The sequence below is a fragment of the Squalius cephalus genome (assembly GCF_949319135.1).
Source record: "Squalius cephalus genome assembly, chromosome: 1".
Taxonomy (NCBI): Eukaryota; Metazoa; Chordata; class Actinopteri; order Cypriniformes; family Leuciscidae; genus Squalius; species Squalius cephalus.
The window spans coordinates 41,223,278-41,367,456 of record NC_137122.1 but is presented as its reverse complement, the minus strand read 5'-3'; the positions used below and the strand labels follow the sequence as shown (position 1 = coordinate 41,367,456).

Below are 144,179 nucleotides of genomic sequence, written 5' to 3'. Positions count from 1 at the left end.
CACAGTTAAACGCTCGAACACATGGCTGAGAAGTCATAAAGATATGCTTGTGCATCTGTTGTTATTTTCTTGCCATTACTTTGACCAAAGGAAAAAACACACTGTAGTTACGTGATTTATATAATTATAAAAATGAATCAAAGCATTGACTGTACTCACATTTAAACTTGTTTTTGACCAGATTCTGTTCTTGCTTTTTCTCCAAATGCGAATTGACGGTGCAATTCGCTTCAATTTACTTTTAAAGCATGATGTGCCGCAGAGCTCCAGTTCATCAGGATGATTTCTTTTGGCCAATTTCCCAGACAAATTAAGGAAGCAGACAGAAGTCCACAGAGATCCGAGCACAGTTTAGATGGTGTTATCACAACCCACAACAACAGCTTCTCACAGACCTCAATCCGTTTCACCTTTTTTAAACAAACACCAGACTTTCATTCGATTTACTTTGGTAGATCAGTGGCGTATGGTGGACTTGTTAAATGAGTCCCCTCTTTACATCTGAGGGATTTTTTTTATATAGTTCAATCCATGTTTACATGATTTTAATTAGATATGAATCATAACCTATCACCCTTTTATCAAGAAACTTTATTTATTTAAATGTTTACATGAACATACTGTTGCGTTTCGCTACTAGTAGTAAGGCGGGTTCTTTCTCGTTCTGAGACTTTATTAAAGGAGCACTCCACCGTTTTTTCATATTAAACTATGTTTTTCCCTTAACTAAGATGAGTTGATGTATATCTCTCTCGTCTCAGTGCGTGCACTCAATCGCTCTGACACGCGGCGACACTTTGATAGCACTTAGCTTAGCCCAGTTCATTCATTAGGATCCAAACAGAGATGAAGCTAGAAGCGACCAAACACCTCCACAAAATAAAACGTGGCGCTTTTCTAAGCAGGAAGTGCTCCCAAGTGCTATTCCACCATACATTATAGTTATCCTTTTTACCCACTTAGAAAAGAGCCACGTTTTATTTTGTGTCACCATACTTGGTCGTATAACTACTCGTGTAACTGTATTTAAATATGAAAAAACGGTGGAGTGTTCCTTTAAAGAACTGCAGGGTTACTGTTTTGGCTGCGATCCACACTGTACATAACATAAAGAGAAATATAGCTCACTGCTCCTGCGTTCAAACTCACTCTGAACCCTCACTTCCAAGTCTGAACTCTCTAGCCCCCTGACCCAGCTGAAAGCCCGCCCCTGAAATCATATATTAAGCTCTTAGTATGAATATATTAGCCTTAAGGTTATGAATAAGCTGGTGTGTTCCAAATACAAAATTCGCATTTAGGAGAAATAAACATTCAATCCTTACAGTCTCTCACTTCTGCTAAAATGGATCACGGATTTTTATGACATCACCACGGACTTCAGCTTCTCATCACATCGTCTGTCCAATCAAATGCTCACTAGAATCTAAAGCGTCCCGCCCCCTATGCTATAAATACCACCTTGCCAAAGCACCGTGGCTGTGGCTGTGGCTGTGGCTGTGGCTGTACCTGTACGTTCGGTGCTGCTCGTGCTCATCAGTTCTCTCAGAACGACATGTCTCAGTTCAGTGAACTGTTGGACTTACTAGAGTAACATATACTCCGGGATATTAGTTTATGTTGAGTTGGAGGGACTGTCAGACACGTCCGAAAGCTAGTAGCTTTAGAAAACTGTGGATCAGCGCTGGCTCAAGACGCAAACCGTTTTGAATGATTCCGTTTGATTTGGTGAACTGGTTAGACCGGCTCACTAAAAATAACCGTTTCAAAAGAACGATTCATTCACGAACCGGACATCACTACTGTTGACACGTCACAGAGCAACATGAGTTGATGCTCGAGTTGTATTCTGTTTTCCAACTGTACGCTGTTTAAGAATGAAATGGCTAGAATGTATTCACACCTCTACTTTGTGATGCTCGGTGACTGACGTCTGTCTAACTTTGTATAGCATGAAATGCACTAATGACGTGTGATGTCTGCGTGAACAGGGTGCGCGGAGGTATGGAAATACATACTTTGACAGGCAGGTAGGACATCGTATAATTGCATTCATACCGCATTTTATGGTCCTACGCCTTCCACATAAATTATATAAATAAATTTAGACCACTTAACATAGTGATTGTGATTTGAAGAGACTTTCAGACAGCATAACAAAAATGTTTCTTGAAGAAATCACCTACCCTGCCTTTAATGCATAAAAATACATGACATGAAAAATCATATTTGCTTTGATCTTTTGACATATAGGCCTACAATAAGAGGTCTTTGTACCATTAAAACATCCTGCAAGTTTCACAGCTTAAAGCATCTAAAAATGACTCCTTATGATATTGCAGGGTATATGTGATGTAATGATTTCAAAATGCTTTGTCTGTTAATGAAAGTTTTATGAATGTTTTCAAAAAAAAATGTTGTTAAAAAAACTTTGTTAACGTTATAAGTGAACATATTTTTAAAAAATAATTGCTAATTTGTTTTTATTTGACTCCGTTCAACACAATCTACTATGTACATTCCACAAAGTTCTGCAGAATTCTGAAATCAGTGCAGAATTACTTTTTCTCTCCAGATGGCAGTAATCTCTGAAATGCTGTTTATGTTTGTTTCCTTACTTTTTATTGAATTATAATTCTCAGTGTTCAGAGTCAAGTGCATCAAAAACATCCTCTATCTCTCTCTCACACACATTCACACATACTTTTCTTTTTTTGACCCTGCTGTGAGTGTGACTCATTGCTGGCTGTCCTCATGCTCAGCTCACCTGACATCAGAGTCAGAACCCCATGCCCCTGCCCGTAAATACACACACACATGCACCTGCTGTCCTGTCACTGAAATCACTCTCAGCCACCAGCCACCCACTTCAAGCGTAATACACATTATTGGTTGTGTTTGTGTGTGTGTAGTACCCATTTACCTTAGCTGTCTAAAACAGAATTCATCAAGAATATACAACACAGTTCAATATATGAGAAAGAAGATAAAGAAACTAAACACTGCCTGATTCATTACTGAATTTTTTTGGCCATTTTTTTATTTTATTTATTATTATATATATATATTATATATATATTTATTATATATTATTTATATTTTTTATTATTATAGGGCTTTTTGAAACGGGGACATACTGCATTCCAGGTGTGTACTACAGCTGCCTGTGTGTGTATGCTCTTACAGGCAAATTTCTATTATACTTCTATTATATAAATAATATAATTATATAATTATATATTATATAATTATATAAATTTCTATTATACTTGTATTACGGTGCTTAAAAATGTTCTTAATTTAAATCATTTTTTTTTTTCGATTGGTTGCAGTAGATATGTTTCGGTGTGCATTTTACTTATTAACTCATACGTATACATGCATTTGGTGAGTGTACTGTATGTAGTATCAGTTTCTTTCTGGAGTATCTGCTTTTGTGGTGGCTGCAGTATTGAGGTTTGGCAGAAGAGTCCTCTGGGCAATATTAGAAGTGAGGAAGCAGCAGGATTGGGCTAATTTAACATCGTATTGGCTTATTGTACAAAACATGTATCAGTGGCCTCTGAGAACCGACCCTCCCGGACCTCTCTTTCACAGTGCACAATTATCTCGTGCTGGGTTAGCCATCAGACTAAATGATGTCCTTTTGTTCCGTTAATGTGTCTAAGTCTGTCTAACTCTCTCGGCAGGGCTGCTGTGGGCTACGTCTGTCTCTGCTAATGGTGTGTGTGAAACTGATCTATTTTAGCCCATTTAAAAAAGGCATTCTTAAAGATATTACCTAAACGGCCAGTAGCCATAAGCACTGAGGAAAATTATGTTAACACCCTTCTGATTATTAGGTAACATAATGAAGAAAATTGAATGCTATTACTCAGAAGTCATTCAGTAACTCTTATAGTGTCACAAATAGATGGGCCCTCATGGGTTTCTTATTTCCTAAAAGCCTGTATACCTCAATATAATTGATTTTTCACATTTTTGGGCCACGCTTGTTTTGTAGGCTGTAATTTAGCCATCTGTGGGGCTGTGGAGGACAGATGTGGGGGTGGTGCGCTCATGACTGGCTTATTTGAGTCTGTCATGTCTAAGTGATAGACTGCAGATGTGCAGCTCCAGCGGCTCAGTGGCAGATCGACTCTTGTTCCTGGTTGTGGGTGGATTTTAGTGTTACAAGCAACACCATTAGCACAATGTTAAGATGTATGTACTTTATTACTAAATGTATTATTACTTAACTTTTAAGTTTTTATAAAAACTGCTGTGCCACTAAATGTTGGTGTAATATGTTACAAGTAAAGAGTGCAATATAATCAGGATTAGCTCTGACTGTGCAACCATTGTCAGTTGGTCATTGTCGTTACAATCGAATCTTGTTTTCTGTTGGTTGGACATTTTAGCAGTTTATAACAGGATTTGAAGGCATCATCAGCGAACTGTGCTGGCTTATGGTTTCAAACAACCTCATAACTCGCAGTAGGTATGTCTTCAAAGGTTTATAAGTTATCGTTAAAAACTATTTATCTATGGAGAAAATGAATGGGATTACTACTTCCGTAACACGACTGTAGCATTCTGTTGGAATCAAGTGAGTTAAGTCACCTGTGAGGTCTATTTGCATGCCTAATGGGAGTTAAAGCATTCAAATTCTGTCACTCTTGGGCCCTGTCCCAAATGGCACCCTAAACACTCCAGTCTTACTACGAGTCTGCACTTTCATGACATAACGCTGCTTTGATGGTCGGTAAGAAGTCTGCTGCGGAGCTTCAGTGCACGCTCGGGAAAAGTGTGCATCGAGGGCACATAGCTCCCGCAAAGGGGGGCACTCGCGAGTATCCTTCTAAAACCTAAAATGACAGATGGGGCACCCTACAGTCTCGTGGACTTTAGGGACGTGTGTACGCGGCAGCCGTTGTAAGTCCACAAGACCGAAAGTGCATATGAAGTGTGTCATTTGGGACAGGGCCCTGGAATGCTACCTTAGATGGCAACTGCTGATGTAGGCAGCAAGTTGGTGCACTAGGTTTTGGAACAGACCTGTTGTTTCCTTCTTATAGAATTCTTATATACGTGTATGTATGGAAGTGCTATTTTAAGCTATGGACAATGTAAAAAATGGCTGCAAGCCTAGCAAAGAGCTTCTACTCTGGAGGAGTTAGCTGACAGTGAGAAAAAATAAACGAATGTATTTCCCCCTGGTGACAGTTTAAGCCTTGCATTCCACAACTCGGCTCAAATAGCCAAGAAAACCATCACAATCTCCTCCTCTTTCATTGTGGAAGTGGTTATGAGCAATATTAGCCATGGCTGGATTAGTATGGATGCACACTTTGAAAATGGTATGCCCAGGGCACCCTAATAATACCCCTTTTCTGGTGGATTTTCAGTGTACTATGATTTGGGACACACTAATTCTAATCTGACATACAGTGCTATTTAGTATGTGAATTGGGATGTAGGAATTGTTCTAAATGTCTTAAAAGCATTCGAGACCCATCACAAACAGGAGAGGAGGAGGGCCAACCAAACGATGGCTGCTGTAGACTGTTTTGTTGTTTATCACAAATTTTGTTATAGCTTGACCCAAGTGTTACTTTTTTTTCATTGAGAATGGATTATATGTTTTCAGAGAGGCTAATTTCAGCATGTCTCTCTCCCCTCTGGCATTAAGGCCCTCAGAGCTCAGCCAATAGAGGTCTGTAGCAAATTGAATAATGGCAGAGGGTTAAGCTGAGCATCTGGCAGACCCAGGTGTGTTTGTACATCTGCTTGTGTGTGTCTTTCTGTGTAAGTGTGATTGCATGCTCTACACACCACCCCCTGCTGGCGGTTGGACTGCAGCACCACAGTGGCCAGGGGCTGCCAATACCCATCAGTGTCAGTGTGGGCAGCCCACTGGGTGCCTAGAGCTGAAGTAATGCGCCGCCAGCGAGCTTCAGCAGCGCCATACTAATGTGTGCAAACCAGGATGAAGGGGAAACATAGGTGAGCACCTGGGAGGGAGGCCAGTCACACGCAGGCCAAGCCAACTTCATGCATAAATCTTTTTTAAAGTAATTATGTGTACACTGACGTGCCAAAACACAATGACCACTCATAAGTGATGCAAATTTTATTGATAAGGCAACATGTCTGGGTAGATTAGATAATTTCTTGTAGAAAACATGTTGGATGCCTGAGAAGTGGGCAGGAGTGAGGAGCAGCTTTAAAGTGGCGCTATGCAGTTTTGGCAATTTCTTTGCTTTTTGCTCGGCAGGTTTCTCTATAGAGCTCCCCCTACAGCTTCGGAATTGATATTTGACAACACTGTCGTAAAACGCGCTGGCGACTCTCCTCCTCCCGTCTTCTCCCTCTGGCCAAGTGCATTTGTTTTCAAAGAAGCCGGCAAACGCACAGAGCCATGTCCACTGAGGTATGTATGATACACAGAAGGCTAGCATATAAATGTATGTGTGCAGTACCGTAAAGCAATTCGTTACATTGCGAGACCTGATATCATGCGATAACTTCCTGACGCTGAGGGTGGCGGCCCGCCGGCCCAAAGTTGCAAGGGTGGTTTTTTCCGCTCACAGGCGCTAGGGGGAAGCAAGACGGCCACCATTCAACCCCAAAAAAGTCATATAACCATTCCAATGACTCCGAAGCTGTTAAGTTAAGGTAAATTCAGCTAAAAAAAATAATAAAAATGCATAGTTCCCCTTTAATAAGGGTCACATTTTTATGGTCAAACAACTGGGTCATAGCATTTCTGAACCTGCAAGCCTTGTGGGTTTCTCCCGTCAGCAGTGGTAAGAACCTATTGACAGTGGTCTGAGGAGGGACAAACCACAAACCAGTGACAGGGTGTTGGGCTCCCTAGGCTTCTTGATGTGCAAGGGCAACAAAGGCTATCCTGTCTGGACCAAATTGAGAGAAGGCCTTCTGTAGCACAAGTCACACACAATTTTAATGATGGTTATGGGAGGAATGGGTCACAATTCACAGCGCATTGCATATGGGGCTGTGTAGCCGCAGACCGGTCAGAGTCATTGTTCCATTTAAGCTGCACGCGCAGCTGCGCACTTCCGATGTCTCAACCGTGCAGAAAGAAGAAAATGCAGCGCAGAGGACAGAAGCAAAATGTTAGGAGAAATACATTTGATTGTAATCTAAAGGAGAAATAATTGCAGTGCTCTGGTCAACAGCTATAGAGTTAGTGTCGCTATATAGTTGGAACCGATGAATGCGGTTTAGGTTTCATAGAAAGGGAATTATGTGAGCACGTATGAGTGGCAGTGAGCCAAATCTTTTGCCGTACTTTAATGTTTGTGGACCAAATAGCTCAATACCAGAGGCAATGCGAAACACTATTATATTATATTATATTATATTATATTATATTATATTATATTATATTATAAAAGCCTAATAAAGAATTTTCTCACAAGAGGATTGTTTAGGGCTCCTTTCCATTAAAAAGTTTGAAACCCCCTGATATTATGTAGACAATCTTAATTTAAAAAAAAAATTACATTACATTAAGAATTGAACTGTTCTGTGTGAGATTTTTTTAAATGTTTTTTTAATAGAATTTTTTTGTAAATGTGCTTCATTTAGTGACTTCTGAGTTAACTGCTTGTTTTCAAAAATATGATTTAATATCAGTAAATTACATCAAGGGTCAAATCAAATAGAAATAGCACCTAAAAATTAAGTTACAACTGCATGATGCAACCACTTTCTGTGTGAATGTGCACTGTACAGGTCTGGCATAAAAAAATGTCTTTGTTCAGGTGGCCAAAATGTGTGCCCAATAGAGAAAAGTTTTGCTCAGCAAGAAAAAAAAAATAGAGGGAACATTGGTCAAAGTGTCAATTATGACACCTGTCCACAGACAAAAGCCCCTACAATGGGAAAACAAGCGTCAGAACTGACCTTGAAGCAGTGGAAGAAGGTCACCTGGTTCAATGAGTTGCATTTTCTTTTACATCATGTGGATGGCCATGTACATGTGCGTTGTTTATTTGGAGATGGCACTAGGATGCACTGTGGGAAGACGACAAGCCGGTGGAGGGAGTGTGATGCTGCGGGCAATGTTCTGCTGGATGTTCATGTGGCCATCAATTTGACATTTGGCACTTATAAACATCAGTGCAGACCAAGTGTACCCCTTCATGGCAATGAAACTGCCTGATGGCTGTGGCCTCTTTCAGCAGAATATTGCACCCTGCCACACTACACACATTGTTCAGGAATAGTTTGAGGAACATTAGGAAGAGTTCAAGGTGTTGCCGTGGCCTCCAAATTCCTTAGATGTGTCTGTTTTTCTTGGTTGGAATATGGCTGTAGTGGTGCTTTAAAGACCCCCAAATTATTATATTATTAAAAATATATTATTATTATTTTTTTATTATTTGCTATATCAGATTTTTGATGTAGCAAATATATTTTATATATTTATATATTTTTTGTATATATATATATACACACGATTCAAAAGTTTGGTGGCAGTAAGATTTTCTCCTTTTTTGAAAGAAATTAATGCTTTTATTCAGCAAGGATACATTAACTGTATGTATGTGTATATATGTGTATGTATAATTATATATATATATGGTTATGGGATAGAAAATCGAAGATATAAGTAGTACTGAAATAAAATAAAAACAAATAAAAACAATAGAAGGCAACTGAATGTCTCTACCATGAAAAAAAAAAAAAAAACGTGTTTGTTCACTCGCAAAGGATTTCTTGTTTCAGACATGTACTATCTGATTAGCTGTCAGATTGTGTAACCACATGTGACAGTGAGGTTTTAAACTGCTACAAAAAAAGCCCAGAAAGAAAAACAGGGTATCCTAGTGATCCTGGGAAACTGAAAGCAAAAACACATGCTTCTAGATAGATCAAACCTCTGGGGAATCAAACAGCAGGTGCTCTAATGGGACGATGGGGCCGAAGACTATTTGGACAGCGTTGTTGTGAAGAGATGGTTCCGTGTGGAGATGGCCTTGGCCCTGAGTCAACGAATGACTTAGTGTGACAAAAGTGTCTTGTCAAAATGTCACACCTTTGCCTCCAGACTGCTGCTGTCCCCTAGGCTCAGACTTCAGCTTGTCCGCTGTCATCCATTTTGACACAGGACCTGGATTTGCTCTCAACATTGCGGCCCTGCAAGCAAGTTCAACCAATAGAGATGCGAGGCTGGAACAGCGGGAAGTGGAGAGCGACTTGTGTTTGAGATTTCAGATTGCACACAGGAACAGATTGAGGGAGGGGAGAGAGTAAAGAAATTGTTATTGTCAAGCTTTTTGTCAAGCGTTTGGTGGCTTCATTGTAATGAAGTCAACATTTACGCAAAGCTGTTGTCTAGATGAGCATGTAGTCTAAGCAAGCAACAATTAGTGATTAGCAATAACGACAGACCTGTTCCAACATCTGATCCAAGATCCACATAGACAGCAACTTAACCATCTTAGATTCTCATAATTGACTGATTTGGAAAGTTCTACACTGGTAGCATCTCCCTACAACTCACAATTGGCAATTCATTTTAAAGTCAGCATGAAATTGAAATTCATTTCAAAATACTTGTTATTGATCTTATTTGTGAACAATTCATCCACGCATGTTTTATTTATTTATTTTTAACATAATATTTTAGGGCTGTCAAAATTAGCGCGTTAATAACGCGTTAACGCAAAATCATATTAACGGCACTAATTTTTTTAACGTGCGATTAACGCAGCGCGTATTTTCTGTTTGACCCGTGGCCCAACCCCTAGTTGGAGAAATGGAGATACACAGTGTTGCCAACTTAGCGACATTGCAGACCCCTTTAGCGATTTTTTTCCCTTCAACAAAGCGCTCAAACCTTATTTAGTTTCTGAGAATCTACCGGTACCGCCGGTACTGTTCTCTCAGCACGCGCGCGCACCTCTCGCTCTCTCTCTCTGCGTCTCGCGCGGAGGAGCAGCGCTTTAATTCAGTTAAGCACAGATATTATGTTGCTTCTCTATTTTTACAAGTATAGCCGAAATCAGAGCACAGATATTGTCTTTATCCTATGTGAATTTGATTTCACCAGACGACGGCTCAATTATCAGAATTTTTGTGCAGATTAACTTAAGGGAGAGCTGGTTATGTCTTAATGGGTCGCGTTTCAGTCACCATTTCAAATTCATTCCGTTGGTTGACAACAGAAACAGTAAAATATACCAATGAAAACAGTTTTGTTGAGAATTTAGCTTCATCAAAATGGGCACAGAGAGACAAACTACAATGTAATAGGCTAATAAATAATAAATGTACATTTAGCATTTTCAGAAGAGCTGCACTGTCATGCAAAAATCTAAACATGTTTGTGTTAGTAAATTGCTCAGTGCAAAGAAAGAGAAGTAATGGTAACCTGGTATTTTTTTGTTCTTTCTATGTGTCTAATAGACATGAACAAGTTCTTTGAAAAACATCTGTGACCTTTGAAACATGTCTCATCCTTATGCTCTATATTGACTATGGTTTCAATAATAAACATAAATTTGCATAAAGCATCTATATTTATCCATGCCCATGTTGATTAGAGTATTACAAACTTGAAAAGTATTCATTTAAGGTAAATTTAGAACAAATAAAAAAATGTGCGATTAAATGCGATTAATCGCGAGTTAACTCATGACAATATGCGATTAATCGCGATTAAAAAATTTAATCGATTGACAGCCCTATAATATTTATATTATAGCCTAATTTTTAATCAAAATATCTTATCCTCCAGTAAAATGACAAATGGAATCTCTAGTGATGTATGCCGGACTTCTCCACTCATTTAGTTCGCTTAAACATTTGACTGCAAGCTCTGCCTCCATCCAATCAACAACCAGCCGTGATTTGTGTTGTCACCCGATTTGCATAGTTGCTTTAAAGAACTGATCGATTAGACAATGCAGACAGCATGTGAAAAAAATTCAATAAAACTTAAATTATTACAATTCTTATAAAAATGTGCAAAAAAAAAAAAAGCTTTCACAGATTCAAGAAGAGAATTTCGTCTAAAAGAGCACTGCCATTTTTTTTTTTGCTCTTATTTTATTCTTTTCTTTTTTCTGACTGCACTACTGTGATGCTGATGTTGGAATTAAATGCATTAGAGATATTAACAAGCACATTAAATTAACTGCTGGGCTGCTGTAATGATTGTAATGAAAGGGGTGATTGCTGAGAGCTGAATGGGCATGTAATGTTAAAAGGAGTGACACCAACCTTCTGAAAATACAAATCCGGTTAAGAGTCAGAGTTCTCCATCACTCATCGGTGTTTTACTGTTTATGGTTATTTACTGCTTTAACATTATTTTACCCTTTTATGACAGAATGGTAGATATCCTACCATATCCTTCTGTAATACCAAAGAATGGAAGGAGAGCAGAGACATTGTGCTTTTCATCACATTTCACCACTCCGCTTCGTGTCATGCCTAAGAATTCCCCTTAAACATGGTAAAATCACTGTAATGTCTGGCCTCTCGGACTTATTGCTTTAAGCAGTTACAGTAGCAAATCAGGTACGACTACAGGGCTTATTGAATATTAATAAAATGACAGAACAATTAATCTTCATGAGCAAGCTAGTAAGTTGTATAATTGTGTACTTCCCCATTTTTTAGACCCTGTTGACGACATATATTTAGATTGTCCTCAACAAAGTTCACAGGATTTTGGATGCATAGTGGAGGAATAGAGTTTAGAGAGAGAGAGTGAAGAAAGAGAAGCACTGAGGGATCACACAGTTGAAAGTCAGTTAGATGGTAATTAAAAAAGACAGGAACATTGGATCTCCAGCTGGGCTTGACGTGACTGGTAGAATGCTGCCATTAGTGAAGCAAGCTCTCTGCCTCCCTGCTCTCCTTACAGCCACTAAATTAGCTATAGAGATGGAGACAAAATAGGAGACGAGGAATTAAAGTAACACATTCCAGGAGGAACGTGACCGTGACAAATATTTATCTTAAGGAGGGTAATGCGGTGGATATGTGAGATGATGGTGGGTAGAAGGGATGGATTCCTTTCCAGGGAGAGGAAAACAATGGATTGGTGAAGGAAAGATGAGAAAGGTCAAGGGAAAGAGAGATGTAGGTTTATGGATTGACTTTGAGTGTGTGTTTGAGCCAGCAAAGCAGAACTCCAAAATAGACCGAATAGGATACAGATAAAACCAGCGGTTCATTGAGGCTTCATTCATATTTTTGTAAAGTAACTGCTGTAACCGGAAATGGTTGTCATAAAATGCTACACGTAAAGTAATATGCAAATAAAGTCTGGAAAGCACGGAAAATTAAGTACTCTAAATCATGAAAAATTCACTTTTAAAAAGTTGCCTATACTTTAAGGGATTCAGGTTTTCATACCAAAGATTTTGTTTGTTAATAACGGTTTAATATGTTTGATTTATTTGTTTAAATTAATAAATATTAATACATTTTGCAAAATGTTTGAAAATTTGGATAAAGTCAATGGCAAGAGGAATAATAACAACAAACTAAAACATTAACGTCGAACTGATGAGGTAGATGTGTCTACTACATTTATGCATTGCTATATCACATGTATCTGACCAATCACAGAATGTTTTTATCTGTGCTAATTAATTATGCAGGAACTATAGAACAATGGAACATGGGCATATCTGAATTCATGAGGAAAAGCATATTTAATAGGCCTACTAGTCATTAAGTATAGAGTTTTTTGTCTTGCTATTAGTCTTTTTTTTTACTCAGAGAAATAATGTTCCAAAACCCATCAGCAAGTTGTATCTCTCTGAATAAGTTAAGTAAATAAGTACAGAATGTCTTGTGATTTCCTGATGTACACTTGTACTTATAGTACTAATACTGGAGACACAACGTTAGTTACAGGGCCATGAAGCTGGACGTGGGACACTGAGAGCAGATTTTTACCAGCATGTAATTTTGCAAGAGACTACTATTACCTGTGTTTATTTATTTATTCCCCTCCCCAGAACATTTTTAGATGTTAAATACAAGAACATGCAGTCTGGAAAATCACTTACTGTATATGGCAGATTCAGACAGGATTAAGTCCAAACCAATCCCATTCGAAATAAGGCATACTCCCTCCTTGCATGTTTTATGCAGTTGACATATTAATATTTAAGTATGTGGTCACCAGTGGCTTTTGTTCTTGTACAGAGTAGTTGACAGATGCTGCAAAACTCTAGCATTAGAAAGTAGCATTATCTCAGCTGTGGCACAGTAATGTTTACATACTTCCCTGAGGTTTGATGTTTTGACATCTCTTTCTGTATAAAGCTGGAATAATTCTGCTGCCTTATTGTTGGGTCAAATGTTACATCTCAACAAGCAATCATTTAATCTTGTTTTATTGAGGCCGCTCTCAAATGAGCCGTGCTCACATCAATCTCATGGAGAACAGCGTACAGTAGTGTTGTCTCTCATGGGTATGACATCCTTAGTAGAACATGTCAAATGAGAATATAATTAATCTCATGGGAAATTTTCTTTAGCGCATGATCTGCCTAGCACCACAGTTTATGTCACGGACATCAACTAATGTCTCAAATGTGTCTTGTTAAGGAGAGGTGTTTTATTACTTTTCTGAGCTGCATGGATTGAACTCACGATTTCCTCCTGGTTGGCCATAAAAGAGGCGAAATCCCATAGACTTACATTCAAAGAAGAACCCGTGTTTTATCTAGAGACCAGAATACCACAGAAACTTTGGTGGTTGCTTACTGGTTCAAGTCAAAAGTGCTCAGCCGTAATCAACCATGCAGAATACTGTAGTAATGCACAGCTGCATGCTAAAAAATCACCCAGAATACCTTAGCTAACACCTACAACTTCTTACCATTGTGTTTTTGCAGTTGAGTTTTGTGCAGCCACTGTTATTGAAATTACACATTTAATCTTCTCTGTAGAATCAGTTCAATATTTTTTTTTTTGCACTGTCGTCCCCCTATCACACTTATCACCCCTTATAACGCATAACACATGATTATTCTGACAGCTTTGGTAATGTTCACTGTTCTAGCGAAAGCTAGATGCAAGCAAATGTCGCTACCTATTGCATAGCGCTTAAATTGCCATTATGATTGAACTCTCATTATAGTATCATTGGGACAATAGCCTGTTAATCAGGCTATTTCATCCTGGCATATGAAATATAGACCAACAGATCATGGAGCCGCTGATGGGCCGTCACGCCAGAGCTGCGTCTTCCGCATGGCCAGCTCATTAGCGGCATATATTCAGCTCTTCACATCCACCGCCGGTATTCACCCAAAGAGTGACAGACCCCCACCTTCCGCTCTGCAAATTACCATCACAAAATGCCCCGGACTCTACCCATTAATAATGCAATTAGCTCCCTTTCTCCTGCCCGCCAGCTACTATTGTGTGGCCTTTGAGTCCTTCGGCACATTTGTTTCTTCTCCCATGACACCTGCGCTAGTCGCTCGCACTTTGTCATGACTGACTCGCAATGCTCTTAACATACCGGCGTGAATGTTGAAATAGCTTGTATTTTTGGTGATGCTCAAAATCAGATGAATAGTCAATAAATTTGGAGCCTGAATTAAGTTTTGATTGAGTTTCATCTCATGAATGCAGTGGCGCAGGGTCTAATTTTCAGTGATGAAGAGGCATGTTAGAGGTGTTATTTATAACCCACTTGTAGTGGCATTCATTAAACATAATGATGAGCAAATGAGCCAAGTCACGTCAAGATGAGAACCGGTTTCCTCAAGTCTTGCCTTTTCCTTACATTGTTCTTTCTCGCGTGCTATTATTAATTATCTCTGTTGTCCAGTCTTCCACCACTTTTCCATGTTTTGTCTTCTTTATCTAATCATTCAACACGTCTTTTTCATATCCTGAAAAAGGCAGAGGTTGTGTTAACTGAAAATTTACTGAATTGATTAAAAAAACGTTTTTGACCAGACAACTTATTTTTGTCAAAATCTAAAGTTTTTTTAAAATTCAATAAATAATGAATGATTTTTGATGCACCTTATTTTCACCTTCTGAGAATATTTTAGTTTTTTTATTTATTTATTGGTATAATAAAATAAAAGAGCATTTTTTTTAGCATTTTTTTATTTTTATATATAGAACAATTAATAGAACAATTCATGCTAATTTCCCCTATTTTTACAATTTGATTACCTTTGTTTACCAGGTTATTGACATCAGTGCATTATTAGTATGAATTATTTTAAATTCTTGAATATATTACCATTGGGAACATCAAGACTAAGGACCTTATCTTACACCCTGCGCAATGCAGCGCCAAGCGCAACGCAAGTGTTTTTTGCTAGTTTCAGTCCAACGCAGTTATCATTTTCACGTCCTGCGCCATGCACGTTGTTTAAATAGCAAACGCATTTGCGCCCATTTGTGTGCCCATGGGCGTGCTGGTCTGAAAAAGAGGTGTGTTCTGGCGCATTGTTGGCGCGTTGCTATTTTGAGGCAACAGAAATAGACTGCGCCATTGACCAACTGAAACCTGGTCTAAAGTCAATGGCGCAATATGTTTTTGGTGTTTAATGAGCGCGTTAGTAATGTGCGCCTATAGGCGGGTACACAACACGCGTACACTCTGCTTATTAAACGCACAGCAGCACACAAACATGCCAAATATTTAAAATAAAAGGATTACAATGTAAAAGATTATAATTGTGTACATAAATATATGGTGGAATCCGGCTTGTCCCGTAGATGGTCTGCTTACGCACTTTTACTTTGTGCACGAGCAGTTCCGTTTGCGCTCTGGAGACGCGTTTTGTCTTTCCACTATCAAATTCCGTCATGTAAATAGCGAATCTGCCAAGGCGCGAGCGCAACTAGCATTTAGAGGGAATGGGAAATGAGACTCTGATTGGTTTAGCGCACTTAAATCCCAAAACACACCCATTACTCATGCCATGCTAGACCATGCCCCTGGTGCACCGACCATTGTTCCTGTCGTTAAACTAGCAAAAGTGGATTCGAACATGCCCTAAGTGAACTTGGGCCGTGCGCTTTAGACCATGCTCTTATATCGTTAAAATAGGGAGCTTGATCTACATATGGAAATGTAATGGTGTATGCGTCTATATAATATTTTGGAAAATGAAAACAATGATGGATAAAAATAGAACATGATGGAAAACTTTCTCAGTCCGTCAAAGGGACGGATAATGATCTGACACTCCGAGTGACAGCAGGAGAAAGCGAAAGACAGTCTTCAGTCCCAGGCTTGTTATGCTTTGCTGCACTCGGGTCATCTGATCTGGCTTTGGACACTCTAAAAATGTAAAATGGATCATGTCTCTCTTAGATCCGTGTGAAATATGAATGAAGGTCTTGAGCTCCAGGGCTCTCAGAATCACTTAACTGCCATGTACTCCACCAACTCGCAGAAAAACTATCCACACTGTTTCCTCGCGCTTTTACATAATTTTTTCCCCCACTCTAAGTTCAGGCTCTGCTGTTGTCCAGCTCTGTTATTTCATTACACTAGGAAAGAAAAGAAAGAAAAGTGAGATATACAGTAATTACCCCATGTCACATTCTTTATGCAGTTTTGAGAATAAATTGTGTACAGTGTGTTTGTTTTAATTCTAAAACTGCTAAAAAGTTTTCTGTTTGGGTCAGAGTGTTGTATAAGGTTAGTCTATATACTTATAATTAACTTGTGTGAGTGTATTAGACATAAGTAAGCTTGCTGATTAGATGTTGTTCTATAATATACATTAAAGTGAGAGAAAAGATTGCTGTGTTTGTTTAAATGGTCTGGTATGCCAACTACTGGCTCAACCAGTGACGTGAGTAAAGCCGGGTGCACAGTGCACACCGTGCGATTTTGGCCGTCTGAGACAAATTTTGCAAATCCTAAAAGAATCCTCTGATCCTAGGCCAATGACATGTTTACCGACAGCCGATTAATGACTGTTGCGATCAAATTTTTTTTTCCTCAGACGAAATTCTGGCAGTGTCAGAAGATTTGACTCTCAGTCCTGCAGTGTGACTTCTCCTACGACGACCGTCAAATTGTCTTAGTTTTTCAAGACAAGCCATGACCAAAATTAACGTTAGAGATTTCTTTGTAGCCACCATTTCAATCCTGCGTGTAATGCATCTCACTGTCACCGTGCCATTGATTGATGATGTAAAACTCCGGACAAGTTTTCTTGCATGCGTCCATCTTTAATGGGTCTTGACTGTTGTACAGTGTGACAAGCAACAATCGTAAAGGACTATTATAAATCAGTGTGCTCTTGGCTTTAGACTAGTGCAATCAAATTTTTGAAAGAAAAATCTGCAGTTCTATTTGGTGCCATACTTAACCTCAAAAGTGTGAAGGACTTGCTGGAAAATATGACTCTTTTTCCTCTCTTAATTCCAGTAAAGAGTGAGCAGGAAACTTGCTGAGGGAAGTTCTTTTCCATTCGCATGGGTTCCCTTCATCGCTTTTATCTCTTCTGCTCTCAGTGCCAGGAGCAAACATTGTGAAAGGAAAGGTCAAAAGTGACGCAATGAGGGAAACATAGGGAAATATTTGAAGACAGGGAGAAACGGAGAAGGAGGGAACGAGTGACAGATGGCCGGAGGGAGGCTGGTGTCGCTGTCATACAGAAGTTCATTTCCTTTGTCACTTTTACTCTCTCTCTGGTTGTTTCTACTCTCTATCCACCTGTCACTTGTGTTCAATCACTTTTCTGTTCTCATCAGTCACTCTCATGTACTCATATACATTATCTCAGACACTTTCTGACTATCCCCTGCCAAACCACGTATTTTTAGGTTGGGTGTCCTGTAGCATTTGAAGAGTTGTGAGATAAATACATGTTGATGTCCAAAACAAATTATAGATGTCCAAGAAACAGTATAGTCAGTTGTTTCGTATATGAATGAGAGCGATCAAAACACATGGTGCTTGTAGGAATGAAAGGCTCAGCTTATAGTTTGAAGACCCTTCTCAATGGAGACATTTTATAGATGTAGACTGCATAAATTGTATGCCTGTTTCCTATATAGATTCCTGGAGCATTAAGTGAACTCACTTGGTAAAAGGATTTGGTATAAATCAAGGGGTCAAAATTTGTCTAGTTAGCACTGAAACATCTTGCAGTAAAAAGCATCTTTCTCTCTTGACAAGTTCTAAATTGTTGTGTATTCTGAAAAAAAAAAAAAAATATATATATATATTGATAAACATTTTATATATCAAAATAGATGTTTTAAATGCTATGTACAGCTCAAGCTGCAGAACTGTGCACCCATGAGCAAAGATGACAGATTTGTAATCACAACAGGCTTTAAGATGAATGGGAATGCAAGCAAATAGCTTTTTCTAGATATTGTAGGGTTAATGCAATATCTATAAAAATGTTGGAAAATAATACTCTATCATTCAAAATAGTCTTTAACTTTGTTTATTTTGTGTGTGTGTGTGTTTTTTTTTTCTTTCTTTTTTTCCCAATGAATCACACTCAAAATACGAGGCGGAGAGAGAGTTTGTTGCCATAACTGTACAACAGAGTACAAAAAAGAACTTACTGTTGATTGGCACAGTAAGAAGAATGAAGTCTAACACCCCATCTTTTTTTATAGGTAGAGTGTCTTGCTTTTGCCTGTGATCTCCTCTGATATGAGTTTGAGCGGCTGTAGTTGATACACACTGCGTCATCTTATATTTTAGTTTTTAATGATGGGTGGCAACATTAGTTAAGGTGCAATACCGCTACCTACTATGTTAGATTTTCAAACAGATAGTTATAGGTACGGCTGCTCTTTTATGGCAAAAATCATAATCACGATTATTTTGGTCAATATTGAAATCACATTTTTTTTTACACCAGTGTTGGTGGGTCTTATTTCATGATATGAGTAATCTTAAAGGGGTTACGATTAATCGATAAATGTGTAGTATTAATATTATATCAATATTTCATTTTCAAAATATGATGGTTACCATCATATGTCACATATACCAATATATTGTGACACCCCCAGTATAAATCATGTCTTTTAAAGTTCTAGAAAACTTTTGTTGGTCTGTACAAGCCACTTAAGTACAGAAAAGCAGCAGTTTGAGGTCACAGGAGAGCTTAAACATAGAGGCCGCACAAGTAAAAGCACACTCTCCCAACATGAAACGGGCCAAGATCAAACCTTGCTAAGCGTTCTGATACACACAGATAAAACACCGCCATGATCAATAGATCAAAGCCTTCTGGGACACTGGAGGATCAATTAGCACCCAGCTGGTGAGAGAGTGTGTGTGTGTGTGTTAACATTTGATGAAAGCAGAAAGAAAGCATCCCAAATGCCTCTTTTTCTAGAATGCATCACATCCTGGTATTTATGACATCATAACCTCATTATCATCCTCATTGTCATGTTATTGCTTTGGAAATGGGGTTCATACGAGCTCAGTCTGTCTCTCCATCAATCTGCGGCGTGATCTTCAGTTCTTCTGACACATGAGCGGCTTGCACGTATAATCAAAGCACTCGTGCACTCTTTGCATCTCCCATTTTGATTCCCCTTGCAGGAGAGACACTCTGTTTAGCTCAGTATCTAAGGAGGCACCTCATCTGATCCTGTTGCTGTGGCAACAGGGCCCGGCTACTGTTAGGGTCCAGTGCAGCTTAACATCTGGGAGACAGACAACTCCCTTCCTCTCCTTCACTCTATTCTCGCCCACTCTTACACCCTTAAGACTTATGTATGAGTGTGCATTTGTGTGCAGACGTGTAATTACGTCACTACTGTGACATTCATGATTGTTGTGCTCCGTCTAGATGATTTTTAACTCAAGAACCATTATTGTGTGTCTCCTTTTTCCACTAAATTATATTTCCACTAAAAATATTTTTAAAACAAGGTAAATTAGCTTGAAGCGAAATTGTGTATTAAGATTTGTTGTCAGAAAACTTATCTTGAATAAAACATTTTTCTTCCCCCATTTGGATGAAGTTTTTGTTGATTTAAATCTAATAATGTAAAAAAAAAAAGGAAGAAGCAATGTGTCAGTGGGCAACTCATGCCCACCTCTAATTTAAAACGGCCTTTGAGACCAAACATGCTGGGAAGCTAACCAGGTTTTGAGATGTAGTGTGTTTTTACATGCCCTGTCCCATCTGTATTTTTAAAGATTATTGTTTTTTGATGGATCATGCAGGAGGCATCACATTCAGTATTCACATCTAAGTGTGACACTGGATACAAGGTGTTCAGTTCCACTGCAGTCTGTTTTTTTTTGTTTGTTTTTTGCAAGAATCGCTGCACAATGTCCTCTCTTCACCTCTGAAAAACTGCATGGATTTTCAAGCCTTAAATGAAAACAACTTAAACATACTTTGCTCTTTGTTTGCCTGTGAATAAGCTGTTTATTATTGCTCTAGGCTTCTCATAAAATTACAATGAAATTTCTATCATTAAAAATTTAGATGGAAGAAAACAATTGCAGCAGAACCAGCTAAACTCATCTGGGCTTGAGTGTAATGCTCATAGACTTGCAGAACAGTGCTGAATGCCTATACTAGTGTGTGTGTGTGTGTGTGTGTGTGTGTGTGTGTGTGTGTGTGTTTAAGGCAAGATGAAGGAAAGTCTCACTCAACGTTAATGCTAATGTTGATCATTTTTAGAATATTTTGCAAATGCATGTTGCATTTAGTTATTGTTTTAGTCATCATCTGATTAAGGAGACCAGAAGACCATAATGAAATATGAGGACACATTGTAGGCGTGGCCGAGTGCCTGATATGCATGTTTCAACTAATTGGGCAATAGTGCAGACAACCCATATTCAAAAACACTTTAGTGTGATTTACGGTAACGTTTGGTTTTATTGTTTGAAATGTGTATATGTGGTAAAACCTGTAGGGGTGCCCAATCCTGTTCCTGGAGATCTACCTTCCTGCAAAGTTCAGCTCCAACCCTGATCAAACACAACTGAATAAGCTATAGCTACATCTACATTAATCCGGATACATTTAAAAATGGTGTTTTCATTTCTAAACGCTCTCTGTCCACAGTAGAGTTTTCAAGCATTTTCCAAAAGTTTCTCATCCACACTGAAACATTGGAAAACTGTGAATTCTGAATTCACCTTACTGCAAATGCGTAAAACCTCATAAAAGCTCACTGAGATGATACAGATAGAACAGACATAAGTTCTCTTGTGATTCTTCTGGCAAGGATCATTTTATTTAACAAAATAACTCACCATTCACTAATTCGTCCAGTTCACACTCAGTCACCATTATATGTTTAGTATAAAATGCAACTACCCTCATGTTTTGCCGCAGGACAAATGAATTGCAGGACTGTGATATGAAGAGTGTACAAAGTAACATATCTATAGCAACAGCGTGACAGTGAATAGCACATAGATATCTGTCGGTACAATATGCTTTACATAACTAAACATGCGTCATTGTTTTCGAAAGCCTCCGTTTTCACAGTCCACACTGCAACGCAAAGATGGCGTTTTCAATTATATCTACTTGGTAGAGCGTTTTCAAAAAAAGCCATCTCAGTGTGGACAGAAGGCAAAACAAAGAACAAGATGCATTTTTACACAAAAACATTAGTGTGGAAAAGGCCTAAATGAGATCTTGGATCAGGGTTGGAGCTGAACTCTGCAGGTAGGTAGATCTTCAGGAGCGGGATTGGACACCCCTGCTGTAGAAGAATAATTAGCTTTGGGTTGTTGAATTATTGAAAATTAATTTACGACCCAAGTGTAATAGCTACAATACCATTTTGGGATGTGCATTCATTTTCAGTAGTAATTGAACAGTCAGTTGTGATATACAAGTATATATAAAAAGATGAGATTTAATAGTACCTAACAATTGTGCTTCCCTAAAATCAGCTGGGAGAGAATTCAGAGGGAATTAAAATGAGCTTTGTGTAAATGTGATTTATTTTTTAACAGTAATTAGGGCTAGCCTGCTGTTTCTTATCATTGTACTCACATTTGTATGATTCAGTGGTTTCGAGGTATGTCAGATTTGTGTCGTCTTCAGCTGCTGATGTACATGAATATTGCAGGCTGTTGAAGAGGTCAATGGTTTTAGTGAAGTGTGTACTCTATGTGTGTGTGTCTCACTTTGAGTTGTGACATCCAGCCAGTGTCTGCCTACTTTAGCTGGAGGCTCAACACACTGTGCTCTTGACCAGTATGTGCGAAGTGTGTATGAAAGAAATATACGAAGAGAGAAATGATGGAAAGACCTGAAGTGATTTAGCAGAATGTGATAATCCAGACTGGATTGGACTGACTGGATTCGGAGACTTCAGTACCCATGATACAGTGCTGCTGAAGTACAACTCGAGTGAATGTATATCTTTTTACCCTCAATAGAAGGCATTCACACAGGACATGTTCTTGTATGTAAAAACAAAACAAAAAACAAAACCTTGTCTTAGCACAACAGAATGTAACAAAACATGTCTCAACTTTGTGCACTTTGTTTTTTTTGGGGGGTATTTCTGATTTCTAGTGTCAGAAAATGAATTTGCATTTTTATTCAACCCGTCTGCTGCTTTTTCGCATTGGTCTGAATACACAAATTGCTGACAAAATCTGTGCTGACCATTTGTGTTGGTGTGAACAGGCCTTAAAAGGTTAGTCCACCCAAAAATGAAAAATCTTTCCTCAATTACTAACTCTTATGTCGTTCCAAACCCATAAGGGGGTTTGTTCCTCTTCAGAACACGAATTAAGATGTTTTTAATGAAATCTGAGAGATTTCTGTCCTTACGTTGAAAGTCTATTAACCCAAAACTCTGATGCTTCAAAATGTTCATAAAAAGATTGTAAAAGAAATCCATATGAGTCAAGCAATTTAAAGGGATAGTTCTCTCAAAAATAAAAATTAGCCCATGATTTACTCACCCTCAAGTCATCCTAGGTGTATATGACATTCTTCTTTCAGACGAATACAGTCAAGAGTTATATAAAAAAAATGTCCTGGCTCTTCCAAGCTTTATAATGGCAGTGAATTTGCGTTTCTGTTTTGAAGTCCATAAAAGAGCATCTATCCATCATAAAAGTGCTCCACACGGCCCCGGGGGGTTAATAAAGGCCTTCTGAAGCGAATCGATGCATTTGTGTAAGAAATATTCATATTTAACACATTACAAAGGAAAATTCTAGCTTCCAGCCAAACGGACATTCGCAGTTAGCTTGTGCCTTCGTTTGGCCGGAGGCTAGTTATTTTACTTTATAAAGTTTTAAATATGGATATTTTTCTTACACAAATGCATCGCTTCGCTTCAGAAGGCCTGTATTAACCCCCGGAGCCGTGTGGATTACTTTTATGATGGATAGATGCACTTTGATGGACTTAAAAATAGAAACAGCCATTCACTGCCATTATAAAGCTTGGAAGATTTTTTTTTTTATATATAACTCCGATTGTATTTTTTTTGAAAGAAGAATGTCATATACACCTAGGATGACTTGAGGGTGAGTAAATCATGGGCTAATTTTCTTTTTTGGGTGAACTATCCCTTTAATCCAAGTCTTCTGTAGAGACACAACCGCTTTATATGATGAACAGATTAATTTAGGCTTTTTTCACATACATACATTGATCAGCAAACATACATAGATCACTCAAGTTTAGTAAAGCTCAAATATGTTTGCTTGACGTGTGAGAACCAATGAATATATTCTTGCATATCAAGCAAGTATCCTTGAGCTTCCTTTTACCATATTTGAGCACTCTATGTAGCCTATGTTTGCTGTTCAATGTTTTTCGGAGAAGAACGAAAAGCCTTATGAGTTTGGAACGTCATGAGAGTGATTAATTTATGACAGACTTTTCATTTTCGGGTGAACTATCCCTTTAAACGTACCTCTCAGTACCTTTCAGAAACCTTTCACCTTCTCTGAAAGTGAAGTCATGTGACCTGCTCTTCTCATTCCCATGTATCTTCAGTCAATAAAGAGGTTACTGCTTGGATATCAGTTTCTACTGTTCTGCTGATCATGGTTAATAATAGTTAGATAGGTTTGGAGAGATAATCTTGGATTAGAGGACTGGAGTGAGTTTTTAATTTTACTGGAAGATGAGTCTGCTCCCACAGACAGCTATGAGTCACCACGGCCTTCATCAACAGAGTTTCACACGGACACTCACACTTCACACCACACAATCCTCTAACGAGTGTGCAGCACGCAATCACTCGCACACACACCCAGTGTACCAGAAGAGCAGGCACAGTTCAAACTGCATGTGCAAACCCACACAATCAAGGACAGTGATGCAGGCAGAGTTCAGAGGTGCTCTGTGGATTGTACACAAGGGAGAACCACACTGTTTCACTTTACAGAGCTGTAGAGTACTCAAGGGACACGCATACTCGCTTGTATGGTGAGATAACGGTGAAAGGTTTTAGTTAACTGCTGTTATTAATCCTCCTCTTAACATCTCTTAACACCAATAACCAGAGCAAGTGTCGCACACTCTTGCTTCAAAACACACACTGCCTGCAAGCTCTTTACATACGCTCACTTAATGCTAATGTGCAGAGGGTGGTGGGAGTGCTTCTGGAATTTGTTCCCTTTTCCACTGAGAGTTGCGTGGTTAAAGCGGAACGGCAAAACGAGCGCAGAGGCAGTCAGCTGAGCAATGGCTGCGGTTGTTTGCACAGCTCCGCGTGGCTGTAGGTCGTCCGAGGCGAAAGAAGTTCTGCATAGCTTGAGCGTTCATTGGATAATGTCCATTCCCGCCTCAGAAGTCTCCATCAGAGAGAGAATGACTTAATGATGATGAGGACAGTTTGTGGGAGAATCTGTAAACCCTATCCTTTTTTTTTCTTCTTCTTCCAAGCGCATTTGATTTGCTGATTCAAAGTGATTCAATGAATCAGTGATTCATTGTTGAGAAATATGATGCTTTCCCCCTCAAGGCTTCTGAAGATATTCTTATAAAGCTCTGTGAGCTGCCCTGCTGAAAAAAAAAGAGACTTAATCCAGCCTAGAAAAACTTGCTGGTTTTAGAAAGGTTTTGGACCCTTTAAAGCTTTTCAAAATCTCATTGCTTTATTGGGTAAAATTATTTATTTTTAATTAATGCATTATTTGTATTCATACTTTTCCACACTGAATGCAATGCAAGTTAATTTATAATCTATATTTCTGTCTCCCATCATGTATGTATTTTTTTCACTAATCTGGTCGCAATGTATTTTAGGATTGCCTTTTATCATGGATACAAATGATGTTGTCTCTAAATTTGGCTAAAATTAGGTATCTTAGAAGGCATGAATTAAATCAAATCTAAATCGTATGTGCAATTAAAAACATGAACTGTTGCGTGATCTATGCATAACGAGTAGTTCCCTACATTATTACAGGAAGGCGGTAGAGTACAGCGTGCGAATAGCCAATTAAATTGAGTTCTCTTTCATGTCTTGTGCTTTAACGGACACATTCACACAAAATTATGTCAAAATGCCCATATAGGCAAGTATCCTTGTGAAACATAGTCAGTTATGTCTTAAGTGAACATAAACAGTTGAAAAGAAAACGCGTCTGTAACAGTACTGTATGTGACAGCAGCCAAAAAAAAAAACTACTGCTGTCTTTGTCCTCAATGTTAATCAAACAACAAAAGAGAGAGAAAATCACTCACTGCTCTTGACTGGTTGAGCCTTGCTGGAGCAGCTCTAAGAACACAAAGTGATCTGTCTACACCTTTTCCTCACTCTAATTCTGCTTCAGTGTGTCTCACCCTCTATCTACCAGTGTCTTGTCCATCTTAATGGCAAATCCAACAATGTTCCAGTGCCTTTGGATTCTTTCACTTCAGGGTGCCAATTATAGCAAGCCGTATCTTCATCCTCCTCCTCCTCTGTCGTCTCTGTATTATGTTGACTCAAACATAAGCTGTGTCTGTCTTAATCAGCTAGCACTTGTAACTGATGGAGCTGCTCTCAAAATGAACTTGTTTCATCACTAATCACACTTATCACACACCTCTCCTCTCTCTCTCTCTCTCTCTCTCTCTCGTTCATCTCTCTCTCTTTCTCTCTCTCTCATTCATCTCTCTCCCTCTCTCTCTCTCTCTCTCTTTCTCCCTCTCTCTGTGGCTCTGATGACATGTGCGTTGGCATACATGCTGTGCTGTTTTCCTGATGGGTCTCAGGAGGCCTGATTGTAAGTGTCTGTGATTGGCTGTTGATACTCTGACCCTCCCCTTTCTCTGATAGGAGCTTTCTCATATATCATGGTTGATCTTATCATTGAGCCATTTTGCATATCTGTCAAAGGTGCAAGTTTTCTGACTTCTGACAGCCAGTGAGTGAATTGAGAATATATACTGGCCTTAAACATTGCATGATCATGTTATGCTATTTTAAAGGTTCTTAAAGGGGGGGTGAAATGCTATTTCATGCATACTGAGTTTTTTACACTGGTAAAGAGTTGGATTCCCATGCTAAACATGGACAAAGTTTCAAAAACTAAGTTGTACGTTTGAAGGAGTATTTTTGTTCCAAAAATACTCCTTCCGGTTTGTCACAAGTTTCGGAAAGTTTTTTTCGAGTATGGCTCTGTCTTACGTAAGATAGGGCGGAATTTCCTTATATGGGTCCTAAGGGCACTTCTCCGGTAAGATCGCGGGCGCGCGCGCACTCGTAGACTAGAGCAAGAGAGTGAAAGCAGTTCGCCATCAAAGCGCCCTGCCCGGCTTTTGGGAAGTCAATGTCACCAAAGAAGTGTGTTTTTGGTTGCCAGGGCAAGACAACCCTGCACAGATTCCCAAAGAACCCAGCGTTAAGGGAATAGTGGATGGAGTTTGTTTTCCTAAGCATAAACGGAGTTGTGTAAGACTGTTGTTCCCTGCATTTCGACGATGATTGTTTTATAAACAAAGCCCAGATCCACGGATTTGCAGATCGTCTAATGCTTAAGGATCGAGCAGTCACAATGATAAAGGTTCGCGGTCGTGCGTTGGAACCGGACGGTGAGTAAAACTGTTTGTTGAACAAATGTCTCTGTGTGTTGTCACTAGCTTGGCGCGTTAGCACAGCTAAGCTTCCCACACGGCCCGCCTCCAGCCGCTCGTTTTTTTCCGGAAAGACTCGGTACAGCCTATCTTTCTGTTAAAAATTTAATAAAACAAAAGACTTTTTGGAGATATGAAGGATGCAATATTACTCTATAGGTACTCAAGATTAACAGGAGATTGAGTGAAAATGAGCATTTCACCCCCCCTTTAACTTTGTTTTGGAGGTCTCCTACAATACATATACATGCATCAAAGGTCAAAAAATACTTGGTTCGATAAATTATTCAGTCTCTCTAAACCCCTCCTTTCCGAGAGCCTTCTCTGCTCTGATTTGTCAGACAGCCCACTCTGTTGTAATTGAAAGAAGCGGCTGTTACCATATTTGAATTTCAGCTCTGGAAGCTTCCTCAGAATTTGTTTATGCAGTGATACAAACCGTAACGATGGTGTCGGTTTTACCTAATTAATTCGAGCATGAGTCCACATCCTTTGGAAACTCATGAAAAGTGGATTTGCTTTAGCAGCATAGAAAACAGCGTCTTCCCAGCATGTCAACAACATGAACCAAACTCTTCCAGGCCTCAACTACAACTACAGTGTTTGAGGGTGGGTCAAAGTAGACCACCAATGAAGACTTTGGTGGCTGGCATTATGCATATATTTGTTACAAACCTACATAGGTTTGTGTAGTGCAAGATAAACTGACGAATCGTTTCAGGCAGTTAAGAATCGGTTCTTTCTTTTGGGAGACAGTAGCCGCGTTTCCATTACCCTTCAAATTGCGCAAATTGAAATTGTGAATTGAAAATACGCCCAATGGAAACACGTCAATTTCGCAAAAACTCCCATTTATCGAAAAAAGTTTTTACGCTCGCATGAGGTGGTTTTTCAGGCAATTCAAAAAAGAAATATTTCGCAAAACTGCAATGGAAACAGTTTTTGCGCATTTACAGGTCACCTGACGTAGATGGCGCGGTATGTTTGGACAGAATACGAGACAGAGTTCTTTATTAAATTCATAATAGACAGAAGAATTACAGGAATACTGGATTCTAAACCTCAAAGAAATGCCACAATCAAGATCTCAAAGCAGAAATGAGTGAGAAACACCCAGAAACACCTCATATGTGCCGCTCTCAAGCATAAGGGTTTTTCCTTGCCATTAATGATTGGATAACACACGTCTCCTTCGATTAATAATAATGGCCAGTGTGGTGGCTGAGATATACATAAACCTACCAACGTCCGTTGAATTACTTATCGCGAGAGGAAAAAAATAAATTTAGTCGCATAACATCGGTTAATGGAAACGCCTTCATTTCATCTACTTATAATAAAGTAACATCCTACAATCTTAGAGAAGAATGTATAAAAGCTGTCAATGGGGCGGTACCCTTACAAAAGCTACACCTTTGTACCTTATTTACCTCAAATTTTGCAACCGACTAGTCTAACCCCGTCCCCCCGAGACAGTCTTCATATGCGATCCATTTGAAATGACTATTTAGACTATTTAATCTATGAACAGTGTGTCTTGCATTATGATCATTGTATATAAAACTTGCGCTTTCACTCAAGCAACATTAGCCATTATAGACATATTTATTCAAATGAGCTGAATCAAAAGGCAGCATAGGAACAATAAGTTCAAATCCAACAGCCAATTATAAACAGATTTCCTCAAATAAAAGTTAGTCCACATAAATCAGCATGTTAAGGTATTGTTGTTTGTTCCCACGGCAACCACTTGCGGGTCTGGGTTTGAATGTGCTTCTTGTGTATGAGAAGTATTTGTACACATGGTGGGTGGCAAAATCGCAAGAAAAGCTTGACTTGTGCAGCACAATTATACATTTTGCGAATTCTCTTCGTTATAGCAACTGTTGATATAGCAACTGTTCAAGTGTCAAGTAAGTTTCATTCATAATGTTTCTCGTTTTAATCCGAAATAAAATTTCATACCATGTTGTCCCTCACAACCGGTAATATAATAAGCCTATAAGTAAGCTTAATTTTTATACTAGTTTCACATGACACAGAAAAAATCTGAAAAGTTTTGTGTAGGCTTTCAAAATAATCTTGCTCATCTTCCGAGTGGACATTTCTCTCAACCGCCGCATGCAAAATCTGAGGTAAAATTATTAAAATAAAATAATTAAATAAAATTGTTTTCCCACTGCATATATACACTTTTCAAATTAATATATTAATTTTAAGATGTAACATTAACATGATAATAATTTAAACATAGCCTTTGTAAAAAATAAATAAAGCAAAACATTAAATGTACAAAAAAAAAATAAAATAATGTAAACGACTAGTATTTCCAAATTGACTAGCAGCAGCATTATCATTAGTTGGCTAGTCTCACACATCCCTAGTATTTACAAGATGATCTCTCATTTGTATCTTTGAAACTATACATTTTTGCACTATTTTGCATATTAAATTGGATTTAAAGGGAGCGCAAAACATTTTATTTTATTTTTGCATATATTTGGGCCTATGCAATTCATGGTAATATTAAGAAATGCCAATATTTTATTTTTAAGATCCTTTTTTCCCCCTTGAATAATAAACAGTGTTGGAACTGTGTTTGCCACTTGATATCAGGCCCGGAAGCAAAATCAAGTGCAATTCTTCATCCTCACTGATCCCACTGTGTCTATCTACCTTTTTTCCCAATAACATTTTTGAGTGAAATGTTTTCCCTGTGTGCATGTGATTGTCTCATTTCACACTCCTTCAGCCTTCCTTCCATCTTTCCTTAAATAAACAGGGCATTTTTCTGTCAACCTATCGGCTTTGGCTCGTTCTCTCTTTCTCTCTCTCTCTCCCTCTCTCTCTGTGATGTGTTCTGTGAGATTGATTCTGTGCTCCTGTCCCTTTAATGTCATTTAAGTGTTTCTGTGGGCGCTTTTTCCCCCCTGCCAAAAGCCCGCCTCAGAACCTGATGAGGTATCAACAATAATATAAAAAAGAAAGGAGCAATTTCCTGCAGTAACCATAGTGAACGCTTTGCTGCATGATGCTGTTGCTTGCTTTACCCCTATGGGGGTTGCGGTCTCCATTCTAATGATTAAAGCAGGAACATGAGCCTGCAAGGCTTTTTACAATATTACACATGCAAGTTCAAAGTGTGGCCAACACTGTGGCAAATCCCTTAGTCTAATAGCACATGCATATTAAAATGTACTTTTTTTTTTTTCTCATTCAAATTTTGGGTAAGGTTAAAAGCAAAAAAAAAAAAAAAGAGAGAGAAATTGCTCATAAATCACATTTTACTAAGTGCCAGAAGCCTGTTTCCGGTGCAGTGCGTTTTTGGTACTGTAGGTCCTAATTAATTGAGGAATGTATAGCGCTGTTAGATCCAGCACAAAGTGAAATCAGCAGCCCTTTTGCCCTGTGGCTAACACAGTTCAAACACTAGAAAATGTTTCATGAAAACAGGAAATAAAAGGCAAGGGTTTGAGATTAGAGGCAAGATGGAGGGAGAAGGAGAGAAACATGATGGAGTGAACGAGGAAGTTAAACTCGGAGGGGCAGACGGTATGTGCAAACAGAAGAAAATAGCTCGCTAAAAGGTTGACCAAGCCGGAGGAAAAGAGGGAGTAGAGTAAATTGAAAAAGAAATGGTCCATAAAGGTGAAGAGATGAGGCTTGTAGAGATTTAGTGGAGAGGCCTAAAGATTTCACTCCAGCTAACAGGCCTGAGGGAGGAGGGGTTTTCAATTTGTTTTTGTGTTTCTTTGTGCTGTGCTTTCACTGTGAAGGTTGTATTAATTGAGTGGCCCAATTCATACATTACAATGTTTATTAATTTGTTGATGTTACATTGGCACGAATAAACTGCACCTTTCATGTAAACTAATATACATCTAAAATCCACATGATGTTATGTTTCATGATGATTGATTGGTGAATATTTACAACAAGATTTGCTTTTCAGATTTATCATTATTAGTGGTGTCTGCTAAGGCATCAACACCGAACACCACTAATAATGGAACATAAATCTGTAAAACTAATCTTGTTCCTGAATTTGAATAGGAAACATTAAATACTCACATAAATAAATCCGAAACCCTAAACATTAAACTTCAGCATGGAACACATTATGCTAGCAATCAGCAAACTACATTGCTACACTACATTCAAAAGTTTGGGATTTTTTTATATTTTTAAAAAAAACAGTAATATTGTAAAATATTACCATTTAAAATAACTTTTCTATTTTAATATATTTTATGTCTGTTGATGGTCAAGCTGAATTTTCAGCATCATTACTCCAGTCTTCAGTGTCACATGATCCTTCAGAAATCATTCTAATATGATGATTTGCTGCTCAAATACATTTTTGAAAACAGTTGTGCTGCTTAATACTTTTATGCAAACCATGATACATTTTCTTTAATGAATAGAAAGTTCAAAAGAACAGCATTTATTTGAAAATGAAATCATTATAAATGTCTTTTATTTGTCACTTTTGATCAATTTAATGTGTTTTTGTTGAGTAAACGTTAATTAAAAAAAAAAAAATTCTTACTGACTCCAAACATTTTAACGGTACTGTACGTAGCATCTTAGTAGCAATTTTCCCATAGGTAAGCACTTTCTTCAGAAAATGAACATCTGTTTTTGTGTATTATTGCATTTACGTGTCTGCTGAAAAACATTAGCCTTAACATATGCTTCCTCACATGGTTCGAGCGCATCAGTATCATGGTGATCCTGCTGAACTGCATCACTCTGGGCATGTACCAGCCCTGCGAGAACATCGACTGCACCTCAGAGCGCTGTCAGGTTCTACAGGTCAGTATGAACACATACAGTCCTGCACACAAACTAGCTCTTTTTAAAAACCTTGTGGGCAACCTACTAAGGCAGTATTGTAAATGCCATGGAACAAAATTGTCAGTCATTCTTTTTTATTTTATTTTTTGTTGCTTTGTAGGGGGAGGAGGGCTTTCATTGCACAGCTTAAACATGTACACACTCCATTAAATGATTAGCTCACCTAAAAACTGTCATTGTTTACTCACTCTCATATTGTTCCACCTGTATAATTTACTTACTTCATGGAGCACAAAAAGAAAATATTTTGAATGATGTAATTTGGTCGCTATTTTCAATTTAGGTGCAATGAATGAAGACTGGGGCTTTCAAGCATTACATAAAAGTATTATAAAAGGGGGTCAATAGGATGATGTACTGAATTTATAATCTTCTGAGGGCATTTATGAGAGAAGTAACATCAGATTCATGAACTAATTATGGCAGCACGAGTTTTGCTAAAATGTGAATCACGTGGAATGGGAGTTGAGATCATGATTCTCTCACACACTATTCTTATTTTTTCAACCAAAACATTTATTGCACTCAAGTAAAAAAAAAAAAAAAAAAAGCTGTCTACACAGGTTTTCAGTTATAATAAAGTGCTGGACTTAAAAGTAACAAAAATAGTCTCTTTTCCTCTTTTCCTAACTCATACTGTATTTTGTGGTGACGTTTGAGGTGGTTGTAGAGATGTGGAGGTGGTGTTACCTTGCGGTGCTGCGACAATGCTAAAGCACTGCTTACAGATTATGAGTCCTTGTGCATCGTCATCAGGTTTAAACCCAAAAAAGTTCCACACAGTGCGATGTGCTCCTTTTTTCTGTACTAATATTGTTACATCGTCGCCACCAGGATTTTCCACACTGGCGGCGTTAATTTTTTTTCTCTTTTGTTTGAAAATTGCAACTCCAAATCCACCAAGTAAACTGACTAATCTGTTATAGGGCCCTACTGAGCATGGTCTAAAGTGCAGGGTGCAAGTGCGTGTCCGAATCCACTTTTGCTAGTTTAACAACGGGGAAAATGGTCGGTGCATGCGGCGCATGGTCTAAAAGGGTTGTCCCTATTCTCTTAATGAGTAATGGGTGTGTTTTGGGCGTAACGTGCAATAAACCAATCAGAGTCTCTTCTCCCATTCCCTTTTAAAGCCAGTTGCGCTCGCACCATGGCGGATTCACTATTTACATGGCGGAAATTAAAGCGCGCGAGCAGACCATCTACGGGACAATCCGGATTCCGGATAATATGTACACAATATTAATGTTATATATTGTAATCTTTTTATTTTTAATATTTGGCTAGATTGAGTACTGCTGCATCTCTGTGTGTGTAATAAGCCTATAGGCACATATTACTAACACACTCTTTAAATAACAAAAAACAGGTTTTTGTTTGTCAGTGGCGCAGTCTATTTCAGTTGCCTCAAAATTGCAACGCGCCAACACGCCTTGTTTTCAGAACAGCACACCCATGTGTGCACAAATAGGCACAAATGCCTTTACTATTTAAACAACGTGGCGCAGGATGTGAAAATGATAACTGCGTTGGGCTGAAACTAGCAAAAGACACGTGCATTGCTCCTGGCGCTGAATGACGAAATGGGGGTTTCGCTTAGATGCCTATCACGAGTTCTACAAAACGAGCCAATGGCACTCCGAGGCACTCCGGGCATGAGGCACTCTGGCCCGTAGAAAGGAGAGGTTCGACCACGGGGTGAAGGTCTGACGGCAGGCCTGAGTAACTAGTACTCGGAGCGTGCCCTGTTGCCATGCCCCTCTCGGGACTCGATTGCAAAGCCAGTGCTGAAGCGGTCTCATATGAAGCAGTCCGAGCGGAGTGGCTGCCGCTGCGGATGCCATATGCCCCAGGAGCCTCTGAAATAACTTCAGTGGAACCACACTCTTGCCCTTGAATTGACTCAGACAATTCAGCAGTGACTGCGCACGCTCACTCATAAGCTGCGCGTACATGGCGACCAAGACAATTTCCATACTGAGAAAAGAGATCCTCTGCATGGGGGAGAGTTGGCTCTTTTCCCAGTTGACCTGAAGGCCCAAACAGGCAACGTGCCGGAGCACCAGATCCCTGTGTTTGCAAACCTGGTCTCGAGAGTGAGCTAGAATCAGCCAGTCATCTAAATAGTTCAGGATGCGAACCCTGTGTTGCCGGAGTGGCACAAGGGCTGTCTTCGTGAAGATGCAAGGGGACGGGCTAACCCGAATGGGAGGACCGTGTACTGGTAAGCCTGCGCCTCGAAAGCAAACCGTAGAAACGGTCTGTGTCGAGGAAGAATGGAGACATGAAAGTACTTGTCTTTCAGGTAGATCGCTGCAAACCAATCCAGAGGACGAACACATTTGAAAATGCGTTTGGGTGTCAACATCTTGAATGGAATCCTGTGAAGGGTTCGGTTCAAGACGCGCAGGTCCAGGATTGGTCATAATCCACCGGTTTTCTTGGGTACAATGAAGTAGGGGCTGTAGAAGCCGGACTTCATTTCGGCTGGAGGGATGGTCTCGATCACACCCTTTGCCAGTAGGGTGGCGACCTCCGCACGCATGACAGGGGCGTTGCCACCCACCATGATATAGCGGACTCCCTGTAAGCGGCGTTGCAAACTGAATTGCGTAGCCGAGCCTGATTGTTCTCGCGAGCCAGCGTGACAGATTGGGAAGCTCTAGCCAGGCTCCCAAAAACTGAACCAGCGGGGTTATGCAAAACACAGATGTACCCACGATGGGGCAGCGAGGCAGAATAGCCGGCCCAGACGTGGGAGGCAGAGCGTCCCGGTGTGGGGGCACGGTCATATGCTGCGTCCTGACAGAGGAGGCCAGGAAAAGACGAGCATTCCACGAGGGCCTGCTCTGACAGGGGTCTGGCGACAGAGGGGGACGAGAGTGGCGAGGCGGAGCGTCCGCGGCCTCTGGGGGCTCAGAGATGGGGGTGTCAGTAACCACATTAAGGTGAACAAAAGATTCTCCCCTGGCCCTCCACCGGGGGAAGGAGTGGCCAGAAGAACTGCAGGGGCTAGTACGGGCTGGGGAGCCTTCCTGCGGCCACCTCCACGGCGTGGCCTGGGTGAATGCTGCTGCGGTGGCCGGGAGGAACGGGAGCCGCAGGAGGGCGCCCTCGGCAGGGCAGAACATGTTTTATGGCCTCAGTCTGCTTCTGGGCGGCCGAGAACTGTTGGGCGAAGTCCTCGACCGCGCCGCAGAAGAGGCCAGCCTGGGATATGGGAGAGTTGAGGAACCGGGTCCGCTCAGCCTCTCGCATATCGGCCAGGTTTAGGTGTCTCTCCTGGACCACAGCTGTGGACATAACCTGACCCAGGGAGCGTGCGGTCACCTTCGTCGCCCGGAGAGTGAGGTCGGAGGCGGCACGCAGCTCTTCCATGAGCCCCGGATCAGCTTTACCCTTGTGCTTGTCCCTGAGCATCCGGGCCTGGTAGACCTGCAGGATGGCCATGGCATGCAGCGAGGTGGCGGTCTCCACGCAGCTCTATAGGATTTCGCCACCAGGGTAGACGAAAATATACAGGCTTTGGAGGGGAGCTTTGGCTCACCACGCCAGGTAGAAGTGCTCTGGGGACACAGCTGCATCGCAACAGAGCGTTCCACCGGGGGGACCCCAGTGTACCCTTTGACCGCTGCCCCATCACGGGAAGACAATGGTGACTTCCAGGACCTTGTGACCTCCTCATGCACCTCCGGGAAGAAAGGTATTGAGGGCGGGCACTGACGGCCGTCAGCACTTGCCGCCCCCAAAAACCAATCATCCAGCCGTGAGCGCTCGGGACAAGGTGGAGGGTTTGATAACTATATCACTCCTAATTACTTGGCTTTCCACCAATTCGAATGAGTTTTATTGCAATTCTCAATAACTTCCTACAGTGCATTGCCCAATTAAGAGATAATGCTGACTGTGCTGATGGCTTACCTTACATTTCTGGCTTACCTGTGAAAGTTGCATACGTTAAGGCAGGCCAGAGGCATCAGACGACAGCTTTACCTTCTCAGAGGTGCAGCTGAAATGGAGCGAGAGCCATGACTCAATATTTTATCAGCCAAGATGGCTGACAGGCCTTCAGTGAGCTCTCGCTGTTTAAAGCTGTACTTTCATTGTGTAAAAAGAGTTTTGAAGAGAGATATGCAAATGAAGGTCTGCAATGCGATATTTCTCACATTAGCTTTTTGGATTGACTACAAAACAAAAAGACGGGGTTGAAATGAAAACTGTGTGGGCAGGAACGAGAGTCTGTCTCTCTCCTGCTTGCTGTGTGTGTACGGACTCGTATAGAGAGCCATATGTCATGTATGGCGTGTGGAAGAAGGTAGCTTTAGAGGAAGCATCCTCTTGGCACCAGGATGTTTGCGTCCTCTGGTCCCACAGGGGATCTTAAACCAGTGCTGTTTTGCTCGCATGCACCGGCCGGTTTCAAACTCTCCGTTTCTCGTGCGGGCTGCCATCCAAATTGGCATCGCTGTACAATAGCCTCCTCCCTGTATCGCACATACACACACTGCAGTGTGAAACAAAACCTGTATCAGCTCTACTTGGCAACTGGACTTGCAAAGTGACTAAGAGCACAAGAAAATTACACTTCTCACATCTTTATAATTGTCCCTGCAGAGTCGAACTTAAAAACTAAATGAGTGACCAACGTAAGAAGAAAAAAAAGCCATTGATGAGGTTGATTGCGCCTGACTGGTCTGTGTAATCAGTCATTGAAATCCCAGCTATCTGTGGTGTCGTAATGAGAAAGCAGCGTGGCTTTGACGGCGACAATCACACGTCGGAGTGTTTGTAAGGAGCTAATTAACAGCCCTCTTAAAGTCTGTGTACTCGCCCAACTCAATTGTTTATGAAAGAAACTCTTTCTGTCAAGCCGATCATCTGCTCTGATCGTCAGTCATCTCAGTGTCGGTTGGGAAATGAGATCTGTGGTGGGTCGTCCAGGGTCAGGTGAAGTGAGGCTGAACAGGCTGAACGTTGACTGGACTTCATAATCAATTGTACATTTACACAAGGGTTCTTGAGGGACCTTTTGTTTCAGGCTCATTCAGCTTCTGACTTCTCTCAGGATCTCATTAGCTTTTACTGGCAGTCAGACATTGTTTTAGAAAATTTTTGCTGTGCAACACATAGCTAAGTATTTCGGTCACCATGTCCTTCCTAGAGCAAAATTAGCATTTTCATTCAGTCTGTCTGTTTTTGTTTTGTCCAGGTGTGTCTTATGTAACAATTTCACACAGCTAAAGTCAGACCATTCTGTATTTGTCTTGAAATGATGCAATCTAATTCAAATATAAAACAACCTCTCATTGGATCGTGATTAAAATGCAGTGGTTGTCTCTAGTGCTGCCCTCGACTAAAGATTTTTCTAGTCGACTATTAGTCGTTAATTTAAGCGATAAGTTGACTAATTGCACGTGTATATTAATAAGCTAAATCATAATAATGAGCCTTTAATTGCCTAAATATAGCCTAATCAGCACTCAAGCGCACACATACAGCTTGCCACAGTCCACCGGCAAAAGTAATGATTATGAATGTGTCATGAAAAAACAGCAAGGAGACTGTCTGAACATTTAAATAATTTATGGATAAACTAGTGTTTTCTGTGTTTTTGGCTGCAGTGATGAAGTTTACAATGCTGATACGTTTCATAACATAATCTAAGAATATTTGTTTGCTATATTGAATATTTGATATGCACCTAATAATAGCTCACATTTATATAGGTTAACGTTAAAGCCAGAAGCCATCTAAAGTTGCTACTACGTACATGTTTCAACTGATAAGCCATATTTGAGGTTGATGTTTTCCTGCACAAAAATTAGTCAAAGAAAAAAAACACCTTGTGGCCGTGAGAGACAGATCATTAACGGTAATTACAGTAAATTACCGTTAATGATCTGTCTAACACGGCCACAAGGTGTTTTTTTTTCTTTGACTAATTTTTGTTCGACTAATGCCAAGTGCACACTGATTTATAATAGTCCTTTATGATTGTTGCTTGTCAGACTGTACGAACATGATCATTGCTGTAAAGCCATGTCACACTGTAAGATCTCAGTTGGCATTAATGTCAGACTGTACGACAGTCAAGGCGCTTTAAAAACGGATGCACGTAAGAAAACTTGTCCGGACTTTTACATCATCAATCAGTGACAGTGAGCTGCATTTCACGCTGGATTTCTTCACAAAGAAATCTCTAATGTTAATTTTGGTCATGGCTTGTCTTGAAAAACGAAGACAATTTGATGGTCGTTGTAGGAGAAGTCACTGCAGGACTGAGAGTCAAATCTTCTAAAATTTGATCGTAACGGTCATTAACCGGCTTTCATTGAACAAATCGCAAAAAAAGTTAATTTCGTTAACTTTTTTTCGTTAAAAAGTTAAAAGTTAAAAAAGTTACTATCTATCTATCTATCTATCTATCTATCTATCTATCTATCTATCTATCTATCTATCTATCTATCTATCTATCTATCTATCATTGCATAAATTAATAAAATCTGTTCTCCTGTCTTGTCTGTCTTTCTTTCTATCTATTGTTCTCTTTTTCCATCTATCATTCTCTCATTCTATCTATATCGTTCTATTTGTCAAACAGTGGCTTTCTGAGTTTCCTCTCTCCTGAAAGGCTCTAGCCGTCACTCATTTACAATAGGAATCACAATTGGTGGAAAAAATATATCCTCACACTTGATGATTCTGATGCACAGCTGATGGAAAAAACATGCTCTGAAAGTCATGACAATGGCCAATTGTAAAGCTACCAATTTCTTTACAGTTGCCAAGGTTGACTTTGCAATTCTAATAACTAATAACTAATCTAATGCTGGATCTGTTTTACACACACAAAAAGTTTTTTGTCATCTTTGCTGGACAAAGCAAATTTATTTTCTTAGTTATTTTTTTATTTAAATAATTATTTGTTATTTTTTCATCATTAAGAATTGATTTCATTTACAAATTGAAAATTGGTGGTATTGGGGAGGCACATTCTCATTCTAGAGAACATCTAATTACACAAATCTATGCAGTGATTGACAACTTTTGGGAATACACTATATAATGATAGCTAAATAAGGACTCAAAGCCACAATACTCTAGATTTTGATTTTCCCTGTCAAAACATACACTGTGTTATACAAGTGTCTTTATTGATCTCTCTCTGTCTTTTAGGCTTTTGATGCATTTATCTACATTTTCTTTGCACTGGAGATGGTGGTGAAGATGGTGGCTCTGGGGATCTTTGGCCATCGCTGTTATCTTGGCGATACTTGGAACAGACTAGACTTTTTCATCGTCATGGCAGGGTAAGGGCACTTGTGTTTTCTTTCAACCTTCCCTGACGTACCATTCATTGTAGCTGCAGGTGAATCGGGCTATAGTGACCCTATATATAGTGGGTGGGTTTATTTTTTCTAAGTAGAGACGTCTGCATTCTGTGAACTGTATTATTGAAAATTTTAATTCAGTTTTTATGAGAAAATGGCTCATGTAGAATATGATGAAATGTTTATATTGTGAAGTTCATCTCTAAGAGACTTGTACTTCATGTTTACCTCCAGAATGCCCTTGATGGGCTTTTCATTTGTTCTGTTGTACCTTTGTCCAGGCCAAACCCTTCAGCTACAGTCCTTCAGATCTCACTTATGTTGTGTATAAGCATCCTATGTGTTGTTTTGATGCTGTTTTCAAAATCTCCCAGTTTCCAGTGCCAAAAAGAGAAGTAAAAACTGCTATGAGAGTATTAATTTACCAAACTTTTCTGGATATTTCTCTGAGGAGGACATCAAAACAGAAAGGAGAAGCATTGGATCAGCAGGACAGACCTGCTAGAGCTAGATAAACTTGTTGTAATTTGTTATATACACACATAGTCTCTCTCTCTGGCAGACTATTCACACTAGCTCACAGGAAACAAACACTCATAGGCTAAGAAGCTGAAAAAATTGGAACACAGCCATAATGTTATACAGGTTGTTAAGTTTTTATTATATACTACCTTATGAGCAATGTGTCCCATAACAATATTTATTTCTCTTCATAGAGCACATTAAGCTTTTCTTCTTTACTTTTGCATGTTAATTTGGTTGCACATTTATAAGTGTTTTATATGTAGTTTTTAAGTACAATAAAGTAGTACAGGGTTTGTGTCAGTGACCAGCCCTACCCCTAGGCTGCTCTCAGGTTTGGCAGGATTCACTGATTGAAAGATTAGACTCATTAGAAAATGATGGGCATTACAGTTTTTCTCCATTGGGTTGGCTCATTTCTTGAAACAGAAATTATATTCTCAAAACTCTAAGATCATTTGGCAAAACAGTCTTACAGTTCAGCACAACACTATAGCTCACTTGCAAAAGCTCATATCTCTCCCAAAACTGTTCACTCATGCTTCAAAACTAAATTTGTTTCCCATATAAAGAGTCAGTGCCACGAAAATGGCAAAGATCCTTCTCAATTGCTTTGGCTCATTTCTTGAAACAGACCGGACGTTCTCAACACTCATGGTGCTTTTGCCAAAATAACGTGGATGGTTTGGCACAACACCATGGTTCACCTGCAAAAGTTCATACCTCTCCCAAAACAGTTCACTCATGAGTCAAAACTAAATTTCCTTCTCATTTAAACAGCCACATGTCCCTTTGGCATTGTGTAAGCACTGCAAGTCAAAATGTTTAGATGTTTTGTCACTATGGCAGAGGACCATTGAAATATCCCTCATGTCCACCTTTCAGTCTTAACCCAGTCCTTCATTGACAATGGTTACCGTACTGTTTTTTGTCTAGCTAACAGAATACAATTGTGTATAAAACTGAAAAAAATCGCAGCGTCCATTGCATGGAGCAGGGACCTCTGATCTTGAGCCTGATGCTCATACACTCTCCACCTCCAAGCGGAGGAATACTCCTCAATAGGATTGAGGAAAGGAGAGTAAGGTTGTAGGAACACCATGACCATCCTTGGATGAGTAGTGAACCACGCCCCGATGAGCGGGCCACGGTGGAAATTCAATGACATATTGTGGTAGGTGAGGCCCTACGAGGCCTCTCTCATTTTCAGGGATCAAATCAAAATGAAGGTCAAATCAAAAATCCAAGAAGATGAGGAGCTTCTGTGTGTTGTATGGGCCAAGACTGGGGATGTGAGTGGCCACACCATTCTCAGACATGGCAGCACACATAGTTATATTATATATAACTATATATATATATATATACATATATGGTATTCATGGTATTATGTTCTTGACAATTGAACAGACTATTGTGCTTGTGATGACTTACACAATGAAATGACGCTGACACGTTTTGGAGCGAACAACCATTAGACTGAGAATCAACAATCAGTTTAGATCAACAAGATCTATTCACTTGGAAATTGTGCTAAATGTAGGCTACCTGTACTTAATCGTTTGCAAAGATGTACTGAGACATTGAGACATGTACTTAGACATTTGCAATTTGATGAAATTAATGAGAAATTCAATTCTGTTGTGAACAATTGCCAAGTGGTTTAGAGGTTTGTCCATGTTGTTTTGAGAATGTCATTTCTGTTTCAAGAAATGAGCCAAACCAATGGAGAAAAACTGTAATGTGGCCTTGCCTAATAACAGACATTAGGGGCTGTTCACACAGAATGCGTTTTTTTCTATTCCAATGCGCTACTTTTCTATGTAAACGTGCTAGAGGGATGTGTATTTAAAAATGAAATCCTGATGGGACATTTAACTAACATAAAATCATTTGTACTTTTTGAATGGTGAAATTTAAAAAAGTGCCAGAGCTCAACAAGTATGAAATATCACCCACGAGCAAATACAACACCATTAGTGCACATTTTAATGAGAACCTGTGACTTCCAGGCGACGAGGACATGTTTAACCAAGTAAAATCGAAGTGTTTCTAAGTACCCCCTGAGGTACTTGCACACCTAGTTGGTAAACACTGGATTAGAAGCCCTGCTACGTCAAGTCCTCTCCTGTGTGTGTCTTCTGTGTGGTGGGATGTCTGTGTGTTTGTGTGATATTTTCTAGCCGACTCTTGGCTAATCCTTCTGTTGTGTTGTGGGTGAAGTCAGTGAGGCTATCTCTAACTACACACCCAGATTACATGCCTCTTTCTCCCCATTTTCCCCTCCCTCTCTTTCTCTCTCACACACAGCCTCGGCTCAGATTGCCTTACTGCTTTTTTTAGTCACTATCTCTCTCTCTCTCTCTCTCTCTCTCTCTCTCTCTCTCTCTCTCTCTCTCTCTCTCTCTCTCTCTCTCTCTCTCTCTCTCTCTCTCTCTCTCTCTCTGTCTTTTTCTCTCTTCCATCCCCACACCCACAGAAGAATCATCATCTTTGCAGTCTCATTTCACAAAATGCACACAAAAGTATACACACACATATGTACACCCCACACATTAACACTAGTAGACTGACGGTACATGAAAGTGAGGGAGATGAAGGGAGAACAGGAAAAAGAGGCTGCAGCAAAGTAGTGAACAATTAGAGAGAGGCTGCCCGTCGGCAGGTAGCTAATTACTCTCACAGACACACACTTTGATTGATGTGCACTGAAACATCCAAGATGTCTCTCTCTCTCTCTCTCTCTCTCTCTCTCTCTCTCTCTCTCTCTCTCTCTCTCTCTCTCTCTCTCTCTCCCTTCTGAACCTCTGTTCAGGATATGCCTGTATTTATTTATGTCTCTCCCCACAATACCTCACGTATGCTGTGACTTTTTTTCTTTCTTAAATTTGTTCCTCCCTCCTTTGCTTTGGCACATTCCCTCACTGCTTGGCACAGCTTGGTTGATTTGTTATTCAATTATTCTGTTGAAGTTATACTAGACCCACCTGAGGGACCTGAGATATAGTAATGACTATATTTATTACGTTAGTAAAGACTTTCTGTCTGTCTATTCCTCTGTCTGTCTACTCATCTGCCTATCAATCAATCTGTCTATTTATCTGTCTGTACATTCGTTTGTATATCCATCCATGTCATCTCTAGTATTATTTTTTTTATTTTGTCAGCTATTTATTAATTTAGTCTTAGTCCTCTGTCAAATGTACTTTTTAGTTTATATTTAGTCAACATTGTTCTGTTTTTTTTAGTCAAGTTTTAGTCAACTAAATGTCTGGGCATTTTAGTATAGTTTTAGTCAATGAAAACACTTTCGTCATGCTGCATAATAGTTAAACTGATAATGATTTATTTTTTAATTTAATTTTGCAGGCTCAAAATTATAAACGCAATGATTTCATCAGGTTTGAGCGATCTCTCCCATCTCACTAGACCGTTACCCTTTCTGCCAGAGCAACAGAGGGTGCTCATGAGAAGAAAACAGGAGTTATTATTAGTTATACGAGTTAACTAATGCAAAAACTAGTTCAGGTTTTTTTATGACATATGCGGAAGCATTATTCCAGTATGAACAAAGGCACAGGGAAGAAACAGCTAAAACATTAAACCAAATAAATATACGATTATAATCATATATGATTTGTCTACGTTCTTCAAGCAGTCTCTGGTATTTTCCATAAACATATGTGTATTTATTATCGCAATGGTTAGAAGTAGCCTTTAGTATTGTATATAAATATTTAATTCTGCCTCACGTAGACGATCACTGCCTACGGTGATCAGAATCCCCATCGGATTACAAGAAAGTTATTTCAAACACTCGCTGGTGTCTGAAAGTGAGTTTTGAGCTGAAAATTGATTAAAATGTCGTAAATGTTGACGTTAGCTGGTAGCCTTATATAATGACATGGGAAATAAGCAGCTATGTTGACCGTCTCCTAACTCAGGTAAACTCCACCTTTGTTCAGGGCCACTCCTCAAGCCCCGGAAGTGACAGTGGAAACGCAACTGGCCCTGACACACACTAGCACGTTCTCTTATGTCCCGAAAGTGGAAACACGGCTATTGGTGCTGCTTCCACAGTGTTGAGAGAGCACGTATATATGGTTGCCAGATTGTAAAGACTATGTAAAGACCACCCATTGGCCCAACGAAGGAATCCAACAGTGTGGGCGAAGGTATAATGCGTGTATGTCTTTTCAGCGCTCCAGTGAAGTTCACTTCATTTATTAGACTTTAGTTTCAATATTACTTCAGCTCTACGCTTAATCTGACTCCAATTTCAAATGATAATCAAGTTTAGATCGTGTTTCTTATTAGAAAATAATCATAAATATTGATTATGACTTCATTTAGATCTTTGATTATTTTAGATCTTTGATAGTATCCCATACTTTCAATTATTCATTCACTAAGGGACCCGATGCCGCACAGATTCACACGCCCCGGGTTTATGTGGATCTCACGGACACAGTCTTGCCAGTCTGATCTTGGTCAGAGGGTGCAGGGTTTGCTAATACCTCTTTAGTTGGTTGCCTACTGCTCACTCATAAAAAAAAAGTGTAGTTTATTTAGCCACTTCCGTACAACTTGCCAAGTCAGTGATAGACAGAAATCAAAAGGTCTTCAAATGACCTGCTTACTGCTCTGTTCATATATGCGCCTTTAGTTTGACCTATCCTGGACACAGATCTGCGGTAGCACCAGCCTCCTCATAATCTACTGGTCATAATGATTTCAGGAGAGTCCATACTAAATCAAATATAACATTTTATTTGTCAGGTAAAAATTGTATCAATTACACAAGTAAATTAAAAGCCAATTCAGAAATAATAAATACATGACATCACTTGCTCAAATATTACTCCAAGTGTAAGAAATGCATTCCTGACAGAGACACGCAGTGGTGTGTCAGTGTGTTCTGAGTGTAAGCCTTGGGAAGACACTGACACAGCACTGTATGGGGTTTTTCCTGGTTACAGGTTCCCAAAGACTGCTCTGCCACTTCCCATTATATAACCAGACCAGAACAAATATTTTTTAGAGTTGTTTTAGGTCAATTCATGTACCCCGGGGGGTAACACCTGGTTTCGGGGGAGAGGGGAGATCTTGACGATACACCACCCAAAGAGGAGAACAGAATTCTCCTAAGTTTTCAATCTTTCTCATAATACCAATGACTGCAATGAAATTAAGACCATTTTGCCAATCGCACTGAGACATTTAAAATGATACCAAACATGAAAAGGAAAAACAATAGATTCACAAGATACATCATATGTGATATATAGACAATCTCAGTGAACTTTTAGTGACTTGAGGAGGGAGAGGGGGATGCATGTATAAACAAGGAGATAAGTTTGGACAATGTCCTGTGCTCTTTCTTTGCGATCTTCTGTCCAGGGTGCGTTTTATTGCTTTATTGTAGGGTGAGTTTTATCTCAGCTTTTGTCTTAGCAGGAAAATCAATTCTTACAACTATGTATAAAACACCGGCAGAAAATGTATCCTTTTAACAGAAAAGCTCTGATTGGGGATTTAAACTTTTGACATCTGGCAACCGCAAACATGAAAGCCCATAGTAGAGGCTTGTACAGGGGTCTGTAATATTTTGTCTCCCTTTTTTCAACAAAAATAAGAGATTTTGGTAAAGTTTTTTTTTTTTACTACATTTTCATCAACGAGATTGCATGTTGATATAGTCAGTTACCGTTTAATGACCTTATTGTCGTGGAACTTTTTTTTTTTTGTCAGATTTCGTCCACGAAATTAAAACTAGTCAGCATTTATTGGTTTTATACCCTGCTATGGGTTTCATTTAATGCAAACTATATAAAATATTAGCAAATTTGTCTTTGGGTGAGTGTCTGTCTGCATAGGAGAGACTGCTTCTATAAGAATGTTTGATGCAGAAAGGCCTCTTCTGCAGGTTTAATCTCTCCATGTGGAAAGGATATTGATAAGCTCATCTCTTTCTATGGTCTATGTGTGTGTGTGTCAATTTGCATGTGTCTGTGGTGGTTAATTTGTCTCTCATGTCCCTCTGTTGAAGACGTCCTGTAGGCATCATGATGCCTTTGAGGGTCGGACCCTTTTGCCATTAAAGCGTGTTTGTGTAAATGGTGTTAATGTCAGTGTGTTTGTAGAGGGGAGAGATCCTGCTCTCTCAGGTATTCTCACTCTATATGACATTTCAATCGGCAGTCTGACATTTCAACTGATTCTACACTGCAAAAAAAAAAAGGGAAAAAAAGCCCTGCTGATATTTTTGGATCATTCAGCCTGGTCAGTCTGACTTCTGCCAGAATATTTGCTTTGAGTGCAAGTGTGTACTTGTGCCTCTGAGCAGGTGTGTTTGTGTATTCACCCAAAGCCTGCATTTATGCATCTAAATGGAGCCGTTTATTTCATTCGTAATCAGGAACACTGCAAAGAACTCTACTTAAAGTGCTACAGTGTTGTCCGATTATACACCCGTCTCAATCTGAAACAAAATAACTGGTCATGTAGTGTTCTTCACTTAGCTGTCCAATCCCCTCTCTGATCCTCTATTCTAATCAGCTTTCTTTGCATGAATGAATAATGTAGTCTATGTATGCTAATGAGAGGGCCAGCTGCTGTATGTGATTAGCAGGTGTTTATTGAGTGATGGACGGAGCACCTAAGGCTCTGCTTTCCTCAGCAGGCCCGGGCGTGAATAAGTAAAGATGTAATGAAAATTCAAAATGAAAGAGATTGAAATTGAATGAGATGTTCAGAATCAGTGGGTGCCATCATGGATACGGCAGTATTGCTCCAAATAATGCCAGTGGAATTTTTTTTTATGGGGGTACTGTATTTAGCATAGTATGTATGATAGTAGATATTTTCAAATAGCTGACCTGAACTTGTTTGTGTAGATGCGTTTTCGGCTCATACTTAACGTCGTATTATTTGAGTTCAGTGCAAGAGGCCGCTCAGGAAAAGGAGTGCAATGGAGTGAAACAGAACATAGGGATCTCAAGACTCGTTTTTCAAAGAACTGTTATATACTGTATTTACATTTATGCATTTGGCAGATGCTTTTTAATCCAGAGCAATTTACAGTGCATTCAACAAAGTATCCATTTTTTTTACACATTTTCTCTGGGAAGCAAACCTTGGTTGCTAGCACCATTCCAGTTGAGCACCCAAAACTACACAAATATTCTGTTTAATGTCAATCCTGGTAACACGTTCTCACATAATGAAAGTCAGAGAAGCCTAAATGGTGTAAAAGCATCATAAAAGTTGTCCATACCTGATATTCCATGTGCGTTAAATCTTTGATAGCTTTGTGTGAAAAAACAGACCAAAATTGGTAGAATCTTGCCTAATTTGACTAGTTTTTACTAAGCGACAGATTCATTTGCAAAAATATTTTTGTACATTTAGGCTAAATTAAAATATTAATGAATACTATAATCATATGTAAATAATACTACTGCTCTTGACCCACCAGTTGAGAAGCACTGATTTAGCTGCTATAATGCTGTAAGATGTGAAGATATCCTGAGAACTTTGGATAGTGATGGAGAGAGAATATGTGTGTTCAGAGAGAAAGAGAGATACTAGAGGGAAAAAGAGAATGAAGGAGGCTGAGTAAAAGAAAAGAGGGAGAGGGAGAAACGTGTTAGTGACGAGTACACGTCAAACTTGGGAGTTTTCCTGAAGCTATGCTGGTCTGAAGCTTTTCAATAATTCATGACAGACATGCAAGAAAGCAGAGAAATCTATTGAGAGAGGGAGAGCGGGATGTAGAGAGAAAACGAGTTTTTACATCAGTGTGAGCTGTATCTTAACATAGGCTCGGCTCTGGCCAAAAAACGCGTTTCAGGCGGTACATGGAGGCAGGAAGGCATCAAGGCCTCTCTGAATCCAATGTTTGCATAACATCCACTTCTACTGAGATGAAGGCAGAATAGAGCTATTCTTTGCTGCCTATGATATCCCACAATCCTGTGTGTGTTGTCCAGTGCTTTGTAGAAAGAATAAAACAGCAGCTGATGGAGTGGTTAAAAGCAGTTTATACATGTGTTAATTTCAAATTAAGATTAGTATTTATGGCGAAATAATCTTTAAATGTTTACTTGGTTATCTATAAAGCTCACTCAAATTTCTTTTTCAGGATGTCATTAGATGTGACGTTATGGTGTCTTAGTAGTGTCTGGGCAGTAGAGCAGCTGCCTTCAGTTTTAAACAGTTCACACTTGTTGAGAGTTTTATTGTGAGGCTTTCCTCTTGTTAACTTGTTTTTGAAGGAGATGGGTTATGGGTCGTATAGTATTTGAGTTTCGGGGCTGGTGACCCAAAAATTTCAGGTTCATGGGCCGGTCTGCTGGGTAGCCAGGAGCAAGGCACTTTAACTCAGGTTTCTTCAGGCTCGTTGTCCCTACACTAGCTGTACTAGACCACTTCATAAAAAATGTATGAGCTAAGATTAACTGAAGTTTAGTCCACTCTTTGTGCATGCAGTGAATACAAACAGGTCAAGGCTATTTGTGTCACACAACATTACCACATCACTGAACCTGAAACTGCAAAGCGTCAGTATAGAATTCACACACCATTCATTCATTAAAAGTTCTTAACATCCCCCTTTACATGCATGTTCGTTTATTAAATATTTTGTAATGATGCAATCAGTTACCAATGAGTATTTAATACTCTCAGGTTTTCAACAATTTATATAAATTGTGCAGTGTTGCGGTGGGCAGCTCCACCCACACTGAAAATCTATTGGACTAAAATGCTATTCTTTTATCAAACATGGACAGGTAGAGATTAATGGTGGGTTTGCAGCCTATAATTGACATATATTTTAAATGTTTTCTATTATGAAAGCCAGTTAAAAAGGGGCTTTTTTTAATATTTTGATTTTGAAGTGTGAATTGGATTATCATTGTTTTGATTAATTGTGGAAGTTTTGAAACATTGTGATAAAGTCTTCAAGTTCCACAAGAAGATCCATAAAAATCTCATCTGGTTAGGCATCATAAAAATCATGGAAAATACAAGTTATCTTAGAATTGCAGTATTCAGCTGCATTATATTCGGGCGCATAAAATCCAAGTGATCCTGATTTACTCTGATTTTCTTGCATCACACATAATTTTTTTACTTTTTGGACTAAAGAAACTGGCTTGTCTGATCATGCAAGCTTATGACATGTTAGATATGTTATATTTGTTATGAGAAAACTTTGGCCTATTTTTTATAAGGATTTGCATGGGTATTGTCTAACATTATGCCCTGGATTTTATTATTATTAAGGAGTATGTCTGTCACTGCCTAAGCCACACACATGCGTGAGCCACACAAGCAGCCGCAGTTGTGCGTGTGTGGCAGCGTCCCACTACTTTTCGAGTGCTGACACTGCTGTCAGTCAGACAGTAATTGACATAATGGGATTGTCAAGCTCTACAACAGCAATGCAGTCGATCTTTCTTCTGTGGTAGTACTACGAAGGAACACAGTCCATGTCCTTGTTCTCTCTCGCATTCTGGCCTGTTTCCAACTCTGAATTACTAACTCTTTTCCCTTAAGCCAAGTCTTTTGGAGAAATCCATGCCATTGGGGTGATGAATATCCCATAAGCCCTTTGTACAACTTTTATTAACATCCAGTCTCATTGGTACAGTCATAATGATTGGTTACTTTTCTAATCAAGGCACAGCATGTCTGCACCTGCCTGTCGAAATGCAGCGCTTGCAACCAGATGTTTACTCTCCACTGAATATTTTAATTAGCTCTTTGTTTCTACTCGCCGGTGGATTGTAAACTGGATTTCACTTTAGTGTTTCACTTTAGTTTGTTTGCTTTTAATGTCATAGGCTATTCATTAAGTTTTACTCTTGACTGAAATGCATCTTGTTTTATTTGACAAAAATAAAATGTTAATAAAGTGAAAAATTAAACCATATATTCAGTCTTTTTACTGATATTATTGGATTATTTGAAACAATCATATTCTGTCTAGATTTTTTTCTACTTTTTTTTAGTTCATTGTTAATGTCTTGTAGTCTTGTTTTTTTTTGTAAATAAAATAATTTAATTATAATTAATGTGCAGATTTATCATGTCTTCATTATTGTTCATTACATAAAAGCTCATCAGTAATTTTGTTGATGTCATTAACACTATTTCACCTATCCACTGAAACACAAACATCTTATTTTGAACTGTTCAATAACACGACTAGGCCTACCTATTTAAATCCACATTGTAGATTTTCTCCTTAAATCAGTGTGGAAATGGCGTTTGCAGATTCCATATGGGCCCGCAGATCATTCCCACTAAAGTAAACGCTACTAAATGGTTTAATTGCGTATATGTGAGAAGGGTTTTGGCAGTGGAGCGGCTCTGGAGAGCTGTGGAGTATTTCTCGCTGTGTGGTTATGTAGACATGTTGAATGTGTGACTCCCTGTGCTGCTGCTATGAGATGCTGTCATTATATTCTCAGTGGCCGGTGTGACTCATTCGTCCCGTTCTGTGACTCAGCTCTCACCACAGATGCCTCCCATTGAAAAACATCTCATGGAGATGGAGGTCAAAGGGAGGCTGACGAGATTGGTGACATCACAGGAGGTGTGTCTGCTTTAAGATGGTCCTCACTCGGGTGGAAATAAAGTGGCTGTGTGTGTGTGTGTGTGTGTGCTGTTGGTAACACAGCAGTATCTAGATTTGTTCGCTGTGATGAACCATTCAGATTAAATGGGAGATCAACAGCAGATAATGTCTGGTTCTGTCTGGGAAAAGAAACCCTCTGGCCTGTATTTTCAAACACACAGTCCCACAGGGCCGTTTGATGCAGAGAGCAGTGAGTAACTATTTCAAACAGAGCTGCTCTCTCAGAGACGGGAGAGATGAACCCCCACCACTTCAGTCCCTGACATAGTACACATGGTCAGATCAAGATGAACGGTTGGGTTGCATTAGAACGGCTTGTTGTTGTTGTGTGTGTGTGTGTGAGAGAGAGAGAGAAAGAGAGAGAGAGTCAGGGTGATGAATGGAGGTCTCTGTTTGTAGTGTGTAGGGCTGGTCTGTATGAAACTGCTGCTCACCTACAGTGGATGTTACCTGGTGCTGAGGATGGAAGACCAAATTCCATTCAAATGTTTGGGGTCAGCAAGATTTTGTTTTAATTTGAAAGAAGTCTCTTGTGCTCACCAAGGCTGCATTTATTTGATCAAAAATACAGTTAAACAGTCATTTTGTGCAAAATTTAATTTTAAAATAACCATTTTTTATTCTTCAGTGTCACATGATCCAGAAATCATTCTAATATGCTGATTTGCTGCTCAAGACAATTATATATCATTATGTATATTATTATTATCAATGTTGAAGTCATTCTGCTGCTTAATATTTTTGTGGAAACAGCGGATTATTTGATGAATAGAAAATTAAAAAGAACTGCATTTATTTGAAATAGAAATCTTTTGTAACATTTATATTATAAAGCTTTTTACTGTCATTTTTGATCAATTTAATATGTCCTTACTGAATAAAAGTGTTAATTTCTTTCTTTCAAAAAAGAAAATCTCACTGGCCCTAAAATTTTATAAATGAAGTGTTTGGATTGACAGTATATGTAATACATAATAAAATGCCTGATTAAAATATTGACATTGATCAATGTGAACTTTGTACAGACCGTCAGATTCTCTTTGCATCATTCTCAAATCATGAAGATTTTTCCACTCAAATTGTTATGTGGATGACATAATTTTGAATGAAAACCAAACAAATAAATCCTTAAAAAAATAATATGGTTATCAAAATAGATGGTTACCAAAATAGATGGTTCAAAACCCCTCTAAAACCATTACGCTTGGACAAACCACCTTTGGCTAGTTTAACTTTTTAAACAGGGCAGTTAGAGAGAGGTTAGAAATGGACATGTAAAAATAATTAGAATGTTTTTGGTATAATAATAAATGACTAACACTAAAATAAAATGTATATACAAAAGTATAGACTATGGCCCCTTGTAAGTAATGAAAAGGGTGGCAGAAGCCAGTGTTTAAGTTGAGACCTACTCATTCAAGGCAGAGTAAAGACTAAGTCCAGATAAGGGTCGGGTTCCACATTTTCATGGTCTTGGTCTTGTCATGGACTCGAGAACATTTGGACTCAGTCTCGACCTTCCTCTGGTCTTGGTTTTTAATGAGCTGGTCTCAACTACAACACTGGCAGAAACAGCACTCAGTTTGACAGTAATTTTCTGTATGTTTGTATTTCTCAGGATGGTGGAATACTCCCTTGATCTCCAGAACATCAACTTCTCCGCCATCAGAACAGTGCGTGTACTCAGACCTCTCAAAGCCATCAACAGAGTACCCAGTGAGTAAACAAGACACATACATTTTCCCCAAAAAATCTGTGATCTGCAAACCTCAGGTGTTACACATGATCCGATTCATTGTGTAATTTTTTCTGGTGTTAATGCCAAGCCTCAAAATCACCCTCATGTGTCAGCTTCAAACCCTGTCCTATCAAAGCCACGGTAGCGTGCATTGTGTAGCATTGTGTTTGGCGTGCAGGTCTTCCAGAGCAGCAAAGCTGGAATTAATCAAACAGGATTTCAGAGCTATTGCTTCCCTGCCACCACCATTAGCAGAGCCAGATTAATCCCTCCTGTAATTGGGTAGAAAAACAGTTGTCCTTGAACAAATGCCATAATTCATATTCCTCTTCTTCACGTTCACACCCATCCAAAACTTGTGGCCTTTCTTTGAGCTTTTATAAGAAGCCCAGGATTCATCAATATTTCTGTGTATATACTAACTGAATTAGCTTGCATTTGATTTTGCTGCTCAAAGTCTTGATGAAAAGATAGCGAGTGTTCAAGGGAGGGTTTCAGGAAATGTTTGTAGAATGTAGGTCTTTGTGTGCCTGTAAATAAAAAGCAGATTTCAAAGACACTCACAAGCACAGTGCATAAACACTGTTACACACTCTCCCTCATGCATGCAGGCATGCAGAATCGAATTAACATCCAGACATCCACTTATCTGTTCATGTAGCATGTCAAATTGTAGCAAGGTTTTATGCAAGGCTTTGTAAAGTGATAGTTCATTAAAAATGAACATTCAGAATTTACACTTGGCATTAACATGCGATCACCGTGATCCTATCAAGCAGATCGAATCATAAGCTAATCAGGACACGGTGTGTTTACACCTGTCCACATTAAATGGCTTCTGTATCTGGATAACAGATCGGATCTCGCATTCCCACGAAAAAAAAAAAAAAGGTGCGAAGTCGACCTGAGGTGATGGGTTTTCTTTTACAAACAGTTTTCAGTCAGGGCACATTTTACAAATCTCGCAAAATGAGGATGAAGAGGCTGCAAGTGCTAATAATGTGGATAGTGGATCCGTAATGGAAACGGTACAGAGAAACGTATGGGTCCGAGAACATTGCCAGCTGTGGTGGGAAAAATGCGCGTTCTTTACAGAAAATGAATGGTTCTGCAACTTTTGGGTGCAAAGGCAAATAATTCAGTATATTTGTGATGTACTTCGCACTCGACTGTATCACAAAACCACACAGCTCTCAGTTCTGGAGAGGGGAATAATGACAGTGGGGGGGGGGGGGGGGGGGTGTTTGTGTGACGTCCACCTGTGAATGCAGACACGATGGCTGGATTGGGTTTGCATTACACTGAGGTCTGGTCACAATGCGTCCTCGACTACCTCCGAACCTGGACACGCTGATCGGATAACATTCCGATCCGAAGCGCGTTTACACTTGTCTTTTCAATGTGTATGTGGACAACCCGGATACAGGTTGCATGTTAATACCAAGTGTAAACGCACTCTCAGTTATCATTTAATTATCCTCATCCCCCCCCCCTTTTAAAAAAAGAACATCCCATTCTTGGAAACTAAGCTCTCATGTGATTGACCTTTGCGCCACAAGTTTTTTAACTGTGATTGTCTTTTCAAAGACACAATTCTGCTTTCATTCCAGAGGTCCAGATATTCACTGCACTAGTCGCTTCACCTGTCCACATTGACGTGTATAACATGTTTGTGTTTCCACACACGACACAGTGTGTTAATGTGTTCCATCAGTGTTGTTAGTCCCCTGTTGTGTTTCCCCCAACCCAACACTGTGGTAATCACATGCTGCTGTTCTCCAATCAGAACGGACACACACCCTTCATTCAATCCCAGCAGTGCTTCACTAACACACATGAACACACCCTCACTCACACAAACGATTATTTTATTTTTTTAAACACAATTTTTTATGATGATAAACTCACAACTGGGTGGACGGTCATAGTAACACAATTTGTTATATGCAAATAAAATGAAGCACAAATGACTGGATGATGTAAAAATAACCTAAGAATGGCAATGTCATTAACTTCCGCAGTGTGACAAATGAATGCGTAGTCAGTGAAAAGACATTGATTTTATGGCATTTTTGCTGAGTAATATTATAAGGTTGTGTAGAGGCAGGAAATGTTATTACATTTTATGAAAGGATACGAAAATAAACTTTTTCTAGAATAATGAATATCTTAGGGTTATTATTCTTTCTTATCATAATAATTTTTCTGTGTTTGTGTAGGTATGCGTATCCTGGTGAACCTGCTGCTGGACACTCTACCCATGCTGGGAAATGTGCTTCTGCTCTGTTTCTTTGTCTTCTTCATTTTTGGCATCATTGGCGTGCAGCTGTGGGCTGGACTATTAAGAAATCGCTGTTACCCAGAGGAGAACTTCACCCTGTGAGTACCAAAAGAGGAGGGCTGGTGGGCTTAAGGGAGAGAGAGAGAGAGAGAGAGAGAGAGAGAGAGAGAGAGAGAGAGAGAGAGAGAGGGGACTGAATGTACGGTTTCAATGGTGATTTAATTGCGAAAATAGGCACAGAATCCAAACTGTGGGTTTATTTGGATGACAGTTTAGGTTTACAAGGATAAAGAGATTGAATTTAGGAGGCCGGATCTTCTAGAAGATGCATTTCAGTGCCTGATCACGCCATCATTGGATTGGACTTGTATTTCAAATATCCTTTCTCTCTAAGAAGGGATTCTAGATGTGATCAATAGATAGTCTGGGATCACGTGGACAATAAAAAATTATTCATTCAATTTCATGTAGGCCTATACGTTTTTAAGATGTAAACTAGTCTTTCTCACTTGTATCCTTGTTTTTAACCTTTCCTCTCATCTTTTTGTTTTTACTGTCTACCTGCCACTAAAAATGCAAATGTGGTTCCACCCAGTCGATGGCTCCAGTTGATTAAAACTCAGATTGGCGTCCATATTCATGAGTGGGTGTCTGCCTGAGGTTACCGTGCCAACCGTGGTCTGCCTGCCTCTCGCTGCTGTGTGATTGGATTTGAAAGGACTCACAGTGCATGGCAGTGTGCGAGACACCCTGTGCGTTTGTTTGTACGCGTGTGTGTGGGATAAAGAAGCGCATGTCTGAGTTTAAACGTCAGCTGAGGTCTGATTGTCGTTTATTGTCTTGCAGCGAGTATATTTACGGGCTGGCGCTACACTCAGAGGATGATGAAGTGTTTTGAAAGGAGAGTCTATCATAGTCTCTTGAGGGAACGCCTGATTTTCTTCTGCTTTGTAAAGTCTCTTACAGTCTTTTTAAAATGTACATTCTCCTTCCCCTTTAATGGGGGAAGAATTACTTTTAAAGAATTTTTTTATGGTGTTTTAAAAGAACATATAGTACACTGTTTTAGTTTAACATATTATCAGTGGTGGATAAAGTACCTGAAATCCACACTTGAGTAAAAGTATAGATATCTTACCAGAAAATGACTTTGAAGTTGAAGTCATTGTTTAGAATATTACTTGAGTAAAAAATAAAAAATTAAGTTAAAAAAAATTAAAAGTATGAGATATTTATTGTACTTAAGTATGAGAAGTATTTTTTTATATTAAAAATACTTAAGTATTGAAAGTAAAAGTACAAGTAAATGCAATATACAAAAGGAGCAAAACATCTTATTAAAAAATGGTTCTATACACAGTTTGAGCAGAAGATTGTGTTCAGTTTTAACTCTGTTTTTACATTTAGTTTTCTTTTAATAAAAAAAAATGGCAAAATGTTTATTATAAGTTTTAAGTAAATAAAAATGTTTTCTAATTTTAAATTTGAAAATGAACTCTTTAATTTGAATGTGTAGACCTTAATGTGTTACTTGGGGTTGGACGGTGAGTTTTTAAATGCCAATATTTCAGTATCTTTGAGTAAGCATAAGAGGCACTTCATCAGGTACAAAGACTCTTTCGTTCCAAATCTTCCAACGTAAGAAAACATTCTCAAAAATAGGACCATGGGTGTTCACCTTCATCACAACTGTTGTTTGTCACCGAAGTAGCAGGTGTCGCCACTAGAGGTCGACCGACAGTGGATTTTACTGATAACGATAACTAAGTTATTACTTGATTAAATTACACCACTGTGTATTATATAAGGAATGTCTTTAGCTTTTGCAGACGTTTACTGCAAATGTTAGATAACAAGAACAAGAACTTTTTTATTTGGCTTCAAACATTACTTAACCATAACTATGTAACTATACCAACAGTGAGCTGCTGGAGCGATTTCCGATTAACGAAACTTACATACCATAATTTATTACTTCAAAGTTTTACATATAAGTATATGTAATCAATATAATAAATTTCAGCCATTTAGCCAACTTTAGACATTTTGTTCAATAAATTGCCATTTAGCCATTTTAAACCACATTCCCTCTCAGCAAACCCGAAGAGATGACAGTTGCCAGCATTTGCTAGCAAACTAGTTTGTAAGAATACTTTGTCAGCTTGCTTTACACCATAATTTATTTCGTTTTATTGCATTTCAATTAGTAATTTATGCTAATTTACCTTCAGAAGTGACACTTTTGTTCTCTTGAAGACATAAAAAACTGTCTCATGATATTCGCGAGTCTTAATGTAAATCTACAAATTGCTTTGATAGAAATGAAAGGTGTGATTCCTCATGGCACCTATTTCAGTGATATCTGTCATTTAGTTGCTGATAGCACCTTTAAAGTCTCAGTGAAACAGAAGTAGGGACAGATCTTCCATATTGAAGTGCATCCGAGTGTAACATTTAATTGAAAAAGAAACACTGTAAGGCGGGAACTTGGTTCTATTATTAATTGATTTTGACATGTGGGCATTGCACTCAAAAATAAATGCGAGCTTGCATTTGTTTTGTGGTGTGGAGAGGTTTTTTTTATTTTTACTTTTTTATTATTGTTATAATAATATTATTATTGTATTATTATCAGGACCCACAAAAAAAATCCCACATTGCATTATAAATATTGTCGTTTAATGTAGTAATGTCACTGAAACTCTGTAAATTTTCATTTTTTTTCCTCACGCAGTCCTCGCGTTTTCAATGCAGTCGTTTGTTGGATTTAGACAAGCCGCATACGCACAGACTCTCCCGGTGCTCACTATGTCCCGCCTCTCCCGCTATTAATGCACTATACAAATAAGAATAACCCATCTAAAACGCTCTGAATAACCATACTACTAAAGCTGAATGTGATATGGTGATTTGAATTGTTTGCGCTTACACTTTGAGGAGTGTCGTTCCAGCGCGTGCGCTTCAGATGATCAATGCAATCAATCACAGTTCTAATCGCTTGATAGAATGACAAAATTACTATTCCCAAACTGTAAATTGTTAGTTCATACAAAAATTTTAATTCTGCATTTATTCACTCTCATGTTGTTTTCACACGTCACACAAGCATTTGAATGTCCGTGTTTACTACAGTATGCGCGTTGTAAATCTGTTCATCATATAAAGCCATCATGTCTCTTCAGAAGATTTGGATTAGAACACTCGATTGGTTATTTTTACGATGCCTTTATGACATTTTTGGGATCTTTTAAGTTTTAGAGGAATGGACTTTAAATGAAGGGACAGAAGTCTCTCGGGTTTCATAAAAAAAAAAAATCTTTATTTGTGTTTGGAAGTTGAACGAAAGTCTTATAGGTTTGAAACGACATGAGGGTGAGTACATGATGACAGAATTTACATTTTTGGGTGAATTATACCTTATAAAAACTGTAAGCTGAGCCTTGGATAAAAGTCTATATTGCAAATCACATCGTTTACATCAACGATACATATCATTACATTTTTATATCGCAATATCTCGATATAACAGTTACACCCTTCGTTACACCCCTAGAAAATAGAGTTTTAATTTCATGCCGCCTTTAAGACCATCAACGTTAACTGAGCTAAAAGCACCAAACATACAATTTCGATTGCTCAAGTCGAACATTGAAAATGACTCAAATGAAAGAACTTCCTTTAAAAAGTCAACCCTCAAAGTCACAATGATCTCCAGGGCTCGATTTATAGTGCATTCCTTAACACCAACCCACCTGTGACGACCCACAAACAGCGTGTCAGTCATTGGTCAATTATCTCCATGTGTGAGAGCAGTCTCATTGGCAGTGGAATGGCATTTTGTGCCACAGTGGGGTGTTAGCAGTGTGCCACGCTGGGCTGTGCGTCTTAGTGCGCTGCCATGCTGTGCCCGAGCACTGGCACTAGCACAAACATCATTCACACTCCAGCACTCCTTGCAGAGCCCTGACTGACCTACTGATTCTCTGTCTCTGTCTTTCTCTCCCAACCCCTCCGGTTGTCGCCATACCACTGAGCTCTTTAAGTAAAGCAGTGCCGTGTAGTCTGGCTTGACTATCCTCCTGAAAATGGAGACTGACGTTTATAGGAGAGATCTCAGTGTGTACCGCACAAAGCCCACGGGGGAATTCATACGTCTGTATGATGTTTGATTCATTGGCTCAATTTGCCACATCACAGGCATTGATTAGTTTTGTGAGTTGGAAATGTGCACACGTATATCCTCGCACAAGTGTCACCACGGTGGTCTACCTAGACAAATTGCTTTTTCTGGTGTAGCCTGATGTACCATTGCTCATTACTGGTATCGAATGGTTCCGATCTTTTGGCTGCCGTGTTGTTGAAGGGCAAAGGAAAAATGTCCTCCACGACAACAGAAACATTCTTGGTTTGATCGAGCTGCGAGTCTGCGGAGTAGTCTTCCGTCCAAATGGGGAGAATTACACCCTGGGGATGAACCAATCCTTTCTTGGCATCCAATACCTCCAACATGGCTGTCGTGTGTGTGTGTGTGTGTGTGTGTGTGTGTGTGTGTGTGTGTGTGTGTGTGTGTGTGTGTGTGTGTGTGTGTGTGTGTGTGTGTGTGTGTGTGTGTGTGTGCACGCGCATTTAGATTAACTGTCTAGACCACAAAGCAATAGAGGCATTGATTGGTCAGTGTGACTGTGGCTTGCATGTGCTATGCTTATCTGTATTGCATGTTGCTGCTAATACATGGATATGTGTGAGAGAAACGGAGAAAGAGGATAAAAACAAGCGAGCGAGAGAGGAGGAAAGGGAGGGTAAATAGTCATTGTGACCCTGTTATATGAATGAGAGGGTGAGTGGCTGATGGAAACAGCTATTTCTGGGCAGTAAAACACTGTGATTAAGGGACAGGCTGCCCTCAATGGGTCACTCCCAGAGAAATGGGCTTCACACACATGTACACTACACAAGCTCAGTTGCTCTGTTATAGAATGAGTCCATACTGGATACTGCGCAGATCTCTTCGGGTCTACCTAGAGAGCTTTCAGCTATCCTGCAAAAAACACTTACATTTTTCTTAGGCCAACAAGTGGCAACTCACCAGATGAGATATATAGATGCACAATGACTCTAGTTCTACCACTGAACTACCACATACTGTATATAGAAATTAGTTTTCTTATTGTTTTTTCTCCCCCTTGTTTTAAGCACAAACTTCACAAAATTGTGTTAGAAAATAATAAGAAAACTAATTTCTATATACAGTATGTATATATCTTTTCTTTTTTTAAATGTATAAAATGTATATAGATGGACAGATAGAGAGACAGACAGACAGAACAATAGATGGACAGAACCAAAGACAAAGAGACAGATAGAGAGATTGATTACATACACAATTTTGTGTTTATTTGTCTCTTTGTCTTTGGTTCTGTCCATCTATTGTTCTGTCTGTCTGTCTCTCTATCCGTCCATCTATATACATGTGAGACAACGGGTCTATATATATATGTGTGTGTGTGTGTGTGTGTGTGTGTGTGTGTGTGTGTGTGTGTGTGTGTGTGCGCGCATTAGGGATGTGCGCAACAACTAATTTCATTAACGTTTAAATGGAAATTTTGCAACCGACTAGAAAATATTTAATATTTAGACTATTTAATCTATCAACAGTCAAATCCCATGCTGAATGTCGCTAAAAACAGGTCAGATACATGCAATGTTGATATAGCAACTGTTCAAGTGTCAAGTAAGTTTCATTCATGATGTTTTTCCTTTAATCTGATGATATAAAATTTCATACCGTATTGTCCCTCATAACCAGTAGTATAGCAAGCCTGTAAGTAAGCTTAATTTTTATATTAGTTTGACATGACAAAAAAAAAAAAAAACAGAAAAGTTTTGTGTATAGGCTTTCAAAATGCTCATCTTCCGAGTGGACATTTCTATCAACCGCTGCGAGTGAAAACAACGTATGCAAAATCTGAGATCAAATTAAATGATTTTGTTTTCCGCTGCAGATATACTTATTTCAAAATAATATATTAATTTTAAGATGTAACATTTATATGATGGTAATTTAAACATAGCCTTTGTAAAAATATAAAGCAAAACATTAAATGTGCAAAAAAAAGTGAACGACTACAGTAGTATTCCCAAGTCGACTAGCAGCAGCAGTATTGTTTAATCGACTAGGCGGCTAGTCTCGTACATCCCTAGTTTGCATATGTATATATGTATGTTTATATTAATAATTTATATACATATTTAATGCATTTTCATTTTGTGCAGTTTTTAACTCTGTATTTCCAAAAACCTTGACTTCTCCTCTCGTCTTGCCCTCAGCACATCTGGCATCACCCTCCCCGCTCCATATTATCGGCCTGAGGAGGATGACGAGCGGCCCTTCATCTGCTCTCTTGCTCAGGATAATGGCATCATGTCCTGCAATGATGTGCCCACTCGGAGAGAGGGCGGACGGGAGTGCTGTCTAGATAAAGAGGACGCGCTGCACCGTCAGGCCCTGGGTCTGAGTGCGGAGCCACTGGTCAATGGCAGTGCCTCTGCAGTGGGACTCTGTGTGAACTGGAACCAGTACTACACCCGCTGTCATACAGGACACACCAACCCACATAAAGGAGCGATTAGTTTTGACAACATAGGTTATGCATGGATCGTCATATTTCAGGTATGAGACGGAGCCAAATGCCATTTAAGTTATACATCTGATTCAGTCTGTTTTGGGTGATCCTATCATATATCAGCAGCACTAAATATAAGTGTAAATGCGATCCGATGCATGTTCAGATGAAGTCAGAACTGCATGTGACCACATTGCATGTGTAGTGTGTTGCAAATGCTAATCTATCCTGATGCGTTTTGGACAAAAGAGAAAGGCCGCCTTCACACTTGTCAGTCATCCACTGTTCTAAAACAAAGGTTTGGCAAAATAACTTATATTCTCTTATATCCATCCTTTTTGCATTTCATGAGAATTGAACAAAATGGCATAAGATATTAAGTGTGATTAAGACTAATCTAATAAAAGATTACGCTCTTAACACTTCTAATTCTTATATACTTTTTATATATACAGTAGATTCTTCCCTCAAAATCCGACCACAAATAGTAGACGCATCTTACTTCATCATGAACAGCAGTTTGTCTCAACTAACGACTTGTGATGGATCATCCGAGACTAATCTTACCGGTGTATAAAGAGCCTGAATGTGGTCTGATCTGGTCTGTGCAGGTGATCACGCTAGAGGGTTGGGTGGAGATCATGTACTACGTCATGGACGCTCATTCCTTCTACAACTTCATCTACTTCATATTCCTCATCATCGTAAGTTTTTATATGTTGGCATGCATGTGTTCAGAAATGAAGCATGTGTCCTAATTATTAAGAACTTGTAGTCTGTGGTTTTATATGGCATATGTAGTCTGGGAGGACCTGAAGTTTAGTGACCTTTAAACAGGGCCAGAGGGTGAACTGGATGTTTGGTCTCAATGGTAAGAACAAAAAGGTCATGTCTCTCCCCTGGACACAAAAATACAGCTTAACACATTACAACTCTGAGCCTTACAACTTACAAAGCCTTCTAATTAGGGATGCACTGATATTAATATGCTGGCCGATACAGATAAGACAGTGATTATTTTTATGTTAACCGATTAATGGCTGATATTAAAATTCTATACTATTTTGTCTAAATAAATTAAAATAAAACATTATAATACTGCAATTAACCATTTTAAATGTAAATTTAGAGTAAAATTAGGCATCACAACATTAATGTACAGTATTAAAAATGGATATTAATTTTGATATGCTGAAGAAAAAAAAAAAAAAAAGTTCTAATATCACCCGATAACTACTATGGCACCAATATATTGTGCATCCCTAGTACTAATTATTTACTCTTTCTTCCAAAACAATCATCTTTTGAGACTCATATTTAGTGTTTAGAGTGCCATCTGCAAACTCAAACTTAATACAGTAGTTTTAATGCAAGGCCACGTAATGGGTAATAGATGTTTATGGACAATATCCATTTGATTAGTCCTGCCATATGGTGCGCTGCAGCTGAAGTTTAAAATCTTGAAAAACATCACTACTGTCATTCCTCAGAGATTCATCTGCAAACAGCTTTTATTGACAGACTGAGCTTAACTGAATATGCACGACTCCCATTGATGGCCTGAATGTTTCAAAGATGCAGATATTAGCTAAACAGCACATTTAGGAGTTGACGGAGCTGCACAGATCAATTAGGCAATGAACAACATAGTGAAGAATCAATAGCTGGACACTAGAAAATTCATTTATCTTTGCTTCTGCTGTATGTTTAACGTTACTGTGTTGGAGCCAGCTCTTGTACCGCGGCGGCCCTCTTTGTTGAATGGGAGGAACAGCAGTGAACGAGACAGCCCTGCAGTGAGATGTGCTTCGGATAATGTCTTCTCCTAAGATTAAAGAAGAGAGCGAGCAGAAAGAAATGCCCTGAGGATAAGAAGGAAAAGGATCTGAGGCTGAAAGACAGCAGGAGACTTAAGGAATAAAAGAGGAAGGGAATGGATTTAGGAATGAGATGTGCAGGTCAGATAGTGGAGAGGCCTGCTGATATTTGTTGTAGCTATTTGTGCTTTTCTTACCTTTCCCATTTCCCGCGTTTAAACGCGTGTTAGACAACTGATGGCACTGCTGGAGATGCCGAAATCCATTTTAGCCCAACAAATGGCAAGTAAATGGAAATGTGTATGTGTGTGTGTGGGGGGGTGGGGGTGGGGGTGTGTGTAGCTAATGACAGGGCCTAATCCTGTGTAGGTCAGCAGAGTGAAAGCATTAGCAGTTAATTAGAGCTCATCAGACTAGCGGACCCCTGCTGCCATCACGGCAGTCTCTCACACTTCCTGACAGAGACCCTGCCACCCCGACACACGCACCCTGCGAAGCTGTCATGTGATCTTTCCCAGCATGCACCAGCAGTACCTTGACTGGTGGAATGTGACACTGAGTGAAGTATAAAGAGACTGAGCAGACATCATTTAGACTAGTCATTATTAGTCTTGTGCTGCTTAAAAAACAGGAAGTGACCAAAGGTCCATAGGTGCAGCCCAGTTGACTCTCGCTGTGTCCGAAATCGCGCACTGTCCGAGTAGGTAGCCTACTTCATTTGAATTTACTTTGCGACCGTTAAAAAGTACACTCTATATAGAATGAATATGGGTAGTATGAATGAAATTTGGACGTACTATATCCGCCATGTTGTTTCTGTCACGTGCAGAGCCGATCCTGACCTCCCTGGGGCCCTAAGCAAAATCCCTCCTACCTGACCCATGAGCCATGTAAACCATTTGCCATTGCCACACAGTCACACCTGACACCCCAGTGCTCCCACTACAATCCTCCCTCCTTTAACTAGTACTAATGAAAATGTAATTCCTGATATCAGAAATAGACATATTTTATATTAATATCATGAATTCACATTTTAAATAGTACAAATTTAATTATTGATATCAAAAAATGCATCCTGTGAATAAATAAAAGCTAAAATGGCTTGCCATAGCATGTCACTGTATTTTAAATGATAAAAGCAATACTTGATACTTGATGGTTATTATTTACTGAGGGGTTTGAAGAGTTTTTGGTTAAATGCCTAAAATAAGGTTTGTGGTTAACACAAGCTCAATGTATTTCCATGTTTTGTTCTGTTCTATTTTATTCCCAATCATGATTTTATTAAAGCTTTTACATGTCTGGAAAAAGGCAGTTACTAACAAGTGTGGGTACATTATACATCACACTGAACAGGAAAACTCATATACATATTTAAAAAAAAAAAAAAAAATCATAAACTATGTAGCTGTTAGTTTGTGATGCTTTATGCTCTCTGGCGCCCCCTTCATAGCCCGAAACAACAGCCAAATCCCTATGTGATCTGCACTGTTTTGAGGGAGTAAGATGTGTCTTTTCACTGTGTGTGTGTGCAGGCTGTCCCTCAGCACTTTTATTTACTTCTTTGACGCCCTGCTCTGTCTGTAACCTGGCAACCACACAGCCAGCAGTCGCTACCTGTAGAGAGAGGGCCATAGTGTGCCGACACAGCCCGCACCCCGCCGATGAACCTCTATTCACTTCCTTTCACTTCTATTGAACATTGGAGCAATTAATTCAGGCTCGGCATCTCTGTGCCCAGTTTTTCCTCTTCAGCTGAACGAATGATCATATATAATTAGAGTAAAAGCATTTTCTCTGATTAGAGGCAACAAAATAGTATGTATAATGTAAAATATAATGTTTTTGGCTTGCTGCTTGTGGGTTTCAGTAATGAATATGATTCATAAATATTTTTTTTTTTTTTTTTATGTTAATTTATTGCCTAATCTATATAAATCTTTTGGCAAAGTTCTCCTCACATTTTCAAATTAATAGCAAAATAATGAAATTTCCGGCTTTGCTTACTTTTTTTGGACAGGAAGACTTAAGGTCACCCTGCCTGCAGCCAGAACCTTACATTGTAAGAACAATATTAAATGAGAGTATAAATCATCACCTGTCATCTTTCACCCAACTGTAACAGAACTGAAGTATACTCACTAACCAGCACCCCTTTGACCCCTTTTCTACTTCTGCCTTGTTCCTTCTGTATGTCTGACCCTTTCTTTTCCCTTTCTTACTTTCTGTCTGTCTTTCTAAGCAATGTCAGATTTTTTTTTTCTTTGGTTTTAAAATATTGTATAAGTAACTGCACTGATTTGTCTTCAATGTTGTAAAGGCACCATTTGGGACTTAAAGGTGTAAACAAACTCAAATAAGTTAAGTTGTTCATGACTAATCTTCTCTTATTGTGGGCTGTTAATTAAGCATTAGTCATTATGTTTTATTTTGTTTTATTATTATATAGGAGAGCTAGAGCGAATGTCTACATTTTTAGTGAATAATGAGTGAAATTCCTAATTATTCTTCAGACAAAGCTATCACTACCACTTTTATAGTACTTATTTTGTCACCCAGTCCTCATTCTCTTTCATAATATTAAAGACTGGCCTGGGATGCATTTCCCAAAAGCATCGTGAGCTAAGCTGATCGTAGAGAAAATTGGTGGCAATGCTTTTGGGAAACACAGCTGTGGATATTCCTCAAAAAGAAAAAAAGTCATACTGTACAGGTTTGCAACGACATGAGGGTGAGTAAATGATGACAGAATTTTCATTTTTGGTTAAACTATCCCTTTAAAGAAACAAATGTGTTCATAGCATATCAAAGAGAGATGCAGAAGACACATTTTAGTTGTGTGTGTGTGTGCATTAAACAGTACAGTGGAATTGATGATAGGAGAGGTGACTGCAAGGAAAGAAGGTGTCTATCTGCATAAAACAGAAGTCTGGCTGTTGATTAGGAGCAGTCCAGTCACACATCAGAATCACAAATCAGGACAGCAGATGAGAAGGCAGGATGCATCTGCATAGCTGCCCTACACACACATATGCCCAACTCCTCATTTCTCCACCTTCTCTGTCCTCCTCACAACTCATCCGTCCTCTCTGATCCCTACTTCATATAAGCTGCAACCAGGCTGTACTTTCATTAAGGCGAGCAAGATCTGTGTGCATTTGCGTGTTGACAAATGCCAGTGATATGAATGGTGAATGATATAAGAGCAGGCTCTCTCTTCTGATAAGTCTAGAACTGGTTCACCCTCAGTCTTTAAAATGATTGGCTCCCTATTATAATCCGTTTCACGTTGGCAGAGGGATCTAGCCCTTCTCTGCGAGGACTGGGAGATATTTGGAGGTTTTGCTGCTATGAAAGAGCCTGATAATTATAGCATATCAAAGCCAGAGCAGTACAGGCGCACACACAACAAAACAGTCTCTTGTTTGGGCGTCTGCTGACTTCTTCAAACATAGGGTCCGTTTATAGCAGCTCATCTTGACAGCTATGGCCACTGCTAATGCCAAACACTGCAGCACAGGCTGCGTTAGAGAGCTTCCAATGGGTTTAGGTGTCATGTAGATCTGGATATTTAAAGCAGCTGAGTCTTCACATGCAGTGTGAGAGTTATGGTTACAGAATTAAGCTTAAGAATGATCTTTAGGTATTGTAATGACAGCAAAATGCATGTATACTCAAATAAATATACTTAAAAGTTTAGTTCACCCAAAAATGGATATGAACATTGTCGTTTCAAACCCATTTTACTTTTTTTCATAGAACATAAAAGGAGAAATTTTAAAAGAATATCCTGAAGTTTTTCAAGCAATTACACTGAACGTTGCCTGGAGCCTTCAAGCTTCAAAAGGGTTGCAAAAGCACCATAAAAGTATCGTAAAAGTGGTCTATAGGACTTGTGCTCTTTATTCCAAGAGTTCTGAAGTCATACAATAGTTTTGTGCGACAAAGAGACCAAAAAGTTATTCAGTAAAAATCTGTATAAGCAATCTTTGAGAGAAGGACTAAAGTCTGTGAATGAATTTGGTTCTTCTGTAAGTCAAATTTGTTGAATCGATTGATCTGGTTTGCACAATTAGTCTGAATGATTTGTTCAAAAATCAGACTGATTCAGTTCTCAGGTTCCAACTCTGCTGCGATCACTGAATCACCGAATTGAATTCAAGATCCTGATTTAAAGTGTAGAGTTGTCAATGAACAACAACAAGCTCTTATATGACCTTCAGAAAAGATTGACCAGTACCAGAACATTCTTCAACCCTTTTTCTTTTTTTTTATTCACGGAAGAAAAATCTAATCAAGCAGCTTTCTTTTGTTCAACACAACAAAATTGCATGACCAACTTGAACTCATTGTGGCTGGATTTTGGCTGTGAAATTTTTCGGACAATGGTAAATGTGACTGCACCTTTAAGGGTTTAGAACAACGTAAGTGTGTCTGATCATTTTCATTATATTCAAGATATCTCTGTTCTTCCTGTTCCAGATTGGATCTTTCTTCATGATTAATCTGTGCCTGGTGGTCATTGCCACTCAGTTTTCGGAGACCAAACAGCGAGAGCACCAGCTGATGCAAGAGCAACGTGCTCGCTACCTGTCCTCCAGCACGCTGGCTTCGCTCGTTGAGCCCGGAGACTGTTACGAGGAACTCTTCCAGCTGGTCTGCCACATCCTACGCAAGGCCCGCCGTCGCTCAGCTGCTCTTTACTACATGCTCCGTGGCAAAGCCCCTCCTCCTGGGGGAGGGAAGGGGCGTGGCAAAGGAGGTGCAGGATCGACAGGGGGAGGAGCTAATGTGAATGGTGGAGAAAGACATCACTGCCGTTCAGCTCAGAGTGAGTGAGGAGAGAGTTGGAGGCAGAGAAATGCTATGACTAACAGTGTTGGGGAGTAAATAAAAAATGAATAACTAAAAATAAGTAGCCTGACATTAGGTCAACGGTTTTCAAAATAGTAGCAAGCTTTCATACAAACTGCCCTCTCTCGCTCATTTGTAATGTTAAAAAAGTGATTCATTCTAGTGAAATCAGTCATCATAAACTCTCCTTTTTCGCTCGTATGAAGTGTTGAAAAGTTTGATTCAATTTATTTACTCATATATAATGTTGGAAAGTCTGCTGCATTTTAGTGAGTCAGTTCATCCTAAACTGGTTTGTTTAACATGTTGTGCTGGAAAGTCTGCTCTTATAGAATGAATCAGACTTTCCAACACACATCATTCATTCATTCTAGTAAACTGTTTTTTTGTCTTAAACTTAGCATGGGAAAATCTGATTCATCCTAGTTCTATCCTCTATCACTTGTATTTGGCTTCAAAAAGTCTGATTCGTTCTAGTGAACTGGTTCATTTAAACTGTCATCTCTCATTCATACGTAGTGTTGGAAATTCTGAATCATTCTAGTGAACTGGTTCATTTTGACGGTTCAAAAGATGGAACAAAAAAGAAATATAGCATAGCAATTTAATGTAAATCTTTTTTTTATATATTCATCAAATAATAATTTTAATTTAAAATTCATTGGTTTTGTATTTAGTTACATACAGTAAATTAGGATGTATTCCAGTTTTTTTTCACTTTAGTGCAAATTTTGTAGAATTTTGGTGCTATTATTAGCATTAATTCATTCAAAACCCCAATAATTATCTGAAATAATAAATGATATCATCAGAGAGTTATTTGTCATTTGTTTCAGTGTATTTAGCCACTTGCACGAGCTTGAAGCCTGGCCAAGTTTCAAATTAGCTTCCTTGATACTGCAAACCTAATAGCAAGTTATTTACATACATTTCTGCATTTAGCAGACGCTTTTTATCCGAAGCGACTTACAGAGAAGAACAAAGCATTCATCAAAGAGCCAACAATTTTTGTAGTGCACAATGCCAGGTTTATTAGACAACTAGATTAGGAAACCAGCTAGAGAAGAGGACAAATTTATTTTTGTTGTTGTTGTGTGTGTGTGTGTGTGTGTGTGTGTGTGTGTGTGTGTGTGTGTGTGTGTGTGTGTGTGTGTGTGTGTGTGTGTGTGTGTGTGTGCGTGCGTGCCTAAGCGCATTGGTTTAAGAGTGTGAGGTCATTAAGTGCTTGCGGAAGAGGTGCCTCTTCAGCTGCTTTTATAATAAAGTAATAAAAGCAAAGAGCAAGTTGCAATAAAAAAAAGAACAAATCCATGCATGTCTTTGCTTTAATGGCCCAATGATATTTCAATCCAAAGCAGTATCATGGCAGTTATCCAAGAAACTGACGGGCAAAAATTTTATTGTGTTATATGAAAATGTCAAACAAATTTTTTTCGAATTTTTCTTCTGTCTTATAGCGCCTCACTGTATTCACGAAACCAAGTTGGAACACAGCTCCCAAACTCTAGAGAACGCCATCTCCCTCTCCATCACCCCAAACCCACAGGAGTGTCCACAGTGTGCTGCAGCTCTGTCACTCAAGGAGGGGGAGGGGTCGACGGGGCATTCGGCCAATGGGGAGGAAGAGGAGAGTGCGCTGAAGGAGACCGACAGGGATGACAACCACTTGGAAGAGAGGGGGGACGAGGATTCCGAGGACACGTTGAAGAATGAACGCACCTGTTTCGGGAAATGTAAAGACATCTGGGATGAAATAAGAGTGAAGCTTTGGGGTATCGTTGAAAGCAAGTACTTCAACAGAGGGATTATGATCGCCATCCTCATCAATACAATCAGCATGGGCATCGAGCACCATAACCAGGTAATTTCACCCGCAGTGCACCCAGTCTAAAGAAGTGTTCAACCTCATCATGTCACACATTACTGTAATAGCCGGCTCTTTCTGCGGTGCTGATAGAGTCTTCACAGGGCCTGCCATTCAAAGTAATGAGAGCGTGTGGAACGGCCTTTGGAGTCTTGTTGGATCTTTTTCTTGCCTTGAAAGTGCAGTTAATTATCTTTGGAAGACGTAGAAAGCTACTACTACTCATGCACACTCTCTTGCTCTCTCTATCTCTCTCCTCCACCCCCTCATGTCTTTGCTGCCTTGCCTGCAGTGGGGCCTGTTTTCTCATCTCTGTGGGCTCTAAAAATATCAACAAGCGGGAAAAGACGGATATGTAGAGAGAAAATGAGATAGTCACAATTGGCTTCTGTTATGCAGCATTTTTAACACGTGAAGCATCATGTAAATGCAGCCCACGCAGGCAAGACAGAGAAGCTCCTGTGTGCACGTTCACATATAAACACAGCATCTGTTCAACAGGTCTTTCCTCATGAGTTTGTGTTCCAATCGACCTGATATGGTTAAACAGATCACGTGTGCTGACATCATCTGCTGTGACTCATTATGTTTTAACCTGGCTCTCAAAAAGGATGGTTAAGATCACAATATTTACATGTGTGTGGGCAGCATGTGTGTGTTTGTGCTCACGCACAACAGTCGATTGAATGACTGTCGACGCTCTTGGTCTGCACAATCAAATGCATTCAAAGATTCCTGTAGCTCAAACAGTTGAGCATGGCAACACCAAGGTTTGATTCCCAGTGAATGCATCGACTGAAAAGATGTATAGCTTGAATGCAGTGGAAGTTGCTTGGGATAAAAGTGTGTGCTAAATGAGTAAATGTAAAAATAAAGGTGCTGTAAGCAATTCTACCAGATGAGTCTGCTGCAACGGTGTCTGATTAGCAGCTGTTTCAATCCATTCTGTATGGGAGCTGAGTGCCAGGATTGTACAAGGATTGTGGGATCATCTGAGCAACCAGTGAGAGCATGAATAAAACTGCAAAATACTCAAACTTATGCAATTTCAAAGCTGAAAATGCTGATTTATTAAAATGTTGTATATCATTGTATTTAACTAATATTTCAAATGCAGTTTGCATGCTTGAATTGTGGATCGACTGTGGATTAAACGGATTAAATAGTTCTCCCAAAAATGAAAATTCTTTCATCATTTACTCGCCTTTACAAACCTGTATGACTTACTTTCTTCTGTGGAATACAAAAGAAAATATTTGAAAGAATGTTGATAACCAAACAGTTTGGGTTACTATTGACTTCTATTGTATGGACAAACAAAAAAAAAGAGAGACCTTTCTCAAAATATCTGCTTTTATGTTCTGCAGAAGAAAGAATCTTAGTTTAGAACAACATGAGGGTGAGTAAATGTTGACAGAATTTGCATTTTTGGGTTGGTTTTATTCATCTTTAAAATATACTCAATACTTCAGCTTAACCACAAAGAGCGGAATTCTGAGATTTCACAGGCAACACTTTTGTTGCCTCTTCCTGAAATTGAGGATGCATTTAACATTTTAAGTATCTTAGCTGTTAATAAAGTACGTTCTATAAAATGTCCATAGGTGTGGTATCTTGGTCAAAGTAGCAAGTAATCCAGGTATTTTTTGCCAACTGTTTAATGAATACTGCATATTCGGACATAACACTTAATTGAAATAATGTCTTTCACATACTATGAAGTTTGGGGAGTCCCCAAATTTGGATATAGAGATTAGTCATTAAACTAACCCCCCGGTCTCCAAAATCCCACCTTCCGAAGTAATGTCAGCAAACACTCAAAATGACTGACAGCCAGCAAACACCTAAAAGTTCACTGATTGGTCGGAAAAAACAATCTTAAAAATAAAGTTTCTTTATTGCCATTGATGGCTCCATGTAGACCATTTAACATTAATGGAACCTTTCCATTTCACAAAAGGTTATTTTTATAGTGAAAAGGGTACTTTATATTTAGATTAAAAAAAAAATTCACACTAAGAAAAAGACAACTTTGGGGAACCCAAAGTTCTTCTATTGCGTACCTATAAAAGCCCTCTTTTGGAATGTTTATTTTTAAGAGTATGATTTCTCAAGATATACTGATCTTTCCATTTATGGTGACAATTTATTCATGGTTTACAAAAAAATCACTTAACTGCTCTTTTAAGTAGTGTGCTATACTATCTAAATAGCTTAGATAATGAGACAATCTGCTGATGGATTGATTAGAGAAGTTTACCGTACAGCTTGAGGAAGGGGAGAGTGGAGAAGCTATGGGTGTATTTTACCGTATTGTTTTGCCGTTATTACTCCTGATTGCTGTGTCAATATTCAATTTCTCTAAATGGCATCTCCCTGGAGCTGCCTGTGGTTTGGTTTTCAATCGTCCTTCAGTTGTGTTTTCTCTGCCTTAACTCGTCAATGGAAAGGTATTGATCAATAAAAGAATGGAGGAAAAAGGAACAAAAGGGACATCGAAGGAAGTGTTTTCAAATCAGAATTTGCTCTCGCTCCCCTGGAATTCGGTCGCCCTCTCGCTCGTGCACATGAACATACACTGAGATAAGGTGTAATGGATTTATGTGATGTCAGATTACACAGCGTGGATTGAAGCAGATCGGGGTGGTCTGTTGATCCCTTTCTAAGCGCAGTAGATCTCACACTAGTCTCAGTATTCGACAGACCACCCACAATCTGTTCACTGACTGTCTGATGCTTGGAGCTACAAACTGAATGGCTGGCTTTACACAATGTACATGAGCACACAGTCTGTCTTGAAACAAAGCTTAGGTTTAGGCTGGGTTAAGAGGACATGATGCAAGGTTAGTGTGTATATTACTGTAGATATTACTGTAAAATGTTACCAAATATTTATATTTCAAATAAATGCTGAAATGGTATGCATCAAAGAATCCTGAAAAAAAAGTATCATGAATTTCACAAATATATAAAGCAGCACTGTTTTAACGCTAATAATAATAGTTGTTTCTTGAGCAGCAAATCGGCATAGAATGATTTCTGAAGGATCATTTGACACTGAAAATAAGAAAATGTTTATTTTAAATTGTAATATTTACTGTTTTACTGTATTTTTGATCAAATACATTCAGCCTTGGTGTGCAAAAGAAACTTTTTCAAAAACATAACGAAACATGATCGGTTTTTCATGTCAATAAGTTTCCTCCTGTGTAAGTGGGTGGATCTTGGCTAGAATAAGCCGCATACATGCAGTACGTATAATGCACATACAGTATCAGTGTACTCGCATCACCCCATATCTTTTCCTGACTGATGTTCTGCAAGGAATTGTTCAGGTTTAAACTCTGGTTTTCTCTGACCTTTGTATCATATGAGAGGTCACAGCCTCACTGAAGAACTTATGCCTGCTGTCATGAACTGATCTTGTCCATGCAACAATGCACATCCTCTCTTGAACAGCACTGTAGTGATCTGAAATGACCTCTCCACATTTACCTCTCCTTTTATCCATCCCAACCTCTTTGTCCCCCCTCTCTCTCTCTGTCTACAGCCTGATGAACTGACTGATGTCCTGGAGATTTGTAACATAGTGTTTACCAGTATGTTCACCCTGGAGATGATTCTCAAGCTCACTGCCTTTGGCTTCTTTTCATATCTGAGAAATCCCTATAACATCTTTGATGGCATTATTGTGATCATCAGGTAAATGGATTTACTTTTATAGTTTGTCGAATGTCTGAAAAAATCACATTGTTGGTGTTATGCATTTTTTATTGTAATAATTGATTATATTTTAAATCATATTTTTTTAATCAAAAAAATGGTACTGTTATATGGGTGTTTCTTCAAATGTGGTAATTTCTTTAGCAAATAAACTCACACGCTCACTAGACTATTTAATTTGTGAACTATCAGTGTCCAAACGTGTATACAGTTATAGTTAACAGGAGATTTTCTCCCCCTCAAAGTAATTAAATACTTCTCAAAACGATGTAGCATTCAGTGGTGGAAATTATTTTGATTAAATGGCTGATTCCTTTGTTTTGTTAAGGCTTATTTCAAAGCTAGCATTTTATGTATCATAAATGCGCACTTTTTGCATATTATTTTGACAAAATAAGAGTTTGGCTGACAATAACGCAAATAAAATTGTGATATTAACCTAGTTTTTTCTTTTTCTTTGCACGTTTCATCTCAAACATAATTACTGACACTATTGTCTTCTTGGTAACCCTTTAGCAAAAACTTTATTCAGAGCAAAAAATGTTGGTATTGTTAAAATGAAAATACAATAGAAAGATAGAATTGAAAAAATTATCGTCATAGTTTTAAACTTAAAATACGAAAATCCTTCATAAAATATTATTACAATATTATATTATTATATTAAGATTGAAAGTAAATGATGATCACAGTATATGATGATGATGATGACTAATGATCACAAATCATGAAGACAAAAGATTTCCCCATGCAGATTTCTCAACGAATTCACTGCGTTGACCAACAGAAAGCTGCTTGGTTTGAAAGTAACTAAAGTGTGAGCTGTGCTTCATATCACTACATTACTAACAATAGACAATTGACAAAATTTAACAAAAGTGCCTGAAGTTAAAGAAACACCCTTTTATACAATTGAATCAATGCTTTTTTGTGTATGTGTGTATAGTGTATGCGAGATCGTTGGACAGTCTGATGGGGGTCTGTCCGTCCTGAGGACTTTCAGACTGTTAAGGGTCATAAAGCTGGTGCGGTTCATGCCAGCTCTGCGCAGACAGCTGGTGGTCCTGATGAAGACCATGGACAATGTGGCCACCTTCTGCATGTTACTTATGCTCTTTATTTTCATATTCAGGTGGGTTGGGCTTCGTAATTGCATTCCAGTGGGTCTCGTATGCAATTATTAGTGAATGAAACCCAATGTGTTTCATATCTGTGTGCTTACTCATAGTCTCTGTCCGTATCCGAGCTCACACTTGCTTGTAATAAATGCTACACACTTTATCACACAAAGCAGCCTGGGTTTATAAAATCCCACACCTGACAGCAGCCCCCTCCTCGCAGCTGGATCACGCCCGGGCTCTGCATGGCTGAGCGTCTCAGCTGCACAGGCTGCTCAGAGCACACCTTAGCTTCAGCTGCGAGTGACAGGCCCATAAGGATCAGAGTGAGATTGATGGAGAGCAGAACAATAACACTCAGGCCCCTGGTGCCCACTGACTCACCCGCCTCTCCCCTGCAGCTCTGCAATTCCAGCAGAGTGCACTGAGACAGATGGAGGCTACTGCAGGATTGAGTGCATAAACCAATCCTGCCGATCCGTCTTTCCCACTCACGTTTAGCTTTCAGCGCCCCCAACCCCCTCCCCCCATCAAGCATCTCAATTTATAACCCCTCATCTGAAAACGATGCTCTGAATTATGTCTCTTAAATGGATAGTTGTCCCCAGCCTGCGGGTACAGTCAACAGGCTTTAGTAACTGTTAGCAGATGCCTCGGATGACGTGTCTTTGGAGGAAATGGAGAGAATGAATCAGCATTACAGACTGGAAGCTATAGTTGTGCCAATTATTAATCGGCTTCACCATTGCTCTGCCGCATAGAGAACTGTTTTACACAAATTAAGTTTGTCTTTCAATAGGTGTTTTGAGTGGAGTTTTGTGGGATGTTGTGGTTAAAGTAATGCATTATAATTTTGTTTTACTTTTTAGGAAAAGCAACATTAAGTTTCAATTTTGTCTTATTTTTTCTTTCCTCAAAAGTGCGATTCATTCACTTTTTCACTCACTCATTCATCCACTCACTGATTCACTCATTCATTCATTCACTCGCTCATTCATTCACTCACTTATGCACTCACTCACTCACACATTCATTCCCTCTCTCACTCACTCGCTCATGCATTCACTCACTAATTCATTCATTCATTCATTCACTTACTTAGTCACTTTCAGAAACATATATAATACTAAAACAAAATTTAGCCAAACACCATGTTTTTTTTTCAGCCTGTTTAAAATCTGATTTAAACATCTTATAGATTTTATATTTGCATATTTCATACAAGCACTTTATATTTCATATATATGCATTCTGTAACACTTTATTTTACAGTGTCTCTGTTACACATCTTACATGTACTTACTATAAAAATAACAGTAAATTATGGATAATTACAAGCAACTAACACTAAACCAAACCCTAACCATAACCCTAATTTTGTAGTGAGTACATGTAGTTAATTAATATGGCAGAGTACTTAAATGTATAATTACACTGTAACAAGGACACCTTAAAATAAAGTGTAACCAGACATTCGTAATGTCTTAAGTTGTACATTAACAACCAGGCTGGAGCCAGTTGTCAAGACAACAGCAAAGTTTATTTCGAACATACCTGCGAGCACCATGGCAGAGCAAATCCACCGCAGCTCTAAGGCAGCACCTGTGTTATTATAATTTACTAAAACTATAAATATAATAAAAATAAAATAAACATCTGCTGAGATAAAATGTAAAAAACTTTTATTTCAGCTTGTTGATAAGGAAACATTTAGTTTAACTTCATGTGCTAAAATAACTCAAACTTAAACTGAAATAAAAATTTATAGAAGCTATATCGACACATAAACAAATGAATAAAATGACAAAAAACAACAAAACGTTTACTAAGATTAAAAGGAAAACAAAAAAAATAAAAACATTCAAAATATTACTAAAATCTATAATAGCATGTGATACCAAGAGAACACTGGGTAGCACCAGATTCTGTTATTTTGTCCACTATTCTGATTTATTTTTGCTTATCAGCATTATTTTTTAAATTGTAAATGTTTTAAAAGCACTTTTTTAAATTGAAAAGAAACCGTTGCTGTACGTCAAAAGCATGACACGCACATCTAGAACAACGGTCAGCAACCTATGGCACGCGGAGGGATAATTCCAGATGCAAATGAATTGTCGGATTTGTGCGCATGCGCATGTTAAAATCTCACACTTTAATAGTATTTATAGCACTTAACTTAACAAAACAGACTGTGTGAATATGAGGAATGATTACCTTAAAATGCATGTCCTAATGCAAGTCCAAAGGACTTTATTTAAATTAAATAAATGCACTTCTTTAGTATTGTCACATGGCAGTGATTATCCCTCTTTGTGCCAATGCTGGCACACATTCCATAGGTTGCCGACCCCCCTCTAGATCTACAAAACTCACACATACTACAATACTTACACGCCTTACATGAATGAGAGGTGTTCAGTTATAACTCGGATATTATGGTTTAAATTTTAAAAAATAACACATTATTTTACTTATTCCTTTAAAAATAAAATGTGAAGTGGTCTATGACTTGTAACACATTACCACCAACACTGCATGCATATGTTTGTAGTATCACCTCTGTCTCATTTATCTCTTGGTGCGTGTTGCATTCTGAATTCTGTGATCCGTCTCTCCAACGTGACTGATCTCATCTTTGGCTGCTGTCCAACCAGGACAGTATGTCTCCTCACATAGCACTGATATCATTTTTATAGGCCCCTCACCTCTGACAGGCTCATTTATCTCACATCCTGTTGATCGGAAACATACGGTATCAGAATATATAAACGTGAGATTAACATTCAAAGCTTGTTTGTTTCTGCAGTATTCTGGGAATGCACATATTCGGCTGTAAGTTCAGCCTGAAGACAGAGGCTGGGGACACGGTTCCTGACCGAAAAAACTTCGACTCCCTGCTTTGGGCTATTGTCACGGTGTTTCAGGTGCGTAGCGCTCTCAAAACTCATCTTATGAAAGCACTGCTGCAGGTGATGGGGAACACAGGGCAACTGGGAGCTGGGTGAAAACACAATTTAATCACACACATCTGGGTATTCTCTGCAGAGTTGAAATGTTTTTAGACTATAACATGCTATTACAAAAAACTAAAAAACATATTTATTTATTTTTGTCATATATAATTATTTATTAATTTATTTATTTAACCAATTTTCTCCCAAGTTTAATCTAAAGTTAAACAGTATTTGATAACGTGTGTGTGTGTGTGTGTGTGTGTGTGTGTGTGTGTGTTTGTGTGCGTGTGTGTGTGTGTGTGTGTCTGCAGATCCTAACTCAAGAGGACTGGAACATGGTTTTGTATAATGGCATGGCCTCTACCTCCCCCCTGGCAGCCCTGTATTTTGTCGCGCTCATGACTTTTGGGAACTATGTTCTGTTCAATCTGCTTGTGGCCATCTTAGTTGAAGGATTTCAGGCTGAGGTAAGGTACTCACCTTAGGGCATCTGGGTAATTGAGTGTTTTGGTTGATGCACAAAGCAATCCCAGATGTAACAGGCCCAATACCTTTCAGGTTAAGTTGCTGAATATGAAAATTTCACGCCCAATGAGGTTATTTGAATACGTTCTCCTGAAAAGCATCTGTTGGCTGTGATGCTTTCCTTAACAAGGTCAAATTTGTGCAGGTGTTTAGCAACAAAATGACAACAAGAACATGCCGTGGCTCTAATATCTTACCGCTGTCCTAGGGCATTTTTCCAAAGGCTATTGTTGTTCTTGCCGGTGAATATATTTTCAATGTGCATGCTTGTATAAATAGGGTTTCATGGGCAAGTATCCAGTCTGCAGGAGTAGGTTATCTCTCCAGGGAGCTTGTAGAATTGCGCCTCCAGGTTATGGTCTAGATCTGAGGCACAATGTGAGGGTGAATGGGGAACTAGAGCAAATGCGACTGACTTTCAGAGGGAGGGCAACGAGATGACATGTCTATTATAAAATGCTCATGGCTGTTTAGTTATTTTACAAGAGAAATTCTGTCCCTCACACTCGTCTTTTATTTGTCTATGGTTCACACAGCACTAGAATACCATTGTTAAAGGGATAGTTCACCCAAAAATGAAAATTCTGTCATCATTTACTCACCCTCAAGTTGTTTCAAACCTGTAAGAATTTCTTTTTTTTCTGCTGAACACAAAAGAAGATATTTTGATAAATGTCTGTAACCAAACAGTTGATGGACCCCATTGACTTCCATAGTAGGAAAAAAAAATACTATGGAAGTCATGGGGTCCATCAACTGTTTGGTTACAGACATTTTTCAAAATATCTTCTTTTGTGTTCAGCAGAAAAAAGAAATTCTTACAGGTTTGAAACAACTTGAGGGTGAGTAAATGATGACAGAATTTTCATTTTTGGGTGAACTATCCCTTTAACCCTATTTTGCAGTGGAAAGTATGGTTATGTGAAAACCATGTTTTATAACCAACCTCACTTTAAAAGTGAAATCTGTGCTGTATGAATGGACTTAATCAGTATTTGCTTCATAACTCAACCTTACTTTTGTCTTTTGTCATTTTGACCTTGTGTACCGTTTTTTTTTTTTTTTTTTTCTCTGTCTGAAACAGGGCGATGCTAACCGTTCCTACTCGGATGATGACAGATCCTCTTGTAACTTAGAGGAAACAGAGAAAAAGGACTCGCTCCAGCTGTCAGGTACTGAGCTGTGGAATAACTGAAGAAGTGTTATTAAAGCACAGCTGTGTTTTCCTGTGTGTTTCTGAACCTTCTGGGAAATACTGTGGGTTTTCTGTGCAGAAACAGTATTTTGAGGTTCAGAACTCCTTTCCAAATTATCTAAATGATAGGTTAATAACAGTCTTTTACAATTATGGTACACTGCGCTATATGGTCAGTTACATGTTAAATTAATATTCATACATTAAGCCACCAGTGTTTTGAATTCCAGTGGTTTGAATTGGTCAGACCAAGTCATTTAGTCCTGTACTGTTCAAAGGTTTGTGGTCAGTAAGATTTTTTTTATAGAAATTAGTTAAAGCTGCAGTCCATAACTTTTGGCGCTCTAGTGGTTAATAAACAGAACTGCATGCGTGTTGCGGAAGAACATTGTAGCTGGAACTACTTCTTCTCTGTTAATGTTTATGACGAGTCACGCAGGTACTGGGCAACTCCGCAGTGGTACGACCCATACCAGCCTAAATTAGTCCAAATATAAACTCTTATTATAGGTGTACTGTGGTGATTAAGGATAATACAATATTATTATATCAATTTTGTCAATTTTGAACACACAAAATTTACAGACCGCAGCTTTAATTAATGAACTAATTCAGCAAGGATGCATTCAATTGATCAAAAGTGACAGTAAAGACATTTATAATATTACAAAAGTAAATGTTAATAAATAAATATTAAGCAGCACATTGGTTTTCAACATTGATAATAATTGACCATCAAATCATCATATTATAAGGATTTCTGAAGGATCATGTGACACTGAAGAGTAATGATGCTGATAGTTTCTCATCACAGAAATAAACTACATTTCTAAATATACTAAAATAGAAAAGAGTTATTTTAAATTGTAATAATATTTTTTACAATATTACTGTTTTACTGTATTTTTTATCAAATAAATACAGCCTTGGTGAGCAGAATGTGAGAGATTTTTTTCAGTTTTTTTAGGATGTGTGACCCACATGAATATGCTGTAGCCGTACTTACACGATACACAATGTAATATCCAAGTCTCTAAATTTTAGTTTAAACTTTTTAAACTTTGTCATATTTGTAACTGTGAACCAGGCCCAGACTAGGACACAATTTTAGGCCAGGAAATCTCACTCTCCTCCAGGCCATCCCATACACCCACAACAAATTTTGAAACCACAGACAAACCTATTTTTTGTATGGCTATCTCATAAAAAAGGTCTAAATCAGGGGTCGGCAACCCTCTCTTTCGAACTTTTCACGAATGAATAGCTATCCGATCAGAGAAAACTGATGAAGTGACTAGCTACGCATGAACAGAGTTTCCACATGCATCACAGTCATTTTGATGTGTGTGGAATGTTTAATAGGACTTGGTTGAATATCTCCGAAATTTATAGCATTGACTATGTATATCGGAACAAGCTGTAAGCTGTCAGTCAGTAACTTGTGTGTGCGTGATGCCCAGTGGTCGCACTAATGGTTTATCAAGAGGTTTATCAGAGCTGCATGCTTTCATTGACTTGCGCAGTTTAATTCTCACACTTTAATAGTAGGCTATTAATTACTCGTACCTTAATAAAACAAGCTGTGTTACTATAAGAAATGATTACCTCAAAATGTAGATCTGTATAAATTATGAGTTACTTTTTCTGAATGAAACACACAGGCTCCACCTCTCTCTCTCTCACATGCCATAGGTTGCCGAACCCTGGTCTGAATCCCTAGGCTGGGTCTGTGCAAAATGATTAAATATTCTCTGAACTGCACATTCCATATTCTCTCCCTTGTGTGTGTACTTTTTTTGCTATTTCTTATTTGCTATGCTATTCTTGTATCTGTCACTTCTTCTCTAGCAAGTCTACTGAACAGAACAGAACCTTGTTGCAAAAAAACATCTCATTTTTAATTTGTTTGCACATATCTATATTCATCAAAGTATTACCCTAGCACAATGTGTTGATGCTGTTTTTCATCTTAGAATGATTTAAATACCCAAGATTTAACAAAACTATATTTCAAACAAATATAGTTCAACAAATTTTCTAATTTTACTAGATTATTATGCATTAATATAATGACTCATATTTTTGTGCTGTTTTCTGCTCTAGCTCCCTCCCTACCTATACTATACCATGTCTGCTATATTAATATTGTAACTTTACAATAGATAACAGTGATGTCCTTTAGCAAACAGACGGACGGTAGTAATGGGTTGCTGCCCAAATGCTAACAAATGCTAGCTTCCTATAGCTTTGGCCGCATTTCCTCTTCATCCTCAACTCCCTCGCATTGATTACTCTATTGGAAACTGTTTGGCAGAGGTGATGAGTGGACGTGAACCGAATCGTACCATTGCCAGTCAAGATTAACAGTGTTGCCTGGCATGAGAGGAGGGTTTAGAGATACATGTACCAGAAATCACAGAAGCTTGAAACTTTAATAGGCTTGGTGGAATATACTTCTTAATTTCGCACCACAAACACAAAACAAATTGTTTTTCAACTTATTGTGCCTTGCAATAAGTTGGCTAGAGTTTCCTTCTGTTGTTTTTGTGATCTAATCAGTCTCGGCATGTTTGTTTGTGCAGATCCCAAGATTTCCACTTTGACCCCTAATGGGCATCTGGATTTGGCACCTGCACCCAACGCCAGAGGCTTGTACCCATCTGAAAGGCAGAGCTTTTCCTTGGGTTCCCGCAAGAGCAGCGTGAGCTCTCTGGGCAGGGCTAGCCTGGAGCAGACGACGCTGGTGAGCCATTGTGCATGCTGCAGTCAACCTGCCATTCATTACAGGGTCTAACTCACCGAGAGGGCACAAACGCTATATCATACCACTCCAGCAATCCAAAACCCCTTTAAAAAGCACAAAGAACACAATAATTATCCATCGGCTCTGCATGTATTAGCATTTAGCAAACCATTAATAAGACACTTACTCAGCACTTAGAGTGCCGTCTCTACTTGTCTAGCTTGCATTATATTAGCATACACACAGAGGGTCGTTGAGCGGGCACTCCAAGAGCTGAGAGCAACTTGTAAACTACATAATTATTTTTACAATGGCTTAAATAATAATAGCTCTTGTGAGGAGGTTGGCTTTTTATAAGGGCTCTAGATGGTGGGGAATTAGCTAAGAATGAGTTGAAAGCATGTTTTTTTTTTTGCATGCGCTGTCTGTTGTTTTAGCCAGATACCCCAGGAATTATGATTCCCCATGAATTATGTACCAGGTTACATCCAAAACTTTAGTGTATCACATGAGACTATTTTGGTGCTAGGTTGTGGAGGATGCAGTAGACTTCCATGATCAGATAAACTTAAATTTACCACTGCAGTCCAAACACCAGGGGCCTCATGTATAAAGTAGTAGATTTCATCCTAAAACTTTTCAGATTTATAAAACCATGCGTACTTCAGAACCTGCGCAAAATTATAAAATTTGTTTTATAAAACCTAGTCAGCAGAAGATTGTGCATACATGCATCTCCTCCCCGAAATAACCATATATGGAGCTTACAACACGTAGTCAGGAGACATTAGGAAAATATTACATTACATAGCTAAAAATCATTTAGTAGCTGTGATTCGTGTTTTAAAATAAATAAATAAGAAAAATTGAGAGAAAAAAATACATTTCAGAGAAGAGATCTCAATCTCAATATTTTCCACTGGCTGGCCAAATTGTATTTTTTATTTGCTTTACACAAATCATATGTATGCAATTTTGCCTATAAGGTAAGCATATATTTTAGGATGTTTATATATTTTTTAATGGAAACAGATAGGCCAGTGTATTTTGCAGTGTAAATGATTGTCTGACTCAGAACCTCACTGGCAAAAAATTAAAAAAAATAAAACATGCATATCTTACCATTTCCATCAAATTCTATCCTTCAAATACAATGGTATTTTTCATAATATTGGGAATACCATGAAAATGGCTATCATTAGACTACTGTCTGTGCACAACACCAATATTAATTTAGAATATTTTCTTTCGGGACAATCTACACACCTAAGGACAAGTCAGTCGGATTTCAAAATGGTTTGATAACTGTTGCAGCATCCACAGCTAGTTCCAGCACCATTCACACTAGAAGAGCGTCGGTGATGAGTAGCCTATACTCTCTGAATTGTCTATGACCTGGGTTTTTAAAATAAAACAGGGATGTGTGTGTAAATGTTTTAAAGTTTTCGATTTCAAATAAATGCTGTTCTTTTAAACTTTCTATTCATCAAAGGATCATGAAAAAAAAGTTTTGCAGTTTCCACTGATAATAATAATAATAAATGTTTATGATTTCTGAAAGATCATGTGACACTGAAGACTTGTGTAAGGGTGCTGAAAATTCTAATTTGCCATCACAGGAATACATTTAATTTAATAAAAAAATATTTAAAAAATATTTAAAAAATATTTTCACAATTGTAATAATATATCTGTCACCATTATGTTCAGTGTGTTTAGTTTTCATGGACTTTTAGTTTTATCCTCATTCATCTCATGTGTTCCTTTGTTCAGTTCCTGCCTCTCCTTGGTCGTCATGGTTTCTGTCATTATGAGTTCATGTGTATCAGCTGTGTATCATTTATTACCTCGTTTGGATTCACTACTTAAGTTTCCCCTTTACCGTCATTCAGTGTCCAGTCATGTCTATGTTAAGTGTGTGTTGCATCCTGTTCGCCTGTCAGTTGGATTATTGTTATTAAAACTTCGTTTTGGAACTCTATCTTCGTCTTCCTCTGCCTTCCTGCAACCACCCATGACAGATGACGGGACCTCCAAAATGGATTTAAGAGCTCAACTTATTTAGGTGGCTCAGGAGAGCACAGATTTTCTGACCTTTGCTACTAACTTCTGTCATCTTGCACTCACCAGCCCTTTCAGCGACGAAAGCCTGAGGAACCTGTTCTGAAAGTTGACCTCCCAGACACCTCTGGGCTTAACTGGAGGGAAACAGTCATTAGGTGTCTGGAGAGTGTCTGGCCCCAGTCCAGAGCACAGCCAGACCCAGAGCCCAACTCATCACCCTCAACCTCAGAGTATTCGTGTAAACCACCCACAGGTGGAGACTTCCTCCAGCCACGACGTGTCAGCAAGAGCCCGAGGAGAAGATGACGATCCGGGGATTCCCTGTAACGTCGAGCCGCAGGTCGTGCATCCACCTGTAGCGCCCGTGCGAGAGAATCCTGCGTCTCCGCCTCTGTTCTCTTCGCTCCATCTTGGCCTGTCGACCTGTTGGCTCCGTATTGGCTCCTCCCACCTTCCGCTCCACCGGAGACCCTCTGCCTTGCGGTTTCACCAAGTTCCCTCGTCCCACCAGCTCCCCCTTGGTCAGTCGTTACTCTCCTTCGGTTACGGACTTGCGGGCCTTCCACTGTGCCCAGTCCCTCCACCCCTTTCGGCATCGCCTCTGTTCTCCGTCACAATGGCTCAACCTCAGCCGTCGGGTACTCTGGCTCCGCCTTCGACATTCATCGCCGTCCCTCCACCCCTACGGCTGCAGCAGGTTCCTCCTTCCCTTGTGCATCACCGCTGTTCTCCGTCACAACGGCTCAACCTCAGCCGTCGGGTACTCTGGCTCCGCCTTCGACATTCGTTGCCGAGGCATCGCCTTGGTCTCCAGTGCCTGCGATGTCGCTTGTTTCCACCGGCTCTCCGTCTGCCCCATGGATCCATCGTCCTCGTCTCCAGCTGTCGTCAGCCACTACACCACATTGGCTCCTCCCTACCTCGAGTCCACCGTGGGCTGTCGGCACTGGTGAGCTCTGGGTCTGCGCCACCAGGCACTCGACATCTTCGCCGTAGGGTGTTCGTCGTCATCCACCTACCATCATTCCTTCGCCATCTCCTCGTCCACCTCCAAAACCCCCTCCACCCCTCCTTCTGCTCTTTCTTCAATTACGGCACAAGGTGTTCTGTGTTTTTAGTTCATAATAGGTGTTCCTATTATGTTCGGTGTGTTTAGTTTTCATGGACTTTAGTTTATCCTCATTCATCTCATGTGTTCCTTTGTTCAGTTCCTTGGTCGTCATGGTTTCTGTCATTATGAGTTCAGCTCATGTTTCAGCTGTGTATCCTTTATTACTTTATTACGTTTGTATTCACTAATTAAGTTTCCGGTAAGTGTGTGTGTTGCATCCTGTTTGCCTGTCAGTTGGATTGTTGTTATTAAAACTTTGTGTTGGAACTTAGAGTAGTTTTTTGAAAGCAAAAACTCTTGTAGTGTGAGCTTTGCATAAATCACTGTGTGGGGGGGTTCATATATTGACTATGAACTTGTGTTCTATGTGTCTTAGTGTCCGGGGCGAGGCTCTCTGTACCACAATTGGGGACGGTCTGCACGACCCGGTATATGGAGTCGCAGGTCGAGTTGGAACAGCTTGGGTCGATCCTCTAGATGCCTGGGGATGGGGGGTGGAGGTAGTTTACGGGTTCGTAGCCCTCACTCTCGTCCTGCTGAGCAGGAGTCCCTGCTGTCTCCTCCGCCCCCTCCTCTGCATCCGCCTCTACTGTCTAGACACTTCGTCCCGCGCAGAGAACGACGGGCTCTCTCTTTAGAGCTTCCGGAGCTGCTGCAGGTACCCGGACCTGCCCTGCCTCCTCTGCACCCCCGGCAACGCAAGAAGAGCTTCTCTGGGGGTCTGGGAAGCGTTGGAGAGCACCAGGACTGTAATGGAAAGACACCATCAGTCCAACCACAAATCATCAATGAAGTCTACCCTCAGGTCAATACACGCAAGGACAGGGAGGATCTGGACGATGAGCTGGATTATGTAAGTGCCCAATAAACCTAGTAATGGTTTTAAGGGATAGTTCATCTATAAATAAAAAGTGTCATTATGTTCCAAACCCATCTGAATTTGGTGGACCACAAAAGGAGAAATTAAGTTGAATGTCCTGGGTGCTCTTATCCTTGCAGTGAAAGTGAATGGGGACGGATGCTACCAATGAATACATGTAATATTCCAAATCTTCTGAATCCATATGAGAGTTTGGGTGAGAATAGCAACTTAATGTTGATCTGTATTCTGAGCAAAGCTATTTTATACTACTGTTCGTATAGTAATTAATATTTTTATTCAGCAAGGATGCATTAATTTGATCAAAAGAAACCATAAACACATTTATATTGTTCCAAAAGATTTCTATTTCAAATAAATGATGTTCTTTTCAAACTTTATATTTATTAAAGAGTCCTGAAAAAAATGTATCACGGTTTCCACAAAAATAGTAAGCTGCACAACTTTTTTCAACATTGTTAATAATAATAATAATAGTAATAATAATAATAAAGTTTTATTTATAAAGCGCCTTTCCCAAGCTCAAGGTCACTGTACAAGAAGATAACAAAATCACAGCATCAAGCATTAGTATGCATCACATAGTATATATACATATACAAATCTACAGAAACAAAACAGCAGAACACTAAACAGGGGAGGGTTGGAAATACTGTGAGAAAAGAGAGGTTTTTAGCTGAGATTTGAATGAGAATACAGTAGAAGAGTCAGAGGAAGAGAATCCCAGAGTTTCGGAGCCACAGCAAGAAAACGAGGTACAGTAAGCAGTTTTAAGTCAGATGACCGGAGAGAGCAAGGAGGTGAATAATAGTGCAGAAGTTAAGATAAATAGTTGGGAGCAAGTCCATGAAGACATTTAAAAGTTAACAAGAGAAGTTTATACTAAATGCGAACAGGAACAGCCAGGTAAACAATGTAGATTATAGAGCAAAGGGGTAATGTGATCAGATTTCTTGATGTGATTGATGACTCTGACAGCAGAATTCTGAACATATTGCAGTCTAGTGATTGCTTTAGCAGGCAGCCCAATAAGAAGCGAGTTACAGTAGTCGAGACGAGAGGTTATCAAAGCACGAATTAGAGTTCCAGTATCTTAAGTGCTGAGAGCAAGTAACAGTCCGGCAATATTGCGAAGGTGGTAGAATGCAGTCTTGGTAATAGAACTTATATGAGATTGAAATGTAAGCGACGAATCAAATGTTACACCCAGATTTTTAACAATATGAGACAGTAATAAAAAAATGTTTCTTGGTTAACTAGATCAGCATATTAGGCCCTGTTTACACCTGGTATTAAGATCGGATCGGATCACGCCTGATCGGATCACAAGTAGATGAGGGAGATGCATTCCCGTTCACACCTGGTGTTTTAATCTGTCTCTTTTGTCCTTTTTTAACCACTTTTGTTTGGATTTATTTAAGAGGAGGGTCTATGGGTGGGTGAATGTATGGGCTTTTTCAGATATTTTGATCTAATGTATAGATTGCTTCCGATAATGAAACTTGCTTCCCATAATGTTTACGCATATAGGTGTTTTTTTGTGGCTGTTTGCATGCATTCGACCACATGAGCGTTTACGCTATGAAAGGAATCTGGTCGAATGCGTTTTCAACTACCTCTGGAAGTGGTCGAAAATGGGCAAGCTCAATACATTTTAGACCCGTTTAATGCCGTCCACTTGTAATCTGATCGACCAAAGCGCATCTTAATACCAGGTGTAAACAGGGCCTTAGAACAGTGGTTCTCAATTCCAGTCCTCGGGACCCGCTGCTCTGCACATTTTGTATGTCTCCCTTATTTAACACACCTGAACCAGATCATCAGCTCATTAGGAGAGACTCCATGAACTGAACTGAGTGTGTCAGATAAGAGAGACATACAAAATGTGCAGAGCAAGGGGTCCCGAGGACTGGAATTGAGAACCACTGCCTTAGAATGATTTCTGAAGGGTCATGTGACACTAAAGACTGGATTAATTTCTGCTAAAAATGCAGCTTTGCAATCACAGAAATAAACTTTTGATCAGTAGTGTATTGTTTCAGAAGACTGGAATTATGCTACTTTTATTTTTTTATTTTTTTGTCATTTATGGAGTTCAAGAAGTTGGTGTTCCATGGAACAAAGAGATTTGAAGAAAATGAGAGTTGTCTTTTAAACTGTAATTTTGGATTATCTGAGAATTCTGGAGAGGAGTTAGTATTGTCCCTGTAAAAAGAAAAGAAAAAGCTTCTGCACACATAAATAAGCAGAGCCAATTGTCCATACAATCAACTACACAATGAAAATCACCCAATTATTATCTGTTGAGGAGGAACGCTAACAGATGGCTGTAGGATTTTAGATTTTAATTTACAGCCAGACTCTCTTGTTTTGTAAGCAATTAAGAGTAACATGGCAGCTCCAAGGGGACATGAAACATTGGAAAGCTCCGCTTCATAACTGCTTCAACTAACTAATGCGTTTCCAAGAAAGTTCTCCCACCCTGGATCCTGCAGAATTAATCTCAGTCCTCATCTTTGCCAACAAATTTTCAACTAAATGCTTTTTCTGTCGGCAGAGTTTATGTTTCCGGATCCAGAAGATGATGGAGGTGTACAGACCAGACTGGTGTGAGACCAGAGACGACTGGTCCGTCTTCCTCTTCTCTCCTCAAAACAAGTCAGTCCTTTCACTGTCTACCCTCTTTCAATACATAATAGCCATGAACACTCTTCTTAAGAGCTGTCAGTAGCTGTTTCACCTACTGACCTTATTCACAAACAATTTATGTAGGTAGTTTTACATGTTCCTGTGTGTGGTAATCATGACATGCAAAGAGTTCTCAGTTAATTTGCAATGAAAAAGAAACCGATAAACGGACACATAGTTTTGCTTTTTTAGCTGTCATGTGATTGACCCATCAGGTGATTGTGGTGTTGTTTTTATTTAACTTTTATGTGGTCAAAAATACTGCAGCAAAACCTGTCATTAATAATAAATAAATGCCATTGTATAAATATGAGGAAACTGTTTGTGTGTTGAAGAAAAACGTATAAAAAAATGAAATGATAAAATAAATAAATAATTTAAAAATAAAAACAATCAAATAAAAAAATATTATTGGCTTACATTACAAACAAAAAAAATATTATTGGCTTACATTATTTACCTGCATATGTTGTGTGCCATTAACTAACATCAAAGCAAATTTGTTTTTAAATTATTGAAAAAATAGCAAAATCTCACCGGTCAAATAAATGCATATTCTAGGTCAAAGGGGTTTGGCTGACAAAAAAAGTTATAAGGATACTTGGCTTACAGTAATGTTGTTGCACTTGTGGTAGCCTCATCATAAGCAAAACCCGTTGGCAATCGCGTACCTTCGTGCCCTCTTACACTTTAAACATGACTCATGGGTTGTGTCGGTTAAGAGTCAAATGTTGTCAGTCTAAGCAAAATTTGAGAAAGCAGCTGGATGTTGTCTTTCATGGAGCCTGACCTCATTATAACACAAAACAGATTAGAAGTTGCTCCACGCCCAAGAACAGGTTGAAATTAAGCAGATAAAAGGATGCTTGTGTCACAGGTTGTTTCCTATAGTGCCACTGATTTGATCTCTTTAAGTAACACAGAGGGAAAGATGCCTGCACACCTCTTCTTCTCTCCTGACGGTAACTCGGCCAGCAGTTATTCTGCAATTCTTGCCTGATCAATAGCACTGATGGGCTGCCAGCTCTTTAGAGGGTGGCTTGATTAGGATATTGATTGGTGTCAGAGAGATAGGAGCCGATTATTCCCACCCTCTTCCTGTCAGTCTGTTTTCTCCAAACAGTCTAGTCTTTGAATGTCCACCTAAAGTTTGTTCTGCAATGGAAAAATTTAGATATTTGACTGTTCCAACACCTAGTGAGCTGCAGTGAGTACATTTTGACGAGCTCCATGAAAAAATAAATCCAAGATTGCAGATGAAATGAGAATCATATTACACTACTGTACCATTCAAAAGTTTGGGGTCAGTAAGATTTTATTATTATTTTATTTTTTGTCGTTTTTGTTGTTGTTTTTTAAGAAATGTATACTTTTATTCAGCAAGAATGCATTAGATTGATAAAAAAAAATGATTTATAAGTTACAATTAACTTCATTAACGTCATTGACAGAATTTTATGGCAAACCAATGTTTTCAATGTTATACGTTTGGGGGGTGCAATTGTGCATAATATAAAAGAGTACAGAATCTCCAGATCAAAACACAGCTGAAGACAAGCAATAGAAGCATTGCTTATGCACATGTAAAATAAAGCGATTATCAAACATAAACAGCATTTAAATCAAAACTGAATAACGTTACCAAATGTAATGTCGACCCAGGATGATGTGTAGGACTATGAAGCTTTGGGGGTTTTGATGCACTCGATCTACTCCATCTATGTTTTGATCATCGTTCTGAATCCAATCCAGACATAGTCTTTGACAAAAACGTGATTTTCTCAGCTTTTTGTTCAAATTGTTTCTTTTTTTATGGAACTTGCATACATTCAAGTGTTGATAAAAAAAATAAAATAATAATAATACATGAAGCTAGAATAAAATGTTTGTTTTTTTTCTAAGCAGAGGCTCTGTTCTTTCTTTCAATATATTGCATGTTCAGATATTGATACAATAAAATATAATATTTGAAAATGATAAAATAAAAAAATGCTGACAGTGGCTGGTAACTTTTTTTTCTTTTCTTTTTTACAAAAATGCAAAAATGCATTTACAAAAAAGTAATTCATATTGTTACAAAATATTTCATTTTCAAAGGCTGTTCTTCAAAAAGTTCTGTCCCTCAAAGAATCTAGAAAAAACACTATCACAGATTCCACAATTTAATTTTTTTTTCTGTGATAATAAGTTTCTTGAGCAGCAAATCAACATCATAGAATAATTTCTGAAAGATAATGAGACACTTGAGAAAATTCAGCTTTGCCAACACAGTTAAAAATGAAATAAAATTTTTAATAAATGGTTATATTAAATTATAATAATATTTCACTATAAAAAATAATCAAGACTTTTGAAAGTAGTTTATTATATATTATATTATAATATGTTATGTCATATTTATGTATTGGTTTATATGAAATATTCCAAGGCTGGTCTTTCATTCAGTATTGACGTACTGAATGAAATTTTCCAGTGTGTGCTGTCTATCAGGGGTGTGACGAGACACTTATTTCTCTTCAGACCTTACTATACATTAATTATGAGCATCCAGAGCTTCTGATTAAGGCTGTGTGTGACCTCCTAATTGAACTCCTTTCCACAAATTGAACATCGAAATAAAAAGTATAAACAACAAAAACTAACAAAAGTTTTTTCTTAGTCTTAAGTGCAAACATAATCAAAATACTCTCAATTTTCAAAGTGCAAACAGAGACCAGAGCCACAACTACACAGTCCAGAGATAGGTTTGAAATTGGGAGTCAGACTATTGTATGTTGCCTAATTTGCATGCATCAGGGAGCTTGTGTTTTACTTTGACTTTCACTTTTGGATTCGCGATCGCATGTACTCTGTGTGTGTATAGGGAGTGACTGTGTTGAGCGTGCATTCCAGCCTACAAGATAAGACATTTATCAGACGTTTAGGCTCTGTTGCGCAACGAATCATCCGCCATCGTCACGCGATCAGTGAACTGTGCTTCCTGCTGCACTGTGTGCGACTGCAACTTGTGTTGTATGAGCAGAGCAGACGTTTACAACATTTTACAATGGTTTTTATTTTTAGAAAAACAGCAAAACGACAGTGGGGACGGGACCGCGTTGGGCACCGTAAACCCTCACGCTCCGTCCTGGCGAAATCGCGAGACAGCTTTTCACTCAACGAGAAATCACGTCACATTTTAGTCTCGCGAGATCTCGTCACACCCCTACTGTCTATATTTGTGCTTATTAAGGTATTGTGCTGTTAGCTTAGCAACACATAGTCATCAAACTTTATTGAAATCAATTGCAAGTCTATTCACACTTGCAGATTCTAAACAGCTTGCTTGTGAGTTTCCGTTATTGTTTGGCTGGCTGCAGGCTGTAGACAGTAGACAGCTCACTAGGTTTTGGAACAAAGTTGGTTTGACTCTGTATATCTCTTTTCCTTACTTCCCGCTTACTCTCCAGGTTCAGGTTGTTGTGCCAGTCCATCATAGCCCATAAGCTGTTTGACTATGTGGTGCTGGCCTTCATCTTCTCAAACTGCATCACTGTGGCTCTAGAGAGACCCAAGATTCTTCAGGGTAGCCTGGTAAGACTGAGGCCATAGACCTTTGATTCAGTTGTTTAACCTATTGTTTTAGTTATTAATGATTTTTGTTTGTCCACAAGCAGTTATTCTCACAGCATTGACAACATTCCAGCTTTTCTCTCTTCTCTTTCCTTTAAAATTCTCGTTTTTTCTCTTTCTCTTTCTCTCTCCCTTCTCCTCCTCTTTCTGCAGGAGAGGCTTTTCCTTACCGTGTCCAATTACATTTTCACAGCCATATTTGTGGGGGAGATGACTCTCAAGGTAAATATTTACATTCACTGCATGATATGTTGTGTTGATATTTTTTTCACCCTGTATGCACTGCCATACCTCTGATCTATGGTGACAAATATAGTGATCAATAATTTCACAGCAGTTGCAGATACTGTGACTATATCTACTATTATTCCTGTCTGCTAATAATTAACACTCTTTTTCCTTTTTTCATGTTTGTTTTAAAGGTTTGAATTCTGCTGGAGTACAAATACTTTTCATTTAGTTATGCATATAACATTCAGTGAGGTCCAAAATACCAAAATTACACACAAACACAAATTTGTTGGAGACATTGTTAAGGACTGTCATTTGAGTAATTAGCCAAATATATTCCAGAAGATGAAACCGTGTGTGTGTGTGTGTGTGTGTCTAATCTCTAATCCATCTAACATTTCCTCATTTTCCTTTCGCTCTATCTCTCTTTCTCACTAGTTTTCACTCATGCTTTCTCCTCTGGACCTCTTGAGAGTGGGGTATTACGTTTGCTAGCCCTCTCATTACAAGCAATTAAGCAATGATAATAATTCGAGCCAGTTTCCTCTTTCAGATGCAGTCAATCTCATAGCCTGGCCCATCTATTCAGCTGCAAGCACTTGGCACTTGTAGGTCATCAATTATGTAACTTAATCAATTATTAAGAAATGGAACAAACAAGAGATAGACCTGTCAAAAGTGACACTGCATTTTCTTAGTCCCAGACCGTTGTGCGTAAGTGAATCTGTATGAATATTTTATTTATTTTATTTTATCCAAACTGCTTGTCCTATGTTGGGTTGTGAGTGTGTGTGTGTGTGTGTGTGTGTGTGTGTGTGTGTGTGTGTATATGTAATCCCTGAAAAAATTGATCAATTTATGTGTGTATATATATGGGGGGGGGGGGGAACTCACAACCTAACATAGGACAAGCAGTTTGGATAAAATAAAATTCTGTTTTTTTTATTTTTTTTATTTTTTTATTTTTTTATTTTTTTTCTGCATAATAATTATACAAGAATTACATTTCTTTACATGTTTTAGATAGCATTTCATACTGTTGTCAACGTTTGAAATGTCATGTCAACTAGCCATACTCAGTCAATATTTAAGATGATCCTTTACTGTGGACATTTTAAAAAGCGTTGGTGCAGTGGGAGACACAAGTAAAACAATGATTCCACCTTTCTCTCAGGGACCAGAAAGTCAACAATTACAGTTCATCCTTGGGGAGGCAGATTCTGCAAGCTACTGCAAAAATATACCTACCGGTATAACAGCCTAAGGGGCAACGGCTGATTTCACTGTCCCCAACCCACCTATACTCGACTAATAGGAGTTCTGCAAGCAGATCTGCTCTCACTTAAATTGCTAGCTTGAGTGTCACATTACTGTACTAGCCTGGTATACATCACTGATTTATTATTGGCTTCTTTTGGCAGTATTGTAAAGAAACTGTCAGACTAATACAGCCCAAATTGATCCCAAGAAAGAGCAGATATGTGTAGCAGTATGGCATCTCATTTCTTAAAAGTGCATACTTCTCTGTGTCTATCTCTGTTTTCTTGCTCTCTTTGCTCTCTTTGCTCTTCTCACTTTTAGACCTCAGCCAGTTCTGACGTCAGGCTGTGTGTGCACGTGTATTTCTTTCCTGTCACTCGTCTTGTTAGTGTCACAAGAATCTGCCTGGGAGGCCTAAGGCTCGGGTCACCTTGGAGCTTCAATGGATTTTGTATTTTTGTCACCTTTTCAGTGTTTAGATTTTTTTTTTTTTTTTTACTGTTTTTCTGCTGGGTCTTTTTCACAAATTCAATTGATTTTTTTCTCTCAAAGTCACATTTCACTGCCATCAGCAGTTCCGTTAAGTACATCTGCATCTCACCACTGACATAATGGTGGATTTTAGATGTACTTGTGCAGAGCTCAGTTAAGTTGCAAAACCAGCTCTACAGGAAGCACTATTTTAGGGCTCCAGTTAGAACAGTTGGTTTTGCTTGACTGGAGTACCCTGGAAATCCAGATGCCCTTGTATCCGAGCTGCACCAATCACATCGGGTTATCTGATATAGGCGGGCCAGAGGCGAGCTAAACAGATGACGACAGTGCTGTGACGTCGAAGTCATTAGTAAACATTGCAAGATGGCTATGGTTGAACACCAGTTGTTTGAAATGGCTTTGGCCGCTACAATGAACGAGTTAAACTTGGCTTTTTATCTAAAAGAGGAACAGAAGACGGCGCTCAAATCGTTCCTTTGCAAGAAGGGCGTTTTTTGCTGTTTTGCCGACCGGATACGGCAAGTCTAAACTAACAGTTAGCTCCGCTGGTAGCTAAGCCTATGGGGCTTGTTGTGATTGGTCGTAGTGTTATCCAATTGCGTGCTGTGAGATTTTCAAATGTATGCTTGGTGCCGCCCCTCAAGCTGGACGATTTTCATTAGTTGATGCCAGACCATTAATCTTTCAGATTTAGGTCTGGATTTCCAGGCTATGACTGGAGATCACAAACTTTGCTGTCTGTTAGGGTCTCTGTTTCCCCACTTTAATAAATGTTTCAGTCAATTCCAGCAAAGGCACACTAGTAAGAATCGGAAACCGATTCAGAATCAGATTAGAGGATCAAAACTGCCAATTACATTAAACAGAACATACCACCAGAACACCAATGATGTACAATGAAAACAAAAATAAACTGGACTACTTCATCTTTTATGCTGACCATTTCAAACAGTGTGTCTTTGTTTATTGTAGGTGGTGTCTATGGGTTTGTATATTGGAGAGCAGGCATACTTGCGCAGCAGCTGGAATGTTTTGGATGGTTTCCTGGTGTTCGTGTCTTTGATCGACATTGTTGTGTCAATGGCGGGTGGGGCTAAGATCCTGGGAGTGCTCAGGGTTCTCAGGCTTCTGCGCACACTGCGTCCCCTCAGGTACAGCAAGCAGTTGCAAGCATTTTTGTGGTGTTGTCCAACGTATGCTTATAACTCTGCAGATGCTAAATGGTTTTCTTTTGTTGTTGTTTTCCTTTGTGACAGGGTTATCAGTCGAGCTCCTGGCCTCAAACTGGTTGTGGAGACTTTGATCACCTCTCTGAAACCTATAGGAAACATAGTTCTCATCTGCTGTGCCTTTTTTATCATCTTCGGCATCCTGGGAGTCCAGGTAAAGAATAAAATATATCACTGTTTCCACAAAAATATTAAACAGCACAACTGTTTTCAACATTGGTAGTAAAAACTGTTTCAGCAAAAATGTTTGAGCAGCAAATCAGCTTATTTGCTAGTTGCACGTGGCCGCCATTTTGGAATTCGGATCAGCGAGTGTACGCGTAGACACTTCCGGTTTCGCATTACGCTCGGTGCGGGGAGCCGGAGAAAGCCGAAAATTATCTTTTATAGTTGTTTATAGAATCAATTATCACTTAAAATACTACTAAGATCCATTACTATCACACGAGCCAATGGCAATTAAATGCACGGATGCATAGTCAGATTAATTAATGAAATACAACTGTTCACGGACAAAAGATTGTATTTGACTCATGCTGCATACACATACGCAATGACAATTATGCCTACTGTAAATATAGAGTTACAACTACGATAAGAGTTGTTTGCATAAAATGCAGTGTGAACATTCAACTCGGTCACTGTTGTCTCTCGCTCTCGCTGTCAGATCACCGGAAGTACTGGCGCGCAAACTCAAGTTCGAACGTCAACGGTCGCCGTGCAACTAGTCAATTGGAATTATTTCTGAAGGATCATGTCACACTGAAGACTGGAGTAATGGCTACTGAAAATGGCTGCTTTTTTACTGTATTTTTGTTTAAATAAATGCAGCCCTGGTGAGCAAAAGAAAACATTTAAAAAAACTTAAATCTTTGAATGGAAGTGTTTATATTTCTAAAAGTAAACCATATATAATTCAGATAATCCAGGCTTTGAACTGGGGATCCTTTGCATGTGGAACAAAATCTTTACCAGTGCAATAGAGAAGGACCAGGCTGAAGCCTGCAGAATACTTACAGTACTCTGATTGGCTCGGTCGTCTTTCATAGGCATACATGATAGGAAATGTGTTCAGAGTTGTCTTCACTGTAATGCACATACAATACAACATTAGCCTACATCCCACAATGGCAAGAGAAATTAATGATCAAATGTTTATTTTTGGTGGACATTGTACACAAACCCTATACTTACGTTGAAGTAGAGAAACACTAATAAAATATTACTCCTGTAAAAGTGAGGTTTCTAATGCGACAAGATAGACCTAAAATAGTTTAGAGCTCAGTCTGACATTATTATGAAATATTAGGAGCACACTTGATATGAGAATATCAAATTACTCCCGGATCTTGGCTCATTTGAGCGGGACAAGTCCAAATCAAGTGTTTATGTTTACTGACTCGCTTGTTAACTGCTAGTTTAATCATCTGGATCAGTCGAATTCACAAATTAACCATTTGATGTTATTTGTGAACCAGTTGATTGAAAAGAATCGGCTCAGTAGATCTTGATTTCTTCACTTTAAAATAACGAGGAACAGCATGTTTTCCTAAAATGAAAGACAGGAAAAAAGTTTGATTATATGCTTTGCATTGTAGTGAAGAAAAAGAAAGCTTCATTAGCCTATTGCAGTGTCATTTATCATGCAACTGCACCCGACATGTCTTATAAAAACCAATACCACCTTCTGTAAAAAAAAAAGTGTCTTGCCATATAATTTAAATTAAAATTATACTGATACATCTTTTTAATTTTCTTTGTCATATTATGGTAATATGAAGTAAGCACATTTTGTGACTTATTTAATTCATAATTAATTCCTCTACCTGACCCTGCTGCTGTGGATAATCAACCAATACATGTTTGTGCGTTAGCCTAAAGACCAGCTTAATTTAGCAAGGGACATTGCGAGATACAGGGTAATGTTTTTTTCTTCTTCTGTGCATTATAACAAAGGCTTTGTGAAACTGCACTGCTTTTCCAGTTCATATAGATTTGAACGACATATACTCGTCCAACACCGACTACAAACACATTTCCTATCATGTATCCCTTTGAAAGACGATCAAGCCAATCAGAGTAGGTGACACGTGCAGCCTTGCCCCATTCTGCAGGCTGCAGCCAGATGTTTTTGCCTCTTAAAATATATATATATATATTTTATTAATATTTCTTTATTTAATTTCTGTATTTGTTGATGTTTTATCTTACCTAAGTAAGCCTGCCACTGGCGCAATCTAAAAAAAAATACCCCAGGGGTTCCCAATGCCTTTTGTCTTTTTTCTGCTTAATCTCACTATCACACCCTTTCTTTCTTTACACCATTGCTTTCTGTTTCTTTTAATTTTTTTGTTCATTATTTCTTTTTAGTGCTATATCTTGTTCTTTTTTCATAGAGAATGTTTTCCTATTTTCTGCTGGTCTTCTTTCATAACACACTTTTTCTTTTAAATATCCAACAGTGCTCTGACAGTTTTATTAAAAAGATGCTTGAGATGTGTAGCGTTGAGTGACATGAAGTGTGTACCATTTCTTTTGCCTCAATAGCTTTTCAAAGGCAAGTTCTACTACTGCTTGGGCCTGGATGTCAAGAACATCACCAACAGGTCTGACTGCATCTCGGCCAATTACAAGTGGGTCCATCACAAGTACAACTTTGACAACTTGGGGCAGGTTAGTTTGTTCTCTGACTGGGCCTATCAAATTACACGACGATTCTGAGCAACTCAATGTGTTGCTTTGTTTGATCTAACTTTATTGATGTATTTACATAGTGTGTTTATTTGTGTGTGCATCTTTATCAGAATGACCTGTCATTGTTTTTTGGGTTTTTTTTTTTGCATCACGTGGTTGTCTATCTGTCCTTGCACCTTATTTGTCTGTTCAACCTCCATCTATCTTTGCTTGTCCGACTTGTCTTTCCATCCATCTCCATACTTCCGTTTGTCGTTGTATGTGCTCATATGAATGTGTGTTTATGTTTTTACAGGCTCTGATGTCCCTGTTTGTACTGGCATCGAAGGACGGCTGGGTCAATATCATGTATCATGGTCTGGATGCAGTGGCAGTGGACCAGCAGGTAATGTTCCCATGTAACATGTTCATTGATGTTCCCATCCTGCCATCCTGATAAAACTGACAAGGCGAATGCAAATGGTGGTCTTTCAATGTCGGATGGACTTTGTCATAAATTTGCATATTGATATCACAGTGAACCTTCACAGCCAGCCCTCTCGTATAAGGTTTGTGGGCAATATTAACCCAAAACGGGCACGTTTATACAGACTTTTTAAAAGTACAGTAAAGTGGCAATACAAATTTAATCACACAGAGCTTATAAAATACACAACTCAATGGTTTTAAAAGAGTCATCAGATTTTAGTTAAGCAGAAAAAAATATCAAATAAATATACACTATTCTACCTACAATGATGATAATAATAGTTAATAATAAAATAATTGTAGAGAATTGATAAATTGTATTTATTGTTCTAAAATAAAATAAATGAATTCAATATATTAAAGCTAAATATAAATGCAAATTCCCAAGCCACCTTGGTTAGCTAAAAAAACTATATTCTGTTACCAAGATAATACAAGTAAGCTTTGACAAGTTATAAAATGTAATTTATTTTCAGAATTAGGTACTTATTAAGTGTTAAAAGATCTCTGAACCAAACAAAAGTCACTTTCTTTCAACTAAAATAAAGAGCTTTAAGGAATAAGCGCTCAACAGTGAATATTTAATCCTGAATACACACAATCAGCTTCATGAATACTAACAGGCTTTTGGCTCTGAATCTGAAAAGCAATGATTTTCAAGAGTCCTCAATTCAAAAAGCAGTGAGCTTGCATCAGTTAGGGACCAGCACATTATGATTACGTGTAGGCCTGAAGCCAGACTCTCTCCCACTAGAAGAGCCCAACATCTCTAGGTAGTCAAACACAGGGCAGATAAAAAACTCATGGATTAAATGGCATGTGTAATTTCCCCACTGCATCATCTCTGTCACACCAGAGTCCACTGCAGGATGTAATCTATGTGTGGAAGCAGATGGAAATGTGCAGAGTACTGTGTGCTTTCTCATCCCATGTTTTAGAATGAGCCAATTTAGACTTTGGCTTCTTTGTTTCGCTCTACGCTGCTGCTAAGCAACCAAGTAAAAGCTGCACCTAAATTCACTTTACCATAATTTGACCAATTTCCCTTAAGCTTATGAGTGTCTGCATGTTGATTTTTACTCAAGGCTGTGTTGATTATCTTGTTGAATTAAATTTTAGGCAGCTCTGTGTTCTAGCCAGTTTCTTGTGTTGTTTTTGTGGTACTTGTGAAGAAAAGCATTGGGTCTCATTCACTAATAATTCCGTGGATTAATTCGCATTTGTATGCAAAGGAGAACTTCTCACGAAAAATCTCTGCCTAATTCACAACACGTTCGTACGCACATGAATTTTTTCTTAACATCATTCTGATCTTAGTGAACTTGGAGTATACTAAATGAGCAGCCACATGCACAAGGTTAGTCATTCGCATAAAACATGCCCAAACCATCTCCATATAAGGGCTTTCCAAACACGCTTTCTTTACAGCCTTTCGTCACTCTCGTCAAACTTGGTGATGTGCTTTAACCTCGTGCACGAGCAGATCCATTTCCTCACTAGAGAAGCGTTCAGTTTTTCCGCTTTCAAATTCCGCCATGTAAATAGCGAATCCGCCATGGCGCTAGCGAAACTGGCTTTTAAAGGGAATGGGAGATGAGACTCTGACTGGTTTATTGCACGTTACGGCCCAAAACACACCAACAACACTTTTAGACCATGCGCTGGGTGCGCAGACCTTTTTTCCCGTCGTTAAACTAGCAAAAGTGGATTCGGACACGCCCTAAGTGCACTTGCGCCGTGCGCTTTAGACCATGCTCTTATATCGTTAAAATGGGGCTCATTGAGTAGAAGGTGGGCTTATATTTGTGTTAAAAAATGGCTTTACAATTTTAACCAGGCAGATGACAGGTGAACATCCTTAGCAGCACCCACAACACCTCAGTAACCACAAGAAAGCCTTAGCAAGTGCCCAGCAACACCCTAGTGAGACGCAGCCACCCTGAACACCATAACAAATGCTTAGCAACACCCTAGTGACCACCCTGAGCACCATAGCAAATGCCTAGCAACACCCTAGTGACCACCTTGAACACCATAGCAAATGCCTAGCAACACCCTAGTGACCACCTTGAATACCATAGCAATGGCTTTACCCTTTTAACCTGTCAGTTGACAGGTGAACATCCTTAGTAGAACATCCAAGCAGCACCTTAGTAACCACAAAGAAAGCCTTAGAAAATGCCTAGAACCTTGAACACCACAGCAAAAGCATAACACTCTGGTGACCACCCTTAACACCACCTCAAATCCCTAGCAACATCCTAGCAACCACCTAGAAGGCAAGCGGCATTCACATTTTCTTAAATTAAAATCCAGTTTATTTCTGATTTTCCTAACTCTTTCATCCACCGTTCTTTCTATCTCAGCCCATAACCAATAACAACCCCTGGATGCTGCTGTACTTCATATCGTTCCTACTGATCGTCAGTTTCTTCGTGCTGAACATGTTTGTTGGAGTAGTGGTGGAGAACTTCCACAAGTGCCGACAGAACCAGGAGGTGGAAGAGGCCAAGAGGAGAGAGGAGAAGAGACTGAGACGCATGGAGAAAAAGAGACGGAGTAAGGAGAAGAAAAATAGATGTTTTGAATGGGTCAATAATGGAATAATAATAACCTCCTGGTCAGTTTAATATAGGTTTCAGTTTAGGAAAAACTATATATTTAATTTTGGGACAAAAAAAAATACAATTACTGATATTAGACATGCGGAAGAATGTTGGGCCACAGCCCTACTGGCCTTCCGGGTTCCAACAGACAGGTGGATGAAGGAACATAGTGACTGTAAATGAAAAGAGATGATTTGATTTGCACACTAATGCTGAATAACCAGTTTAATTCTTCAGACATCTCATAATAGCGTTAGCCAGATGGACATACCTGTACCGCACAGGTGTGTTCTGTGATGCGTCTTTCCTCTGCAGAAAAAAAATCTAGTTTATGGACCAGAGAGTAGCCTTTTCATCACACATACAGACTTTTTTTGTATAATACATTTTTTATGGTCAAATATTATCCTGTGCCAATTAATGTGCAGAGATAACTAAAATTAATCCTTTAGTCGATTGATTTTCAGAAAAATGTAAGCACTGTGGCTCTGTAGCGCTATCAAAAAATGTATCTTTGTTTGAGTGTCACAACAACATTCATCTTAACTAATGGCATATGTTTGGGGGCGGGACTATATGTTTGACCGGCCAGTGGCAGACGAAGGAGTAGTAATGAAACTTGTTTGAATTCCATTTGTTGAAAATACACACTTTAAATATTTGTTGTCAAAAAGTGTGCTTACTCAATTTAAACTAATCTACTCATTTCTCTCAGAGGCCCAGAAGTTGCCCTATTATGCCAGTTACAGTCATGTGCGACTGATGATCCACACTCTGTGCACCAGTCACTACCTGGACATCTTCATCACCTTCATCATCTGTGTGAATGTTGTGACTATGTCACTGGAGCACTACAGCCAGCCTCATGTAAGATAAAATGCAGGCCTCATCCTCTAAATAATCTTTATTATTGTGTAGTTATCATTAAAGCCGTCATTGCTGATTTGGCTTTACAGTATATTGCTTGCCTTGTTATTGCTATTGATTTCAGTGAGACAGTTTTGTTCACAATTCAGAAGTTTCCCTGTCACCCTGGGAGTCCATTAATTTGAGAAAAACACATACAGTTCCATTGCATAAACGCATGTGACTTGTATTTTTTGGGCTTCACACAAACATTCATAGAATACATGATATTGTTATATAGTTAATGTAAAAATGACTTTATGAACCTGAGGCGAAAGTCTTTTAATCATTCACACCTCTCTTGTTCTCTTCCTCTGTCTCTCTGGCTTCCTCTCTGTCTGTATGTTTCCTTCCCCCCAGTCTCTGGAGATCACTCTCAAGTACTGTAATTATTTCTTCACCAGCACCTTTGTGCTGGAGGCTGTCCTGAAGCTCATCGCGTTTGGCTTCCGACGTTTCTTCAAAGACAGGTATTCAGTTCATTCCCCTCCTCATCTTTCATCTCCTCACGTTTTCTCTCCTACGATAGCTAATTGATTTAATGAATTCATCAGATGTTGATTCCACCTGACCGAATCCTCTTATTTTGTTTTCTGGAGTCACTGGAGGGTGTGCTATTGGCAAAATATTGCTTCTGCTGTTGCATTTATGACGCAGATAGAAATTAGATTAGCGCTGCGTGGTGTTAATAGGACAAAACGCACCTGACTACAGTAGTGCGAGAGTGAACATGGTTATTTGTCTCGAGGGTTTAATGAAATCCCTCTCCTGTGTTTGTTTACATAATAGAACTTCTATTTATCATTAGGCAGACTACAAGAGCGGTTCCTCTGGCTTGTCATAAACTAATACTGGCATGTAATAAGGTGCATTGAGAAAGCACAAGGTCTAAACATCCTGGCATTTTGTAGCTTTATTAGAATATATGGTCTTGACCCATTTGAGAGTAAAAAAAAACAGGCTCGCGCCGCAACACACTTTGTCTTTTTTATTCACGCATATTTGGGTCTGACACTAGAAAGCTTTCAACAAGCCATTATTTATTGTCGTAGCTCTCCATGCCTCTTAACTAGGTCACAATTACGAGCTGGATGGCAGAGGTGTGTGCGCAGACAGGTGTGCCATGGCTGGTTCCAGCACCGCAGATGTGGGCAACTGTGATTTTTGCTGTAGTGTGAAAATGAGCCGTCCCTCGACCTGCATTAGTGAATGAGGTCAGCTATGCTGGAGTGGGGCCTTAATTCTCCCTAATTGGGTGTTATTAAGTGGTCCCCAGCAACAATTCAGGTCCCAAGCCAACTGTGTGACCAGACCGATCTTCAAATGTTACCAGAGTGAAATGAAACTAGACAGAAAGTTTGGATTCAGAGTGCATGAAAGTTGATATTTTGCATAACTAAGCAAATCTGTCCCCTGTGTATGTGTACAGGTGGAACCAGCTGGATTTAGCTATAGTGCTGCTGTCAATCATGGGCATCATACTGGAGGAGATTGAGATCAGTGCTGCTCTGCCCATCAACCCCACCATCATACGCATTATGAGGGTCCTACGCATCGCACGTGGTTAGTCACGCAAACACAAGACACTGACCACTGGGTAACACCACTCATCATAGTTGCTGACATTTCAGCCCCCTTAAAAATGTCATTAAACTCTTAGAGCCCTTAAAATATGTGATTTATGGGATGATCTTTCCTCCAGAAGCTTTTTCTTCCACTCTGAATTCCCTTACCAGCAAGGATGGTCATGACGGTTGACCAATCCAACAACAGACTAGTTGATTAGTGAGGTCCATCTCTAGTTTTTTCTTTATATAGCCTGTACTTGAAAATATGAAATAAAAATGTATTTATATATATTTAATTTATATATATATATATATATATAAGATCAGAAACTATACAAGACAAGAAATAAATTAAAATAAGTAGATATATACTGTATCTATATATATATATATATTAGGGCTGTCAAATGATTAATCGCATCCAAAATAAAAGTTTGTGTTTACATAATATATGTATGTGTATGGAGTATAATTATTTTCTATATATAAATACACACACATGCAAATATATTTAAGAAAAATGTGTTATTTATATATAAAATATTTATATATAATCTAAATTATATATAATATAAATATATATACACAGTATATAAATGCAAATATTTCTTAAATATATACATGCATGTGTGTGTATTTATATATAGAAAATAATTATACACAGTACACACACATATATTATGTAAAAACAAACTCTTATTTTGGATGCGATTAATCGCGATTAATCGTTTGACAGCCCTAATATATATATATATAAATACATAAAAATAAAAATAAATACATTTTTATTTCATATTTTCAATGTCATAGGCATGTTAATATCCCCCCCCCCCCCCAAAAAAATGGTTTTAAGTCAGTTATTTATATCTTTTGCTGTAGTGTGTCAGTAGGAAATATCAGTTTACATTTCCAAACATTCTATTTGCCATTAATTGTAATAATCCAGTGAGATTTGTGTATGCACAAGGAGTCTGACAACATCCGGTATGATCTGATCTCACCATCATCGAGTCTGTCAAGAAATATTCCTCTAACCCACATTAGCCTGTGTTCAGATAAGACTGAAATCCTTGAATTGCCCCCGTCACACATCCATTCCAAAGTAATCTCCACAGGTGCTTATTGTCACACACCACAGCCTTTTATCTGACTTTTATCTGCATTCATTTCTTTTTAGACCTTTATCATTTTTATTGATTGGCAAGTAGCGAGGGAACAGTAAATGATGGGGAGTGAAAGCAGTAATGAGACTAATATGTTGCGAGCTGGATTTCAACTTGATCCCCTACATGAGAACCACAGCCCAATGTGTTTTATCGTGTCCCTTAATCTTTTACCTTAATAAATGGCAAAAATATATTTATTTTGTCTACATTGTTCTCCAGATCAGATCAAATTGCCTTATTTCTTTTCTCAGAGCGTGAAAACACAAATGATACACAACACCAGCCTGAAACACAAATTAACTCGCTTCATGTACAGAATATTGTTACGAAATGTGGTTTAATTGCTTATTTCCAGTGTCAAATTCTATTTGTCTCCTCAAATCAGTCGTTTTCTCCCTCCATTTCCCTCTAATACCTGATCAGTGGTCCATGTGTTGTCCTTAATAGCCGATGAGTCTTACGTTTGTCTCGTTACCCAATACAAGCCTTAAAAATATCAACTCCATCATACCAAAATGGTATTTTGCACAGGTCAGTGATGCTATATTGAGGATTGATCTGTTTGTCTAGAGTTTAATCTGGTATTTAATCCTGCTGTTGTCCACAGCAATCACTGAGCCAGTGTGCCATCACTCTACATTTGTACAGGGAGAGGGCGGCAGTGTGAGGGTTTAATTTTAGCCCTGACCTTTTCCTTCTCTCCTCATTAGTCGTTTAGGCTAGAATTAAACCAAGGTGGGGGTGGAGGTGGGGGTGGGGGGATCCTTGTCATTTATCTGGCTTTTTGTTTTTCTTCTTATGAAATGATCAACGCATTGTAGACAGGCACACACTCACTGAGCTGCCTTGTTGAACTCTCTGTAACTAACTCTCTCTCTCTCTCTCTCTCTCTCTCTCTCTCTCTCTCTCTCTCTCTCTCTCTCTCTCTCTCTCTCTCTCTCTCTCTCTCTCTCCTCTCTCTCTCTCTCTCTGACAGTGTTAAAGCTGTTAAAGATGGCCACGGGAATGAGAGCGCTGCTGGATACGGTAGTCCAAGCCCTGCCACAGGTGATGATACCACTGCAAACCCCCTGATGAAGCATTGCATTGTTACCCCACCCCCTTTTAGTCACATTTTGTCTTGAGAAGAGGAAGTTATCCAAGCTGTGTTGACAACAAGAACAGGCTGCTTATTGGCCCATGAAAATTGGTGACTCATATGAACCACAAACTTGCTCAGGGCAGATAATAACCCAAAAGCAAGAATAAAGTACCTGCTTTTGCGTGCGCACACACTCATCTTATTCATAGCTTTTTTCAACTAGGATACATTAATAACAAACTTTAAAGCACAACATAAAATCGCATTTAAAAAAAGATTAAAAAAAGGAATGAATCAAATAAAAGTTGAGACTCTGGATAGAAAGATCCTTCTCCCATTACATAGAGCATAGATGAGTTTGAGGAATATAAAAAAACAATTAAATACAAAGTTTGAAGAAAGAAATAATATGAAAAGAAAGCAGTTCACACAGACTCTGTTCCATAATCAAACACACAGAGCGTTGTTGTCGTCTAAGTGGTCACAGAGTGGTAACTGCTTCAGTGGAGAACTGCGTCTCTCCTCTGTGGATATCGATCCCTTGTTCATTACTGCTGGGCCCAATGTCTTATCCCCATGGCATCTGTGAGGTAATTAACGCTGAAGCTGATTAAAGATCTACTCAGGCACACATTCCTACCTCACAGTTCTTATTTAGTACATCTTTCCAGAAACTCCTGTGCATTTCCTTTACAACTCTCTTAGAGATACTGCTCATTCCGCATAAGCTTCAAATTGACTTTAATTTATCCTATATCATTTAACATTATTGTGGTCCTCATATTGATTTAGTTTTGCAGTAGACATAGTCTGTACGATTAAAAAAAAAAATAATTATGAAGTCTCTTTTGCTCACCAAGGCTGCATTTATTTGATCAAAAATACAGTAAAACATGTATTGGGGGGTATTGTTTCTCACAGTAACTGCCATGCTGGCTAGAATTGCGAAACATTATTGGACTCAAGCTTAAACTTTAAAATAAATAAAACCACTTGTTTAGTTTTTTTAAAAGCATATGACTACATTTTTCCACAGAGTGCTATCAAGAATCGATAAGAGAATCGTTAAAGAATTGGATCGATAATCAGAATCGTCAGTGGCATTATTATTGATAAAATCTTATCAATTCCCATCCCTATGTGAAGACAGTAAAATTATAATCAAACATTAAAGAACATACATGTTTTTTTAATAGTTTTTTTTAAGAGTTAAAAGATTTAAACATTTTGCTAACATTAGGTCTTATTGTGTTCATCATTCATCAGCATGCATTGATTAATCCCATGGCATGTAGCAAAAAAAAAAGTTATTCTGTTAAGTCATAATGTTTCTCTTTGACATCTTGAAGCCTTTGTCATTTTGTAGCATTGGTTTGTAGGTTTGATAGTCCATTACTTAGCATTAAATGGTAATAAAGCTCAGCTGTTGTTTCATCATACCCGCTGGCACGCCACATAAAACGGCATGGCCAACCACATTGTGTAACTATACAAATTACAATAATGTGATGTAAGCTGATTGTTTCATTCACCATTTTACATGTTTATAGCTCTCTCACACGGTTTTCATAATTACCAGCAGTTTAGGCTAGCTGTTAGCACTTGTGCCGTATTCTTTATCACCTTTGGTTTTGTCTCATCTTTTTGTTTTTGTTTTGAGCTGCCTGTGCAGCAGTGAACCTACGCTAATGCTAACACACAAGCCTGTCAAGAATATTAGCATTGGAGTTCAGGGTGTGTTCAATGTGCTTTGGCCGCATTAGGACACAGGTAATTTCCTCCATTAAGAAGCTTATTCTGTTCCCATAGCTGTACCTCTGACATGACCACTGGTACCATCCATCATTTATGAGTTTTTTGTTAAATCACAAATTTGTTCTGCTTAATTTTGCTGCTGGAAAACAGCTACAGCAGTCCCTTAGACTATGACTTCAGAGAGACTCAGAGATATTAAAATGTACATTACATTGCTTTTTGTTATTGTTATGTCTGTTCCAGACACTTCTTCCATCTGTACTAAACCTCAGGGTCATTTTTTGTCTTTATCTTAATAATTTTTCCCAAGCCAAAATATATGGACATTCTTGTATCATATATTTACTTTAGAAGCAAAATTGCATAACATAATGAGAGAGTATGTCTTGAAATATATTTATTTTTCTTACCCAATTGGTAAATATTTAGTCTTAGCTTTAAACATAAATATAGCAAAGTTTAGTAAGGTTTAAATATAAAACATGGGTAAAATGCCCTTTTTAAGGCACCATGGGATTACTGTGGTTTTTAGTAGGTGTTGTAATTCATCAACTTTAAGCTTTTAAAAGACTTTCTTATGAATATAATAGATATATATAAGATATATTTAGTGAAAATCTACAAACTTATTTTTGTTCTACTTCAGCTTAATCCAGATTGTGGGACTGCTCTTGGATTCTGAATGATAATTGTTATTTGCTTTGGATAAAATGATCTGCTAAATGATTCAGTGTAAATGTAATACATGCATTTGTGCTTGTCTGTATATTGTGTTAAGGGTGAGTGCATGTGTGCTGGCTTCAGTCTTGATTGGTGTGTTTCAGGTGGGGAACCTTGGCCTCCTCTTCATGCTGCTGTTCTTCATTTATGCTGCACTGGGGGTGGAATTGTTTGGAGAGCTGGGTAAACACATACTATTCCTCTTTAACTCATATCCTCACTGACTTTCTTGTGGTTCTTCTGAGTTCAAAGCTGAATTTGGCAGAACTGCATATGTTACATTGAGACAAAGCTTTTAGGTGAAAAGAAACATTCACAATAGTATGCAACAATACAAACTCTCTCTACGTCTCTATCTGTTCCCCTCAGTGTGCAACCAGGACTACCCATGTGAGGGCATGAGTCGTCACGCCACCTTTGAGAACTTCGGCATGGCGTTCCTCACCCTCTTTCAGGTCTCCACTGGTGATAACTGGAACGGCATAATGAAGGTACAGCAGAACAAAGAGCCATAGTACTATGAGCATTCCTTTGTTATAAAAAAAGGTGGGGACAGTTAGCAAAAAAACTTTTTTAAACTTTGAAGTTTTCAGATTTTTAAAATGTTTTAAAAGAAGTCTTATGCTCACCAAGACTGCATGTATGTGATCAAAAATAGTGAAATATTATTACAATTTAAAATAGCTGTTTTTTAAAAAATATATATTTTTTTTTATTCCTGTGATGGTAAAGCTGAATTTTCAGCATCATTACTCCAGTCTTCAGTGTCACAATATTCTTCAGAAATCATTCTAATATGCTGATTCTTGCTGATACGATCAAAGTGGTGCTTGATATTATTGTAGAAACCATAATACATATTTTTTTTCAGGATTTGATGAATAGAAAGTTCAAAAGAACAGTATGATATAAAAATATTTTGTAACATTATAAATGTTAATTGTCACTTTTGATCAGTTTAATGTGTCATTGTCTTATAAAAGTATTAATTTCTTTTTTTTTTTTTTTTATTAAAAAATCTTACAGAACCCAAACTTTTGAACAGAAGTGTAGGTACACAGACAACCAGAAATTGCTAATACGTAGCTCATTAATATTAATTAATGCATAAATCATTTTGAATGTGAATGCGATGAATGTATTTTTCCCAATTAAATAATCTTCAATATCAAGCTAAATTCCGTGGCTATTTTTTATTATTATTCCTATTTATTATATTTATTTATATTAATTTGATAATATTTTTTGAATAAAATGAGTTGTTTTTAACTAATTAAACAGTGATTTGTGTGAACAGTCATTCTTGCAAGCTGATTCAAGTGTTAAAATGAGCTGACATATTTAATTTGATATCTTCATCCATACATCTGCCACTGTTGTCCCTGGGATTTTGTAGATTAGTGGATAAATGCAGGGATCAGCAGTTCCAAACCAAATATGATTTAGATTTGAATATAAGATGTTCAAGGCCATAATAAATAGACCCTAATTGCATTTGGCTTGTGCTGTACCAGCAACAGGAATATATTTGTATTTTGTTTTATGATTGCATCCTGGAAAAACAACTTGCAAGTAGAATTGACAAGAGAACATTGCTGTTGTCACTTTCTGGGACTGAAGAGAACGAGCACTCAGCAAAATATTAAAAATAACAAATTCCAACACTGGATCTAAATTCATTATAACACACAAAACAAAACTGAATGAAATGAGAACTTGCTTTTTCTGTGTTAGGTTGACTGTCATTTCATTAAATGATGGGAACTAAATCAGCTCTGGCAAAGTGCCCTTAAAAGTGTGCTTAAAAGTACCCATTTAAGTGCAGAGCACTCGACAGAAGAAGCTGACAGATTGCTTGTGGATGATATGACCAGCACTTCACAAGCAAGACGCTTATGGTTTCTAACCGGGCTGTCGCTGGTAGGGTGAAGGTGGTGACAATCATAGGGGCCTCAGCTGCCCAGGGGGCCAACTAAAACCAGTAGTTATGCTATATATTCCCCTACTCTTATGAATCACCATAGTATATATTACAATGTCAGCTTGTACGCCCGAGAGTTTAATGAAAACAACAAAAACATTCACTTTAGTAAAAGAAGTTTTCCAAATATCTCCTCTCTCTACTCCATAAAGATGGTTTAGTCCGATGGTTATTAATTTTAGCAGGGAGACCCAATTTATTGTCTTAGTTTTTATTTGATTAGATTGTCTTGAATGATTGCTTGATCAACTTTGTATAAAAATGTATATAAAATGGGTAAAGGCAATTTTTATGTAAAACAACATTAATATTGTTATTGCGTAAGAAATCCCTATTAGGTTACATGGCACCAGATGTGGGCCTCCATGTCTATGTCTTATACCGTATATGATATGAGTGGAGGGCAGTGGGGGCCCAGAATTTGCTAGCTACGGCCCTGGTTTCTAATGCATCGCCGCAGTAAAGAGTCCAGCATAGGTTGTTATGAAAAGTAGTGGCTAATACATCTTAAGTGTCACAATCTGTTCTCACCAGTTTTCTACACTTTTCTTGATCTCCTTTTGGTTTGTAGATTATCTCATTATAGCCTCTTCATCATTGTTTCTCTCTCGTGCTCTCTGTGTCTTTCTCGTCTCTAATACACTTGTCTTTGAGGAATGAATTCTTATCTTCCTGTGTAAAGAGAACCTGCCTACTTTCATCTGCTCTCCCTCTAAGCTGCCGTTTATGGAGGAACTACCAGCTCAGATTATTCAGTGCAGTAGTAAAGCACACCTGAATAAATGAGAACACATTGGCACGATATCGATGCATAGCACCCCACACACACCAGAGTGTGTTTTTGATGGAGGGTGACAGCTCCCCCCATTAAGCACACACACAATTAGTTTTACGGTTGATGGAGGCTTGCAGTGGTTTCCTGGCAGCTAGAGCACAATAATCAGAGCTTTAAATTACAACCTGAGTTCCTACATACCTGCAGAGAAGCCATCGCCTCCCCGAACACAAACCGCATGCATGAGTGGCCAAGCTAAATTACCGCAAGCGACTGTTACTGCAGCTTTGAAGGAAAGAAGCAGAGAGAGTTTGTTACATCAGAATAAATAAAAATGAAACTGGCAGTCTGATTTGTTCCTGTAGCTCATGCTACATGCAGCACAAAGTGCTGGTTATCAGCAATCTGTAGGAGATAGAAGCCATGATCAATTTAAATGACATAAAAGCAAATATTTAGTGTTCATTGTTTGATTCATATAATTTGTCAAGTGTTCAGTGCACAACCCTATTGAAACAAAGTTATTGACATTTCAGATAGAACATAAAACATAGAACATAGTCTTGTTTTCCTGCATAAAATAAAATAAACGGTAGTAAAAATTATTTTTTGTATTTTAAGGATGTTCAGATATTTTTACTGGAGAACAAGACAGAATTGCAGATTAAGAAAATGATCTAAAAATTATTACCAACACAAATATTTCTAAAAGAAGTGGGATCAAGTATTGAAAATCTATGTAGTGAACCCGATTTGTCTAGTCAAATGAACATAACTAACTGTTAAGTTTAAATATCTTTATGGTAACTCTCTCTTCACTCTTGTAGGACACTCTTCGAGAATGCCCACAGGGTGAATACACCTGTAATCCCAGCCTGCAGTTCATCTCTCCTATGTACTTTGTGAGCTTTGTGCTCACGGCCCAGTTTGTGCTCATCAATGTGGTTGTGGCGGTACTGATGAAACACCTGGATGACTCTAACAAAGAAGCCCAGGAGGAGGCAGAGATGGATGCAGAGATCGAGATGGAGCTGGCCCAGGGAGCGCTCTGCTGCATCTTAGGAGGGGTGGCTGGAGCCGATAAGAGCGGTGAGGGGCATCAGGGGGCTGGTCCCAGCTCTACTGCTCTACCTCACTCCCACAAGCCCAACACCGGCAGGAAACACAACTCACCGGCCCAGGTAGGTCACACAGCGTTGGCAGGGAATGGATAGATGGACTGACAAACAGATTATTGATGGAGGAATGCATTCATGAATATTATGATTCGGTTTGATGGATGGATGGATGGATGAATAAATAAATAGATTGGGTCATGGAGCAAGGGATTGATGAATTAATGATTTGTGTGAAAGGAAGAACAGATAGATCACTGTGATAATAAATAGATGAATGCATAAACAGATAGATTGCAGATGGAGGAATGTATTGATTAAGAAAAGGTTTGACTGAATGGATGGTCACAGTGATGGATATTGGAGGTGTGATTGATGATTGGATTCATAAAGAGATAGACTGACTGATTGTTAATGGAAGAATGAATTGGTGAATATATGGATTGGTTGAATTCTACATTATGACATACATCACAAAATGGTTATAATTATGCTGCAAATTAAATCCCAAAATGGAAATTCAAAACATTGATAGGGGTCTACATTTTCTATAACAATGTAAAAGTCTTTGCGGTCACGTCTGATAAATTGAATGCATCCTTGCTAAATAATAATTAAAAAATTAATAATAATCTTACTAAATACGTATATAATTACTACGTAAATAATTACTGTTCAAAAGTTTGGGGTTGGTATGATTTAAAAAAAAATGTTTTGTTTTTATTCAGCAGGTACTATTAAATTGATCAGGGGTGACAGGAAACATTTTGTAACAATATAATTGCCTTTTCTGTCACCTCTGATCAATTTAATAGTATCATGCAAATATGTTTTCAACATTAATAATAATAAGAATAAGGGTTTTTGTGAGTCGTAAAAGTCTTAATTCACCCTTACACAAGCCCATAAGTGTTCTTAAGGCCATAAATCAGAACAAAGTCTTAAATTCATGATGTCATAGCATGCATTGCAAAAAAATTATATCTTCCTCAGTATTTTTGTCCTGTTTTCCACAAATACAAATACTTGAGATGCAAATGTAAAATAAAGTCTTGAAAATTTAACAAAATTAAGTGAGTTTATGCTTTAAAAAAAGAACAAATATCATCAACTAGTCATTAAAACTTCCCTTTGAATTAAGTTTCTGAGTCCATTGGCAAATATTTGTTCTTGTTTTAATCATAAATTCATTTTGATCAATTTCACAGAAAACAAGACTTCATATTTTGTCATTTCGTATCTCCAATAAAATGCATCTTGATTTAGGAATCTTTAGAAATGTGCACTGGAAAACAAGATAAAAAATACTGAGGAAGAACATCACTTTTTTGCAGTGTGATCAGAATGTGGAGTAAAAGTTATTTCTATATTCTAGTAGTTGGGAGCAGAGCAAATCAATTTTTTTTTTTTTTTTGTAGAATGACTTAAAAAGTAACGGATATCGGTTGAATGTTATATTTTTATATTTATATTTTATTATATGCTGATTTAGTATCAAATCAGCATATAATAATGATTTCTGAAGAAAAATGTGAGACGGAAGACTGGAGTAACGATTCAGCTTTACCATCACAGACAGGAATAAATTATGTTAAAATAGAAAACGGTTCATTTAAATTGTAATAATATTTCACAATATTAATGATTTACTTTATTTTTGATCAAATAAATGCAGCCTTGGTGAGCAAAAGATTCTTTAAAAACAAACTTTTAAATGGTAGTGTATGCTTAAAAGACCTGGATACATTTCTGTCAGGACCACTACCGTCAAATATGATTGACAATTAGCATACAGTTTGGATTGGTGGTATGGTTCCGTTCTGGGCGAGAACTCCCTGCGCATCCATGCAGCCTAGCATGGATAAGAGCAGGGAGAGCAGCAATAATGGCCCTTGGGGTAAACAGAACAGAATCAACATGAAAATTTGCAAATATATTTAATTCAAGATTTTAAAGTACAACATTATTCGATAATTATTCTGATTCAAGGGGAATCAGAATGCCAAATCCTGACTGGGCGAGAGGAGGAGCTGGGGATGGAGGAGGGTAATTAGCTCCTGAGAAACGCGATAGCTGCTGATAATACTGAAGGAGCTTATATATGTATATGGTGATAGGCGTCGTATTCCTATAGGTAGATGTGGATCAGCTGAGGGTCAGCTGATGCGAGCTTGACTAACGTGACCTGCCAGAACTAAAGCCTGGTTCACACGGCAGGATAATTAGGCCGATTTTAGCCCCGATTCACCCCTTCCGACAATCTTAAGGATGCTCCGATTATCGTAAAATAATCTGATCAGATATTCCTGCCGTGTGTGGTGTGTTAAGACTGCTCTCGTCTGCTCGGAAGGACTTCGGGACCGCTCCGATCTCAAATCGGGGATATCCAACATGTTGGATTGTTTTGGCCCGATTTCTCCTCGTGTGTGGTGTCCCCCGGGGCCAAACGAGCACGCAGCCTGTGGACTGTGGCGTGTAGATTTTTTTCTTTCATCCATTGGCTGCTCTACTACAGTATTTTATCACGCTATCATTCATTCAAGTGCTAAGAAACAATTCAAGCGTGATAAAACGCAAAAAAGAACTTAAATCTGTACTGGCGGCGCGCTGTCTGTAAATCTCCTCTCTGTGTGATACATACACACACACACACACACAGGACTCATGCGCACAGAATGCCGCTTCAGACAGCACGCAGACGCATTGAGTTCTCTTTCACGCTTGAACGGACAAAAACACACAAAAGTATGCCAAAATGTTCACTTTGTCGAGTATCCTCGTAAGAACAGTATTAAATTACGTTTGATCTCGAGGGATTTTGCGAGTAAAAAAAAAATGCTCGGGAGTCAAATCGGTTCGTGTGTGATGTGTTGATTTTGCAGTGTGGCTGCGCACCACACACTGTACGACCAAAACTGCTAGACCCGTGATTTTTTTTATCGCCGTGTGTGGGGTCTCTCAGGTTTGGAAAATCAGCCGACAATTTTAAAATCCAGGCTTTACGCTACGCTTGGTTTGCATTGACAATTTCACTTGCCATGTAGAAAATCTTCTGACATGCAAAAATGCATATTTATTTCCACTTCTTTTCCATCTCAAGCATAGTCTGATGTATATGATGGACACTATATATATATGCTCAAGTGACCAAAATGATACTACTTAGATTGAACGGGTGACACAGCTTACACACTCATCTCCCCAGTAGCTGAATCTCTAGTGATTGACACATTTCTACTATCATGTGATATATACAGTACCATAATAAGTAGCCATGGATAGATTAATGGATGGATAGATAGATGATTTCTGGATGTTCTGTACAAATTTGCATACTGTCTGTAGTGTTTTGTAACAATCATTTGCCTTTATGCATGGAAAAATGTTAGTGCCCTTTACTTATGAAGTATGATTTGGGTCTGCTAAAAAGGGCAAAAGAGGCATAATGAGGGGGAAGGAGAAGCCACAGAATGAGACATTGTCATTATAGATCCTAAGGACTCGCCCTAGCTTGAGTCCTGTCGCCATGGCAGAACGTTGTCACACTCAAAAAAATATTTAGGCCTAATAAATAAGATATATGTAATTTGATTGCATATAAATTTTCCATCCATTTGGATTACGTATTTTTAAAGTAAACATTAATAAACTTAATGTGATACATATTTGTAAGTCCTATATAAATTAAACAAGTAAGAATTAGATTTATGTAAAATTTTCAATAAATCCAATTTATTTTAAATGAATAAGAAACGGATGTATGTATTATTATGTAATAATCCTAATTTACTTAAAATGCATCACATTTAAGTAATTTGTATTAATAAACCCAATGTATTTTAAAATCATATTTATAAATTTGTATTTACTTACCGGTATTCATCACCATTTCCCCTCCCCAATCACAATATACAACACAAAAAAGAAAGGCCAGACCACCTCATTTCACATTTTTATTTTAGAAATAACAAGCTCAAAAGGCAGCAAAAGAGGAGCTAGCAAGACAGCCCGTGCTCACATACACTGTGTTGTGTGCAACCTCAACAAAAAATAAAGTACCTTCATGTTTACATGCACATTAAGGTTAAATGCACTACTTTCAACGTTTTTTTTTGTTGTAGCCACAATCAACCTCATTGCACAAATAAATGCAAAGGATTTTAACAGACTGCATACAGTACTTTTTCTCAAGAACTGCTTAAAAACTGTAACAGGTCAAATCTGATTCAAGGACAACACTTGGCTTATATTACGCTAACATTTTCACATACACTCACCTAAAGGATTATTAGGAACACCTGTTCAATTTCTCATTAATGCAATTATCTAATCAACCAATCACATGGCAGATGCTTCAATGCATTTAGGGGTGTGGTCCTGGTCAAGACAATCTCCTGAACTCCAAACTGAATGTCAGAATGGGAAAGAAAGGTGATTTAAGCAATTTTGAGCGTGGCATGGTTGTTGGTGCCAGACGGGCCGGTCTGAGTATTTCACAATCTGCTCAGTTACTGGGATTTTCACACGCACAACCATTTCTAGGGTTTACAAAGAATGGTGTGAAAAGGGAAAAACATCCAGTATGCGGCAGTCCTGTGGGCGAAAATGCCTTGTTGATGCTAGAGGTCAGAGGAGAATGGGCCGACTGATTCAAGCTGATAGAAGAGCAACTTTGACTGAAATAACCACTCGTTACAACCGAGGTATGCAGCAAAGCATTTGTGAAGCCACAACACGCACAACCTTGAGGCGGATGGGCTATAACAGCAGAAGACCCCACCGGGTACCACTCATCTCTACTACAAATAGGAAAAAGAGGCTACAATTTGCACGAGCTCACCAAAATTGGACAGTTGAAGACTGGAAAAATGTTGCCTGGTCTGATGAGTCTCGATTTCTGTTGAGACATTCAGATGGTAGAGTCAGAATTTGGCGTAAACAGAATGAGAACATGGATCCATCATGCCTTGTTACCACTGTGCAGGCTGGTGGTGGTGGTGTAATGGTGTGGGGGATGTTTTCTTGGCACACTTTAGGCCCCTTAGTGCCAATTGGGCATCGTTTAAATGCCACAGCCTACCTGAGCATTGTTTCTGACCATGTCCATCCCTTTATGACCACCATGTACCCATCCTCTGATGGCTACTTCCAGCAGGATAATGCACCATGTCACAAAGCTCGAATCATTTCAAATTGGTTTCTTGAACATGACAATGAGTTCACTGTACTAAAATGGCCCCCACAGTCACCAGATCTCAACCCAATAGAGCATCTTTGGGATGAGCATCTTCAACCTTGTTGAATCAATGCCACGTAGAATTAAGGCAGTTCTGAAGGCGAAAGGGGGTCAAACACAGTATTAGTATGGTGTTCCTAATAATCCTTTAGGTGAGTATATATATATATACACATTGAAACACGTTGATTCAAGAAGGTGCTCCAATCATGTAAGATGGCGAGGAGAACGGTGTTTTTTCAACTGCCGCTGGTTGCTGCTTTTTTTGTTTGTTTGTTTTTCAGGTGCATTGCCATAGACATGTCTATGTGCAGTACCGCCCCCTACGGACTGGAGTATGGATCGGCATAATTTCCGCTTCTAAGCGATTCCATTTCCCATAAATTGTATGCAAACCAATCTCATAAAATGTAACTAATAGGATCTGGCTCGTTCCACAGCTAGCTATATTTAAACCATATTCATACTTTTTAACTGATTAAATCTAATAGTGTTCACAATGAACAGATTTACATTGATTCTAAGCAATCTGACTACATACATTTTGAAAATATTATTATTTAAAAAAAAAAAAAAGGATGCAAATACATAATTAGTCAGTCTGCATATGTCTCTTAGATATGTAAACTACACTAAACTACAATTACTCACCTTTTGTAGTTAAGTTAAGGATCAAATGATTAACTGCTAAATCAAATCCATCAGTCTCAACCATGAAAGAAAAGTTCCTCCCATGTGCATGCATGACTGGACTGCTAAAAACAGAATACTGACAAATGTTGTGGTGCACTCGCACAGACACACATACACACACACACACCATGATGACTCACTGTCAGGCAGCTATTGTGGAGCTATAATTGTCTTTACCTGTCCATTTTTAGCTTCTGCAGCAGATTATGTAACTGCCGAGAGAAGAGGAAAAGAGAGGAGGAGGACAGAGAGAGAAAGGAATGGAATGCTAATTGAAGGGTAGAATTCATCGCAATGTTAAGCACATGGATTCAATGGTGAAGCTTTGGCTTTTCTTTTTTCTTTTTCTTTTTTTTTTTTTGAAGGCTTGTTTATGCACCTAAATTGTAAATGTTTTTAAATGCTCATGCATTCAGGTGTATGGCAATATAGATTGAAACATTTGAACTTTACACTCTGAAAGAAAACACTGCAACTGTTGCAGCAGTGTTTCTATTTTCCACGAATAGGGTATGCAATAGGGCTTCAAATACTTAAAATTTAAGAAATGGTTAACTAACCAGATTTAAACATTAACGTAAACAACGGAGAACACTAAACTGTGAAAACCAAGGGCTTATAAACACAGGGAGTATTCAAGGGAAAACAGAACAGGTGTGGAACTAATTACAAACCATGACGACAGATGAACGAACTGGAACTACTGTAAGTCAAAATGGAGACAATGAAAATCAAACTAAACAAGGCATGCACGTAACAATATCATGCATTAAATGAAATTAATTTTATGAAATTAAATGAAATATTTCGAGAATAAAGTTGCAATATTTCGAGATAAAAGTTGGAATTTTTCGAGATTAAAGTCGAAATATTACAAGAATACAGTCTTCCGTAGAAGTTCTGTTTGTTTTTTTTTTTTGGTAAATAAATGCGCTTGTGAAGTCGAACTTCATGTGGCACGTTGACTCGAAGCCTACGTGTCTTCGTGCTCATCTATAGGCAATGCCATCTGGGTCGAGAACACTTAACAGTAACCGTACTGTCTCCCTCTTCACCGTAAATACTTTCTGGATACATTTTAAGTGCATCATTCTGTATCCAATCATTTGGCCGGATCCCGTGATTTTCTCAGATATAAAGCTGGATAACTCCATCCAGTCTGAAAAGTGTTTTCGCCTGTAAAGTCTGCAGTATATCGTGTAACGTCCTAAAACCAATGGTAATGCCATGTTGTTAGATTAGCACCTGTAGAATTTCCTTTTGTTGAAAGCCCAGATAAAACTAAAAAGCTACTATTATGTTTAGATCCATGTCCGAGGCAGTTCGACTTCATGAGCACATTTCTTTACAAAAAAAAAAGAACTTAAACGAAAGACTGTATTCTTGTAATTTTTACTTTATTCTCAAAATATTACTACTTTATTCTCTAAATATTTCGACTTTAATCTCGTAATTTTAGGGCTTTTTTTGTTTGTTTTTTTACGTTGCGGTTGAGGGCTTCCGTAATTTCTAGACAATTTTTAAGGAATTCAACATTTTAGTAACATCGTGTTTAAAACTAGCTACTTGTCAGGTTTAACAACTCACAGCAAAAACAAACAAAAAAACTTTTAAGGTATTTTTCTTTGATGCTTTAAAAAACAGTTTTGGACACCATATGGGAGAACCATATTTGTGGAAAGTGCCATATCAGTCCAGATAGCTGTTCAAGCAAATGCTTCCATGTTTTCTAATTAGATCAACCAGTGTATGGAGCCAAGAAAGAAACAGGCATGTCTCAAGTCTTCAGCTGTCGTAGTGTGGGCACATGTGCTGAAACTATCCAAAGAGCCAAGATCCAAAGAGACAGATCACTGCCTGAAGGAAGTGATGTCACATACCTGTACAGGGTCTCGGGTAGATAGTGGCAAACACAAAGGCACACACAACAACACAGACTACAGCTTTCCATGCTGTGAGCTCAGTCCGTATCACTACCTGCAGACTCAGGGCTGAGAGATGGAGAGGGGGAGACAAAGAGAGACACAGAGACTGGAAAGAGGTATGCATGACAGTCAGCAAAACAGGAATTGGAAAAGCTAGTTTGACTTTAAGCAGAAGCCATGTCAGCAGACTCAAAGCATTTCATCTCCTCAGAGAGAAAGAGAGCAGAACGAAGAAGGTTAGAAACACAACGAATGCAAATGTGGTATTAATGAGCTTCATTTTGTCAAGTTTGTTTGACAGCAGGAGTTTTCACAAAAATTGAATCTGTTTTTAGTAGACAGTACTGCCCACCTACTTAGACTAAAACCATAAATATTTTACTGTACTTGTTTCTGTCACGGTATGTGGCAGATATGAAGCTAGTGATGGGACGGTTGATACCGGGGCTCTGATGCTCTGACACAGTTTTCAAAGCACTATTGTATCACACACTGTACCGATGCTTGTATCGAAATGACCATGTCAAATACCACGTGATTGATGACGTTTGAAGCTTCGAACGTCATGCAGTATTGGAAGGTCGGGACAGCTGGTTTGAAAAAAATTGGCGCTTCACAACCTCACCTGATGCATAAAAAGGGAAATGATTATGGAGGAGGCATTATTTAAATTATTTAACATTACACTTCCATATAACATAATTTATATTAGTATTAACATAATTTATTTATATTATCGAGTTGTGGTCTCATTGTGGTCACATGCTTTTTCTGCTCTGCTGTGATTTGTTAGATATGGTGGAGAAAACAAGTGTGACACCAGATGTCACTAATGCGCACTGTGTTAAAAGCTTCGAGTAATGAACCTTTTTTCGGCACAATTTGATGAAAGCTCAAATGCTTCAGAAAGCCTCGATTTCCCATCACTATATGAAGCGCACGACGAAGGAATAAACAAAATAGTCTTTAATTATATCTTCCAACACAAGAAACAGGAAAATAACATGGAGAAACGCAACCTTGTAACATAAACAATGAGGCCGACTGAAACTGAGGGCTTAAATACATAGAGCAAACAAAGGAGCTAACGAGATAATTAATGAGGGACAGGTGAATGAGATTAATCAATAAGACAAACAGAAAACTGGGTCAAATGAAAATAGCAACTGAACACAATGAAAACTAAGACAAAACTAAACATAACCCTGACAATTGTACTTTATTTTATATTTATAATAAAAATTAACGTGTGTGTGTGTGTATATATATATATATATATATATATATATATATATATATATATATATACACACACACATATATATATATACAGTATATACACACACACATATATATATACACACACACAGCACGCGCGCATTTTACCCTCAACATGACCCGGTGCACCGCGCACATGCACGCATCCTTAAGATGTTAAATTATAGGCTAATACATTTTCATAAAACACAAGGCCTACATCATAAAACTCAGAAGAGTATGTATTTTAATATCTCTGTTGTTCTCTGTTTTCCGGTTGTTAGATAATCAGTCTGAATGACAGTTCATGCGTGAACGTTAGGCCTATTATATAGGCTAGTCAATGCATTATTCTTTCCTTTTTTGTATTGTTTAAAATATTTATTTTACAAGTAATTATATTGATTTATTTCTTAATTTATTTTTTAATTTTTTTAAACTTACTGGGCGAAGGCGACCATGCTAACAGCCGTCGTTTACACTGCCATACCAAGCTGATGCAAAGCGTATGTGAATTTATATCAACACAGAAGAAAGCCCTGTCTAGGCTCTTCCCTGGTACGGATTGTGTCGAGCCATTCGTTAGTCTTGTTGTTTGATAAGAAAAAGATGAAATGTAGTTGCAATAAACGAGATAAGAATCCGCACATCAGCTGCAGCAGCGGAGGACTCTTATTCTGCTGTGCGGAACTGAGGAAGAACTGATGACGCAACAGTTTGATCTTCGGCTGACAAATCAGAGGAAAGCGTTTCATTCCTGCCCACGTGTAGAAATCGAATATTCAAGCGGATTATTCATTTTTCTACCTTAGAGAACCCTTTGGAAAAAATGAAAAAAAACGGAAAAAAAACTGTTTTCTCATTTTTCTTCTTTCAATATTAAATAAAAAAACAACTGAACGAATGATACACGGATTTAATTTATTTCACACTGTTCCTCATTTTTCACTGTTCTTACAGTATTTATCTGAAGATAAGCTGCTTCCAACTGGTTTGGCAGTTCAGACATACTGTTATTTGTTACACTGGTAAAACTTGCGAAAACTGAGCAGCAGATTGTGAAATAGAGGTTTACATCCTGAGTTCAAGCTCAGTTCAGTGTGTATTTATAACAGAACATATTTTAAATGCAGTGGGAAGTCACCTCCCACTCTAGACACCTCTTCTGAATTGTGCCTTGCGCACTGACACACTGACTGCAGCATTTCTGCTGAACAGCTCTTCTTATCCTTAAAGCACTTGAACTTTTCTGGTCACACTGTATAGGTCAGTTTAGTTTAGTTTAGTTTAGTTTAGTTTGTGCTGTACAAAAACAAACAAAGAATACAAACACATTAATATTGACCAAGAAAAGAAGAGTCACCTGGTGCTGTCAAGTATGTTTATTTGATAGGGGTTTAATGATACATTGTTATAGATATATATATTATATATATATATATATATAGATATCGCAATTTAAAAATGTAAACGATATGATTCGCAGTATAGGGTTAGTTTTGTTAGCTCAGCTTACTGTATTTATAAGGTATAATTCACCCAAAAATGTAAATTCTGCGTGTAAGCTGTCTGTGTAAGAGATTCAACGAATACCTGCATTGAAAGCGAGAGTACTGTGTGAGAAAAAAAAATGAAAGTTTATGGAGATTTCAGTGACATTGCTACATTAAACTACTATATAGAATGTTGAATATAATGTAATAATATTATTTTAATAATAATAAAAAAAACTCTCTTCTTTATTGTGGCTCAAAATATCGCAATAGTATCATATTGTGATTTGTTTTGAATCATGACATGAGTTTATCGCTACACCCCTAGTATTTAATTTTGACCGTATCCATGAAAGATGGGTAACAGAGCTTGTCCAGAGCTTTTTGCCAATAGACCTTGTTATTTTTGTTTATGTGTGGTCTGAGTTTCTTTATCCCTGATGGAGGGATGGAGGGATGGATGGATGCTGAAAATTGAGCTTTAGTAAGGTAGGATCTAGAGTGACTTTACCAGCTCACAACGTGGATGCAGACAATATAAAAAAAGGAACTCATCAATTTAAGAAAACATCTCCGTATTGAGTTACTCATACAAAGAAAGTTAACAACAGCTGACAAGCTCCACTCAAGACGTCACACTAATAAAGGTTAGTGATCAAGATGAAACAATCACCCAATCAAAAAACATCCTCATCAAATTGGCATGTTTTACCTACAGTATTTCTACATCATAAAGAATTCAGTCATCAAACAACAAGGTCAAATTGCACATAAAATATCACAGAAACTCTTTTTTGCAGCTTTGCCATCACAAGAATAAATTACATTTTAAAGCATTTTAAAATATAAAACAGCTATTTTAATGTCTAATAAGATTTCACAATATTGCTGTTTTTACTGTATTTTTACAGTTAACATTAAATACTACTTTTTAAAAAAATGTATGGATCCCAAACTTTTGAACTTTAGTATAGGCAAATACGTGCGTACGCTAATCTAGTGGATGGGACTCAGTGTGCGTTAATGTGTCAGTCTGGGAGGATGCATCGTGTGCTGATTAGGTCCCCGGCAACACATAATTTCCCTCATCAGCATTGTGCAAAACCGCTGCTAAAGTCAGCAGAGGAGAATAGACAAGCAGACAGAGAGATCAAGAGACAGACTTCGCCTTGTATCGGTATCGAGTTTGCAGCAGTCTCTGGTTGAGTCACCTACCTGTAAAACAAACTTCAGAAAAGTGCAAAACCGGCAGATGCTGGTTTTCATTGAATTCACACCTGTTCGCGCCATGTGTTGAGTGATTTGTCACCGGGAAGCTGCCAGAATGCTCATTAAAAGAAATGGTTTAGAGGTGTACACTCTCTTATGCTCAGATTTATGGAGACCAGTGATTTGATGAGCTCTGAGCCATATTCTGAGACACTGATACTCCCATATGCTGAAATAACATTAAAACTACATCCTTGCCAATTATACATTTCCCCGTTCCATCCGGCCGAATTATGACACGTGCCGGCACAGGTGAGACTATAACACCCATAAATGTGGCACTTGTGCTCAGAACCATATTGAAAAAGATTGTTCTCACACTACAGGTCGTGACCGTGTCGACCTGTGCATTGGCCGCAAACAAACCGGAGCTGGCCATTATCTTTGTGGGTCATGGCTAGAACCATAAATTGGTTAAACCTCTGAACTACAGAGGTGTATGTGATCCTCTAACACCATGCACTGCTAGGTGCTAATCTTCAGGGGATAATAGCAGCCTGTGAGTTGGTGTCAGACCAAGTGTGTAGTCTTGCAGTCAAACTCTCATTAGAGCTGCTGAGGTGAACGGTACGGCTTTACTGTTTGTTGGTGTTTGTAACAGCACTTATTGTACTGTAAGGGCTTTTGTTAGACCCGTTTGTTGTACATAAGAGGCTGCCTGATGCTTATAAGCAAGAGCTCTCAGAATTAGCAGGCAGGCCAGCCTGATCAATTTTCATTCAGTAAGTTCAACTTAATTGTTTATTTGCGTTGGAATTCAAAAGCATTTGGCTCCAACTAGCTGGCAGTGACGCAAAGAGTGCAATTACCTGGGGAAATAAATGATTGTCATTAGGTAACACCACATTATGATTGTGTTAGATTGATCCTTCAGTTGACGGCTTTCTAAATTGCTCTGTTGGGTAAATTAAATATTGAATTGTCAGATCTCTATTCCTTCTCCCCAAAACGTATTTTGTTGTGGAATCGTACTTGCACAACATTTGCTTTCTCTTGATATTATAATTGAGTGATGTGGCATTTAGGAAGGAAGCTAAAGCAGACATTGATTGATGCAGGTGAAATGTTTTTGTTTGTGTTTACAGCCCTCAAGTTTAGCCAAATTTCAAAAACTTTTGAGGTGCCAGACATGTTTTCAAACTTTTATCACTTTGAATTATATATTTTTTTCCCCACAAAGGTTTTTGCTTAGCGGCTACAAGTGTGTGTGTGTGTGTGTGTGTGTGTGTGTGTGTGTGTGTGTGTGTGTGTGCGCGCAGGTTTAGCCCTCTGCACAGCTGCTCTTTGAAGCTCTGCAGCTGTAAGGCTCCTATCAAACGCCATCATTAAGACCATCCCTGTGACAGTGAAGGAGACCCTTTCTCTGACCCTACCCTCTCATTAGTGTGTGTGTGTGTGTGTGTGTGTGTGTGTGTGTGTGTGTGTGTGTGTGTGTGTGTGTGTGTGTGTGTGTGTGTGTGTGTGTGTGTGTGTGTGTGTGTCGCGCAGGTGGGTTTTATGTTCTACTTTATAGTACAAGAACCATCTCAATGTGTGCTATTATGGATGCATACAGTATACCGGCACCATGATGGCTATCGGTCGATATTAGAGCATTTATTTATTTATTATTATTTACTACTTAATATTTTTTTATTGATATTGGATTAAATTGGATTTAATTGTGCATGCTTATTTCTCCTATATGTACATTTAGATTACTTTTTCCTTCATTTAATACTCATAGAAAGTTAACCATTAAAAATGCTTTTAAATTTAGTCGCTATTAAATGTTATAGAGCAAATCTTAAATTTTGATATCCATTTTTTTATTCTGTACATTATAATGTTGTGATGTAATGTAGTTTATATATATTTATATATATATATATATATAGGCTATATATAAACTACATTACATTACTACAACATTATCATGTTGTACCATGACCAGCCATAACATTATCAGGTTATTGTATCCAGAGTTTTAATACAGTGCATCCCTATTTGATGTATTTTAAGTCATCCAAATGTTATAGAATTACGGTTCATTATTCATACTGAGTCATGCACAGTGTACCCCCCTCATCATAGATTTTGGGAAAGCGTTCCCAGATCTCCAAACCCTTAGTCTATGTGAAAATGAGACATTTTCTCAGTGTGTGAGTTATTGTTAATAACTTTGTGTTATTAACTCTGGTGATGTGTGTTTGTATCGCAGGAGAACTTGTGGCTGGACAGTGTATCTCTGCTTATCAAAGATTCATTTGAAGGAGAGATGCTGATGATTGACAACCTCTCTGGCTCTGTCTTCCATCATTACTCCTCTCCACCCGTCTGCAAAGACTGCAGGACACATCCGCAAGAGGTACGGCTTCACACTGGAGATTGTCCGTGTTTGTTGCAAATGCACATGCCAGTATTTTTGATCATTTTCACAGAATTGCTTGGCCCCCAGAATATTTTGTAGTATAAATATCTGAACATGCAATATATCAAAAGAGAGAACAGAGCCTCTGCTTTTAAACACACGAACAAACCAAAAATCCAGCTTCATGCATTCTTTTTTTTAATCAACACTTGAATGTGGGTAAGTTTCATTAGAAAAGCAACATTTTAAACAAACAGCTGAGAAAATCACGTTGTTGTCAAAGACTACGCTCGGGGTAGATTCAGAACGGTGATCAAAACATAGATGGAGTAGATCGAGTCCATCAACACCCCCAAAGCTTCACAGTCGTTAACCCTTCCTGGGTCGACATTTCATTCAGTAACGGTTGGCAGTTTTGATTTAAATGTAGATGCTGTTTAATGTTTGAGGATCGTGTTATTTTACATTTGCAGATTCTGTCACTTGTTTCTGCTTCTTCTTCGACTGTGTTTTGATCCGGAGAGTCTGTACTCTTTCAGAAGATGCACAATTGCGCCCCCCTACCATATAACATTAAAAACATGAGTCGTGTATCCAATGCAGGAACTTTCCCCAGGAACTAGGGACTTTGGGGTGGTACTCGGTGTGTTTCAACAGCATGAACCAGGGTCTAAATGAAGTTCTGGGTAAAAATGTCCCCGTCAGAAAGTCCCTGATCGCGAGGTAGTAGTACTTTCAGAAGTGGGACTTGGGCGCTGAACATGCTGATTGGTTGAGTTCATCCAGCAATTTGGTTGACTCCACTCAGCATTTTGTTTCAACCACCATTTTTAAAAGTCTATTGCCGTGCATGCAGTAAAGCTGATGATACACTTGGCAACTTTTTGAATAATGTTGCTGGGCAATGTTGCCATCAACGGGGAACCAGGTGAGACACAGGGCCCACCTGCGATGTAAAATATCCAGATAGAAATTTGTTGCCCATTCTCAATGGGAAAGTGCCCAAGCAACAATCGCTCGGCAACATTGCTCTAAAAATTGCCCTGTGTATCATCACCTTAAGAGTTTTTACTATTTGAATCAAAAATGGGGTTTAAAAAAATACGGCCGATGGACCGACGACGAGGTTCAGGCTTTATTAAGCTTATATGCGTATATTAAGTATAATTAAAAATAAATTGAAATTCAAATGACTGTAATTTTTTAAAGCAAAGTTTGAATGTTGGCTTCACCAAATGCTTGAAATTAGTTTTTAGTCTTTAAGGTTTACACATTCGATGGATGGATGGATGAATGGATGGATGGATGGATGGATGGATGGATGGATGGATGGATGGATGGATGGATGGATGGATGGATTTATGTGTACTACAGTACATAATTTAATGTACACACACAAAGTCTCCCAATGCTTGTGTCCCATCACAGTGACAGACAGGATAGGGGTAGTTTAGGAAAGAAGTAATTCAATGGGTAACCTCCACACCTGTCAATCTGCCAGGCTGCCAACAATGTCAGTCCATCAGTCTGTTTCCATCGCCTTTTCTCTGCTCTCCATATATCTCTGATTTGAAAGCTCTTCTCTCTCACTCTCTCTGTTTTGACTCTAAACATCTCTCTTCTTGAATTACCCAAATTTCTGCTTTGAAAAGTCATCACGTTTTCAGACATGAACCATGCTCTCCATATCAATTCAAGGTCTCTTTTGGCAGTTTTATTACTCAAAATTCACCACACTCTGCAAACTCTATCCGTTGGTCTGGCACAGAAAGTCAAATGCTATGAAAGGATTTTAATAATTAAATCCCCTCTCAATTCTCATTGCTATAAATTCTGGTCCACAGCAGATCCACATGGCTGAACTGGAGCAGGCGTCTCTGAGGTCGGAGCAGCTTTCAGATAAGTCATCCTCACCAGCACTGCCTGATGACCTCAGCCTGGATGAGCAGAGCGTGTACCAGATGGCTGCTAAGGAGGGCAAGGTGAGGAGGGCAGAGTTTCTCTCAGAAAGATGATTTTGTCACAATGCTTCACCCCCTTAATTATCTCAGTAGCCACACTTACAAATTTAAAATATTCAAATCTTTTTAAAAAGGGATGCACTGTTATTAGGATTCTTACTAATATCCTAAAGCCACTAATTATATTCATGTTATGGCCAATAACTGATAATGGTTCATATTAAAATGTTGCACTATTTTGTCTAAAAAAAAAAAAAAAAAACCATGCATTTTAAGATTTGCATTTGACACCACCAGTCAAAAGTTCTGGGTCAGAAAGATTATTTAATGCTTTTAAAGGAAGTATCTTCTGCTCACAAAGGCTGCATTTATCAAAAATACAGTAAAACAGTAATATTGTGAAATATTATTAAAATCTGTAATGATTGTTTGCTATTTTAATCTATATTAAAATATAATTTATTTCTGTGATGGCAAAGCTGAATTTTCAGCATCATTACTCCAGTCTTCAGTGTTACATGATCCTTCAGAAATCATTATAATATGATGATTTGCTGATCAAGAAACATTACTTAATATTATAATTGTTGAAAACCTTTTTTATTTTTGTGATATGATTTTTTCATTCAAGATTCTTTTATATGAAGTTTTTTTTTCAAATAGAAATTATAAATGTCTTTGCTGTCAATTTTGATCAGTGTAATGCGTCCTTACGTATGAATTTGAATTTGAATTGGGAAAAAAAATTACTATTACCATAAACTTTTAAAGGTTAGTGTACATGTACAATATTATTAAATTATTTGTGGTATATATATGTATATATATATATATATATATATATATATATATATATATATTGTATATATATATATATATATATATATATATATATATATATATATATATATATATTACATGGCTTGGTTGAATTCTAATGTAGAATGCGGTCTGTTATTTCTTGATAACAGCCGCTGCTAAGTATAACACACCGTTGCCATGAAAAACAGAGCGTTGCTATGGACACAGGATTCTAACCGTAGAGACGGAACGGACTATTTTCTTTAGCAGAAGCAATACAATCGTTTTTAAATCAATAAACTCCTTTTTAAATCAATATTTTGTGTCAAATTATTGATTTATTTGGTGGGTAGCCATGTAATAAGCGGGATAATGTAGAGCGAGGCGGTTGTTACAGCGAATACAACCCCGACAGGCTGATCGGGACCCCGCCGCCCTTACATATATTACTGCTGTCAATCGATTAAAACAAGTAGATTAATAAAAAAAATTCTGTGATTAATCGTGATTAAAAAACACTTAGATATTTATGTATTTTTAATATATTTTATAATGTAATAACTTCACAGTTAATCTCCAAATTAACGTAGAAACAACATAAAGACAGTATATTTTAAATATTTGTTGGCATCTTTTTATGAATGAAGGCCAGTTTCACTGATACTATTACAGCTACTGATGTCTCCATGAAAATTAGGAGTATTCGCGATGCCGGTTAAACATCGTGATGTCTGTCACCCATCGCAATGGTATCGTCTATTGGCCCAACCCTAATTATTATCAATGTTGAAAACAGTTATACTTTTTTTTTTTTTTTCAGGATTCTTTGATGAATAGAAAGTTCAAAAGAACAGCATTTATCTGAAATAGAAAGCTTTTGTAACATTTTACACTACTGTTTAAAAGTTTGGGTCAGTAGAATTTTTTTGGTGGGGGGAATAAAAGAAATCAATACTTTTATTCAGCAAGGATGCATTAAATTGATCAAAAGTTACAGTAAAGACATTTACACTCACCTAAAGGATTATTAGGAACACCATACTAATACTGTGTTTGACCCCCTTTCGCCTTCAGAACTGCCTTAATTTTACGTGGCATTGATTCAACAAAGTGCTGAAAGCATTCTTTAGAAATGTTGGCCCATATTGATAGGATAGCATCTTGCAGTTGATGGAGATTTGTGGGATGCACATCCAGGGCACGAAGCTCCCGTTCCACCACATCCCAAAGATGCTCTATTGGGTTGAGATCTGGTGACTGTGGGGGCCATTTTAGTACAGTGAACTCATTGTCATGTTCAAGAAACCAATTTGAAATGATTCGAGCTTTGTGACATGGTGCATTATCCTGCTGGAAGTAGCCATCAGAGGATGGGTACATGGTGGTCATAAAGGGATGGACATGGTCAGAAACAATGCTCAGGTAGGCTGTGGCATTTAAACGATGCCCAATTGGCACTAAGGGGCCTAAAGTGTGCCAAGAAAACATCCCCCACACCATTACACCACCACCACCAGCCTGCACAGTGGTAACAAGGCATGATGGATCCATGTTCTCATTCTGTTTACGCCAAATTCTGACTCTACCATCTGAATGTCTCAACAGAAATCGAGACTCATCAGACCAGGCAACATTTTTCCAGTCTTCAACTGTGCAATTTTGGTGAGCTCGTGCAAATTGTAGCCTCTTTTTCCTATTTGTAGTGGAGATGAGTGGTACCCGGTGGGGTCTTCTGCTGTTGTAGCCCATCCGCCTCAAGGTTGTGCGTGTTGTGGCTTCACAAATGCTTTGCTGCATACCTCGGTTGTAACGAGTGGTTATTTCAGTCAAAGTTGCTCTTCTATCAGCTTGAATCAGTCGGCCCATTCTCCTCTGACCTCAAGCATCAACAAGGCATTTTCGCCCACAGGACTGCCGCATACTGGATGTTTTTCCCTTTTCACACCATTCTTTGTAAACCCTAGAAATGGTTGTGTGCGTGAAAATGAGCAGATTGTGAAATACTCACTCTGGCACCAACAACCATGCCACGCTCAAAATTGCTTAAATCACCTTTCTTTCCCATTCTGACATTCAGTTTGGAGTTCAGGAGATTGTCTTGACCAGGACCACACCCCTAAATGCATTGAAGCAACTGCCATGTGATTGGTTGATTAGATAATTGCATTAATGAGAAATTGAACAGGTGTTCCTAATAATCCTTTAGGTGAGTGTATAATGTTACAAAAGATTATATTTCAGATAAATGAAATTAAACTTTCCCTTCATCAAATAATCATGAAAAAAAAAGTAGTTCTGTTTTCAAGATTGATAATTATAATGAATATTTTTTGAGCATCAAATCATCATATTTGAATGAATTCTGAAGGATCATGTGACACTGAAGACTGGAGTAATGATGTTGAAAATTCAGCTTTGCATCAATGGAATAAATTACATTTTAAAATATATTCAAATAGAAAACAGTTATTTTAAACTGTCGTAATATTTAACAATATTACATTTTAGTTAATTAGTTTTTTGTTGTTGTTATTTTTTGTATTTTTAATCAAATAAATGCAGCCTTGGTGAGCATAAGAGACATTTTTTAAAAACATTAAAAATCGTACCGATCCCAAACTTTTGAATGGCAGTGTATATATACTGTATATATGGTATTTTCATTGCTCAGATTCCCCAGAGCATCAATCATATATTAGATCTGGTCCAAGCTGGTTGCTGAAGAAAAAGGCTTTATTTTGATGCCCCCGGAAATGAACTACCTCTATCTGATAGATATATAACTGCTGTAATCCATTACATCCCAAACTATGATCCTTTAATTGAATATAATCAGTTAGAATGACCAGACTCGCACTAATTGGATTGAAGTAATCAAATAACTATAAGCTGTTAGTCTAAATCCTGCAGTCTCATGGGGCATGTAGCTCTGCTGCTCAACCAGCGTAGTTCTTCTGCAGACTTTAAACATCTCTATCTATTTGTTAGAGAAACACCATACAGGACAATATGAGGGGCAGATGGCTCAGGTGATCCAGCATAGCCTAATCGCTCCTTAAAGGAGAAGTTCCCTTTTCGAATGAAAATTAGCCCATGATTTACTCACCCTCAAGCCATCTTAGGTGTATATGACTTCATTCTTTCAGATGAATACAATCAGAGTTATATTAAAAAATATCCTGGCTCTTCCAAGTTTTATCATTGCAGTGGATGGCAACCAACAGATTGAAGCTTAAAAACGTCCATCCATCCGTCATAAACGAACTCGAAACGGCTCAAGGGGGTTAATAAAGGCCTTCTGAAGCAAAACGATGAGTTTGTGTAAAAAAAAAAAATTAATATTTAAAACATTATAAATTAAAATAACTAGCTTCCGGCCAAACGAACATACACATTCCACTTAAGTGTAAAGTGCAACTTATGCGAGTAATGCGACGTACTGCTCATACTTACGCTACGCCATGACGCACTACACTACTTCTGATGTCATGAGTTGCGTAAGTTGCGCATTAGGGGTAGGGTTGAGTACCGAAACCGGGCAAGTAACCGGTATGTAACTGGACTGAATCAAAACGCAGAATTCGATGCCTCATTTCGGTGCCACTTAAATGCCTCAGCTGTCTGTTGAAATATTTGCCCCCTGGTTCTCCGAAACGGACGTAAGAAGCATCATCACCGCATGTGATCGCTAGTAAGTTAACGCTTTGATGCATACGATCGTTCACACCGGTGTGATTAGACCGTTCAGATCGCGTGGTCATCAACTTCTAAATTAAAATTTGCGTTCGCGCGTTGGCTTGCGCTGAGCCAGAGACAAACGCTCTCAGCGCTACCATATTATATCACAACTATTCAGTGTTTTCAACCACATAGGGTTTATTTTAGGTTTCAGACATTTAAATACACATAAGCACTAGCAAAACAACATTTATAATTTGTAAAATACACACACGTCTATGGAAGCGGCAATAACAATCCTTTCAATTATAAATTGATGACGTGTTTAGATACACATTGTGTAGGTAACTATAAAATTTACTGTTCTTCTCACTCTTCACCAGCCACTTACTTTAATGTATTTCGGGAGAAGTGGATGAATTGACGCGTTGTAGGCCTAAATCTGACTGATACAATTCTCTGAACTGCAGTGCATACTAACATGGCACCCATTGTGCGTTATAGATCAACTAACATGAATCATGATTATTATAAAGGTTTCTTAAATGACAAAACACATTCACTTACATGTATTTAAGAATAAAAATATCAGCCAAGGACTGACTGACATGTAACGCAACCAAAATTATCACTGTTCGTTTTGTTCCGCGTCATGTTTAGTGTGAAAATGTAAAGTCGATGTCCATACAATAATAGACCGGCGTATTAGAGATTATTAGAGATATTAGAGATTACACTACATCCTTATGCATTGGTTTCTGCCAGGACTTTTACATGTTTTTCCCAAATCTCGAAAGTGACCTCGACGTCAGGGTTAGCGGTAGCATAAGCCATCAGGCAAGTGTTATTTAAATAAACTCCTGATGTACTTACAAACTTTCCAGTGCCTCGTTTTATGAGTACAGAACCTATTTGTACTACTGTATAAGTGAGATAAATTACAAGATACATCATAGGATCCATTAGCGCCTGCACTAAGCCATTCGTTCTAAAATAACGCTCACCTTGTGCAGGACATGCAATAAGTCAGGAGAGTTGTCATATTTGGACAGAGAAGGCAAAAAATGTGAAAAGAGTTGCTGAAATTTAAAACTGGTTTTTAGCATACCGAATACAGACTACGTTGCTGCTATTAGTACTATAGTGATATTTAGTGTTAAATTATTGTATTTGAGTTAGGTGGCTTAGGTTTTATTGTGAATTTGTTATGCAAATGTGTTTTGTATTTAGACTACTTATATTTCTATATTTGCTCTACAATTTTAATATATTCAGTTTTATGAATTTGTAATTATTTTTTATTTTTTTCAATAAAAAAGCCGTTATTTAATGTCATTCACCATTGTTTTGAGGCTCTCTTTTTTTTAAAGTGTCGGTTCAGGCACCGTTTAGGCACCTGTACCATTTTAAAAGTATCGATTTGGCACCGGTATCGGAAAAAACCCAAACGATACCCAACCCTAATTAGGGGCAAGTAGACTGCGTATGTTTGGCCGGAAGCTAGAATTTTACTTTGTAACGTGTTAAATATTTATATTTTTCTTACACAAACTCATCGTATTGCTTCAGAAGCCCTTTATTAACCCACAGGAGCCGTTTGGAGTTCGTTTATGATGGATGGATGCACGTTTTTGAGCTTAAATATGTTGGTTGCCATCCACTGCCATTATAAAACTTGGAAGAGACAGGATATTTTTTAATATAACTGAAATTAATGAAAGAAGAAAGCCATATACATCTAGGATGGCTTGAGGGTGAGTAAATCATGGGCTAATTTTCATTTTAAAGTGAACTACTCCTTTAATCTCTTTTACTGTTATAGAGAGAAGCCCTGGATACAGAGAAACTAAAAGAGTTTTGTTTACCATGAAAGCAAGATATAAGAGTCCTAAAGCCTCCCAGGATACTGAAAGCTCATGCTAATGTTTTTTGCTCAGGAAAGGGGCTGTGATGAGTGTCTAACCTCAGAAGAACCAGGGGGGAGAGGTCACAGCAGGTTACGGCGACCCTCTCGGGTTCACAGCTCCGGGGCAGAGGATGGGGCAGAAACGCATGGAGGCGGTTCTCAAAGTCCACATCACAACACACCTGCTCGTCACAGCATAGGTAATGCGGCACCTTCACAGTACAGCAGGAGTAACACTGGAGAACAAAGCAAGAAAACTGTTGTGCTGTTTGTTTCCTTTCTACTATGCTGAGAGTTTGAATTGTAATTGAACACCTAAAAAAGTTAAACCTAACTTAAAGAATTACAGTCAATTTGTTAACTCAGATAGCAGCTGAAAACTTTTGTTCATCTAATGAACTTAAAAATTCTTGTCAACGCAGCTAAAGATTGTTTAGCATTTTTAGCAATGCAAGGAGCAACAAACCTCATTCTTTCATCATTGTGTATGATTTACAAAGCCCACTACATAATAGTTATGTCTGGTTCGTGAACAAATTGTTCTTTTGAACCAGTTCTTTTTAGTCAACTGTCTGAACCAGTTTACCAAATCGGACTGAACCTTCTGAAACAGTCTGCAGCACAAGTCAGCACAGATCTACAAGTTACTCAATCAAAACTCACTTTCAGATGTGTCTGACAGTCACTCCATCTCAAAATGAACCAATTTCCCAGAGTACATGATCCTAGGATCCCAACTCATTCAGCATTCCAGTTAGTTCAACAGTACACTGAACTGAGAACAGTCTTTCGGGCATGTCCAACATGCTGAGAACTGTCTGCCGAGGGTTTTTATAAAGGGGGCAAAATGTATGTTTCTGATGTCTTTTGCTGAAAAGCATAAAGTATAACAAATAAAAGGTATTGGAAATATAACAGAGATGCGATGGCAGTAGTTCTCAAATCAAAAGCCAGCAGTATACTGATAGCAGTTCTTTCTCGAGTGAAGAGTCAGCTAATGGTTTCAACATTTCTCGAGTCACCAATACACTGAACTGAGGAAACAGTTCTGACTTGGACATGTCCGTGAAGATCCATTGAGCTGCTGATACGAGCATCTGCGTGAACGAGCAGTTAACCTGAATGAGAGGCGAAATGATAGATTTTTTATGGTTTTTCATGGTTTATGTAAAAAGGTGAGTTGATGAAGACTAGTTTATTTATTATTTTATGCTTTTAAACATCATTATTGGGTGCTTTAATAATAGAACAGAGTATTTGTGACATCATTGTGTGATTTATTCATTTTAATTCTACATCTGTGAATTCAAACTCAAATTGCCCTTCTGCATCCTGTTTGCTCCCTCAATTTCATTTCAATTAAAATTCAGTAATTGAATTTGTGTGCAGGTGGAGTTCCATGTAGCAGCAGTAATCAAGACTACCCAGAGGTTTCTGAAGGTTCAAGCCGCTCTAACACTCTTATTCGTCTCCCAGCTGAATTCTTCCACCCAGCTGCCGCGGTCCTCCCTGCACCCTCGAGAGGCCGACCGGGACACAAACCAAGAGGGCTCCGTCTAACTTCCCCAGCCTCATGGGCATCTCTACGCTCTCCTGGAGCAAACACCAGGCTGCTCACCACACAGGTATGTACTCAGTGTTTAAATGGAGGGAGGATGGGGGGCTCCTGGTGTTTCATTGAAACTAGAATACTAGAAACAGGGTTTAGTTAGGTCGCTTTTTTTTGTGAGGGCAAACCAACAAGAGCTTAGACAGAATTTGAACACTGTATGGGCTTACATACGTGTACATGTTATGCATCTTGTTATCAATTCATTGCTAAAATATTTGACCCTTCTGTCCTCAGTATCCATCTCACAGTGACTCCTCCCTGGCTACGGGCAGCTCAGAGGGCAGTCTACCGACCACCATGGAAGAAGGGCTCAGTTTCATCTTATCCACCCCCCAGCCCCTGCTGGACACCCTCCTCGACGAGCGCGCCAGTTTCTCCACAGAGACCCTGAGACCCAGTCCTCCAGCCGCCCAGAACCTCCAACCAGCGAGGGGGCACCAGCGCAGCAAGAGCAACTGTGAAAAGAACATCCGTGCAGGAAGCACTCAGCAAGGCTCTGATGAGGATGTGGGGATGGTACGGTGTGGCTTTGACCAGACATGTGACAGCCAGCAGCTCTCGGAGTCGCCGAGCAGCCTGTCACTCACGTCACTGCTTCTGCCGAGTTCTCTAGCGCCCCCGTCTGTGAAAAAGTGCAACAGCACGGGCAGCTTAGACCAGGGAACTCTCACAACCCAAGAAAAGGTGTTTTCAAAAGAGCCACTGGGTAATATCACTAGCCCCTGGAAAGAAAGGAAGGAAGGAGGAAGAGAGAGGCAGTTGGAGGCAGCACATGGAAAAGACGCGGAAAGTACAAGCCAAATAACAATCGTGGGCTCTAGAAAAAATAGATGAAACTCTACCTTGAGTTAGTTATTTCTAAAGCCCACTACTCGATCTCTGTTTTTTTTTCAGGGAGCAGTTTGACATGTGGCATTCCATCTCAAAGTCTTTCTCTCTCTAACTCCCTGTTTTCATTTGTGACCTGTTACCATTTTGTATTTGCTTGTGGTAAACGTCCGACAGGACTGTCCGACAGAGAAACTGGATGGAGAGACTTGAGAGAAGCAGTTTGGCCCCTCAGTGCATGACTAGAGAGAAAGTTCAATCAGCTGCCTGAAGGATCAGGTCAGGAAACAACGTACTGTACATGTAGAGCTTTCCAAATGCTGGAATGCTAGGAGTTTTCTTGAAATACAAAAGTATATATAAAGAAACTGAAAAGATATAGTAAAGGAGATTTCTTCTCTAAAAGAGGGTATGCTGTGTTTAAAGATTTAATGCAGTTAAGTATACACTTTCAGTATACATACTTTTTACAGGTTATCTGTTCATTTGTCATTCTGTTTGTTTGTTTCTGTCTGTATTCTATATATTTAAGGATATCGAAAATTGTTCCACCGTCAGCCTGAAGAAAAGCTTTCGTTTTAGAGAGGGACCAAACTAAATGAAAGGAAGTCAGACTGTCTGTCATTTTATTTATTTATTTATTTATTAAAATTTGTTTCAATTATTGTTTGTATATTTATTTAAAGGGCAAATGTAGAAATATGTAATCTCCTACCTTTTGCATTAGGAGATGAAGAAAATATGGACACAAGGACAAAGAACAGCCCTCTGCATGACGGAGTCTCTTTACAAAGAAGTTCAATGTAACTATTACTGAAGATGTCAATGCTGGATGAAAGGAGTGAGGTTTTTACTCAGATATTTTTTTATTGATATGCTCTGGATCAAGGAATAGGTGACTCGCGCTGTTGTGGTCACTTTTGTCCTCCCCACAACCCAAAAACAATTCTCTGTGACTTTATTCTCTGCAAGTGGCTTCCATTTTTATAATTTTGGTTAGGTGGAGGGGACTCTTTGTATGCTGGGGTGAAAAGATCCAAGCAAACAAACAAAAAACAAAAAAAAAAGGAAGAGAAAGGGGGGGGGGGGGGGATTTTAGACTGTGGATTACCTGAACTCTTGGATGTTTTGGATGTTGAATACAGCCAGACGCAAAGGATGATGAACCGGCCATGGGATTTAAATGCTTCTTCAAGAGCCTCTGCTTTATTTTGGTCCTTGGATGGCATGTCAGATGAAGAAAACACAATACGGTGATTTTTAGCTTTCATTTTGACAAAACTAGGTTGATTGGATTTGCAACTGAATCAGTTATTTATACATGAATTTTCTTTAGCATGGTTACTGGACTGCAGTAGGGCACCTCTTATTTATTATTCCTCCTCTTTAAATTGCACTTGTTTGTTCTTTATTTCATCTAGCTTATAGTCACTGTATTCATGTGCAAGTGTAGGTATGACACTCCAAATATCTTCTGCCGTAGTGTTTTGCACCCCTGGTTAGTTTTCTTTTGTAATATTCATGTGAATATCACAATTAGACTTGACCTGTTGATGAACTTCATTGACACTTGATTAGTAGTGACTGTCCATCCATGACGTTGGGGTCTCTGTACATTACATCAGTCGTGTTGTGGTTTAGTCAGGACCCAAGCGTGGGATTGTCATTTTAATCTTGCCAATTCCAGTCATGAAGCCACCATTTTGAAATAAGAAACTGAAGCATTAAAGTTTAATCCACAAAACACAATAACAAAGGGCTTACTTGGTTTCCAAGGTGTTCTTGGATCTCACAAGACAATTTTTGCTAATAGTGTGCAAGACTTCAAAGGTTAGTCTGACACTACAGCAATAAACAGTAGCTTTGTGTGCCCCAAGTAAACAAAATGATGTCAATGTCTTTTTTTCTTCTTCAAGTAGAGTATTTACCCTTGTTTACTAGCCTAAGTAACAATACCTGCACGACGTGAGGGCTGATCACATTACATAACCATTCGATCGTTGAGAATAGATGGACTGCCAATGGTTCAGATGAACATATGAAGTCATTTTGAACTCAGGACCTTGGAAAATACCACTACTGAGCGCTCTGTTTCCTCAGGGAGACAGATAGCTGGAAAAAAGAGGGCTGTATGTTAAATGTTAATGTTCATTTGATTTGACTTTGCATTTAATGCTCTAATAAGCTTGCGTCAGTGCATCACCATTATAGTAGAACACGAGCGGTGGCAAGTGTTGTAAGAGTGACAGGTAGACCAAGAGTTAATGTATTGCCATCGTTGTATAGTTTAAAAGTGTATGTAGCTTAAAGAAAAATCTGACAATGCATTGAAGGGACAAATGCATAGAAGGGACAAATGCATATATTAAGTTTTTGAAAAGTGTATGTGTGATGTTAAATGGTCTAGAGTGATGGGTGAGATTTTATACAAAACTCAATGTGTCTTGTCACTGGGTTGAACATATGTACATATCCTTTTATATATCGAATTGCATGTGTGCTATGACCAATGACAATGATACATGCATTTTAGAATGGTTGAGGCTTGTAGGTTTTATCATTTATTTCGCCCACCCTGAGGTCTTCCTGAATCTGTATTAATGTAAAACATAATTTCCCTTTGATTTATTAATGAGACTACAATTTCTCATTAGACTTCTGTGGTCATATGTAGTTTGGCCTCAAACTGTCTTCTGTGCTACTGTAGCTTAGATCTCTTATTGAACAGTTAGTTCTTGAATCTGATTGGCTGTGCAGAGTGCTGATATTTCAGTGTTTGTATGATTTCGCTTGTCTGCGTCGGCGACGTTCCACACCAGAGTATGTGAGCGGTGTAGACTGAAAGTGGGATTGTTTTGTTTTGAGAGTGTCTGAGACCAAAATTGAGTGGCAGAATCTGGATTACTCTCACGGAGAAATGCAAAAAAAACCCGGAGTGGAGCTAGAAAACCATGCATGTGAGATTATGAAGCGTTTTGATGAGGGAGGGAAATTCGATGTCACTTTATTCTACTCGCAACCTCTCTTCTGTTCTGTACAGTATGTTGGTTGGTGGCACAAAGCTTTTTTGGGAAGTATTTTATAAAAAAAATATTATTGAAACCTGAAATTACTTGATTTTAAAGGGATAGTTCACACACACACACACACCAAATCTGTCATGTTTTTTTTGGTCAAGTATGCCTTTAACAACTTGTGCTGATATTCAGTGCTGCTCTTGTGGTGTTGCTTATGTGGATATTCATGAGTAAAATTCATTGATTTACCCCTCTAAAAGAAGCAATAAACTCCATGTAGAATGACCCTTGAGAAAAGAAAGTGCATGGAAAGAGACAGGAGAGGTTCTGATAGTAGACATGCTGCTAGTGGTTTGGCATGCTTGTGTGGTCGTTCAGAAAGCTCTGAAGCGGAAATGCATGGGAGAAGTGTTGTTTTTCCACACCTAAACCATCTCTTCCCTCCAGCTATCTGTCCTTTAAATGTCAGCTGCTCCAAGTCCTGACCGCACGTTCGTAAGGCCGTGGTGTCGCCAGCCTCGTGAATCTTGGGATGCGGGCTGTCACACCATTGTACAAATCAAGAACCCTCTGAAGGGGTAGTGTTTCTGAAGCTGCAGTTTGTGTTCTTTACACTGGTGCCTGGGAAGTTCTGGAGGTCATGTGCTTTATATTTGACTCATAAGTGTGCTCTTATCTAATCATTACAGCTTTGGAGAGTAAGTGTCGGTTAGATGTATGGAGAACCTCTGTCATCGTGGCTGCATCAGTGTTTTATCTAGAGGTTGAGTAATTACTCTCCCCGTCTGACTGGAATAAAGCAAGCGCTAATCGCTACAAAAGTCATACGGGTGAAATAAAAGGTGATCCTCCTACTTAATGACAAAAAATGATCTTCAGTAATGACCTGGGCATCTCTGAGAGGACAATGTGATGAATACCCTTGTGGCATACTGTATGGCCTTGAATGTGTCATTATCTGTACCTTTCTGTTTTTGAAATTAAAAGATAGAAGAAAGATATGGTTAAAATTACTTCTATGTGTTGTATTTTTGGACTGAATTGCAAGTGTAGCCCTGAGTAGGTTTTTTGAGTCATTCTCACTCTCTCTTCTCCAGTATACCTCACGCATTTGGTGTCTTTGGCAATCACTAAATCAAGGCACCAGCTCTATCATTACAGAGCACAGCACTTCACACACCTGAAATATGGTAGCCCACTCAAACACACACACACACATACACAAAAAACAGTTTCATCGAGGTGACACAAAGCAAATCACTCCTGACATTCCGCTTGGATTCGGTTACTCTACCACATTTAGTGCCGATACTGTAAGAAAAAAAAGAGGAGCAAAAGAGATAAATGACACAAAACAAAAACACTATAAACATCCTGTGACAACAGGAACAAAGGCTGAGCGTTATCTGATGTGCCTGTCAATCTGCAATAGAAGCAATGCTGATACCTGCACTCTACAGGGTGACTGCAGTCATCACCCTATATGCTAACTGCAAATCATAAAATGCTAGATAGAATGGTAAAATAAATAGGCTTCACTTAAAAAAAAAAAAAAAAAATGTTTTCATTTATTTTGTTGTTGACCCTCGACTTCAGATCATCTTGGTCCTTTAGTAGAAGCTAGTTTCCATGAGCATGATACCATTGAAATTCAAGAAACAAAATTACCTGATGACTTCAGTGTGCGCGGGTGTCTGAAGCGCATTTTAAATCATGCCAATCCTATTGGCCGGCGATGTCAGGTGACGAAGCGTAGTGCGTCATCAAGACCTAAAAGGGCACTATGTCATGGAATCCCCATACTTTTTGTCTTCAGAAGCCACATGCCTGTTTCAGTGTCTAAATCTAAATCAACTGTTCCTGCCACCAAAACAGTGCTTTTCACATTGGATTTTTGATGTGATTTATTTTGCCTATGAGGCGTGTTGTAGTATGGCTTCATCTTTTATTGCTTGCGAGGCGCACAGCATGTTTAATCTCTAGGCATCAAGCACACAACACTAGGAGTGCACTAGCTAAGGTGCGCCTTTACAAGATGTTTTATGTTGTGGCAGGCTGGTCCTCTCTGAACACAATCATATGGATTTAACCCCGGGATCTCAAGTCCTTCTGGATTATTTTTCCTTTTGTGGCCAAAAGGTTTGTGCGTATCCATACTTCACAACCTTGCTGGTCAGATATTTCTCACCTTGCCTAAGAGGCGCAGAATGGCTTTGCCATATCACAGTGTTCAGATCCCTCAAAAGGGAACGTCTCAGGGTTTCGAACGTAACCTGGTTCCCTCAGAAGGTTACGAGACGCTGCATTGCTTTGCCATACTTCATGCCTGCTCAGCTACTTCAGACAATTAGAATCTGGAGATTCTGTGACGTAGGCGCCCTTTAATGGTCTTGGTGACGTGCCATACTTCGTCACATAATCAGCCAATAGAATTGGCGTTATTTTATACGTGCTTCAGACACTGGCGAATGTTGAAGGCATTTCCATAGCATCATCCTCTGCGTCATGTTCCCTTATTAGGGAACGGGGTTACATACATAACCTTGAGACATTTTCTATGCCTATATAGCCAGATTTAACTACGCAGGTTTTTGCATATAACATGAATTTGCTTGCTTTTGCATATAACATGAATTTGCTTGCTTTTGCATATAACATGAATTTGCTATGTCCTTTTCTAGTCTTGAATCATACATTTATGTAAAAAAATAAAATAGCCGTGATGTCCATTAATATTCATGGTTCTTTGCTAATGTGAGTTCAACTTCAGTTCATTGAATTCACTGGTTGGCTTTATGTGTACGTTTATGTAGACAGCTGAGGGCAATGATAATTAATTTTTTGTCTCGGTGATTATGAATCCCTTTTTGATCCTGATTTAAAAATACTAACTAAAAAAAAATAAATTATATATATATATATATATATATATATATATATATATATATATATATATATATATATATATATATAGTAGGACTTTAGGAATTTTAAAACAAATTCTGTGTCCTCAGTCGAGACAGCAGGTGTTTGGCTTGAAATGCCTGCCCCAGAACCCTACTTGGAAACAAGAGAGATCTTTTTTTGGGTCTGAGACTGATGATGATTCTTATTTGCAGTGACGGCATCATAATTTCTTGTTTCGGTGAGGTAGGCCTGCTATTGTCTGGGCTTGTCTGCGATCACTACGACAGGCTTATGAAGTGTCAAATCTTTATTATTAAGTTTGCCCAGTCCCACCTTGCCTGTGATTGAATTATGGCCCGATAGTTGGCATCTAAATTAGGGTACCACTAAAAAATGTGCAGTTTATTGTTTCTGTGTTCATTTCAACAATTTAAATGAAAAATCCTTCAAATGCCCAGTGTGCACTGAAGATTTCACTAGACTTTTAGTTACTGCTTATTGTAAGTAGTATAAATAATAATAATAATAATAATAAAACGCTGACCACATTAACGCTGCCATCTGTGATAAAATGATTTTAAATGCAAAATTATAACAAGATTTTAAAGAACTAGATTAGCTTGATGCTACAGTTTATGTAAACATACCGAGCAATGTAAACAATATATTTCAGAGCATGAGTACTTATTTATAAGCTATAAAGATTTAATTTGTTCACAGATGGTTTTTGAGTGTTTTGAACAAGCTTGGTGAGAGACATAACGATGTTTATTTCCAGCATGTTATGTCTGTTTATTTATTTATGCTATATTGACATTATAGGGATAGTTAACCCAAAAATTAAAATGAGCCCATGATTTACTCACCCTCAAGTCATCCTTCTTTCAGACGAATACAATCAGAGTTATCTTAAAGCTACACTGTGTAGGATTTACTCCCATCTAGCGGTGAAATTGTATATGACTACCAACTGAATATTACTTTCTAGCTCCTCCCATTCCGAAGGCGTTTTAACTCCTACGGTG

At 38.6% G+C, this 144,179-nt stretch overlaps 1 protein-coding gene across 3 annotated transcripts; it reads left to right on the top strand.

Moving 5' to 3' along the window:
* Positions 1-31,712: 31,712 nt before the first annotated feature.
* cacna1ia (calcium voltage-gated channel subunit alpha1 Ia) lies at positions 31,713-137,824 on the top strand. 3 transcript variants are annotated; one of them, XM_079847029.1, is made up of 35 exons: positions 31,713-31,838; positions 39,054-39,187; positions 51,994-52,091; positions 54,333-54,492; positions 60,722-61,064; positions 61,629-61,721; positions 67,320-67,668; positions 69,149-69,552; positions 73,106-73,257; positions 74,225-74,410; positions 77,206-77,323; positions 77,665-77,820; positions 78,963-79,050; positions 81,656-81,816; positions 85,368-85,844; positions 88,429-88,529; positions 92,009-92,132; positions 92,325-92,393; positions 95,130-95,308; positions 95,414-95,540; positions 97,934-98,059; positions 98,376-98,465; positions 100,915-101,107; positions 101,870-102,021; positions 102,421-102,530; positions 103,490-103,623; positions 105,771-105,841; positions 108,455-108,533; positions 108,720-108,841; positions 111,934-112,287; positions 126,295-126,441; positions 128,289-128,426; positions 134,822-134,990; positions 136,180-136,415; positions 136,637-137,824. In XM_079847029.1, the coding sequence occupies exons 1-35, from the start codon at positions 31,749-31,751 to the stop codon at positions 137,234-137,236; spliced, it is 6,330 nt and encodes a 2,109-aa protein (XP_079703155.1). In that variant the 5' UTR covers positions 31,713-31,748; the 3' UTR covers positions 137,237-137,824. The 3 variants fall into 3 exon arrangements, with proteins under 3 accessions (XP_079703155.1, XP_079703153.1, XP_079703154.1); XM_079847027.1 differs by having other exon boundaries at positions 31,732-31,838; positions 128,292-128,426; XM_079847028.1 differs by having other exon boundaries at positions 31,732-31,838; positions 136,267-136,415.
* The last annotated feature ends 6,355 nt before the right edge of the window (positions 137,825-144,179 follow it).

Excerpts from the sequence above, each read along its gene's own strand:
- cacna1ia (XM_079847029.1), top strand. The coding sequence starts at position 31,749 with ATGGTGATCCTGCTGAACTGCATCACTCTGGGCATGTACCAGCCCTGC. Across the intron at positions 88,530-92,008 it reads CTCTTCTCTCCTCAAAACAA|GTTCAGGTTGTTGTGCCAGT; the intron begins GTCAGTCCTTTC and ends CTTACTCTCCAG. Across the intron at positions 92,133-92,324 it reads AGATTCTTCAGGGTAGCCTG|GAGAGGCTTTTCCTTACCGT; the intron begins GTAAGACTGAGG and ends CTCTTTCTGCAG.